The 139,684-nt window shown below is 44.8% G+C and overlaps 4 protein-coding genes across 8 annotated transcripts; 2 read left to right on the top strand and 2 right to left on the bottom strand.

Moving 5' to 3' along the window:
* Positions 1 to 3,779: 3,779 nt before the first annotated feature.
* Positions 3,780 to 68,635, bottom strand: UTP25 (UTP25 small subunit processome component). 3 transcript variants are annotated; one of them, XM_049634217.1, is made up of 12 exons: positions 68,211 to 68,635; positions 67,236 to 67,275; positions 65,760 to 66,006; positions 63,852 to 64,013; positions 61,819 to 61,907; positions 59,443 to 59,853; positions 57,442 to 57,661; positions 55,388 to 55,590; positions 53,835 to 54,017; positions 53,585 to 53,697; positions 52,564 to 52,809; positions 3,780 to 3,994 (listed from the first exon to the last, which is right to left on the bottom strand). In XM_049634217.1, the coding sequence occupies exons 1-12, from the start codon at positions 68,315 to 68,317 to the stop codon at positions 3,931 to 3,933; spliced, it is 2,085 nt and encodes a 694-aa protein (XP_049490174.1). In that variant the 5' UTR covers positions 68,318 to 68,635; the 3' UTR covers positions 3,780 to 3,930. The 3 variants fall into 3 exon arrangements, with proteins under 3 accessions (XP_049490174.1, XP_049490173.1, XP_049490175.1); XM_049634216.1 differs by lacking the exon at positions 3,780 to 3,994 and adding an exon at positions 44,804 to 45,358; XM_049634218.1 differs by lacking the exons at positions 3,780 to 3,994; positions 67,236 to 67,275 and adding an exon at positions 44,804 to 45,358 and having other exon boundaries at positions 68,211 to 68,299.
* A 21,243-nt stretch (positions 68,636 to 89,878) lies between these two features.
* IRF6 (interferon regulatory factor 6) lies at positions 89,879 to 109,507 on the top strand. The gene is made up of 9 exons (XM_049634222.1): positions 89,879 to 90,071; positions 94,135 to 94,218; positions 95,018 to 95,194; positions 99,261 to 99,465; positions 100,721 to 100,849; positions 103,135 to 103,293; positions 104,366 to 104,758; positions 105,448 to 105,566; positions 106,679 to 109,507. The coding sequence occupies exons 3-9, from the start codon at positions 95,021 to 95,023 to the stop codon at positions 106,901 to 106,903; spliced, it is 1,404 nt and encodes a 467-aa protein (XP_049490179.1). The 5' UTR covers positions 89,879 to 90,071; positions 94,135 to 94,218; positions 95,018 to 95,020; the 3' UTR covers positions 106,904 to 109,507.
* Positions 109,508 to 110,652: 1,145 nt separating this feature from the next.
* On the top strand, positions 110,653 to 113,166 carry CF1H1orf74 (chromosome F1 C1orf74 homolog). Its single transcript, XM_049634223.1, has 2 exons — positions 110,653 to 110,998; positions 111,700 to 113,166. The coding sequence occupies exon 2, from the start codon at positions 111,777 to 111,779 to the stop codon at positions 112,584 to 112,586; it is 810 nt and encodes a 269-aa protein (XP_049490180.1). The 5' UTR covers positions 110,653 to 110,998; positions 111,700 to 111,776; the 3' UTR covers positions 112,587 to 113,166.
* Positions 113,056 to 136,517, bottom strand: TRAF3IP3 (TRAF3 interacting protein 3). Of its 3 annotated transcripts, none has more exons than XM_049634219.1 (16): positions 136,276 to 136,517; positions 132,226 to 132,632; positions 130,200 to 130,344; positions 129,995 to 130,058; positions 129,718 to 129,742; positions 129,040 to 129,069; positions 128,854 to 128,949; positions 122,854 to 122,925; positions 120,295 to 120,435; positions 120,007 to 120,144; positions 118,205 to 118,340; positions 117,567 to 117,629; positions 116,066 to 116,125; positions 114,841 to 115,040; positions 113,975 to 114,088; positions 113,056 to 113,326 (listed from the first exon to the last, which is right to left on the bottom strand). In XM_049634219.1, the coding sequence occupies exons 2-16, from the start codon at positions 132,571 to 132,573 to the stop codon at positions 113,234 to 113,236; spliced, it is 1,725 nt and encodes a 574-aa protein (XP_049490176.1). In that variant the 5' UTR covers positions 132,574 to 132,632; positions 136,276 to 136,517; the 3' UTR covers positions 113,056 to 113,233. The 3 variants fall into 3 exon arrangements, with proteins under 3 accessions (XP_049490176.1, XP_049490177.1, XP_049490178.1); XM_049634220.1 differs by having other exon boundaries at positions 114,841 to 114,977; positions 136,276 to 136,516; XM_049634221.1 differs by lacking the exons at positions 113,056 to 113,326; positions 114,841 to 115,040 and having other exon boundaries at positions 113,960 to 114,088.
* Between the last annotated feature and the right edge of the window lie 3,167 nt (positions 136,518 to 139,684).

The raw sequence follows: 139,684 nt of genomic DNA on the forward strand, positions 1-139,684 counted from the left end.
ATCAGCCCAGAGCCAGACGCAGGGCTCGAACCCACGGACCGCGAGATCATGACCTGAGCTGAAGTCAGACGCCCAACCGACTGAGCCACCCAGGTGCCCCCAAAGCAGCATTTTCAACAACAGCCAAACTATGGAAAGAGCCCAAATGTCCATCAACTGATGAACAGATAAAGAAGATGTGGTATCTGTATAACAATGGAATACTACTCAGCCATCAACAAGAATGACATCTTGCCATTTGCAACGATGTGGATGGAGCTAGAGAGAATTATGCTAAGCGAAATAAGTCAGTCAGAGAAAGACAAATACCATATGATTTCACTCATATGTGGAATTTGAGAAACAAAACAAATGATCACAGGGGAACAAAAGAGAGAGGCTCTTAACAGGCTTTGTTAAGAGAGAGGCTCAAGAAACAGGCTCTTAACAATAGAGAGCAAACTGATGGTTGCTAGAGAGGAGGTGGGTGGGGGGATGGGTAAAATAGGTGATGGGAATAAAGGAGTGCCCTTGCTGCGATGAGCACTAGGTGTTGTACATAAGTGTTGAATCACTAAATTGTACACCTGATATTACTATTATGCTGTATGTTAACTAACTGCAATTTAAGTAAAAACTAAAAATACCAAAAAAAAAAAAAATGCAATGACTAGGTGTGTTGATCCCTATGGAGGATCAAAGAAAGGGAGAAATCATTAAACAGGCTCCCTATTCAAATGGAAATACCCTTGTCTCCTCATGAAACCCTGTTAGTGGCTTTGTGCCCGCCTAAGGAGATCATTCCAATCATCAAAGAAGTATGTTTTAAGTCAATATTGAGGTACTGCTTTAAATACACTTACCCATCAACTATTCACTCAATAACTTACTTTTGCTAAGTACAATTGAGGTTGTGGTCAGTGTGATGTGATATACACGCACACTGCTGGTGGCAGGGTAAACCAACATAGCCCTTTTGAAAAGCAATATGGAATAGTTATCAAAGATGGGCTCAATGCTTACTGCTTTTGACTTAATACTTGAAAGTTGAAATTCACAGGAAGAAGTTAGGAATGTACAGGATGCCCCTACCACCTTAGACAATCTTAGGGACAGTTGCTTCTAAGCCACGGACTGTCCTTTGGCAAAAAAACTGGTTTGACCCAGAGCTCTTGTTCTTACTTTTTGCCCTGAGTCCTGCCAATGAACCGGTGGGCATTTTGTTAAACGGGAGTTACACAGCTAACCTCTAACAGAAGGCACCTTTCCTCTAGCTCCTTGTCTATGTGGCTAATCAGAGCCTTATAATTTATAAATGTATTATAAATTATAAATGTATGTATAAATGTATAAATTCTCTCAGTCGAATTATGTGCTCTTCCAGAAACATCATGATGGATCTGCTATTTAAAAGCTCCCTGAATGACTCTGGCTCCAGGCCCATAACTTTCTAGTACTAGGTGTGCTCTGGGCTCTTTCCTTCGGTTTGTCCTGCCTTGTTTCCCTCCGCTTCCGCCTCACCGCTCTAGCAAAGAGGAGCGACCACCTTTCAAGACTGCCATTTTCAGCACAGCTGGAATTCAAAACTCTGATTCAAAACCCCGTCCTGATCCACTGATCCACTGCAACCACTCTTTTGGCTATGGCTTGCCAACCTCTGTTGACACTTAACGTTGAAGGAGTAAAGAGGATGCAGTGATCGTTTGTTACGACCAAAGTAATACACTTAAAAAACGTGTTCTGTCGTGAAATGTTAAGGTATTATTCAAGTTATGTCGATGAAACAGCTGAAATCTGGGAAACCTACTTCCCTGTGTAGCCTTGCCTCAAATCCATACCCTCCACGTCCTGTCACCTTCTCCATGAAGGCTTCCCTGTCCTCTTTACAGCGTGAGAGGGGTATCATCTCTATGTCCCCTCAGTGTGTGGGATATCGCTATACTGTAAGCACCTCCAGGTAGTACAGGAGAGGCAGAACGTTACCTCTGCTCTCCTACGGTCTGTGGCTGGGCCTAAGAGTTAAGTTGATATGGGGGCAGATTGACAGGAGAAAAGCATACAACTTTTACTGAATATTTTTCCATGTACATGAGAATCTTCACAGGAATCTGAAGACCCAAAAAGCACCTAGGCCTAAGTGTTTATATACTAGATTGAACAAAGAATAGTCATTATGGGAAAGGAACAAAAATATGTGGGGGGAGGCTACAGGAAGATGAAGGTTATTTTGACAAGGCCCGTTCATACAGATTTCTCTTGGCCTCAACTCCCCATCTCTGGTGATAAGACTGTTCTTTTCCTCCTGTGGTAGGGAAGGTGTCTTCCACGTAAGGGTTTGGTTTCCTGCTTTTAGAAGGAAAAAGGGAGGTCAGAGTTCTCTTCCTGTGTCTGTTGTGTTTTTTTTTTTAAGAGCCTCTAGCTCAATATAATCAATATACCAAAGTGGCACGTTCTGCTTCTCTCAGTAGCATACGTTTAGGTACTTAAGCATTTGCTGAATGTTTGTTGAATGAATTTATCCCTTTGTGCAACTGTCCCACTCAATCAGCGTCCAGGCTCGTAGAGGGGAGAGGGGGCTTTGGCTGATATAAAATAATTGACAGTTCTGAAATCCACATTCCCTGATTCGAAAGGCTTTGCACACTCAGTAATGTAGTCCCACCCCCACACTGAAACAGCTGGACTGCTAAGAAGAATTTAGAGGAAGATGTCAACAGTTTCAGACTCCCTGCAGAGTGGCTTAGCTGGTCACGGGAAACAATAAAACCGGTGTGGCGGACTTTGCTCCTCCAGAATGCCTTACACCAGACCCCCCCACCCCCACCTCCACCCCGTGGGTAAATATCTTTCTGTCAGAGCTGCAGGCTCACAGCTTCACTGTATTAAAGTGGCAGGCGATGACTTATATCCTATATGCCTTGACACCAGTGTATGCTTAAGAGGTACAAGAAATAAGATTGAAGAAGTAAACCGACTTTGCTTACCAGGAGGGCCTTGAATGCCATACTCAGGAATTTGAGTTTGAGGAGCCAGTGAAGGTGTTGGAGCAAGAAAACCACGTGAAATGTGGCTTGATGAGGATCCTTGGACAGCACTGTGAGGGTGTGGGGAGCAGGGATAGGTCACTTAGGAAGGGGTGAGGAAAACACGTGAAGGAGGAAATCTCTGAGTGGAAAGAGAACACGTTTGTTTAAGGCAGAAAGGGAAAAATGAGGAGTTGGTGCTACATGCAGTAAAAACTTCCTCAAATCGAACTGTGTAGTTGGTTAATCTTCAGAGCTTCGTAAACTTGTTCTGCAGTTTCCTGCAAATTTTTTTTTTTTTTTTTACAAACCTTCTCTGTCAACATACAGTAAATACTCTAGGCTTTGCAGGTCGTACCGTGTGTCAAAACCTCTCAGCTCTGCTCTTGGCAGTGGGAGAGCAGTTGTACTTGTAATAACGAGCATACCTAGGTTCCAATACAACTCTCTTCATAGAAAACCAAAAACCAGTTGGTGATCAAGGGCAGCAAACTGAAGCAAGGCCAGGAGAGAGTTCATTTTAGAGGGCCCACAATTTCTCAGGTAAGAGGGAGACCTGGGGAGAGGGCCGTGAGGTTTCGTCTTTGGGAGAGCAGTTGAAACCGATGCAGTGGGGAATTCGAGTGAGCTGCTGACGTCAGTGCTACGAGGGCTCTGTAGCCAGCGAGACTGTTGCCTCAGCAGGTGCAGCTGAGAAGTTGAGAGGCATCTGCTCTGGAGAGGAAGTGAGAGAAGACAAAAGGCAAGTCCCTGGGACCAGGCGTGACGGACGGCTCTAAGCATCTCCACTATACCTTGTGAATTGCCTCTTTGTTTTTCTTGATCTCTTCTGCTTTCGAGGACTCAGCAAGGACATAGCGAGTCCTGAAGTCCACGTTTATTCATCCAGTTCCTGTTTGTAGAGTACCCAGTAGGCACAATTCACTGTTCAAGGTGCCGGATATGAAGAGTGAACAAATCCCGGGAGTGATTGAATCCTGCTCTCACAGCACCTACATTCCAGTTGGGGAGACAACAACGGAGAAGCCAAAAAAGAAAAAAAATTATAATTCTGCACACTGGTATGTGCCTTGGAGAAAGTAAATCAGGGTAATAGGACAGGTCTGGAGGAGGCATTGTTTGAGCTGGTGGTCAGGGGAGGCCCCTCTGAGAAGACAACGGCTGAGCCAACATCTGAGACAAGAAGCTCCAGCCTGTGCAAACCCGAGAGAAGGCCCTTCTGGGCAGAGGGAACAGGTGCAGTGGCTCTGAGGTGGGAGTGAAGCTGGAGAGCCTGAGAGCCAGTGTGGTTGGGACGCAGCAACCAACGCGGGGACGGTCAGAGTTGGGTTTGCGGAAGTGGGAAGCAGAAAGATGCGACAGCCAGACACTGGCCAAGGCACAGGGAGACTAAATTCTCCTCCAGGCTCTGCCACTAATTTCCTGTGGGACCTAAGGACAATCAGCCTGGGTCTCAGTTTCCTTGCTGCAAGATGTGAGGCTTGGACAAGATGATATGCATTCAGGCCTGCCACAGGCACTTAATGCTGTTTGTTTAAAAGGAGGATCTTTGGGGCGCCTGGGTGGCTTAGTCAGTTCAGTATCCGACTCTTGATTGCAGCTCAGGTCATGCTTTCACAGATCATGAGATTGCGCCCTGCATGGGGCTCCCAGTACAAAGCCTGCTTGGGATTCTCTCTCTTCCTCTCTCTCTGCCCCTTCCCTGCACACACATGCTTTCTCTCAAAATAAAGAAAGAAACTTTAAAAAAATAATAATAAAAGAAGATTTTTAAAGTTCTTTCTTGCCTTTGTTCTATGCCTAGTGTTGCTCAGAGCCTACCCTGTATAACAGTATTCCCCCTACCCTTTAGGATTCTCTAGCTGGGCCGTTCTCCTCCTTGTAAACACAACATAACACTCTCTGCCCACCTCCCCAGGCCTCCTTATGTGCAACACCCTCCTTTCTGTTTTCTACCTGTTTTCATCTATTCTGAGAGCTCCAGATTAAATCCCACTTTGCTCATAAAGCCTCCTTTGACCACCCATTCTCATGAAATCCAAGGCAGTTTATTCCTCTTCATTTATGTGTGATCACCTGTTACTCATTGTTTTCCTTTGTACACATTTCAATCTTCCCAATGTTATTCTGTCCTCTTAAGGGTCATGTTATTAGTCATGGTTCTCTAGAGAAACAGAACCAGTAGGATTTGTGTGTGTAGATATAGATATAGATATAGATATAGATATAGATATAGATATAGACATATATGGAAAGAGATTTATTTTTTTAATTTTTTTCTAACGTTTATTTATTATTGAGAGACAAAGAGACACACAGCATGAGCAGGGGAGGGGTAGAGAGAGGGGGAGACACAGAATCTGAAGTAGACTCCAGGCTCTGAGCTGTCAGCACAGAGCCCTACACGGGGCTCAAACTCACAAACTGCAAGATCATGACCTGAGCCGAAGTCGGTCGCCTAACCGACTGAGCCACCCAGACACCCCAAGAAAGAGATTTATTTTAAAGAATTAGCTTGTGCAATTTGGGGGGCTGGCAAATCTAAACTCTGAGGGCAATCTGGCAGGCTGGAAACCCATAGAAGAGTTGATGCTGTGGTCTCTCTCTCTCTCTCTAGGTTGTAGGCTTGAGTCCGAAGGCAGCCTGGAAATAGAACTTTCTTTTCCTTAGGCGACTTCAGTCTGTTCTCTTAAGGCCTTCAACTGGTTAGATGAAACCCACCCACATTATAGAGAGTAATCTGCTTTTTTCAGTTTCTCCTGACTTAAATGTCAATCACATCTAAAAAATACTTTCACTTTCAGCAACATTTCAGACCAGTGCTTGACTGAACAACTAGGCACCAAAGCCTGGCTAGGCTGACACATAAAATTAATCATCACAGGAGGGGATGGAGCTTTATGAGTCTTTGTAGTCTTCACTGAGTTTAGCACAAATGTACTGTGTGCAGTAAGCATCTGATAAAGACTTAACTACAGGGCTCTGATTAGTGCTGTATATCCATTCATTTAGCAAACACTATATTTAATGAACACCTACTTTGTGCCCGATGCTGCCGTAAGGGCTGGGGAAATGGCAGTGAGCTAAACTAATAATAATGAAATCCGATTCTTTTCCATTCGTATGTTTGTACATCTTATAGACCCAGTCTGAGAGTGTTTTTGTTTGTAGTTTGTTTTGTTTTGTTTTGAATTGGCTGGTGCTGTAAAGTTATAATAAGTATAAGTCCTTGGTAGGTCTAGTCATCAAAGCTATCAGAGTAGGATTCTAAAAAACCTGAGGCCTATAGATATTAGGTAACTGCTTACTTGTGTTAGAATACGTGGCAGACAAAATTCTAAAAATGGCTCCTTAATATTCTCACCTCCTGGTTATTCACTCCAACAGTGATCTAAGTGGTGCTGACGAAGAATTTTGTAGATGTAACTAAAATCTCAAGTCAGCTGACCTTGAAATATGAAGGTTATCCAGGTGGTCTGACCCAACAGATGAACCCTTTAACCGCTGAGTTTTCTCTAATTAGCTGCAAAAGAGGAAATCAGAGATTCAAAGCTAAAGAGGACTTCTGACACATCTTTGCTGGCTTGAAGAAGGAAAGGTCCCTGTGTCAAGGATGTGGACAGCATGAAGGAACTGAGAACTTCCCCTCACCAATAGCCAGCAAGGATATTGGACCTCAGTCCTGCAACCACAAGAACCAAATTCTGCCAACAACCTGCATAAGCTTAGAAGCAGATTCTTCCCCAGTCCCCCAGACAAAAGCCAAATGGTCAACCCTTGATTTTGGCCTTACCGGGTAAAAATAACAAAACAGACAAACAGAAACAAAACGTAAAGCTCACACACACTCTGACCTACAGAAGTATGAGCTAATAATTGGATTGTTGCTTTCAGTGGTTGCTTTTGGTCATATATCATGTAGCAATGGAAGATTAATACAGAGTTTACAGCTGAATAGTGACAGGGCCCGCCTTAAGATCTTGGGTTTTTTCTTGAGTGGTTGAGAAAGCGAAACTCTTTCTCATTTCAGTAATTTTTGGCACATTTGCATAAAAGGATAATGTTTTCGTTGTTATGTGGTCAGTAGTATTTATCTGAAAATACTGCAAATCTGAGACATATCTGTTCTCTTTTGAGTGAAAAAGGTCTGTGGTAAAGTATTAAGCTATTATGCTGAAAGCAAAATAAATTAATGAGGATCCATAAGCCATATCCACTTTCATTCGTGTAAAATATTTAGTATCATCTTTATCACATGTTATGAGGATAAGTGATAATATGGTCAAACTCCTGATGTTAAACACCCCAAGGACTAACGAACTTATGAAGGAAATGAATAATTTGCTAATGCTTTGGAAATGAGGGCTTTAGGCAAGCAGAGCTGAGTTTCCTGTTCTTAATAAATGTAGATGGATGTGTTTCATGATAATTTAATATGCCTGGAATAAACTCCCACTTTGCATCTGGCAAGTTTCTCCCTTTGTATTTATTAGATTTTCCCTCTAGATTCACTCATCTCCCAAAACCTCTCAGAACCAACAACACACCCTGAAGGCAATCCAGGCCCAAATAATAACTTCTGAATATAAATAGAATTTGGGAGCAGGAAGGGTGTCAGAAATGGTCCGGATCAAAACACCCACTATTCAGATGAGGAAAGTGAGGCCCAGAAGAAGGCTTTGTCCAAGTCGCAGGACTTTGGTGATGGGAGTGGGGCTAAAACCTCATTTTTAAGATGGTTAACAGAAATATAAGCAAAGCTGACTAGGTTTCCTAGACTAACTTTTGTCAGAATTAACTTGGTTAATGTGTATGAACTATTTCTGACAAAATTAGAATAAGCAGTTTTTAGTTTTAAATTCTGGGTCCTTAAACAGAAATTACAAAAAGAGTCTCCAGCCTCCTACTCTTTGTCAACTGTAAAATGAATAGGGTTTCCAGTGACAGGCCATCTTCTGTAGATTGTTAGATAGTATTTGCATGTGTGGCTTAAAATCACTGAAGGTTAGCTGACCTGTGAAAATAAGGTTAGTTTTGATATAGAACAAAGAAGCAGAAAGCTATGCAGAAAGTCCCTGACCTAGTAATGGAGCCAGTAGTTCTGCCCCTAAAATGACCCTCTTTCTCCCTCTGGATTCTGACTGTTAGATAATACACGTAAGAACCACTAGACAAAAGGGAACAAGAATATCAGCTTTATTAGTGGCTTGGCAAGGACCCAATAATCTTCACATTACAGGGATCTATGTACAACTCAGAACAGAGAAAGCTGCTAAGAGCTGATGTCAAAGTGGGGGCCTCTCACTTCCACACTGGTGTCTGGGCTCTGGGATAGGCCCTCCCAGGGGTGAGGTGGGGGCTTGGGTATGAAGGGCGCCCACTAAGCAAACTGCCCTGAGGTTGAGCACTGTCGATCACACACATCATCATGAGAGGGTAAACCCAGTTCTCTGCGCTGCATAGACAGGGGAGGTGCAATGAGCTCTGCTCTACCCAGAAGGGAGACAGATGTGGAAGCCTATGCCAGGTGACCTGCTGGGCCTATTCCTGTTTGAAGCTTGAAGCTAATAAGGCTTCTCCCTATGAAAAGGCAGGAATTAATCATTTTTTCCTCTCCAGGGATGAACCAGTAGAGAGTAAAGACTCAGACAGTTGGTGGACGTCACCTCCTCTAGGAATAGGTGAGAACGTACAGAGAGTAATAGAATTCTCCCTCCAACAACAACAACAAAAAGGCTGTTTTCTCTTCAGATGGAATTTGAAACCAACATTGTCTCAATATTTCGGAGAACTCTGAACCCAGAAGGACCAATGATAGAACTTCTGCGGTAGGGCAGATCACCGTTCCTCACCTTGGCCTAGTACTTAGGAAACCTCACCAGCAGAACCCTGAGCAGGAAGAAAATGTGGTATTTGGAGGAGGACCCCACTATTCACAGGCTGTGCGCCCCTTGGAAGCTTCCACCCTCTTTACGTCTGTCTCTTCACTCATAAAATGCAGATCAGCCATCTTCCTTTGACAGTTGTTTCAAGAGTGATAGCAAATACTAGGCACTCGACAAATGGCATTACTAAGGGCTCTTGATTTTTCTCTAGGTATGGATATTAAGAATACTAGAATTAATATTATTATAATTTGTAAGATGGATACTAGAATAAAGGGGAAAAAACATATTCAAGCTAACTGGGGAAGAAACCATCCTGGCTAAAGAATGAAATTGTACACCCTCTGTCCAGATTTTAAAACAAAGACTCTTAGTTGGGACCTGGAGCTTTCTCTTTTTTTTTTTTTTTTTAATGTGTTTATTTATTTTTGAGACAGAGAGAGATAGAGCATGAGCAGGGGAGGGGGAGAGAGAGAGGGAGACACAGAATCTGAAGCAGGCTCCAGGCTCTGAGCTGTCAGCACAGAGCCCAACGCGGGGCTCGAACTCACGGACTGTGAGATCATGACCTGAGCTGAAGTTGGACACTTAACCGACTGACCCACCCAGGTGCCCCTGGAGCTTTCTCTATCCATATGCACACGCATGTGCAAGAATGTCGCTGCTCTAATATTCCCCTAATTGCTTTAATGCTAAATACTAAATGTATTTAGCGTGTGCCAGGCCTTCTGGTGAATATGGTATGGATATTATTTTGTTTCTACCAGGAACCTGACACATAGTGAAACTCCAGAAAATACTTGTTGATGAAATGAATAAATGTTCCACATACTAACATTAGAAAGTATGTTTTATCTCTATTTTTACAAATGAGGAAATGAAGTTAGACATGCAAAATAACTTGTCCAAGGTCACACAGCTATCAAGCATCAGAGCTAGGATTGGAAACTGGTCCTGTATGATTTCAAAACCCTACCACGCACACACACATGCCCAGGCCCACACACACGTGAGGCTGTTCATACCACAAAAACTCCTGACTTATACACGCCCCTTTTATGAATCTCTGTTGGCATAGGGACTCTCTTTCTTGCTGCCATGGTATGGTACATTTCTTTTTTTTTAACCACTGTCAAATTTAGTTTGATAAATAAATAGGGGTTCTATAAGGAATAAATAAATAGACAGTTAATATCATTTATGTGGCGTATATATACCAGGTAAATATTCATTGTAGTAGGCCCCATGGAAGGTACAAAGATAAATCAATCTGTACATATGGGGTCTTTAAGGAGCCTCCAGTTTAGTGGGGGGGGGGGGAATAAAGTAAATATATAGATATTTATGATGCAAGGTGGAAAGATATAAATGCCATACATAGATGTAAATATAGTGTTGTGGGACTTTAGAGTAGAGGGAGATTGAATACATGTTAACCAGGAAGATGAGCTTTGACTTCATGAAGGAAGTCAGATGAAATAGGTCTTGAAGGATGGGTTGAAATAAGATATGTGTGGATTTAGGAAGGGAATCCCAGGAAGGTGACTAGCAGGAGCAAAGGCCAGAGGTGGGAAAGCACAGGGTGTATATATGAAATTGCGTTTTAGTTTGATAAGGGATAAGAAGCAAAATGCAGAATGAAGATTAGGAAGATAGGCCAGGGGGCCTGATAGTGGGGAGGAGGGAGAGAGGGTGACATTTAATGGTAGGCCAAGAAGTTTAGATTCTGTGGTGGGGAACAATGAAAGATTTAAAACACAAAAGTGACTTGAGGCCTGTGTCAAGGGCTGTTTTAGGATAGGAATTCGACACTGAGCTGTTCAATGATTGGCCTAGGGAAAGCCCGGAGCCAGCAAGTTCAAAGAGGAAGCTCTCACAGCACACTAGGTGGGCAGTACTGAACGCTGGCCATGAATGGGGCAGTAGCAAGAGGGCCAGGATGGTGGGGTTGAATGGGAAAGAACACTGGGTGCAGCTGAGGGACAGGGCCAAGACCCAGGAGGCAGTGTGGTGAAGGAGGAAGAGCGCTGGGTTCCAGTCCCATAACTGAGACATGAGACAAGAGTCAGCTCTGTGCCAGCTCATAGCCCTTTAAGGCCTGTGGTATTATCCCCATTTTACAATCAAGGAAACTAGACTCAGAATAATCTGTCTAAGGTCATGCCCCTGACCTCCATGGGCTTCAGTTTCCTCATCTATGAAATCAGAGTGGTGGCTGATTCGGTTCTCACCTCGGGTGAATGAATATGTGACTCTTTGGTGAGTCACAGGGTGACTCTTTGACCCTGACAGAATCAGCAAACCTGATAACTAATTCAGTGTTGGAGAAGGGGGAGGGTTGGTAGGAGGCGTCCTTTCAAGGGGACACACATTTTATGCTGGAGTGATTGGGTGGATGGCGAGATCAGTAACAGAAAGTAGACTAGCAAAGGTCTGGAGGGAAACCTGAGTTCATATTTGAATATGTTGAGTTAGAGGGGCTGGCAGGACATGTAGGTGTAGATGCACTAGCAGGAGATCGCACAAACACACACCGGTCCAGCTATCCCCTCATTTTCTACTCTTACCCTTTCCTCTTTTCTTGTGTTCTATGTTTTCCCTTCCTTCCTTCCTTCCTTTCTTCCTTCCTTCCTTCCTTCCTTCCTTTTCTTCTCTTTTCCTTTTCTAATGTTTTCATCCTTTCTCTCTTTTGCTTTTTCACAATTGAGTTAAAAATATTTTAAACCTTTTAAACTGAAAAACGATAAAAATACAAGCAAATATTATTTATATTCTTTCCCCTCTATAACAGTGCTTCTCAAATGGGGGCATTCTTCCTCCCAGGGGATACTTGGGATGACGGAAGACATTTTTGGTTGTCAGAACTGGAAGGAGGTGATACAGGCATCTCGTGGGTAGAGGCCAGGAATGCTGCTGCCCTACAGCACACATAACAGCTCCCAGCAAACGTCAGTGGTGCCACAGTAGAGAAACTCTGCTCTGTGCTTTAGGTTTGGCAGTGGCACTGCAGCATTGCTGGGTTCTACCGGTAGCTTTAAAGTTTATCTATCTATTTATTTATTTATTTATTTAGAGAGAGAGAGAGAGAGAGAGAGAGAGAGAGAGAGCTGGGTAGGGGCAGAGAGAGAGAGGGAGAGACAGAATCCCAAGCAGGATTCATACTGTCAGCGCAGAGCCCGATGCAGGGCTCGATCTCACGAACCATGAGATCGTGACCCGAGCTGAAACCAAGAACTGGACTCTTAACCAACTGAGCCACCCAGGGGCCCCGGGCTCTACCAGCAGTTTTAGGTTAAGGCAGCGAGGACTGACTCATTCAGTCAGAAGTCAGGCCATTGTAGATGGAGACATTTAGAGATTTTTTTAGTGGATTGTTTTTCAAATGCAAAAATAATAACTAACATTTATATGCCCTTACTAGGTACTAAGCATTCTTCTAAGTGCTTTATATTTATTAGCACAGTTCTTCCTCCTAACCATCCTTTTAGCTAGAACTAATAAGTTTACACAGCATGTAGACAGCCAAGCCAGGGAACAAATGCAGACAGCCTCGCTCCTAAGCCCTCTCTTAAATACGTCACCATATTGCTCAGTATAACAAAGATGACACTCTTAAGATGTTTGGTCCATTTCTGTAACAGTTTTCCCAACAGAGGCCTAGATTATAAAACACGATACTTTCTCATTAAGGCTTGCTTTTCTTAAGCTACTCATGATTTTACCAGGACTAGATGGGCTATATACTTCTATGGTCCAAAAAGAGAGATGTTTCTGTTTGCAAAGCTAATTAATTGACTGCTAACGGATCTAATTTGGCCTCATTAGTAACATAAATGCTTTGTGCCTCAGTTTCTTTATTTGTAGAAGCAAGGCATTAACTGCATCACAGGATTTTTACGAGGGCTAAATGAGGTAATACGACTTGCCAATATATGGTCTGTGAATGGGTTGCCAGTCTGAAGATTTGTTACTGGTCCATAGGGGAGACGAGTACAGCGATTAAGAATAAGCATTTATAGCTATTTGCTGGAGTAATTTTAAATCTGTTAAATCTAATAATAAAAAACCAATCAAAACACACCTGACCTTGAATTTTGCATTTTTAAAAAAAACTTAACTTTTCTAGTAATTACTTTTTATTGAAAATTTACAAAAGCATTTGCCCATGACAGATAGGAAATTAAAAAAAACATACTGACTCATCATCACAGACACCAATACAGAAACACTGAGTTAACATGTATAAAACACTTTAAAAAGCACCTGGCACTTAGTAAACGCTTAATAAATGTTAGCTAATAGCAATAACCGCGCTGTAGTCTAACAAAATGACCTATCTGTCCCAAAGATGTATGTTCCTGAGATTTATCTTCCATGTCATTGTAAGTTCATCCTCAATTCTATTAAATTTCCTTCCTACAGTGTGAGCCATTAAGGGAAGTGCTACTATACCTCTCACTCATTCATCATATATTATCAGACGCTAAATATTTTAACAGCCAATGTCTGCCATGGGTCCCAATGGGAGTATAACCAACATAGTCCATGGCCATTCTGGTTGTCATTCTGCCACAAAAGGTGACAGTCTTACAGCGTGGCCCAGGTGCCGAGAGATCGGTGCCCCTGACTCATCATCCGGGAGGCGTCGAAAAGAACCAGAGTTAAAGTGGTCCAAACAGAGTTTACTCAGGATTGTTACGAAGAGGCAAAGGAGACCTCAGCGCAGAACCGGACTCAATTCCAAATATAGCATTGGCAAGTGGGCGTTTAGGAGCAGGGTCGGGCTGGGTGGATAGAAAGCTACACACAGAAAAACCAGGAGCTGGGGGATTCTGGCTAAACGACCTGTTAGGAAGAAACCGGTGGGTGATCAGACATCACCTGGGCAATGGTGGAGGCTGAGGATCCAGATCAGATATCAAAGGTCAGGGGTTCTTGCTAAATTGACTTAGCAGAGTTCTTGCTAAAACTGAATGTTACAAGGAAGGGTACAGATGGGCCTACGGAGAAGGCCCAGAAGCCTGACCAAGGTTCCGTCAGCAAAGAATCTTTGTGAGAGGAGGACCACCCGCTAACCCTTCCTTCACCATCCTTCTATGTGCCAGTGGCCCTTTCCTAAGGAATTACGCTATTTAATAGTCCAGGCCTCATTACATCACTCCATTTGTCCCTCGGTCTCCTTCAGGATCTGTTACACCTCTCTCAGATGCGACGGATAGCCTGTAAGTTTGCACTGAGCGGATAAATGAAAGCGGGAGGAAAAAAAGAAAATCCGCTCCATGCAAGCAGTCCAGCGCATCCAGACCACGCACTGACTTCCCAGAACTGCAATTTTTCCTCTGACCTGCTCTGTGCAGGCTCTTGTCTCTTTCCTCTCTTGAACCATCAGGCTCACACTGCCTGCTTTTCCGAAACCCCAGCTGTTTTACAAGGTCTCAACTCCAGCCGGTCCCATTGTTCCTCCAAATTAATGCTCTATTCCGTCCGGCTTAAGAATCTCTGGAGAATGTCGTGATGCCCTTTAGGATAACCAAAGGCACAATGAAGTATTGGAATCACAACACAAGGGCCTAGAACAATTTTCCTAAGGAGACTCGGTTGGCTCACCAGGCCGGGTACCAAGCTGCAACTTCCTGTGGAACAGTTTGTTGTGTGAGTCCTTTTCTCCAAGAGCTTTTCATCTTGAATGGGAGTCAGACCCCTTGGGGAGCTAGGACACAGGGCTCACACATTTCCTCTTTATTGAAGCTCGGAGGGAGGGCCCTTTGCCCGCTTAATCATTCACATCATAATAAAATCTCTTTGCCCCAGAGGAACACGACTAGATTTCTTTTGTTAAAATCTCATTAAAGACTGCCTCAGCCTACAATAATTTGTTAATAGATGGCAGTGTTATTTGGCTGCTACTGGGCTTTCATTCATGTCTTCTCAGGTCTCATAATTGTTGCCTTATCTCCCAGGCATTTGGTCGTCACTGGAGTGTAAAAGGTGCTATAGCCACCGCAGACAGCTTGGCGAGCAGCCCACATTATCCGTGAGGAAAGAGATGTCTCGTTAGTTTCCTCCCTTCCTTTTTTCACTTTTTGAGATTCTTTCTGTTCAGATGAAAAATATGGCGCTTCTTACAAAGCCAGGCCAAACTCCCAGGTATTTTCCCTGCCAGTGATTTGAGTGAAGCCTCTCTGCCCCTGGTCTCTCCCTCCAGTTGCGTTGACGCAAAATCACCAAAGCAATTATTTTCCGTTTTAAAAAGCTGCCTCGTGAGTGTCCACCCAAATGGCAGCAACTAAAGCCTTTCCAGAGGCGCGTGACAGAGTCTGTCTGTGGGTGGGGATGGGTCACTGTGAGAAGCAGGTGAGAGCACGGAGGTGGAAGCACGTGAGAAGCCGTGGCCCACAGAGATGGAAGGCACGGAGTGATTACCCCGGATTCTGACTGAGCGTGGAAGGCTCTGGAGGCGCGAGCCTAAACAGAGGCGGGAAGTACTTTTACCCAGCACCGGGTTTACCGGGCCATGAATTCCCTTTATCAAATATACAGCAGGGTGGGGTGAGAAGGAACGGGCTGTGTGTTTTCATTTACACCGTGTACCTGTCAGTTTCCGCCACCGATCGGAATGCAAACGCCACTGCTGAGTCACGCAATCTTCCCCTATGGGGGTACAGTTCTTCTGACGATTCGATAAGGAAAATGGAATTCTAGAAATATTCTTGCTACTACTACTCGTAACAACATCAACAGCTAATACTTAGCAAGCACTGACTCTCTGCCAGACACTGTTCTTAGACAGAAGATCTTTACTTGTATTGATTTCTTTCCTCTCACAACAACCTTCTGAGATAAGTATATTACTTTTCCCCTTTTAAAGATGAGGAAACTAAGGGTTAAGCGATGAGCGTTAGAACCCAAACATTCTGACTCCAGAGATTGCTTCCTTGTCTACTTCAGCCCTTTATTTTAGTTAAGTTAAAGTGAATTTCCGGGGCATCTGGGTGGCTCAGTCGGTTGAGCGTCCGACTTCGGTTCAGGTCATGATCTCGGGGTTCAGGAGTTCGAGCCCCACATCGGTCTCTGTGCTGACAGCTTGGAGCCCGGAACCTGCTTCAGATTCTGTGTCTCCTTCTCTCTCTGCCCCTCCCCAACTCACGCTCTGTCTCTGTCTCTGTCTCTCTCTTAAAAATAAACATGAAAAAAACCCTATATTTCCATTTATACTAGAAATACAGAGTCAGTCCGCCTTCATTATGTCAAGCCACCATAATGGACCTTAGATTGAGAAGATAGTTGAATTGTCCTGAGTTACTGGCCAGCTATATCACAGTTATTGTTCTACCCTAACTTCAGACCAACCAGCTAGGGAGGGAGGCCCTCTTGTAAAAAAAGGTACTCACAGCGCACCTGTGGCTTAGTTAGTTAAGCATCCGACTTCAGCTCAGGTCATGATCTCGCTGGTCAGAGTTCGAGCCCCACACCAGGCTCTGTGCTGACAGCTCAGAGCCTGGAGCCTGTTTCAGTTTGTGTCTCCCTCTCACTCTCTCTGCCCCTGCCCCACTCGTGATCACATACTCTCTCTCTCTCTCTCTCTCTCTCTCTCAAAAATAAATAAACATTAAAAAAATTTCTTTTAGAAATTTAAAAAGTGACTCAGGAACATTAGGGTCAATGAATGGCAGAGGGCACACCATGAATAAGAAATGGAAGCATAAAGAAGTGTGGTTGGCCTAGAACATGCCAAGGGGGGAAGTGGGATGAGGCAAGGAGGGGTTTTCACCAGAGATAAAGTTGGAGTGTTAAGCTGAGACACTTTGTGGGCTACCTCACAGGCTGTCCTAAGAAGCTTAGAGTGTATGACGAGGATTTTATTTCATTTTTTAAAGTTTGTTTGTGTAACTAATCTCTATACCCAATGTGGGGCTTAAATTGATGTCTAGGCTGCATGAGCTATACCTTACAAAGTACCCAGTTAAAGATGGCCAATCAAGAGCTGCACAGTCTTCTGACTGAGTTGGGCAGGTGCCCTTGTATGCTGAGGATTTTGAGCAGGAGGATAACATCATATCTGCCTCCTGGGAACCATTCTGTGGTAACACTGGGGGGAGGGAAAAAAGGACAGCTCTTACTACTGGAGCAATGCAGAGAAAGATCCTGAGGGCCTAAAGTGGGGTGGGAATGCAGAGCAATGGCAGAGAAGAAGAGGGGTCAGGAACAGAGATGGTAAGAAGGTAGAAGATTTTGCTGGTAGATAAGGGAGCATGAGGATAAGGGAGAAGAAGCTGTCTGGAAAGGTTCCAAGGTTTGGGGTGTAAGCTACTGGGTGGCTGCTGAAGCCAATACAAGACTCTGGGGCAAGTCCTAAATGGATTCTGTTTTGGACGTGTGCAGTGGGTCCTGGATGGAGAGCACCGAAGTGAGACTGTTGAGTGTGTAGTTGGATATGGAGGTTTCACCCTCAGCAAGAGCTGCTTCCAGAGATGGAGACATGGAAGGTTCCAGTTAAAGATGGCCGATGAAGTGGGATCGTGTGATGATCTAAGAAGAGAGGGCCAAGGACTGAACAGTAACAGGGAGTATAAGCTGGGGGCTGGGGTGTGGGACAGTGACCAGGAGAACTGAGTAAAATTCTGGGACCTTGGTGTTCACCCCATGTTTGTAACATCTTTGCATCCTGGCTGTTTCTTCCTGGTGACAACTGGTTAAAAAACCAAAGAAGCCTCTGGGTTTGTCTTTGAGGATGACAAAGGAGAGTGTGTCTGATGAGCTACTGACTGACTCAGAACTTAGTCTTGAGGAGAAAAGAGGTATGAGAAGTTGACAGAGGTCCCTCAGCCCTCTGAGGGACATCTGTGATGGGAAGGAGCATCTGGGAAGTGATGGAAGGCGAACCAGGGCTGAGAGAAGTGCTTGCCTGGCAGTAGACCCCCATGTTTTCTGACCTGGTGGTCTGAGCTGAAGGAGCTGCCTTATTGTCTTCTAGGGAATTTGGATAATTTCATGAGATCACACAAAACTGACTGCTACACATGCCCAGTTGCTGCCAAGGGGGGCTCCCTCCTGTGGTAGGCATGGCTTGATGGGCACGTGGAGGAACAGGGAATCTCAACATCCCTTCCTTTAGGACTGCCTCTGGACCCCCGTGTTGGGAAAGAAGAGATGGGTTTGTCTCACCTGAGAACCCTCCCTTCATTTCCCCTTTTTCTTTCCCACGCTGGAGAAAAATATACCATGAAGATACTTTGAAGCCTATCACATTGGCTTTGTGGAGACCTGATATCTAGGCTGCATGAGCTATACCTTACAAAGTATCCTAGACTTGTAAGCTCCCTAATGACAGGGATTGGGACTTCTGCTTATTAAATTTTACTTTGCAAGAGCATGAAATAGGCAAAATTTGTCTTCAAATCTACTTTTTCTTAACTTTTCTGGAACCACTAGTTATCCCCTCTCTGCCTTGCCTATAACATCTTTCCTCTCCACCATGTCCTCCCAGAGTCTTCCAGTTTTTCACCCTCCCTTCCATCAGAACTCATTCACAAGAAAGAGTTTCAGATCGTTCCTGATTCAAATCATTCCTGCAATGTTTCAAGGGCCACCATATACAATTGCGCAGGTTGGCACTGTATAATTCTGAGGCCTAATGTGTAATATTTCCTAGTGATATCTTTCACTGGGCAAAGGCAAATCTCAAGCCAAGGAATGAGCCTTGAAATGGTGGGATTTTAGTCATCAATGAAGCATATAAGAGATGCCCGAGGAGAACTAATAGAACCTTCCCCCAGTCCCTGCAATCAAGCAGGCAGCTACTTCTCCCAGTGACTTAGAAGATTATTCTTGCTCCCAGTGTAACCTTACATGCAATTAAAGTCAATCCTAAGTCGCCATTGAAAAAAAAGCCAATCAACGTTACGTTGAAAGACGGCATGTGTCAGTCATTTGCCCTGGGTTGCCCTCTCTGCAGACCTACCGCTTTTCCCCTCGACTAAGGTTAACTTGCCCGTAGAGATTTTATATAAGGCAGAGTCATTTGTGCTCATTGTGCTTGTGGGATTTTTCTACTTCTCAAGTAAATACTTTTGGTGAAATAGGTCCAGCTCTTTGGAATACAAATCCTTAGCTCGGGGTTGCTTGAGTGGAAATTTTTAACAAGCAGCTCCCTCCGCTACACAGCCATGCAAAATGTGATTTCCTTAATGCGTGTGCTCCCACAGAAGCTAATAAATGGACATTACTCTGGTATGGACACATCCTATTACTCAGCTTGATCCTAATATCACTGGCAAAAAACCCATTTGCTGCTCTAGCAAACAGCTGAATTCATTATGTCCAGCTACATGAATAATCCCCAGACAAATTCTTGTTGACACAGACAGAATGCTGGTCTCTGAGGGACGACCGAGCTGCCAAGCAGAACAGCCAGTGTTGCCATGGTCCCTCCTGCTGCTCTCAGAGTATCTCACTAATCAGAAGTCACCACTTGCTACTGATAGGGTGATGTATGGCAGACTCATGACATCTCGTTATTTCCGAGACAAAGAAAAAAAGGACACCGGGAAGGAAGGAAGGATCTCTAGGTTGAGGTGGGAGGAGGGGATGGTGACACACAGCAAGAGAGGAAGGGCTGCTGCATTAACCACACGTGCTGCCACACAGGGAGCCGAAAAATAGGTCATCATTATGCAGCCACTTGCCCTCGATAATCCTTGACTCTCAGGCTGAATGGGCTCAACTAAAGGACATTTGGTCTCCTCCCTGCCTTGGGGCTGGATCCTCCCCACCCACACCCATGACACCCTGGGCTGGGAAGACTTTTCCTGGAAGAAGAACTGCGTAGTCACCCTGTCCCTCACTCTGGGTAGGCATGACCCCATAGAACAGATTTAGGGACGGTTCCCGGATTGGAGGAACAACAACCCTTCAGAAAGACAGTACCTGTCAAATTCTGTGAGAATTCCAGTGACCAATGGAGTCCTGTGGAGCATAACCGTGACCTACCAGGCAGTGCCCCCAGCAATCCTTTCTTGGCCTGAAGCTACCTCCATTTTCCTGACAATTCCCAGACTGGTCAGAAGGTAGATAAAATCATCCTACCAACCCACACATGCACACATCTGATTGTACTTTCCATTTTATTCAAGGGAGGTTAATTGTTAAGAGTATTCATTCTTACAAAATGTTATTGTTCCAGCTGGTTATGTCCCCTGTTGGTTCTCAGCAAAGTTATTTTCCTCCCCAGTTGTCCTTGAGCTCCAGGCAAATAGTCCACTAACTCTTCATTGAAACTTCCATGAAGCTCTTTCTAAGCCAAATCTTTCAACCTAATGTAATTTTCTCCTCCTTTGTACCCCTATAGCATTTGTATCCTATTGTCACTCCACTCATTCATTCATTCCTTCCTTCATTCATTCATTCATTCATTTATTCATTCAAGTATGTACTGAGCACTTACTATATGTAGACGAGGCACCGTTTTGGGCAGTGAGGGCAGTTAGGGACAAGACAAGTAATGTCCTGATCTCATGGAGCTTACAGTCTAGCAAGAGAAGCTATCCAATAAACAAGTCCCACTAATGTTGCCGAGAGTAGGGTCAAAGATTTTTACAGCTGAAGAAATAAAAATTATAATCTCTCCAAATTATCTGATTTGGCCTTGACTATAACTATAGGTCACAAAGATACTTAACAAGACTTGGGTGAAAAGAATATCTTAATGAACAGTATCCTTATGCTGTTCAAAGTGCTTTCCTGAGGCTGCCAATCTCTAAAATTGTTTTATGATCCAAAATTCCCTACTTCTACTTTTCCAACCAGAATCTTTATTCTTATAGGACAGCTGCGCAAAAGCTGCTTAAGGTACGAGCGAGAAAGCAATTTTATACTAATGTGTGAAAGGTTAATTCACACATAATCCTCGCAGTGTTTTTGACTTTTCGTAAGAGAATCTTTACTAACCCCAAATATCTAGATTTTTCAGTCTTCAATATAAACTGGAAAAAAGAAGGCAATATGGGAAGTTTCTACTAGGTTGTGAGCTGTCCATTCCTTGAGGGCAGAGACCATCTCATTTCTGGGTCCTCAGTTACTCAGCCCAATCAAGTGGGTATCTAATCAACATGCATTTAATTGAGAAGAATTCAACTGAAAAAGGGGAATTCAACTGAGAGGGAGAGGATAGGAGGAGGGTTGACAGGAGGAGGAAGGCTAGGAGGAGGGAGGGAGAAGGTAAGAGAGCAAGGGAAGTGAAGGGAGAAAAAAGATAAGAGGGAAAGAAGGAGGAAGGGAGAAGGAGGGAAGAAGAGAGCAAGGAAATCAGAATGAGAGAGAAAGAGAACTAAATACAGCCCCAACTGTGGTATAGTTTCTGATTTCTTTTGCAGTCAAGGCCCTCAGAGAAACTGTGGCAAGAAAGAATTTATTCTAATAAAAAGGGGGGAAATGTTGCCACTTCAGAGTGCCAACAAGAGAATGGAGCCAGGAGATGCTGAGCCCTGAGGAAAGATATTGATCAAAGCCATAAATTTCTATTTTCCAGCATGACAGAAATGACTCGTGACAGATGACTAGCCTCCGTCAATTAGCCTCCCTGAGGGACCCCTGTACCCAGAGGAATGGGGCCATGATGATCTAACAATCACAGGAACTCAGGGACTAACCCTGTTAGAGTTATAAAAATTGATCTCTGTAGATTCAATGTAATTAACAAGGCTGCATTCATCCATAGAAGCCTGCAGTGGAATTTTCCACTGAAATTGAACTAAAATGGAAACTTGAGAGAAAAGTGGAGGTCAGAAGGCAGGGAGCCAGGACCACCAATTTTCTTTTGGGTCTCAGGAAATAAGAGAAGAATCTATCTAGATGCTAAAGCAGCAGAGTCTGGCTACAGAGAACCCAAGAGACCAAATGTTCCAGAATTCAAAGAGAGATGGACTCAGATACCCTGAGCAATGGGATCCTAGAGCAAGATCAGCCCAAGAACCAAAGGGAATTGGCATTATTTTTGCCAAGATATACCTTAGGGAATATAATCTATATACTCTGATTGGCCTGCTCTAGACAAGTATATCAGAAATGGTTCTGCTCAGTCCACAGCCAATAAAATTATATGCATTTAAATGCCTGTTTCCATCTGTACAAACAATGAAAGCGTGCTGTCTGGATTTAGGGTCAAACAGAGTCCTGACCTCACCACTAACTGGGGTTATGACCTTGGTCAGGCTACTTAAACTCTCTAATTCTCCATCTCCTCTTCTGCAAAGTAGAAAACTCTCTCTCTCTTTCTTTCTCTCTCTCTCTCTCTCTCTCTCTCTCCCTCTCTCTTGCTCTCGCTCCCCTGTTTCATGAGTGTTTTCTGTTGCCAGACACTACGCACTCTACACATTCGATCTTCTTTACTCTTCACCAGCACCCGAGGAGGTAGGTATTGTTATTGTCTTTTTATATTTAAATTTTTTTTAATGTTTATTCATTTTTGAGAGACAGAGAGAGACAGAATGTGAGTGAGGGAGGGGCAGAGAGAGAGGGAGACACAGAATCCAAAGCAGGCTCCAGGCTCTGAACATGGTCAGCACATAGCTGGCCATGGGGCCTGAACCCATGAGCTGTGACATCATGACCTAAGCTGAAGTCGGACGCTCAACCGACTGAGCCACCCAGGTGCCCCTTGACTTTTGACAGGTGGGAAAAATGAGACTTAGACATACTGTCCCAGCTTTTCCAAGGTCACTCAGCTGGGAAGTGGTATAGCTAGAACTGACACTTGGTCTAACTTCAGAGGCCACAGTCTCAAATTGGGTGGCATTGCCTCTCCAACTGTCCTAAAACCATGGGGCTGAATGAAGATGAAGAACTTCCATGCTTCTGTCCACATATGATGGAAGGAGCACCCTCCTTCCCCATCACAGCAAGATCTGCAAAAGGGAAGCCCTCCTCTGCTTATTTTTCAGTTAACAAAAGGCAAAGGAGCTTTTCCTGGTTTCAGTTTTGGTTTTGTCTTGGTGGCACTGAATGATCCCAAACTTACAAACTGGGAAACACAAATCTCAGTCCCCAGGTCTCCAGTGAGCAGACTTATTATAAGGAACAGCCATTTGTCGGTTTTCCTTGGTACCCTCCACAGGGCAAGGGCATTGCCAAAACATGGTCCCTGTTTCTGTGGACTGTTAGCGGCTGCAACCTTGGAATTCAACCTCTCTGGCTTATTAGAACAACAAATTACCCAACATGAGAACTGCGGAGTGCGTTCAGATGGAAAATGCTCTCTTTTTTATGAAGTGATTTAATTAGGAGCCACTTTCCCATCAGCTCAGTTATAGCAGCACGGCTGGGGCAGCCATTGAGAAGAGCATTTGGCCTCTGTCTTCCTGGCTCCCTTCTTTCTGCTGCTGCCTCTTGGAAAAGGAGGAAACTGAAACCACGCAAGTAAAGAACAGTGGAAGCGGGGAAAGGAAACAGATCAGGCCTGAGGGCCATTTTTTAAGGTCTTCTGAGATTCCACCCACCGTCTCAGGCTGTGATTCTTCAATCTGCAGCCTGAGTCCTCGGTACAAAGATTTTTAAAGGCTTTTGCTTCTTGTGCTTCTCCCTTCTGCTCCTTGCTCCTAGCCATGACCTCCTGCAGCCCCAGTAGTTGAGAAAACAAAATGAATTTCAAAGGTATCCTTGCTGGAAGCCTATAGCTCTGAAGGACATTTGCGGTGGAGAGCTAGCGGGAGGCTGAACCCAGCTGGGGCAGTGCTGTCCAGAGGCTGAAAAGTTTCTAAAATTGCACTGGAAATCTAATTATGTATATTTTTTAAAAGTCTGGGTCCCATTCTGGACCAGCTTGGTTTTGACATTTTTTTGTTGCTTTCCTATGTTTAGCACTCAGATATACAGAATTTTGATCTGTATGGATGACATATCATTCTACACCATGCATATGAGCCTCTGTCCCCACTCCTAGACTCAGGAATATGAGGGCAAAAGTCCTTCAGGCAACAACGGGAATCCCCCTCCCCCCCCCAATTTTCCTAGAAGGGAGGGGATAAGGATGAGGTTTAGGATTAGTGATGAAATATATTGCAAAAACGTGTATCCGTGTTGAGGAGATCAGAGCTCAGTAAGTTTAGACTGGAAAGAATTCATGCAGAAAGTGAGTTTTGAACATGGTTGGAAAATATCTGACAGGTTCATGACTCCCTTTATGCACATTTAAAATTTTTTTGCCCAAGAAAACCAAATAAAGAGCCACAAATTCTTTCTACTCACCTATGAAAAGTGGCACAGAAATGTAATCTTTCAAAGGGAAATGTTTGCTCACACTGTTGTAACAAAGCGTTCCTTTCCATTTGGTGTATGGTTATGACAGCATATGAGTAATACTGTCACCTAACACAGTGTTTATCAAAAACTGAGCTGAGCTGAAATCTTTTAACGGGTTGTGAAGCCAATTGAGTGGGTCATGACCAGCACTTTTTAAGAGGAAGTAATTAAACAGAAAAGAACAGAAAACACCAGCTCATAATTGTAGGTGTGCTCTTGGACACACAGTGAGTCACAATGTAAAATGCAGTCCTTACTGTGGCTCCTGTAGAGTTCTAACTTTGGCATCAGAAGACCTCAGTTCTAATTTTGGTTTTTCCCTGAACTATGTAACCTTAAGCAAGTGCCTAATGTCCCTTCTCTAATCTTTCCTTTCACAGCATCTGTAAAATGAAGGGGTCTGGTAAAATCCTAAGCTTCTGTGATTCCACAAAATATGAAAAATATAAATTTACTCTTGCAAAAATGCACTACATCCCAAAGTCAACTAGAAATGGACTGAGGGTGTTTTGAATTAACTCCATTGTAGCGCCTCCAATCCACGTAGCTATTCTAGATTTGACTAAGACAAGCTTTTTGATCTACCTAGCCACATCGGCAAAGGAACTTCAAGTTTGCCGCAGGTTGATGGAAAGGGTAGATCAAGTCACGATGACGTTTTAGAAATAAATACGTCACACACCAAAATCTGGGCACAATAACTTGCTTGTGGTCAAAGCATCTCCTCTACCAAACACCTCATCTCCCTGAGAAAAGAAACATAACAAGAAGCACAAAGCTTTGTGGACTTGAGGGCCGTGCCTTGTGAACGTGAAAACACAGCTCTTCCATGTGCTTCCCATTCCCCCGGAATGTCACATGCCACATTCCAGAACCAGAAGCTCTCTTCACAAGTTCTGCGTCACAAGCTACTCCTCGCTTCTTTGCACTGGAACAAAGGTCCGACTTGTACCACACCTGGCCACCCCTCGGTCCTCAAGTGCAATCTGTCATGGCATTGCTCCCGGACCAGTCCCAGTCTGAGTCAGAACTTGCCTGAGAGGTCACAGCCATCACTTCTCACGGGAATGCCCTGGAGATGGCTCACCCCGGTGTTCTGTGTATCCTATACGGGCTACCTTGCAATGTCCTTGAACCTGGTCCTCTCTTGCATCTCAAATCGGGATGTTATGGAACTTGATTTAAGTCTTGGTAACCAATCATGGCACCATTACGGCAGTTACTGCAATGTTTTATAACGATGTAATTGCTGCATGCCTCTTTCATTACACTGTGGATAGCTTTTGGTTTGGTCCTGTGGATTGTTAGATTCCCCGAGAGTAAGAGCACCACCTGGCACAGTCTAGGCTCTCAATAGATGCTGAAATTAAATTTATCACTGGAGAAGAGAGAAGAAAAAATGCTATCTAAAATAACAACTAAACCGTTGGTGTATTATATTTGGGATTTCATGGTTAAATGTATTGTGTATGTGCTAGCAAAGAAATTCACCTCTAGCCTAAGGGAATTATTGAGACTTTACAGGACTTTGGAGATCATCGAGACCTGGGTTTGTGGGTTGAATTCAGTCCGCCACCTGTTTTTATAAATCAAGCTTACTTGGAACACGGTGACATATTTACTGTGCTGCTTTCATGCTACAGGTGTAGAGCTGAGTAGTGACAGAGACCACATGATCTGCAGAGCCTAAAATATTTACTCTCTGGCCCTTTACCGAGGAGGATTGCTGGCCCCTGGCCTAGACAGAGCACCACTCTGATTTTATACGTAAGGAAAGTGAGACCAGAAGGAGGAAGCCACTTGCCCGGTCTCGTTATGGTGTCGGTGCTGTTGAGAGGGTGAGAGCATACTCTATCTCCATTATCCTGTTTCTCTTCTTGAATATCCCATTCTTTGTTCGCCTGAATAACAAAAGCTCTCTTTGAAGATCTGACTCGGAAGAGCCAAGAACCTCTCCCATGTGCTCCTCTGCTTTGCCATGTAAATATCCGTGAGCTTCCTGTCAGAGCTGACTGGTAACGTCCTGTTTTTCCATGCGTGTCCATTTGAAGGAGTGACAGGATCTCAGCCCGGACCTAAACTTTGCTCCCCTTCCATTCAGGCATCCTTGCGTATGTTTGGAGAATCATGGCATCGGCCTCCTAAGAGGCCTTTCCCGTGAGCCTCCAGGAAAGAGTTCATTTAAGGAACAAAAGGTAGAGCTGCACAAATCTGGGTTCACGCGAAAGGAGCAGAGAAATGCAGGGGGCTCTCCCTCCGGGCACTGAGGACGCATGCCCGAGTCCCAGAGAGGAAGGGCTGCAATAAGGAAAGAATGAAAACTACGTTGAGTTCTGGCAGGGGCATGGAGGGCATTAAGACTATACAGGGGATCTGAGGGCCTGTGCTGGTGGCTTTGGCACAATGCGTGGTGGTCCGTGATTGTTCCAGGAGGCTGCACAAGCATATGTGACCTTTATAACAGAACTCAGCCCAGCAAGCTGGGGCAGAACTGGAGAGAAATGACAGATGCTAGTGACAACCCAGACTATTCTACGTACCCACGTGCAGTGCTCCTTGGGGGAGAACCAGCAGAGAGCTCTGAGGAGGCTGGGGGCTCACAGTAGCAAATGGGGCTGAACAATAGAAATGCCGTTTTGTTTTGTTTTACCTTTGTGTCCCCGGCTGGTGCAGCAGGTAGCAGTGAATGAGCCATAGCCTCAGAGGTGGACAGTTAAGCCTCCAAAGCTCTATTGCTGAGTTTATTAACCCTGGTTCAATGGGGCAGGGATACACTCCAAGTCAGTCGACAAGCAACTCCCTCCCTGTCAGATACTGGTGGCCTATAAATACAGTCACTGTCACGGATGGCTCTGGCACCCCCAACCTAAACTTGAGTGGGGCCCAGAGAAATTGCTTTTGGTCTGTGAGGGAAAAAACAAAAAGAAAACAAGCACTTGTTTAACAACCGCGATTTGCCCTCATGCTAGGAAATACTGGCTTATAAATCTAGGGCTTTTAAAATAAGGCCGACAGAGAGAGGTGGGCCTATTCGTTCCATGCAGGTGGTTATTGCCGTGCAACTAAAGAACGCGGAGGAAGGGTTAAAAAGGGCAAAAGAGTGCGGGGAGAAAAAGTAAGCAGGGTTTTACGGTTTGGGTTAGATAACATCTTCTGGAAACCACGTGCTGGGCTTACACGTGATCATGTGTGGTGATTTATTGGCAAATGGTGTCTCACAAAGAGTGAAAACGTGTGTTAAGAGAAATCATTCCAAAAAAAGAAAAAGAAAAAGAAAAAGAAAAATCATCCAAAACTTGGAAATAATACCAAAAATATTCTGTGTGCCATCTGATGTCATGCCATCCCATTGTCTAACAAGCCCACGTAAGGGATCAGCCAGTGCTGCAGGGGAGGAACTGAGATCTGATTACTTTCCCTCTCTGTCTCTTTTTTTAAATAAATGTTTATTCATTTTTGAGAGAGAGAGAGAGAGAGAGAGAGAGAGAGGGAGCATGAATGGGGGAAGGGCAGAGAGAGAGGGGAACAGAGGACCTGAAGCGGGCTCTGTGCTGACAGCAGTGAGCTCGACACAGGGCTCGAACTCACGAGCTGTGAGATCATGACCTGACCTGAAGTCAGACGCTCAACCAACTGAGCCACCCAGGTGCCCCAAGCTTTACTAGTTACTAATGATGAGGGCCCCAGCTCTGCAAACATAGATGTTATCTTGAGAACACCTCCAAGTTGCAGATGATGTTTATTCAGTAGACGTGCAGATGAATTCCACCAGATAGCAAACTAACCCCAAAGGGGGCTGATCTTATCATTGCATAGGATGTTAACCAGTTTTATGTAACTTTGCAAACCTCCTTTCCTGTCCTTTCTTTCAGTGATCATATAAAACAGTCTCCTGTATTCTCTCTTGGTTTGGCTTTGGCATCCTACTGGTTCCCTCACTAATGAATTGAATAAATCTATGACTGTATGTCTGTGTGAGAATCATGTCTTTAACATTTTATAGAAACCCCTCTCCCAAAATTCACCGTGGGCCTCCCTGTCTGCAGTTAGCCACCTTATTTTCCATGCCTCGCAACAAATTGGACACATCTGGCTTTCCTTTCTTGGCTGGCACATTAGACAAAGTCTCAGTTTTCAAAAATGAAGGCTCCTTTCACTTCTACTTCGAAGCCAGTTCAGTTCAGCAAGTTGCTTGCTGTCCTTTGGGTCCAGCGTTGTGCTGGTTACTCCATGAATTACAGAAGAAAGTCACTGCCCCTGTCCTTACATATCTTACAGGACAACTGGGGAGATGAATCACATGCATTTTTTAATAATAGTCTTCTGTGTTGAGACATTGCCACGTATGCTTAGACCAGTTAGCTTATGTGAGTTTATCATATAGAAGAAAAGGTAGCCAGAGAGATGACTGTGGCTGTAACAAATTTCTGCCACTCTTGGCACTCGCCCAAACTAATCGGCCTGGGAGATCGATTTCCCCTCCAGCCAGCATTTCTACTCATCTTGTTCAGCATTTCTGCTCATCATGCTTCTGGCATTGCTTTCTCAGAGGACTGTCCGTCATTCCTAAACTCTTGCCGCTCCCCTTGATAAGTCAGCAGATGGATGTTGGGGATGCAGAATGGAAATTCAGAAAATATGCCTGATTTACAGACTCATTCCTTCCTTCTTACTACTTTGTTTTCTCACATCAGAGAGAATCATCAGGCAGTATGGCTGTGAACCAGGAGGAGTGTGTATATGTGGGTATGTATGTGCACATGCATGTGTGGGGAGGGGGCACCTGGAGTAAAAGGAAGAAGATTCCTGGGATGAGTTTGAGGGGAGACAGCTCCAAAACAGGCTGTCCTCTAACCTCTAAATTCTTACATGCCCATCTTTGAGAAATATTTGGGAGAATGATGCTGATTTTACAGTCTCTTCAAGGTCAGAGACAAAGGCCGGGGGATACAGAGAGAGAAGGAGGAGGGAGAGGGTTTTGGCACCCACATGTTCAATTGGGTAAGAGGTAAGGAGGAGTGGAGCAGGGAGGCGGTACAGACCAATCTGGCCACTTCTGTGAAACTACTTCACAAGTTAAACCCTGCCGGGCTCTCCCCGCTGCTGCAGATCCAGATAAGGTTCATTTGAACTATCTGGATTATTCAACAGCTAGACCCCTCTCCCAAATTTCTGTGAATTACTAGTGGGTCTGTATGATCTTGTTCAGTTCTGGTGCCAACATTCTGTCCCTGCTCAGTTCTTGTCCTCTGCCCTATCTCATGGCTGTTCCTTCATTTTCACCCTGGCTTTAAACCAAGCACGGAAGAACTTGGCCCCCATTTCACAAAATAACCATTCAGACATGGAGATAAATGAGATTTCTTTACAGTGACATAAACCATTTAAAACTGAGTGGTAGAAATGGTGCTGGGAAAACTGGGCAGCTACATGCCAAAGAATGAAACTGGACCACTATCTTATACCACACACAAAAAGAAACTCAAAATGGATTAAAGACCTAAATGTGAGACCTGAAACCATAAAACTCCTAGAGAAGAACACAGGCAGTAACTTCTTTGACCTGGGCCATAGCAACTTCTTTCTAGATATGTCTCCTGAGGCAAGAGAAACAAAAGCAAAAATAAACTATTGAAACTTCATCAAAATAAAAAGCTCCTGCACAGTGTAAAAAACAGTCAACAAAACAAAAAAACCTACAGAATGGGAGAAGATATTTTCAAATGACATGACCAATAAAGGGTTAGTATCCAAAGTATATAAAGAACTAATACAACTCAACTCCTAAAACACAAATAATCCAATTAAAAGATAGGCAGAAGACACGAACAGACATTTCTCCAAAGAAGACATATAGATGGCCAACAGACCCATGCAAAGATGTTCATCATCACTTATTGTCAGGGAAATACAAATCAAAACTACAATGAGATCACCTCACACCTGTCAGAATGGTTAAAATCAACAACACAAGAAACAACAGCTATTGATGAGGATGTGGAGAAAAAGGAACACTACTTGTGCACTGTTGGTAGGAATGCAAACTGGTGCAGCCACTGTGTAAAACAGTATGGAGTTTCCTCAAAAGGTTAAAAATAGAACTACCTATGATCCAGCAGTTGTACTATGGGGTATTTGCCCCAAGAATACAAGCACACTAATTCATACAGATACATCCACCCCGATGTTTATTGTTTATAGCAACACTCTCGACAATAGCCAAATTATGGAAAGAGCCCAAGTGTCCATCAACTGATGAATGGATAAAGAAGATGTGGTATATATATATACCACATATGTACATATATGTCTCTCTCTCTCTCTCTCTCTCTCTCTCTCTCTCTATATATATATATATATATGTATGCAATGGAATATTACTCAGCCATAAAAAAGAATGAAATCTTGCCATTTGCAATGACATGGATGGAACTAGAGAGGATTATGCTAAGTGAAATAAATCAGTCAGAGAAAGACAGATAGCATATGATATCACCCATGTGTGGAATTTAAGAAACAAGACAAACAAGCAAGGGGAGAAAAAAATGAGGGAGAGAAAGAGACAAAGCGAGAAACAGACTCTTAACTATAGAGACTAAACTAACAGTTACCAGAAAGGAGGTGGGTGGGGGGATGGGTGAAATAGGTGTGAGAATTACGGAGTACACGTGTCAGGTTGAGCACAGGGTGATGTATGGAACTGAGTTACTACACTGTACACCTGAAGCTAATACGACACTGTATGCTAACGAACTGGAATGCAAATAAAAACCTAAGATTAAAAAAAATAATAAAATAAAACTGAGTAGCAGATATTCCTTCTCTTAAAAGTCCTTTGGCCACTCTGCCTCATTGCTCTACTATCCCCCAGACCCTCATGTTGTTTTATGCACAGGCAGGTGGTATAGCACTTGGGAGGATGGATGCCAACCCTAGAGTTCATGTTCCGGCCTAATCCTCATCGGCTGTCAACCTTAGGTCAGCCCCCTCACCCCTCTGCACCTCGTTCTTCTCCTCTGCAAAATGGAGATTCATCATCCACCCACCTCACGAAGGAGTTGTAAACATAAAAGATCCACAAGCCGATAAGCACACTGCAAGATGTTTACCGCCATTAGCCATCAAGGACTTGCAAATCAAAACTGTGATGAGATACCACTGCACACCCACTAGGACGGCTAGCATAAACATTTCGGATAATAATAAGTGTTGGTGAGCTTGTAAAGAAATCAGAACCCTCTGATTGCATTGCATCAGAAATGTTAAATGGCGCAGATGTTTTGAAAAGCAGTCTGGCAGTTCCTCAAGTGGCTAAATATAGTTACCCTATGACTCAGCAATTCCATTCCAGGAGAAAGGAAAACATAAAAACTTGTCTACATAAAAACTTGTACCTGAGTATTCACAGCACCCTATTCATAACAGCCGAAAGGCAGACACAATCCAAATGGCTATCAACTGACAAAATAGAAGGCAGTATATCCATGTAATAGAATATTATTCCTCCACGAAAAGGAATCAAGTACTGAGCATTGCTATAATGTGGAAGAATTTCATAAACATTGTTACCCGAAAGAAGCCAGTCTCTTAAGACCACATGCTATATGAACTTGTCCATAGGAAATGTCCAGAATAAGGCAATCTATAGAAAGAACACTGGTGGTGGATAGGGCTGAGGGGCGGGATGAGGGTAGGGAGTTGATAGCTAAAGGAAATGGGGTTTATTTTTGAAGTCATGAAAATGTTCTAAAATTGACCGTGATGACATTTGCACATATCTGTGAATACTCTAAAAACAATTGGATTGTATACTTTAAGTGAGTGAATTGTATGATAGATAAATTATATCTTAATAAAGGTGTTTCTGAAAAAACAGAACATTTTTAACAATGTGTAAGCACATAGGAAGAAGTTCAGGGTCCTGAGATGGCACATTTAAATGAGTCATTAAGGAGAGATGAATAAAAGGTGTCTATTCCAGGGGCGCCTGGGTGGCGCAGTCGGTTAAGCGTCCGACTTCAGCCAGGTCACGATCTCGCGGTCTGTGAGTTCGAGCCCCGCGTCAGGCTCTGGGCTGATGGCTCGGAGCCTGGAGCCTGTTTCCGATTCTGTGTCTCCCTCTCTCTCTGCCCCTCCCCCGTTCATGCTCTGTCTCTCTCTGTCCCAAAAATAAATAAAAAACGTTGAAAAAAAAATTAAAAAAAAAAAAAAAAAAGTGTCTATTCCAAAGGTGCGGGCAGGGTAGGGGAAGCTAGCAGGGTGGAACAGCCCACGGGCAAGGGAAGGGGATCCAGAGAGTGGGCTGCGGAAGGACAGGGGTGCGCTAGAGAAAGCAGCCACTGACTACCTGCACAGAGCAGGGAGGACCCAGGAGAATGAGTGCCCCCTGGTGATCACTCTCCATCTACTGGGACTCCCCATCACCAGAGCCCACAGGAAACACTGAGCCGTGCACTGAGGAGCCAAAGAGGTAGTCCATACAAGTTAGCCCCCAGGGCACAGGCAATTATTCTGTGGACCAGCCTAGCCTTCCCTTTGTTTTGTTCCCTCCTAACTACCCCACCCTATGGCCAGTCTTCTAGGGCCAGCTTTTCCTACTAAATGGTCTAACCAGGTAGTTTCTTTTCTTTGTCTCTTTAAAGTTTATTTATTTATTTTAGGGAGAGAGAGAGAGAGAGAGAGAGAGAGAGAGAGATCATGAACAGGGGAGAAGCAGAGAGTGAGGGAGAGAGAGAATCCCAAATAGGCTCTGCACTGTCAGCACAGAGCTGGATGCCAGGCTCAATCCCATGAACTGTGAGTTCATGGCCTGAGTCGAAATCAAGAGTCGGGCGTTTAACCAACTCAGCCACCCAGGTGCCCCTAATGAGGTAGTTTCTTAAAGATTATTTGCTTATTAAGAGATGTGGGTATTTTTTTGTTACAAAATATTTGCAGCCTTTGGCAAAGATGCCCCATAAATGTTTCCTTAGGGTAGCTGGAGAAGGAAAACTAAAACAATAGAATGTTTCTCCCAGGCTATCCACGGAGAGGGCTGACTTATGGGACTTACGGGCACCCTTGCTTTGCAGCCCAATGTAGGAAGTAACAAAAGTGTGTGTTGAAAAGAGGCAGATTCTCAATTTCACTTTCTAGTAACCATACCTACAGCTGCCTGTATTTATTCCTCCCAGAAGTTATTTCCTCCAGGAGGTGTGGCACCCTCCTGATAAATGGGTGAATCCATATTTGAGTTAAGTTCTGAGTAGAAAGGGAGTACGGCCACCCATTATGGGGTGAATTGTGGCTCCCCACCCCTGAATCCGTATGTTGAATTCCTAACCTCTGGTACTTAGAATGTAATTAATTTGAAGATAGGGCCTCTAAAGAGTAATTAAAATGACCCACTATGATTTTTGTCTTTGTCAGAGGAAGAGATTAGGATGGAGACAGACAGAGAGGAAAGACCCCGTGAAGACACAGACAGAAGGCGGCTGCAGGCCAACGAGAGAGGCCTCAGAAGAAATCAACGCCATGGACACCTTCATCTTGGATTTTTAGTTTCTGCAATTGAAAACAAATTTCTGTTTAGGTGACCTGGTCTGTGATGCTTTATTATGGCAGCCCTAACGTGGTGGTGATGGTGGCAGTGTGAGTGGAGGGGGGGATCTTTGCAATGCCCTTCCCAGTCTGAAAGAAGTAAGCCCTCAGAATTCTTCCCCTTGAGCTGCTTCTGCCTCTTCTCCTCCAACCCTGGCCTCAACGTCCTCTACCTCCAGGACAGGCCAACAAAGTTCTCCTCCTGGAAGAAGTTACGTCACCTCTGCCCCAAAGCTCCCCAAGAAAGACCTATTAACTTCTTGGCGGGAATTTGCAATAACATTTATAGCAATAAAAACAGCATAAATTAGTGTCATCCCGCTTTGTTTTGATGGAGCCCAAGGAAACTACCACACCCCCTTCACTCACAGAGCCACATTTTTATCCTGGTACAGCTGGAATTCTGTCAAGGAAGGGGCAAGGACAGAGCTCAGCTGGCATTTCCTCCTCTAAGTTCAGATTCCTGTGGGGGACATCATTCTTTGGGTTGCTGGCGGGCATTCCTTTCCACGCCACAGAGCCTCAAGCTGGTTTTCTGACCAGGGAGCTGAGTCAGCACAACTAGATTTAGTCTTTGCCTCAGGTTTCATAACTGAGAGAAAAAAAAAAAACAAAAACAGGAAATCTCACTATCCACCCACAATGGCCAGGAAGAACTCTGACAGGTGCTCCCCATCCATCCCTCCTCCCGCCGACACCTCTTCACCCTGTGTGATTGGAGATGGGTAGGGGAAAAGGTCCAAAACTCCACTTCCAGGGTACAGAGTGGCTACTTTCTGGGAAATGATTAGGACCCCAGGGAGAAGCTGCATTCAGACTCTGAGTATCTAATGAAAAAGGGTGTTCCGTGGTGCCAGAGTAGGGGTGGGTGCAGGTGGCAGAGGAGCTCAGCAGGAGCAGTGAGAGCCAAGCAGACTCATTCAGCCACTACATGCCCTTGATGTACAAGCCTTCATTCCAGTGGCTCCTAGAAATCCAGCCTCCTGCAGGAAGCCTTCTTGGGCTTTTTAGAGAAAAAAGAACCAGTATCCCTCCTGCTGGAAAATATAGGTTTTCCCCTCCTATCAGCCTTCATTGCTACCTCTAAGATACACACACACACACACACACACACACACACACACACACACACAGTGTGATGTTTCCTTTTGTTACTTGTTTAGAAGATTGCTCATTCGGCCCCCTGTACAGGCTCCAGGATGCCTACCCCCTTTCCCCTCACTCTCTCAGTGCTCACCCTGAGGATCTGCCACGTGGGAACTGGGGTGGTGCTTGGGGTGACGGTGTTAGTTTTTTCTTTCTCTTTTATTAAAGTTTATTTATTTTGAGAGAGGCAGAGAGCGCAAGTTGGGGAGGGGCAGAAAGAGAGGGGGACAGAGGATCTGAAGCGAGCTCTGTGCTGACAGCAGACAGCCTTATGCGGGGCTCGAACTCACAAACCATGAGATCATGACCTGAGCCGAAATCAGACACTTAACCGAATGAGTCACCCAGGTGCCCCAGGATATCCAAGGGACTTTCTTGAGGATGGACAATGGTTTGGAGAATGCAGCAATGAGCAAAATAGAGCAGTAGTCCTCAGCCCCACAGAAGGATTTAGACAACCGATGGGAAGTCCAGAGGAAGGCATGATTAAGTTTGATAGTGAACTGTGATGATTTCACAAAGACGATCATTTCAAGGGGGCCTCGAAAGATGAGCAAGAGTTCAACAGGGACGGAAGTGGGGATTGGGCATTCTAGGCAAAGGAAACACGATGGTCAAAAATTGCTACCCACTGACCTTGCTTTCTTTTCTTCCAGCATTTAGCACCATCTGCAATTATATTTTTATGTAGCTAATTGTTTACTTTCTGTCTCCCGCATGAATCTAACTCTCTGAGTGCAGGAAGCATGTTTGTCCCATTTATTGCTCGTCCTAAGTGCCCAGAAGCATTCCTGGCACATCGTGGGCACACGTACATATTTGTAGAATGAATGAATCAGTGGGCGGTCCGAGTGAAAGGGAGAGAAGAGAACTTTAATAAGCTCTGCAAATACGTATGTGGTTTCGTTTCACTCTTAACAATACCACTCCCCCCAAAAGACATCATTATCTGCACTTCGCAAATAAGGAAACTGAGGTCAGACAAAGGTGAGCAAATTTCCAAAGATCCCATACCCAGGAAAAGAGACCAAAGCCTAGGCCGTCTGGTTCCAAAGTCCGGAGTATACCAGGGAGAGGCTAATAAAGGCCTGAGTGAAGTCAAAGTGTGGGAAGGGGTGTAGAGGGGAGAGCTCACGCTCAGGAGCCACTGCACCGATAGACCTGACCAGACCTGGCCGCAGACCGAAAGGGACAAATCCCCATGCAGGTTCATCTCTATCCCAGCACTGACCTCTCTCCCGCCTGGGGTCAATCACATGCGGATGACAGGAAAAACATATGGCTTTGGCCACTAACTAGCTGTTTAACTTGGGGAGAAATACCTAACTTCTCTGAGTATGTTTCCCCCACAAAATGGTAACAGGTACTAGCTTTAGGGATGTCACAAGACGGTGTGGGTAAAGCATCCAGGACAGTTCCTGGCCCGTAGTAGGTGTTCAGCCAATATAAATTCACTTAGCTTTTCCCACGGCCTCCTGATGTCGACTGGCCTGGGCAATACTGTTCCTGAGAAGACCAAAGAGGGAAGGAGTGTTAAGAGGACATCTGCCCTGGTACAGGTGCTGGAATGGGACAGCGTCAAGAAGGTAGTGAGTGACAAGCTCGGCCTGGGAGAGGTGGATGGATAAGGGGCTCAGGGAGTGTGCGGCAGAGAAAACTTCCCTCGCCGTGAGGGAAGCTTTGGTCCCTCTCGGATGATGGTTCAGACAAGTGTCCAGAATTCTAAGTCTGTGGTTCAATCTCTAAAGGTGCTGCCAGAGCGTGGTGAAGGGAGCCAGGGAGCCACGTGGCTTGGGCCTCATGTCTGCAGATTTGGTTGGAGCCCCAAAGGAAGTTATTCATAAAGTTATAATTTAGTGTTAAAAATGTTAATTTTTAAAAGTTATTTGCTGGGGCACCTGGGTGGCTCAGTCGGTTAAGTGCTTGATTTTGGCTCAGGTCGTGATCTCACAGTTCTTGGGACCAGGCTCTGTGCTGACAGTGAGGAGCCTGCTTGGGATTCTCTCTCTCTCTCTCTCTCTCTCTCTCTCTCTCTCTCTCTCTTTCTTTCTAAATAAGTAAAAACATTTAAAAAATAAAAATTAAAAAAAAATTGTTTTAAGTTCTTTGTGAGTTTAATTATGAATTGCACCTACTAGAGATTTATCATTTCTTAAAACATCATGCACACTGCTCTATAAAAATTGTTCCCTGAAAGAAACACACTATCTGGAATTGTTTTTATACCACAAGTTTTTGTAACTGTCTTTGGATTTCTACATTTCCTACGTATTGGAGAGATGGAAAGAAAAGGAAGGGAGGGAGGGAAGGAGGAAAAGAGGGAAGGAAGGAAGAAAGGAAAGAAGGAGGAAGGAAAGGAGAGAAAGAAAGGACACACAGAGACAGACAGACAGACAGACAGATGCGGGTCTCTGGGTCTCTCCAGCTCCGGAGAGAGCACAGGACAGCAGCAGCCCCGAGGCAGCCAGAGAGGTGGGGGACAGCCCACTACTGCACTTGTTTACTGCGCCCCCTGGTGTTTACAGCTCATAAAAATTTCAAGCGGCTTCATCCTTCAGAGCTGAACTTTGCTGAGCAAAATCCCCACAGCTGTCTTATGAAACATTCTCAAAATCTCTTCTTCATTTACATGAAAAGTATGAGTCTTATAAGTAAGAATATGCCTCACAGCTTTCCTTTGTTTTTGTTTAGCTTCGTGATGTGGAAGGGAAGGTCTGTATGTAATACTAGTTAAGACGGAGCACTGACTATGTGCCAGGCAGTATTCTAAGTGCCCAGCATGGTAATCCGTGTAAGTTAGTTGTAACAACTCTAGAGATAGGTATTATTATTATTATCACGCCCATTTTACAGATGTGGCAATTGAGGTACAAAGAGTTTAAAGAATTTGCCCCAAATCACACAGCTATAAAGTAGCAGAGATTCAAACCCAGGCAGGCTTGCTGAAGTGCCCATGATTTCAACTAAGATTATGCCATTTTTCCATGTTGGTATGTGTTCAAGAAAACATATGTTAATTTTTATTTGGCCTGATATTAAGAATCTAACTTCTCTGTGTAAATCTTGATGGACCAAGGATAAACAAAGCAGCAAAGAAGTGAAAAACATGCCTTCAACAATCCTCTGCTATATGATATTAAGCTTTCCAGAAGCATAGATTCTTTAGAATATCATAGAACCCGGAAGGATGACATACAAAACAACTTAATTAATGTTTGTTTATAATAATTCCAGGAAGATATTATAATCCCCTCAGCCCTTTTAAGAGTCTGACAATCTAGGAGAGCTCTTCTTTAAGAAGAGTAATAATAATTACAGCTACTATTTATTGAGTGCTTGTTTTTCATTTTAGGGAAGCAATTATCTACGGACAGTACCTGACCTATAGTGGTTTGACTTGCAATTTTTCGAATTTACCCTGGTGCAAAAGCCATATGCATTCAGTAGAGACCACGCTTCGAATTTTGAACTCTTCCTGAGCTAGGAGTGTATGGTAGGATACCCAGCCGGAATGATGGGCAGTGGTACCTGTCTGTGGCTCCCAGTCAGCCACCCAATCAGGAGGGTAATCAACCGATGCACTTACAACCATTCCGTGCCCACAACCATGCTGTTCCTCAGTACAGTATTCAATTACGTGAGACTCCTAACACTTTGTTATAACATAGGCTTTGTTTGTGTTTGAGGGCTTTGCCCGACTGTAGGCTAATGTAAGTGTTCTGAGCATGTTTAAGGTAGGCTAGGCTAAACTATATTTGGTAGGTTAGGTGTATTCAGTACATTTTCAACCAGGACATAACCCCATTCGTAAGACAAGGAAGATCTGTAGTGAAAAAGTGTTGGTTTTGGGGATCACACTACTTGGGTTCAAACCCTGACAGTGTTACTTAGGAAGTCACTTCATATCTCCAAATTCCAAATTCCTTCTCTACAGAACGGGGAAAATAATGATGCCTACACTTCAAATAGGGGTATCAGAATTAACTGATTTAATACACATAAAGAGCTTAGAAGAGTTTTTGGCACATAAGTGCTCCAAAAAGTGTCACCTTATAGTATAATGTGCCAGGCACTGTGCTAAGCAGAGTACAAAGTCACCTTTCTAAAAATTTAATTTTTATTTTAGAGAGTAAGCATGGGGGCGGGGGGTGGTGCGGAGAGAGAGAGAGAGAGAGAAAGAGAGAATCCCAAGCAGACTCATCCCTGCTCAGTGCAGAGCCAGACGTGGGGCTCGATCTCACGACCCTGGGATCATGACCTGAGCCGAATTCAAGAGCCAGACACTTAAACTACTGAGCCACCCAGGTGCCCCCAAAACCACCTTTTCATACAAGTGTCCCTCTATATAAGCTGTTAGCTACTATTATTATTATAGAAAATAATCTTTATAGAAAAGATTCTTGGTGGAAACATATCAAGATATTAATAATAGTTACCACCAAGTAGGTATAGTTTTGACTTTGTATTGTTTTTCACTGTTGTACTTCTTTTTGTGGAATGAACCAGGGTTTTTTAATAAAAAGACTAAAAGTAAAAAACTTCTCAGGAAAAAAAAATTCATTGAAGGAACCACCAAGAACGAATGCTTAGCTTGGAACTAGGAAGTCTCAAGAGGACAGGGTCGATGTCTTCAAATAGCTGAGGATTAACAAGTGGAAGAAAGGCTTGTACTGTGTAACCTGAGAAGCTGGGCTAGACTAACACATGGAAGCTTCAGAGTCTTCTGCTGTCTAATCGGGGCTGATTAGAAAAGCCACAGTGAGAAAGCATTCACGCAGAGGCCGAAGACCACCTCTCAGAGATGGTCTACGGATGACGTGTGAGCCAAGCGGCAGACTGGATCACAAGACCTCCAAGTTCCTACCGAACTGGGGATCGTAGTTCATTACCTAATTTTGCCTTGAAACACAGAACAGATAAAAGGCAGGCGGTCATCAGCTTTCAGAGAGCTGAAGTCTGTTTTCTTGCCAGTGACTTTTTGCCACTACCAGTTTCCATGAAGTCCTAGGAGGAGACACTTGTCTTCCCTCAGATTTATGGATCCGCATGGACAGGTGACGGCAGTGACAGTACAAAGTCAGAGGCACCTTAGCGCTCACTCCCCACTGTCATCAAGGGGTCAGGTATCCACCCTGAAGTACAGTCCTTATGGTGGATCCTGCAGAGAAACAGAAGAAAGAAGAGGCAAAGTCTTTGGACTTCAGGACTCTGTGATCCCATTTTTTGTCCTCGGCATCAGTTAGGAACAGCTAACAATAGAGGCCTGGCCTCAGTGGCTTAGACAAATTAGGGATTTGGGTTTTCACCTGGAGTGCCAAGGGAGAACACGCAGGACTGGTATGGGTGGCACCTTCAGAATGTGATCAGAGAACCAGGCTACTCGGTCTTTCTGCTCCGCCACCTTCTGTACAGAGCTCCCACCAAGAGCTTCAGCCGTCACTTCGGTGTTCCAGGTAGAAGGGGGGTGTTCCTCTCGGGCTTAAAGAGTGCTCCTCCAATGAGCAATGGTTACGGCTCGTTTCCCCAGCCAGACCTGTAAGGGGGGCTGGGAAATGTAGTTTTAGCTGGGCAGAACCCCAATAAAATACAGGGTCCTGTTAGTAGGAAGTGACTACAGGGCAAACAGCAGCCTCACCCACTTCCTCTCAGGTCCCGATTCTTCCCTACTTTACGAAGATGAGAACGGTGATGAAGGGAACCGTGCAGAGCCACAGCAGGTCAGTGGTGAGGTCAGTCTCAGCACCCAGCTCAGGGCCGGCTTTGAAAAATGACAGAGAATGCAAAAAGCAGGAACCCATGAAATGTCTGCAGGCAAACACCAGCTGTGGGCCCGGGACCATTTCTCTGCAGGGAGCCACACTGGCATGTGAGACAGGCTGCAGAGGACAGGGAGGACGAGGGCTGCAGGACACTGGTCTACATGTCATTCCCTGGGCTGGCAAGAGGTAGACGGCTTCGGCCCTGGCTCAGCTGGGAGAACAGATGGGCAGGAATTCAGTGCGGCTTCCAAATCAGCCAAGCGGCAGAACTGCCTTCCTTCCCCATCAGCCAGGCTCGTTCCCACCTGGTCACAGCCAGCTGCAGAGACCCAAGACTGAAGGCCAGGAGCAGCCTAGGAATGAGCCATCCCTCACCTGATGTGAGGGGCTGTCATGAGGACAAGTGAGTGCAGTGGTTTGTTTGTCCCAGCAGTGAGGGGGACAGCCGGGTGGAGCTGCCCACCAGGAGCGGGCAGACTTCTCTGTGTGGGGTGAACCAGCTCTCTGGGGAGCACAGGACCCTAACTGTTGAGACAGCCTGTTTCATTGAGGCCTGGAGCTCTGTTCTTTCTCGTGCCTTCACCTCCCACAGATATAATGGCAATGTGGCCAGAGAGGTAAGGGGAATCCGGGAATTAAGCTGAAATACACACAATGTGAGCAGAGCCGACCCCTTCCCACATCTGAACGAAGAAAGCAAAGTCCTCAGAGCAGGGCGATGGAAAGAAAGCAAACTTGACCTGAGGGGACAGAAATGCGTGTTCATTTGCAAAACAGGATAGAAAGTGCACAGAATTTTATTGCAACTCTGATGAGAGCATATGCATAGGAGGAAGGGCCACAAATTTTTAGAAAGAAACACGACTTTCCTCTGTCAGCTGAACGTGGTTGGGTTCACCAGGGAGGGAGTGGATAGGCCCAGAGGGAAGGAAAGAGCTCTCCTCTCTTTCGCCTTCCAAAGACTACATCAATTTTGGGTTATCTGTGTATCTGCTCCCAATTCACAGACTAATTAAAAGCTGACTGAAATTTGTCTAGAATTCTATTTAGCTAGGCCTCCAGAAAAGCTTTTTAAAATAGTAAGTCGGGAGTAGGAACACTGATAATAAAAATCACTACCATAAGCCCTTTAAAGACAGAGAAATTGGGGAAGAGATTGGAAGGACAGGGGGCAGAAGGAGCAGACGGACCAGCTGTGAAGGCCATGCCGCTTGGAAGATGCTCCGGGAAAGGTGAAGTTGATGCGTTTCCATTACATTCCTCTTCGGCAAGCTGCAGGCACCTCACAGCCACCTGCTGGTTGCACAATGAGACTCTTCAGATGATTATAAAGAACTTCCAACTCCTGTTCCCTCACCCCAGGCTTTCTGTCATCTTGAGGCCCTCGACTCATCAAATCTAAACTCTGCAGCCTGAAGATCTGTTCATGTGGCCTTGGGAAGGCTGGGCAGAAGGCGGCCAGCAGGCTCCCACACCACCTGCCTTCCCCCTCCTTCCTCAGCAGCCTGGCTCCTCACTCCCACGAGGGCATGATCAGGGCCAAGAGCCTTCATGAGCCCCCCATCCCCACCCCTCCTGGCCCTCTGGGGTGCAAGGAGTCAGCAGGGATATGCTCCCCATCCCGCCGGGGCCATCTGCACCAATTATAAGCCCTTTGGAAGCCAGCAGAGGGCTGTTTAGCTGCTGGTTCTCTATGATTAGCTAGTTCTTGTTTTTTGAATATTGCACATGGTGCAGCCAGCTGTACGAAGCATTCATGATTCAAAGCTTTTCTCCCCTCAAAAAGAAAAGTGCTAAGCTAGTTGTTACTACTATGGGGAAGGAAAAAAAAATAAGAAATAGCAAGATAGTATGTAATTCCAGCTCAGGCATTATTATCCATAGTCCAATAAATTCTCTTCTCTCCCTGATTTGGCATATGTGAGAGACCTGATGTTAAGGCATCCTTTTAATGGAACCATTCCAGAGAATCAACTTTTTGCAATCAACTCAGGAGCCAGGGCCAGCTGCTGAGGCTTACCTTCTTTCCCAGGTACCGAGCCAAGAACAAAAGAAGTACTTTGTTCACACTTGAAATCCTCCGTGTTCTCACAGGTGAGAAGCAGTTGGCTGCCTATAAGCCAGCACTAAAACCACTAGGGATGCTTAATCAAACGCAGATTCCTGGGGCTATCTCATGGACTTAAAATCCAGGTTCACATGTGCGTAGAGATCCAGAGAAGCCGCAGCTCTGGGAGTCTTGTAAACAGTGGTAATGAGAGCCATGAGATCAGCTACAGTGCAGCATAATGAACACAGAAATAGAAGAGGGGGGGCAACCAGAGCCCCTTTTTCCTCCTATCTCTGAACCAGGCAAGGGAACCCATTTCTTTTCTCATAATATACATGCTCCATGTATACATGGTAAACAGCAGCACAGATAGGCCAATAGCACACAGGACACTCTGGGGATATAAAACGGTCTTTGTAGCATGGGTTTGGGCAGCTTATGACTGTCACCTCAATTTTCAGAACTTTAGGAACCCATCTGTATATGGAATGAATAGTTCTACCTTCCCTGTTGAGGGAAGAGAGAAATAAAAATGCCTATTTAAATACTTAGCAGGAAGACTACCCCAAAAGTGATTTTACTTGTTTTTGCTAAGCAATTTTAAGTGTGTCCAAGTAAAAGAAAATCTGTACCAATTACGGGTTGTTCCATTGAGGATAATGGGAGCCACATATCTCACTGTCTGAGAAGGGAGTTACAACTACAGACAGGGAGAACACCGGAAGGCGTCCGTGGTGTCAAAGTGTGGTGTGAATTCATGGTTTTCAGTACATGGATGTAGAAATAATTTCAGATGCTGTGTGTGTATACACGTCCACAATGATAGTAATGGATTATAACCCATTGAATAGAAGATGAAACTACAAGCCCATACTGACGGACATAAATTAACAAATAACAGGAAAAGAGTAACTCCATACTGGAAAACCCTGGCAAACAGTGCCTTAAACAAGTGGTCAGTTAGCGGGGCACATGGCTGGCTCACTCAGTAGAGCATGTGCCTCTTGATCTCAGGGTTGCAGGTTCGAGCCCTACAATGGATGTAGACATTACTTAAAAATAAAATTTTTAAAAGACAATTTTAAAAAGACAAAAGAAAAACAAGTGGTCAGTTAGCATCATCACTGACGGGGCACATGGACACTGTATGCCACCTGATGAGACGGGGTGAGGACACAGCAGTGCTTCAGTGTTCCTGCTAGTGGTGCATCAACTAAACCTAATCAAAGGGAAACATTATCCAAAATAATAACCAGTCTGTAATCTTCAAAAATGTCAAAGTCAAGAAAGCCAGCAAAAAGCTGGGGTAGTCTTCCAGAATAAAGGACACTACAGAGGTATGACAATGAAAGGCAACATGTAATTCTGAACTATCTCCTTTTGCTATTAAGGACATGACTGGGCCACTGGGCAAAACCTGAATGGTGGCCAAGGATTAGACGGCAATAAGTATTAACGGCAGTTTCCTGATTTGATATTTGTTTCCTGGTTACATGGAAAAATGTCCTTGTTTACAGGAAATACACACTAAATCCAGGGGTAATTTTTACGAATGATAGGCCCATCAAGTCAGCAACTTATTCTCAAGTGGTTTAGGTTCAGGACTTACAATTTTTCTGGGAATATTTCCAAATAAAAATGTCTTTAGAAGTGTGATTTTCATTTTTATCTGTATAGGACTTAAAAAAGGGCCACCGTAATAATGAAGACAGTGACATGAAGACAGATGTCATGACACCAAAAGTCTCACAAAATTATTTCTTGAAACAGAGTAAAGATTAATGTTATTTCAAATAACACGATTTTAAGTGTATATTTTAAAACATTTACTATTGTGAGTTAAAAAAAATCAGTGAATGTATTCTTCTAGGCTGAATTAAAATAGAATATTTAAGATTTTAAAAAGTTTGGCTGGGGAAAAATAATAGTTTTGCAAAACACGTGTGATCCACAATTAAGATGATATTCAGCAGCAAGAAGTCTCCCAATATTCTCACAACCAATTCTCACAAGCAATGACATGTATGCCTTACTTTAAGGAAGCATCAGACAGAAATAGGCGAATCTGAAAGAATTTACCAAGTGTAATAAGTTAGAGAATAAAATAACACCAGAAGAATTTATGGCTTACAAAAAGTTTCACAAGTAGAACTTTTTCCTTCTGCCAACCTCTCAGAGTTCTATTAGCTCCCTCCTGATCTCTGAAAGATGTGCCCAGAATCTGGTTTACATTTAACTTTTCAGGGACGCATGACCTAAAGAGAAAGACGAATCCACTCCGCTGCTGCCCGGTGCTCCTTCCTGGAGCAGTCCTTGCGTAAGTGATCAGAATTGGGTCCAAGTGGCACAGAACCAAGCATCAGGTATCCCACCAATACCATTTCCTGTCCAACAAGTTCTCATCTTTCTCCGGTAATGAAGAGGTGGACGTTCTTGTGGGACTGCAGCATCTGCGCAGCCCGCTCCACGCCAACCACAGCAGCCAACCTCTGGGCGTCGTACTTGGAGTAGAGGACAGTGCAAGTCCAGGTGGCTTCCTCTCCTCTGCTGGTGGCTCTCAGCATGTTACAGACTTCACTGTAGAAGTGGGGATATGTTGGCAGTTCATAGAAAATCAGGTTCCTGATCCCTTTTATGGTATACCTATTAGGAGGGGAAAGAGAGGCTATATCTCCTTGAGAACATTTACGGAGAAGCTACCTAAGAGTTCGACAGGGGCGTAGCTCCCTCTTGCTGCCCCATGCTCAAGGAGGAAGATAATGGCTCACCATCCGACAGACCACAGGTTATTTTGAGTTGGAAGGGCTTATTTTGTGACAGCGTATTTGAATTCCTAATGTTTGGCTTGGATAGTGATAAAACAAATTTGCATTTCTTGAGCCTACCCTGGGTAGACCAAGGTAGGATGGGGAAGAACAGTAGACTAGGATTAAAGATCTGTCACAGAAAATTTAAAAAGTAAACACAACTTAACGTTACCCTTATTATGATGAGGCAAAACAGAATGTCCTGTAATGGCAATGAGGTCAGACCCAGGACGTAAAATGAACTGCATAAACTGTAAAGGAGTTCCCATCAGTCTTCTCTTGTCACTCTGCAGACATGCTAACTCCATGGCAGATGTTCCACGTTCACCCATTTACAAAATCCTGACTGAGGACCCATCAGGCGTTAGTTTCACCAGTTCGTGCACTTCTCTCCCTGCTACAGCGCTGTATGCAGTGGTGGGGGGGAGGGGAGGGGGGGCGAGGTGCAGACCTCAGGGACTCACTGTATGGTTCGGGTCCGGGTCAATTATTTCCTCTGGGGCCCCATAACAAAAGATTTTATAGTTGACAAGGTTCTGATTTTTCCTGTTAAAGCCCTCTCATACGCTGCTGATGTAAGACTCACTTGGGAATTCTATTTTATTCACAGAGGATCCGCTTTCCTTGTCTTCGTATCCCACAGATCATCCTGATCTCTCTGGAGACCCTCATCTTCCAAACTGTAACTGCAACCCACTACTTGGTTCACTTTTCAACATTACCATAAGGAAGGAATTCCAATGGCTAATGAACTTGAGTACACTGTTCTACCTCACTAGTTATCGAAACAAACAAAAGCAAACACCGAGTTCCACTTGTGCTTTGTACGTAGAAAACTCAAGAGAGCACTGCTTCCACACTAACCAGAAAAAGCCACATAACCTATGTTGCTTTTCCTGAGCCTAGACAGCACATGTCACAAGGCAGCCAAGTGAACTGATTCAATGGCATGCTGGTGTATGTTTAAGAACTGGTTCTCAGTGGGGAAGAGAGGGTGCGGATTTGAAGCAATTGCCAAATTCTGTGGTGTAAATACTCCCACCGTGGCCAATTTCAAGCTACCAACGTTATGTTGCTAAACTTGGGAGTCGGGAAGAGATGGGCAAGCAGATCTCACGAGCCAGCCCACCACTGACTGAATTCCAGAGTGACAAACCTCTCTGAAGAGAGGGTTTCTGGCAGAGCACAGGAGGAAGAGGGCAGCTGCCAAGAAAATGGGTAGCAAGAAAAGAGCTGTACAAATTCTTAAAGGGCAAGTGTAGGCCTGTGCGACAGTTCAGAACCCCTGAGATTGGTGGACACTCCTTTAACTCGCGTTCACTCATGAGCTCTCTTCTACAGGCCTCCGATGGGGGTCCTGGAGAAAGGTGGGAGGCGAGGCAGGAGACCTGAGAGAGACTCCTCGGTGCAGACATGAAACCTCACTCACTTCCCAGACCCACATGTATATGAAGTAAAATCTGAAACTGCTGAGAGAGGGGCAAAGGTCAAGAGCTGGGGCTGGGGCCTTAAAGGCCCACCCATGCTTCCTCACCACAAGACTTACACCCAGTAAAAAGCAGCAGCAGACTGTCCCTGGGGAAAGAACACAAAATCCATTCAGCCCAAGATCCTACACTGACATAAGCACAGGTCGGCCACCACCGTGGGAGAAGCAGGAAGTTCTTTCCTACCAAGATCCCTCACAGATTCAAGGTAGGGTTTGGCTGCCACGGAGCGGGCTGCAGGAATGCTGACCGGGCCCCAGCTCCGCAGCCTAGGACGAACAGGCCCGCCTCAAACCAAGCCACACGGAGAGAACCCCAATCCCACCTCAAGCCTCGCAGGGAGTAACAAGCAAGAGCAGCCTGCTGCTGCAAAAGGGGCTCGAGTGGGGAGAGACCCCTCCTCTGTCACGGGGGCACAGGGCTTGGTGGAAGCCGAGAGAAGATGGACACTGAGAAAAGACCTGCCGGTACCCCAGGCCCTACACTAAGCACTGACTGCTAGAGGAATTTGAAGTCTGTGGTGCATGGAAGGTTAGCTACAGTAATAACCAAATCCTGACTCGATTCACAGCTCCCACACGAGTGGCCTGAAGAGTAAGAGGTATGCCTGATTGTAAGTACTACCCATCTCAGCCCCTACATTCAATTGACAATTACAAACACACACACACACACATACACACACACGCACGCAAGACTCTTTAAAAGACATTAAAACACTGAGGTATCACTCTGGCTATCAAGTCACTGGCAACAAGTAGGGTTTTGCAGAAATAGGCTAATGGAGTATAAATTATTGTGTGTGTATTTTGGGGAGGGAGAGAAGATATGGGGAAAACAGAGGGAGCGAGGAAGGGGCAATGCATAATAAATTTTTCATTGTATACAGTTTTTGAGCTAACAAGTTTTCCTGTCTAAATTTATTCTAATAAAATAACTAGACAACTATGCCATCAATTATGCACATAGATGTTCTTGGCATTGTTGTATATAATAGAACAATTTTTTTTAGAATCTATATACCCATGAAAAGGAAACTGAGCTACTTATATATCCATACAACATACTATATACCATTTAAAAGGATGCAATACACACCTCATAGATTACTTATAAATAGAAAAGGTACTTTTACAATGAAGAGATCTAGCAGATACACTTTGACCAAGTGATTACATTCAACATCACCAAAAATGATATAAACCGACATTATGTGCCTCTTGACAAGACAGAGCGGAAAGTATACAATATCCTCTATGTGGAGTTCTCACCAAAAGATGTTTATTCTAGTCAGTGATTCTGAACTTCACTGCACTATGAATCACCTGTCTGGTTGTGTGCTTGAAATATCTGTGCTTCGTTCCCGTCCCCAGACACAGGGATTTAATTGGCACTGGGGTGTATGCCTTGGGTATTTGGATCTTTAAAAGCTCCCCAAGGGGATTTTAATGTACAGCAAAATCTGGGAACCAGTGATCTGAATAATAAAACAAAACAATCTGAATAATAAAACAAAACAATTACACAATCTAGGCTTTGGGACATTCTGTAGGAAACTGGATTGGCTCTTCAAGAAATGTCAAGGGGAAAAAAGCAACAGAATTATTTTAGATCAAGGTTTCTTAACCTCCACACTACTGACCTATTGAGCCAGATAATTCTTTGTTGTGGGGCTATCCTCTGTACTCTAGGGCATCCAGAAACATCCTGGCCGCAATCCACTAGAAGCACTAGACCACTAGAATAACCCTCCAGTTTTGACCACCAAAAATGTCTTCTGGAACAAAACTGCCCCCAGCTGAGAACTACTAAGACAGACTAAAAAAACATTAACCAAATGTAATGTATGATCCTTAACCGAATCCTGGATTATGGGGTGTAACAGCTACAATGGTCATCAGGACAACAAGGAAAATTTGAATACAGACTATGTATCAGATGATATTACCATAATAATATCAAGTGGTTTGATAGTGGGATTACCATTAGATAAAATAACATGCTGAAAGATTTAGGGGTTCAATGTCATGAAGCCCCTGAACTTGTTTACAAATGGTTCAGAAAGAAAAATTAAGATGTGAATGGACAGAGAGAAGGAAAGACAGAGAACAGGGGTGCATACAAATGTGGCAAAATGCTAACAGCTGGTGAAATCCCAGCAAAAGGAGCTATCAACGTTCACTATTATAGTCTTACAATTTCCTGTGAAATGAAATCTTGCCAAATAAAAAGCTGGGGGAAGGGAGGACATGATACAGCTATGTATGTCAACTTAAAAATGCACCCATGATACACAAATACATATGCCAAAATGTTAACATACTAAAATTCTTTTTCAATGAACACATAAAATGCATAAAAGAAAAAAATCCCAACGAGTACAATGTAATCCCAATTTAGTTAAAAAAAAAAAAATGTGTGTGGGGGGGTACACACGTTTGTACATGTGCACGTATTTTTCACATTAAAAAAACACACTAAAATGGGTATTAATATCAGGGCAGTGAGATTCCATTTTCTTTTTTTTAACGTACATTTTCCAAGTTCTCTACAACAATTGTCCAACACTCTTAGAATCAGCGTACTTATAAAACAAAACAACAAAACAAATTCTAGTAAGTGCTGTATTTAAAAACCAAGAAAATTTTTCTCAGTTTCAATCTCCCACAACAGACTAGGTATCTCCTGGAAACAGTGAACGTGGTGGAAACAGTCTTCCTCCCCTGGTACAGGTTTTGGGTCTTCAGTGACCCCTAGAAATAGGACTCAATGGCTGGATGGGAACTTAAACTAAGGACAAAGGACATTCAGATGTCGACCTCACCTACCAAATGTGAAAGATAAACGAGGCACTCACAGCTGATTTGAAAGGCTGGCTTCTCCACATTGTCTATAAAGCTAGTCTGCTATTTCCAGAACTGGGGATTCTCACGTAGGGGCTGGGAGTAGTCAGAAATATCCCAGTATGCCTGGGTGACTCAGTCGGTTAAGCATCTGACTTCGGCTCAGGTCATGGCCTCATGGTTTGTGAGTCTGACCCTGTATCAGGCTCTGTGCTGACAGCTTGGAGCCTGAAGCCTGCTTTGGATTCTGTGTCTGTCTGTCTGTCTGTCTGTCTCTCTCTCTGCCCCTCCCCTCCCTCTCTGCCTCTCTCCTGCTGGCGCTCTCTTTCTCTCTCGAAAATAAACATTAAGAAAAAAAAAAGAAGATAAAAGAAATACCCCAGCAGCCTTTCCCAACCCCATAAATCCCACCTCCAGAGTTTCTGACTTGTGCCCTGGTTAAGAATTCTCCCTGCTGTAGCAACCCAGTGATAAAGCTCACAGAAAGGACTGTGAAGCATCCCATCCTTCGGTAGCCATCATGACCAAAGGCCTGTCCAATCCTAAAATTCAACTCGTTTCATCCCCCAATCCCACAAAAAAATGAATCATCTTCTGGATGAAAATGTTTTGCTAGCTCACAAAAAAGCAGTGGTATTTCTAACATGCCTACTTCTAGAGAGAATATAAATACAGAATTTCAGAGCTGGATATTAAAGTTTAACATATGTTTCCCAAGGTCAAATCGAATCACAAAGGCATTGCAGATAAAAGCACCTATCATCACTTTGATGACCTTTCAAGCAAAAAAATCTAGAGCTGGAAACTTTGAGATAATTAGCAGTCGCAGAACACTGAAGCACATTGTTTCTATTCATCTTCAATCCAGGACAGGATATACTCACGAACCTGGTCCAGGGTATAAGGCAAGTGGTACATGCTTGATTTGTCTTTATAATGATTTGGGGGCTAAATAGTTTGGTAAATACAGTGGTGTAAGCCAGTGGATTGTGCTGCCTACTTAAGACATCGTGCCCTCTCCTTGAAAAGCTGCTATATGAGAACACTCTTTTCCTCCCGGCTTAATTCATACTTGCTATAGACCATCACGCTGGGAAATTTTCCAATCCATACACTTCACTTAAAAGGCTTGCTTTCATGTGTCAAGCTGACAGAGAACTAAGGGCTCTTAAGACCTGCCGAATGCAAACTCCCCCAAAATATCACTTTCCAACATGAATGAAAACAACAACTCACCAGAACAAAGCAAATAACGATGCCAAAATTCATCAGCACTCTTTGGCCAAACAGCCCTGTGTAGGTGGCCCAGAATGGAGCCCAGAGAACACAAATGTAGCCGTTTCTCCTCTCTCCACTCACAGATCACCTAGTCAGCAGAATAGCCAAAGAGGTCATGTCATGTCAGCTCAGCCCTGGAGGGATGCTAGATTCCTCCCTCCCCATCTTAGTAACAAGAACATGTCTGGGGAGCACATCCTAACATGAGGATAAACTAAAAGGCAAAGCAATGCCAATGTGCATCATCAAATATGCTCCAAAGCCTAGAAGATTCCTGGCTTACGTATTTGGAGTTCTCTGAGAAAAAGTGCCCCTCAGTAGTACATGTGACTGAGAATTAATAAAACGGTAAAGGCAAAATGTAAATTCACTGAACATTATTGTGAATCAGGAAAGAAGGGATAATAGGATGCAATTTTCCATCTCTCTGTAGATAAGGGTTTAAAAAGGGCTTTTCACTTGGCAGCAGAGACAGACTTGGCAAAACAATAAAACACCTGACTTCTCAGGACACGAAAGGTTGCAAACAGTAACAGAAAGCCCAATATTACTAACACTCTAATAAGAATTTTTTAAAAAAGGCCAATCCAGGGGCGCCTGGGTGGCTCAGTCAGTTAAGCGTCCAACTTTGGCTCAGGTCATGATCTCATGGTTCGTGAGTTCGAGCCCCACATCAGGCTCTGTGCTGACAGCTCAGAGCTTGGAGCCTGCTTCGGATTCTGTGTCCCCCTCTCTCTGCCCCTCGCCCCCCACCTCTCAAAAGTAAATAAACATTTAAAAAAAAAATTTTTTTTTAAAGGCCAGTCCAACTTGTTTTGTCAAAATCACATAGTGGGGAAGCAAAGCAAATTCTGAAATCATTAAATATTCAGTTGTAAGCCCCTCATCTTTTGCCTCCTACAAACAAGGGGCCCCTCAATCCTGGTCTCCTTGGTCAGGAAGTGTGTGTGCACCTCTTCAAGACACACTGGAACTTTCTGAACACTGACTTTGTGCTCAGCCTCCACCTCCACCTCCACAGACCACACAGTCCCTGGTATTTTGGCTTTGCTTCCATGACAGGGCCTTCTCCTTCCTATAGTCACTTCAGTTGTGCTATCTAGAGTTGTTCAACTCAGTCATGTCTTTCTTGAGGTGTACAATCACAGCTACAGGAAGCATCCCCAAGTGTGGACCCGCTCCAGACCCACACAGATTATACTGTAGTCACTCATTTGTCTCTACATTCTCCAACAATGCCCATTTGGGGAGGAAGCCAACCAACCAACCAAGAAGAGCCTGTCCAGTTCCAAAACTCTCTGGCTCCTCTACAAAAGGTAGACACAAGAGGACCTCACAACACTGCAAAGCTTACCATGCACTCAGAAGTAGGCCATGATCCGCACTGCATTTTCCCCTCCCGAGAGGACACTCAAAACCTGGCACTACTTTACCTTTTGTAGAAATGGAAGCGTTCTGTGAGGAGCAGAAACTGCTTCTCTCCTTGAAGGAAGAAGTGTCTGGCCCTGGAGACACCAGACTTCGGGGTGTACTCGCAGATGTGGGTGAAGTTCAGTTCTTCCTTCTTGAAGTAATTTCGGAGGCGCACAAAGTCAAAGTAGGAGGGGACATAGATGAGCGTGTGAGACATGACTGCATCACGATACTGAGGCAAAATCTTGTTCACCAAAAAGTTAAACCTGATTTGGAAAAGCAAAGGGCAAAGTCAATGACCTAGAGATTAGCCCTCAGTGTCCTCACTAACTGGGTTACCCTGAGCAAGTCACAATCTCCTTCTACCTCCCCCAAAAGGCCAGTATGGCCTACCTCATCACAAAGAGATTATATAAGGATAAAAAAATAAGTGCTAACGCTATTCATTGTAACAAATAGATGCGATGCCAGTATATCTCAGAGAATTATTCTGGAAGTACATACACAAACCATTCACTCACGCATTCATTCATTCTGTTGTCAATCAACAAATCATCACTGAACAACTCCCATGGTCCCCTCCCTGACCAACACCATGAGGAGACAGGAAAAATGCAGAGAGAATTAAAAACACTGGAACCTTGATGTCTGCAGGAAGCAAAAGGTGAAGGGCTTAGAGTTGAATATTTCAAGGTTTCAAAAATAAAAAAATAAAAAAGTAAAGGTTTCAGTGTTCACTTCTGGGCATTAATTCTTGCTCTGAAGGGCTTAAAATTAAGTTGTTGACATAGAACACTCTGCAGCATTAACCAGTGTAATGTAATTAAGAAATGCCCCAATCTTGTGGAAAGGCCCCCGATCTGCAGTACTAATGCTATCACTAACCAGCTGGGGAACTAGGACAAGGCACCATTCCTCTCTGGGCTTCAGTCTCCTCCTCTGTCAATGATGATCAGGTTCAATTATCTCATCTCATAGGCCAAAGTCAAATCCCTCTCTCTGACCCCCAAGTGTCCAATGGGACCAGGAAGGGATAGGTACCTGTCATCAATCACTGAAGCTAGGTTTTCAGCTTCCATCCTCTGGAAGACATGTGGAAGCTGCACCAGGACATGGCTGATGGAGCCTGTCATTGGGACGTTCCTCACAGCCACCTGTCAGGAGTCAATTAAGAGTGTCAGGAGGCCAGCCATCCCCACTGCTGACCAAATGCCATCTTCTCCTTATGCCTCATGACCCAAACGGTACACAGTGCTTCATGAAGACCCAGAGAAACAAGGAGAGAGCCCACCTGGCCTTGCAGATTGACACAGTACTTGTTGAACACGGAGTTGATCTGGGCATCCTGCAGGGCCCCGAAAAGCAGTGTCTGGCGATAATACTTGGACCAATTATTGAGGCTCCACATCCTCACTCGAGAGAAGTCCACCCCATGTGAATCCAATGGCAGTAGGTTCATGTGGTTCATCAAATGCTTTGAACAAAAATAACTACCATTAATTTTTATTCTGGATGTACCTGTTGGGCACTGCTAAGCATTTTATAAATCTATCATCTTATTAACCCCATGGGCTATGTACAATCAACCTCCAAATCACACCAGAAAATCGAGGCCCAGATGGGTGTGAATTGCCCAGTTAGGTGAACACTGCCAAAACGAAGGTAAGCTAAAACTGGCCATCTCTTGGATCTTTCAGAAAGGATCAAAATGGTACTTGCGGGAATATTCCTTTAAAAGGAACTTCAGAAATGTTGCCTGGTCACTCTACGGGTTCTTCAGTCCCAGACTTGGATAAGAAGAGAAATGACATGGAAAACAGAGCCGTTGTCCTTCAGTGACTTAGTTCTCAAACATTAGGAGATCTCCAGAGACACAACACCTGCCTTTCCCTCAAATTAAGAAATAAGACTCAGCTATCAACATGCCTTTTCTATCTTCATTATATTTTCACCTGGAAATCTGTATTAACAGATAACAAGTACTATAAATGTATTCCCTCCTTTATGACTAAATGCTCCCCTTTATCTGCCCCAACCTTCCTGCAAGCCCTGGGACTACAGAAGCAAGTTCTCATGTGCCTGTAAAAACCAAACCTATGGCTCTGTGATAAGGATTATTCCAAAGCAAAAATGGTCAACACTGCAGAGTATGTGGGGAAGGAGGAAAAATTACAGCATGTTACAGTAGGAAGATAAAGACCTCCTGCATTTCTCTGTAAAACAAGATCACACATTAAGAAATCCTGAGCTACATTTCCCATTTCCTCTGAAGGCCAAACAAGAGAGAATGAGCATAAGTGGTAGGAAGAATTAGTCAGGTAAAGACCTTCCAGGTTAAAAGGAACCAACCTACCAACCAGCCACTCAAGTAGTCTATTCACAGAAGTGACCTTTGAAGGGAAGAAATCTTTGCTGGAGATATGACAATACTGACAAGAATTTTTATTTCTCTGCATGATTATTGACCAATCTGTGGGTAGAAAACGGGACAAAAGGCTTTTTCAAACTGGAAAATGTGAAACACTTCCATTTCCAAACTGAGTTCTCACCTGGACTTAAATAGCCCTTTAAGAGTTAAACCACTGGTGCGCCTGGGTGGGTCAGTGGATCGAGTGTCTGACCTCAGCTCAGGTCATGATCTCATGGTGCACGGGCTTGAGCCCCATGTTGAGCTTTGCGCTGACAGCACAGAGCCTGTTTCACATTCTTTGTCTCCCTCTCCCTCCCCCACTCACGCACATGCTCTCTCTCAAAAATAAGTATTAAAAAAGAAAAAAAAAAAGGCTTAAACCACTCTCCCTAAATGTGAACTTTGTCACTCTAAATGTAAATGACCACCATTACCAGGACATGCTCCCAGTTCTGCATCAGGTAAATGTCAGCTTGATCAATGATGAGAAGCTCAATAGAAGACAAAAAGTCAAAATCTCTCTTCTTCTCTCCTTCTCCACCAATGATGGTCCTCAAGCCCAGCGGGGAGGCAATGAGGATGTCGGAGGAGTAAAAGGGGGCATACAGTCGGATGCTCCTCTGAAGGATTGCCACTCCTACAGGAAACGGCCAAGTGCACATTAGTTCATTAGTTCCCACCAAGCCATTGGCTTTCACCCTCTGATGTATGTTGTACCTTCACATCTTTCCCTTAGCACATAACCATGTTCAAGTTGTTTCACTTACTAAAATAATAATAATCTTCCCTCTCTTGAGTCTATGGTTCCATCTAGCTCCCCTTCTCTTCTTTTCCTTTAGGGCCAACTTCCCCAGAGGATGGTCTCCACTTAGAAACCTCCCACTCATTCCTCAATGCATCACAATCTGGCTCAATTCTCAGCACTCCACTGAAATGACTCTTGCTAAGGTCACCAATTCAATGACACTTTAGTGTTTCTTATCACAAATGCATAAAGCAGCATATTGAACCAATCTTCCTTGAAATGTTCTTTTCGTACTTTAATACTTCCATTTCTATACCTGACCTGGCCCATATCAATCTTTCCAGATCCAAACAGCTCTTCCACAAATCCCTGATTTGGCTGTAAGTTCTACTTTCACTCTACCTAAGTTTATGGGTAATAAATGGGTATTCACCATTTACCAATAAATTGGTATTCACCAACCACGACTGTAACATCACCTCTACAATGATCTGTATTTCCAGCCCGCATCTCTTTCCTGAGCTCAAAACTGACATCATCAGCAGCTTGCAGGACACTTGCACATGTTTAAAACTAAACATCAACTCTTGGGGTGCCTGGGTGGCTCAGCTGGTTGGGTGGCCAACTTTGGCTCAGGTCATGATCTCATGGTTTGTGGGTTTGAGCCCTGCATCAGGCTCTGGGCCGACAGCTCAGAGCCTCAACCCTTCTTTGGATTCTGTGTCTCCCTCTCTCTCTGTCCCTCCCCTGCTCATGCTGTCTCTCAAAAACAAACATTAAAAAAAATGTAAAACTACACATCAACTCTTGTCCCGTTTCACCTGACACTCCAGTCCTGCTAAAGCCTATATAAATCTTAGGTCATGCCTGGCTTATTCACCCTGATGCCTCTGCACATGCAGTTTCCTGTCTGAAATCTTTTCCTGCATGCTGACCATCCCTCTTTGTAACTTTCTATAAATGGCACCTCCACCAGGAGGCCTTCCCTATCTTGTCCTCGTTTGGAGTACAGAAATTGCTTTAAACACTCCCAGAACATCCACTGCATCCTCTGATCAGTATTTATCATGATCATTCTGTATTGTTTTCCCACGAGGCTGGATTTCCTTAGCAACAGGAACCATAACTTTTATTTCTGTATCTCTAGCTTCCTAACAGTACCCGGCACCCAATAGATGCTTTATAAATGTCTGTTGAATGAGATTATGTGACTAATGAACATTTTCCCAAGAACATTACTCTATCAATACACAACCAACCAAGCATATGGGAGTTGAATGAGACAAGCAAACATGAAACAAGTTGGGTGGCAGTTGGTAAGTCCTGAGTGGAGACAATTCAGGGGTAAGCACTCTACATGGCCAGTAGGAGGAAAGTCCACCATTATGCGTAGACACTCAGTTTATTTAGCCTCCCCCGAGGGACCCACTCAGCCTGTGTCACTTCCAACTCCCCTGTAGCATCAACTACTAGCTATGGGTGTGCTGAGACATTTGTCATAAATGTGCACGTGTCTTTATATAAGAGCTTCAGAGATGCTCCACCCTTAGCCCAGCATCCACCCCATTAGCCAAGCAAAACTCTCTCCTCTGGCAGACAAGATGTTTCAAATGCACCCCAGCCCTGTTAGGAGGACATCTCAACCCCCTGAGAGAATGCCTAATTCCAGGCTTCTAGTCTTCGGCCATGAGAACCTCACACTGTAGGTCCCTTGGGGTCTGAGTTCTGACAAGGAGGAATTACCGATCCGAAAGTGGTCATCGATGTTGCCGACAAACACAGCTTCATAATCCTCAGGCCTCTTCAGGTTGGGTGGTCTCTCCTCAGGATCTGAGCCATACTCTCCCTTAAACCTCTTTTTATTGCTCACAATTATTTTCTTCTTGCTGTCGCCCTCGAGGAGGCTGATGAAGAGCTGGACCACCCGCAGAGCAGCTTCCCGGAAGGGCACCACTATCAGCACCTGTGGAGGAAGCCGCAGCAGCCTTGGTGGGACCAGGGGAAGGATGGGCAGCTGCAAGTCAGCCTGCTGAGGACATGGAGCTCAAGAACCCTCCGCAGAGCGGCAGCCCCTGGAAGGGCTCATATCTAGATCACCCCTTTTGCACAGGACCTGGCTCAGTACTAGAAGCTGAGCACCTCTCATATCCATAGTACTGTGTCCTGTGGACTTTAAGCTCATGGCCCCACAGGAGGCAATTCTCAACCAGAATGTCGAAATACCTTTCAGGATTAAGTCAATGCCTTTAACAGCTGCCCACTAGCAAAAACCCAATAGAAACATACAAGTGGCAAGGAATGGTACTCATTTCTGTCTCCCACAGAACTTAGTATTGGTATTTTTGTCCATAAGCCTCAAAGGGTAAATATATAATGAATAAATAAATGAATTAGCTGTAATAAGTAGAGAACAAATAAAGCTGGTAAGGAAAAGGATTAATGAATCACTACTTTTCTAGAATGTTCTTTAGTACATTTTTCAGAAATGATAAAGCATTTCTGAAATAAGATCACATCTCAATGGAAAATTAAGTTTTCTAAACATTTCCAAAAATGCTTAAGGTTACAACTGTTGAGAATGAAAACAGAATATGCTTGATAAATAAATTTCTAACTAGCCTTCTGTAAATATTAACAATGTAAACAGCCCATCAGATCACACAATCCATCATATTCTAAATGTGCTTCACGGTTAATCTGCTTCATTTTTCTCTACAACCCTAAATGGAAACAGATAAATCTATAATCCTTATGTCCAAGACTCAGATAGTTTCCCAGAAAGGGAACCAGCACAGCTGGAGAGGTGTCATGATTCAGCCTGGTACAGTGCAGCAGTGAGGGCCCAAGATTGAAGAGGGCCAAGTTAACTGGCCTAGTACCCACGCTATGTAAGCGTCCAGGCTTCAATTTCCCCAGCTTTCAAGTAAGGGGTTGGACCAAGAAATGTCTAAGATCCGCATCAGTATTAAACCCTAGAATCCTACGAAATTCAGTAAAACAATCTAAAAAATCTTTTTAGATTCTTCAATATGGAGGGATATAGGCTAAGGGGGTATAGGAAATGGATGACACAAGATGTAGCCACTTAACATGAATAACATGAGCACAACTCAAACACATTTCTTACCAAAGCCCCCAAATCAACTGGAACTTACGCTTATGAACCCACATAAATGTAATAGTTTTAGGCAGTAATAACTATATAATGGAAAAATAGGAATTTGTTTTCCAAGGTTTACATATGTATGTGGCTCAGTGAAGAGAATCCTTGGTTCTAATCCCATCTCTGCTACTTTAGCATCCCTGGTTCTCTTTAGCAAGGTCCTCTATGAATCTGGGTCTCTGTTCATAGCTTTAACATCCAGGGATTGGATAAAAGGCTTACTAAGGTTCCATCCAGCTCTGACAATCACCAAGAGGAGATTTACAATGAAGTGCCATTTACACATGTTCAGGGTTACCTTTAAGGGAAACTATCACGGAAGTACTTGTGACTTACAAGTTTCCAGTTAAATCCACAAATATGCAGCTAGACACAGTCCACTGAGCTGTCTACTGTACTGCTCTGACACTACCTGGCCCAACTAACATGCTCACTCTTGGACTCATTCATTATTCCAGAATTCATATCATTAAAATAGTCAAGTACCTGCTAAGTGCGAGGCAGTGCGCATATGGCAGTGCCTATATGGCAGTGCCTTGCAGCCTCCTTCTTGAGGACAAAGTCCTCCTGCTGTCACTCACCTTGGGCCTTGTTAGCCCTTGGTCTCTGAAGTCATCATCGTCACCCACCCCAAGTTTCTGGCTGCGGCGTCTGCTATTGTTACCAAGCACCTGGGCGTTGGCTTTGAGGACATGATTTATTACATGCAAGCAGTACACATGGCGGATCTCCTCCCCATTCTTCAGGGCGGTCCTTTCTGGGTAGAAAAGGTCCCGGTAAGAATTCATAATTAGGAAGAGCTCTTTCTGGAGGGGTGTGAAGGGGCTACTTGATTTAGGGGAACCAGAGAGGAACTGGCTGTTGGTCTTGGTCCAGGTGGATTCCAGAGGCTTCTGGAGATGAAGTGACTTTAAGTCAATGTCCTTTGATGGTTTAAATGTTTCCAACTTCTGAAACTTCGATGAAAAGACAAGCTGGCCCAATATGGGCCACTAGGAAAGAGACAGATCAAGAGCTAAGTTAGAAATGTAAAAAATAAAAAATAAAGTTAAATCAAAAAAAAAAAAAAAAAAAGAAATGCATTATACTATGTTACATTCACACAATTCCTAATCTACCAAGATCTCTCTGATTTACAAGATCATTTTGTTTAATCCCAACCAACAACCCTGCAAGGTTGATGCTATAATGCTCTTCTTACAGTTTAGGAAAGCTGAGGTTCAGAGAGGTTATATGATTCAGACAAACTTCCCCGGAGAGAACAGAGCTAAGAGCCAGAGCCCAAGGTTTCTGACTTCCAACCTGACCTCTTCACTGTGTCAGTGTGTCCCAAACTATTCCGTGGAATATGTTATAGGAAATCAAAATTCACTGCAGAAGAGAAAGGGCTCCAAGGTCAAATAACTTTGGTAAACATCACAAAAGCTAATCCTCCTCTGGGAGAGTCACAATGTATATTAAATACAAAAGGTTCTGGTGAGTCCTGTGACAAGAACTCTGTTCTATTTTATTTAACCTAAAGTTCTCCAAATTTACTTGGACATGGAATAATTTTTTTTTTTGGGGGGGGGGGATACAGCTATTAAAATCCTAAAGTATATTTTTGTGAGACACCAGTTTGGAAATTTTTGCACTGTAACAAAACTGATGACCTGGGGTGGGGGGACAAAAAGAATGATCTCAGCAATAAAAAGAATCATTAATATGCACCAACGATTGGGATGAATCTCAAGGGAATTATGCAAAGTAAAAAAAGCCAATCTGTAGGATTCTTTTTTTTTTAATGTTCATTTATTTTAGGGGAGAGAGAGAGCGCGCGTGCAATCTACTTCTCTACTTCTCTTGCGTGCATGCAAGGGAGGGGCAGAGAGAGAAGAGAGAGAATACCAAGCAGATTCCATGCTGCCAGCACAGAGCCCCACACAGGGTTCGATCTCACAAACCATGAGATCCTGACCTAAGCTGAAATCAAGAGTCAGACGCTTAACTGACTGAGCCACCCAGGCATCCCAGGGTTCTTTTACATAACACTTTTGAAATGACAAAACTGTAAAATGGAGAACAGATAGTGATTACCAAGGATTAGGAATCAGAGGCAGGGAGGGAGGTGTGGTTTTAAAAGGGCAAGTGGGAACAAGAGAGATCTTTAAAGTGCTGGAAATGTTCTGCATCTTGACTTTGGTGGTGGACAGAGGACACTTAACACAGTGCAGAACTTAACACACACACAAAAGAGTAGGAGAAAACCGGGGAAAGTTGAATAAGACAGAAGAGCATGTCAATGTCAATTTCCTGGCCCTGATACTATACCACAGTTTTGCAAGATGTTACCAATGGGGGAAAGTGGGCAAAGGGCATAAGGGGTATCTTTATTTCTTACAATTGAATCTATAATTATTATCTCAGTAAAAATTTCAATTAAACAAGGATGACTAATTCTTATAAACAGCATGAGCTGGTGAAAAACAAAAAACACAAAAGTAAAAAATTGCTCCACATTTGCATTACTTAGTTGTGAAGCTATCTCAGATTATTTCAAACAAACAGCAGCAGTAGCTACTGTTTTACTCAACACTTTCTATGTATCAGTCAGTAAACTAAATTTCTTCATTTTGAGATAAGCACTGTTGCCCCCCTCTAACAGATGAGAAGAGTGGAGATCAAAAAGGTAGATTAACTTGCCTTACGTCATGCAACAACGCCTCTCAGATGCTGATCTAAACCCTGGTGTACCTGTCTCGAAAGCCACTCTTCTCTGGCTCCCACACTCCAGCTTCCCCAGGCCTTTCTAGCTACACCTGTGCTCCCCTAGGCTCTTCCAGCCTTCCTAGGTTATGCTCCCCTGTCCCATCTACCACCAGCATGTATCATATGTTCGAGGAGACCGCCAAAACCCAAGACCATTGCTTTACTTGGAGCTTTACTTCGTTTGTGACCACTAACCAAGCAACACTTACTTTCAGCTGGTGAGTAGTTTTGGAATTTGTGGCAACAGCTTGAATTTCTTTTTCTTTCAGTTCTTTGTTCACATGCTGTAGAAATGGATCTAATTCAGAAATCCAGAATGTCAGAACACTTGGAGAAAACAGGTGTTTTCTTGGTCTTCCCTCTAAACAACACACTTCTTTCCATGGTGTTAACTCATCCTTTCTCCCATCTGATCTCCCCACCCTCTCTCCCAGCTCAAAAGTTTCCAATGGGTTCCTTTTCCTAACACACTTCCCTAATCACTTTACTTCCCAGCTCAAAACCCTTGAAGAAGCTTCTCAGTCTGAAACCTGGGGCGCTGCAGGATGTACAACTCCAATCTACTTCTCCAATACAATCTTTGAATTACATGGCCCTCAAACTCTTCTGCCACTGTGGGATTCCTTCCTTCGATGAAAAATTCTATTCTGTCCTTCACCTCATTTTTGTATGTCCAAATATTATCAGTTTAATGTTATCTCCTGACTCACAATAAATATTTCCCTGGAGCCTACTGTGCCAGGCACAGTGCTGGTTCCACTAACAGACCATCCTCAGTGCCCTACAGACAGTACCCCCACCCCGTCCCTACCCACCCACTGCAACACATATATGTGCAGACTTGTCTCATACACTAGACTGTAAGATCCCTGACAGCAGTTCCATGTCTGACTTATCTTACATTGCAGGACATGCAGAAATGCTCAATACTCAACTGAGTACTGAGTATCATTGAACAAATGATCCAAATGGTAGCATCTGTACTCGGAGTTATCTCCAGTCCTCTGAGCTGCCCACCCAACCTTGTCTTCCAGTCCCACTCATTAAGCAGAGAAAAGTTGGGGTGCCTAGGTGGCTCAGTCAGTTGTGTCTGACTTGATTTCGGCTCAGGTCATGATCTCAGTTTGTGAGATCTAGTGCAGGGCCTGCTAGGGATTCTTCCCTCCCCCACTATCACGCACACATGTGCTCTCTCCCAAAATAAATAAATAAACTTCAAAAAAAATTTTTTTTAAAGAAGCAGAGAAAAGGTAAATGACCTATGCAAGGATCCAAACGGTAAAACTTCAAATGCAATGCACTTTCTACTAAACACCTAAGACAGAACAATAGGACATAAGAATTCTAGGTGCTTATATACCTGTATAGGCAAAACAACCAGAGAAATTTTAGGATAATCAAGCTTCCTAATGTCACCTCCAATGTTTTTAAAGTGTTGATGGTTCAGAATGGGGTTTGTGCCCAAATTCTACCTGCTAACTTCTCTTTCTCCAGCACAACACCCAACGGAACCAAATAAACCAAATATGGATCAAAATTTCAGCTTTAGTAATTGTAGAGCTAGGTTGAAGAAAGGCAACGGGGCCAAAAAGGCCATCAGAGCAAAGAACAAGACCAACCTGACTTGCCTGCCAGGCACAGGCTGAGAAAGTGGAGCTGAGAGAGAGAGCAGAGACCGACCTACCCCCACCATAGCCAGGCCTTGTCCAAGTCACTGCCACTGGAACAGAGGAATGACCAAGAGGCTGAGAGAGACTGGAGAGACAGGATGGAGCTTTCTGGCCTCTAAGGGGCTCCCTGGTAATGAGGACCAATCAGATTAGCCAGTCCTGAGTCTATAAATCTGGAAAACTCCTGCTCCAGTAACAAAGAGCAAGTGAAGGGCAGAGAGAAAAGTGCAAAATACTTTTCTCCTTTTTCTTCCTTCCCTGCTTGGGGAGAAAATCAGAGGTCTTCCCCTGACTCCCAACTGTGGAGATCTGGGATCCGGGGAACCGGCCTTCCCTACTATCACTCTTAGGCGGTCTGTCCTACTAAATCGCCTCCTGATTCCCAACACTGCCTAACCACTGAAAACCACAAAATACCTTTGGGAAATATTTCTTTCCAGCTCTAGATGGAGCTGCTAACCCGTTTTTATTGCTGCTCATGCCAGTAACCAGAGATTTAACAGGGTGTATTAGCCCACAAGCCTCCATGCTAAGCACCTGGTGAAACTGAACATCACACACTGTGCTCTGACCTTGTGATGCATTCAGAGAACACGTGCCTCCACTCTCCTCTTCAAGAAAATTGGTTTCCAGGCTGAAGAGTGACTCGTGTTTTGCATCTGTAAACTCCTCGGAGGATTCTTGTGATGTGCCAAGTGGCCCATCCCCACCTTTTCCCTGAGGGTCAGGAGGACCTGTCATTTTGAGAAACATTTTATAAAATTATTTATGCATAAATATAATTATACTTTTGTGGACCAGTAAAACTTAATTCTTTAGCCTAAATCAACACTGATGTTCATTACTATTATTTATTTTTAAGCAAATTCAGGTGGAAGACTTAGGTTTCAAAATTAAGCCTGACTGTTGACCCTGTTCCAGTTAGGAATTTATTGTAAGATGATAACTGGACAAAGTACACTAAGATGGACATGCAAGGATGTTTAATGCAGCACTGATTATAACCAGAAATAACTGGAAAAATTGATTTCATCCTTTTCTATCGATGGAGTAATAATTAAGTTACCACATAGCATTTACAACGAAATCCTGTGTAATTAAGAAGCTAATATGAATCCACAATTACTCACAGAGAAAAGGACTGTGGTATACTATTGAAGGAAAAAAGTAAATTACAGAAGTGTATGAGACCATTACACACACACACACACACACACATACTTCTACTCACACTTGTATCCATAAAAAAGTAATCTGGAGGGTTACATAAAATGCTAAAGGTGTTTATCCCAAGGTAGTAGATATACAGGTTAACTATACTACCCTCTTAAGTTTTTACAGTAAGTATATATTACTTTTATAATTAAAAAAAACAACCTCACAAACTTTTCATTTTCAAAAATCCAAAACAGGAAATAAAAAAACAAAACAAAAAGCCCCTAAGTCTGAGGCAATAAACTTTCATCCCAGTGAAACTGAATTAAAATACTAAGGATGACGAATGACATCTTACAGAGAAAAATACAGCTGTAAGGAAAATAGGCCTTCAGATAGTGAGGTATAAAAAGTTACTCAGATACACTGACAATGGGATATTACTCCAGCAATACAAAGTCATGAATTGCTAACACATAAATGACATGGATGAACCACAAAAACATGAGGAGCCAAAGCAGCCAGACACAGGAAGGTATACACTGTATGCTTCCACTTATATGAACTTCTAGAACAGGCAAAACTAATCTGTAGGGAAAGAATGCGGGTCGGTGGTTGCCTGATGCCAGCAGGGGGAAATGGACTCTAAAGAGACAAGACACCTTTTGGAAGTGTTGGAAATGTTCTGAATCTTGATTTTGGCGATAATAGCATGGATGTACACGCTTGTCAAACGCCTCAAGTTGTATACTTAGAACGGGTACGCTTTATTGTACGTAAATCACAGCTCCATAAAGTTGGTTTCAAAGTTAGAGGAAAAAAGTCACCTGGAAGTCGGAGTGAGAGAATTCCTTTAAACTTCCAATCTCAGCTCTTCTCTGCAGCCTGCCCCCATTTACTCCAGCATGCAACCACTTGACATTTCTCCCACGCCTTACAGCTAGTTGTCACATACAAATCTGCTGCTTCAAAATGTTTGTATTTTCACGTCTGTCTTCCATTAAATTTGGTTTCTCTAAGGGACAATGATCTCTTTAACTGAAACTGTCACAAAAACAGAATTATGTCCCCTTTCCTCTGAATCAAGAAAACTTTAACTAGGATTGATGAAGACCTGGAAATTATAAGAAAAATATTGCTTCTGCATTTTTCTGGCCAGAGGGTCCTGTGTTTTCATCAGACTCTCAAAGATATCACTGAACCAACCAAGATTAAGAGTCTCTGCTTTGGATCCACGTGCTTTCCCCCAACTCACTCAGTACAGGGAGGGCACTGTGCTCAGGGGGCAATCTGTCCCGACACAGAGGATGTCTGAAGACACTTACTCTCCTGCACTTCGGCAGACTCGGGCGCTGTCTCTTCCTCCACGGTGACATCACTTTCACCATCATCATCGTCCATTTCTGCCTCATCTACAGCACTGTCTTCTTCCACTTCTTCCTCCTCCTCCTCTTCCTCTTCCTCTTCCTCTGAAACATTCTTTAATGTGGCGAGTAGTCTGTGGTACCCAGAAACTTGCTCTGGTTCGCTCTCCGCTTCACTTTCAGAACCTGAAGTATCTGAACTCTCTGACTAAAAGGAAAATGGGAATTTTTGAAACAGAAACAAACCATTTGTTTCTACCCTATGATTATTACCATCAGACCAAAAGTATAACAGGTTCAGACTTTCATAAATAAAAATTAGTTTTTCTGTAAATATGCAATCCTATCTATTCAACCATGCCCAGCAACAAAGTTATTTTATTTTTTTTTAGAAAAAATTTTTTTTACATTCATTTATTTTCGAGAGACAGAATGAGACAAAGTGAGAGTAGGGGAGAGGCAGAGAGAAAGGGAGACACAGGATCGGAAGCAGGCTCCAGGCTCGGAGCTGTCAGCACAGAGCCCGACGCGGGCCTTGAACCCCTGAGCCGTGAGGTCATGACCTTAGCCAAAGTCAGATGCTCAACCAGTTGAGCCACCCAGTGGCCCCAACAAAGTTATTTTAAAAAGGTAGTCTGGCTATAATTCTAGGTACTTTCACCTTCTTTGAAATGATAATGTTCCACATGGGAAGAAAGCTGACTAAAAACAGAGCTTTGGGTTATGAGAACTAATTTTTTTATAATTATTTTTAATGTTTATTTATTTTTGAGAGAGAGAGCGAGAGCGAGAGAGAGAGAGAGAGAGAGAGAGTATGTGAGCACGGAAGGAGCAGAGAGAGAGAGGGAAACACAGAATCCAAGGCAGGCTCCAGGCTCTGGGCACAGTACAGAGCCCGACGCAGAACTCGAACTCATGAACTGCAAGATCATGACCTAAGCCGAAGTCAGATACTTAAATGACGGAGCTGCCCACAGGTCCCAGAAGTTAAACTAATCTATGTGTTAGATATTTGGCACCTTGAAAGAAACAACAAGAAAATTACAATACAACAAAAGAATTTAGTGGGGTTTTGTTTTTTGTTTTTTTAGTTTGTTGTAATGAGTTAGGACCCCTGTTCAGTTTGCATTGTTTGTGGCTCCTTTTATGTTAAGTAAACAAGATACTCCTTAGGATTCACCAAGAGAGCCCTCTAATAAGCCTCCTTACCAGGTTCGAACAGGCTAATCTCTCAGGAGAGTTTCAAACTCTGGTTACTGTATTAGTTGTCACAATGACATTTTAACAGACATCTGCATTCAAAAGTACACATTACTAAAATAATAGCTTACGTCTAAAATCGAAAGGAGTGGAAGTGTAGCCAGACTTCATCGTTATTATATACAATCTTAAAACAACCCAGAACCAACTAGTGTAAAAAAAAGTATAAAGCATTACCGGTTGATAAATCTGTGGTTTTGCTTCCTTTCCTGAAACCCTGAGAAGAAACAAGTTATGTTAAACTCTACTAGCATGTAGCAACTAGTAAAAAGTCTAATGATACAACTTTATTTTTTATTTGAGAGAGACAGAGCGAACGCATGCACAAGCTCCAGCAGAGGAGAGGGGCAGAGAGAGGGAGTGTTAAGCAGGCCCCATGCTCAGCATACAGCCCGGTGCCAGGCTCAATCCCACGACCTGAACGGAAATCAAGAGTTGAACACTCAACGAACAGGCGCCCATAATGACACAACTTTAAGTGAAAAAAGCAGAATATACCATTATAAATACATAACTATAGTCACGTAAAAAATATGTATGTTCTTGGACAGGGATTGTAAGAATACAGCAAACTGATAATTGACAAAAGGTTAACAACGTCACAATGACAAACACAGTACCTGGCTCTCATCGGAAAGAAGTATCAATTTAGCAAATAAAATACCTTTTCTAGCACATTGCTTCATTACAATGTCCTCAACTGCTGATGAAGCAGCCCTAAGTGGAGTGGCGGGTGAGGACTAAGATTATAACTTAGAGTCCGGACACTCAAAGGAAACCACAACTACCGATACACTGGTTTCCTCATTGTAAGTGGATAAATCAGTAATATCGAAAGGCCCAGACAATTCTTTGAAACCACAAAACACCAAAATCAATGTTAGAAAACCTCTGACAGTACGAAAAGCAGCCCCCCACCCCATAGGGGGCGTGCGGTCTAGCATAAAGCTAAGGGCTCAACAAAAGGCAGGAAGACCCACGAAGAACCCCATCCCAGGCGGGATGCCGCCGAAATCCTCCCAGGCCGTGGGGGAAGCGCGGGTAGGGGTGGGGAGCGGGGGGCGCCGCTCTGTCCCGATCCCCAGGGAGACCAGCGGACCCAACCCGGGAAAAGCCACGGACACGGCTGGCCCCGGCAGTGCCCCTCCATACCTGTCATAGAAGGGATGCTCCTCGCCGAAATCCCGCAGATGCTTCTTCTGCTTTTTAGTCAGGGTGTTGAGCAGCTGGCTCTGGTTCCGGCTCCCGCGTTTGCCCATAGCAAAAACGTCAAGGTCGCCCACCTTCAAGAGCCGCGTTTCCCACCTGTTAGCTGTCTCAAGTCACTCACGCGAGGTCGCCCACGGCGCTTTACGGCGGAACCAGGTTGCCATAAAGCAGAGCCATTTTACGTCGCCTTGTACGACAGGCGTTAGAACTTCCTGGTCTCGATTCCGCCCTCTAGCGAGACCCTTTGGAAGCACATGCCCGCGTGTCTATTTGTTGGTCTGAGTTCTAGAACGTTGGCCGGCCAGCTTGGGACCGCGGGGGGTGAGTAGACGGGTGGGCGTGCTTCGTGCTTCCGTTTTGGTTGTGGGAATCCTCCCGCGTAAACGTACAGGAGCGGAGGTGGTCGAATGCCCTGACTTTATGTTATGCTATAATAAAAAGACCAACCAATATTTAATAAGGGTGCCGGCACATCTCACTTCATTGTCACAGCAGTACACACACAAAGGGGTCCTGTTAATAAGCCCGATATTGTAGATGAGGAAATGGATGCTTAGTAAACGTTGCACACTAAAAAAACAGCAATAATCGTAATAAAGAAAACGTTACACACTGGCAAAAGAGGATGGGGAACTAACTTTGACGCCACCACAGGCGTTTACCCACTAGGATCGGCCACCTGCGTATGCTGTATCAAGAATGGGGACCTAAGGCTGGGATACCAGCGCCCACTCGACTCCCTTGTTTTCTGAAAGTACTGGAAGAGTCCCTAGAAATAAATGTATTCCTTCATTTATCATGTTACAAGAGCAGAAACATATCAGGGGAAGTAAAGTGACTTTCCTAAAATCACCCAGAGTCCATGTTGGAGAATGCCATAAAACTGGAGCGTCTCAAAACTGAACTTGGACAAAGGGGATGGAAAAACTTTTTTAAGGTGGTGTGAACATTCTATATCTTGATGGGGGCAGTCGTTACGTCTTGTATACAATTACAAAAATTGTCCAGTTAAAATTGGTGAGGTTTTTTTAAATGTTTATTTATTTTTGACAGAGAGACAGAGCATGAGTCGGGGAGGGGCAGAGAGCGAGGGAGACACAGAATCTGAAGCCGGCTCCAGGATCCCAGCTGTCCGCACAGAGCCCCACACAGCGCTCGAACTCACAGACCGTGAGATCATGACCTGAGCGGAACTGGGACACTCAGCCGACTGAGCCACCCAGGCGCCTCTGGTGAGTTTTAATGTATGTAAATAATAACCTCAATAAATAAGCAGAAGGGGGGCGCCTGGGTGGCGCAGTCGGTTAAGCGTCCGACTTCAGCCAGGTCACGATCTCGCGGTCCTTGAGTTCGAGCCCCGCATCGGGCTCTGGGCTGATGGCTTGGAGCCTGGAGCCTGTTTCAGATTCTGTGTCTCCCTCTCTCTCTGCCCCTCCCCCGTTCATGCTCTGTCTCTCTCTGTCCCAAAAATAAATAAAAAACGTTGAAAAAAAAATTAAAAAATAAAATAAAATAAATAAATAAGCAGAAGGAAGCACAAAACAAAACCAGACTCTGTACTTCAGCAACAGGCACAGGTGTGCGGGGCTTCTGGAATTCACGGGATAAATATAGCAACTCTTTTTCCCCTAATAATAATATAATATCATGTTCTAGAAGAACAAAGTGATTAATCAGAGATTGCAGAATTCATCTGAATATTTAAGGTAAAATGGGAGCCATCAAAGAGAGTGTTCCCTTGGCTCTACTATTAGGGGTGCTTCTGTGGGAACATTTGAGCTTTCACTGATATCATGTCTCCCATGGGGAAATTGTACTAGAACTACTAGAATCCTATTCTTGGTTCTAGTGACCATCTACTGCTCCCAGTTAGATTCTGGGAGGTTGGCATTGGGTAGGGAGGGCAGGGGAAGGCCTATCAAGAAAATGTGCAAACAGCCAGTGGTGGCCCAGCAGCTGGCCCAGCCAAGGAAACCATAAACAAACACATCTGTCTTCTGTCTAATTTGAAGATAAAAAGGTATACTTATGTCAACAAAAGGCTGCTTGCAAAATGTCATCATATATTTTAAGGCACTAACCACAGTATAATCTGACTGTAACAATAAAGTCATACTTTATTTTCCCTCCCACCCTGTCCGGAGTGCTCCAGCTTCTCTCCCCAGCGGCAACCAGTTCCTTGGTGTTCTTCCAGAGATCTTCTATAAAAAGCTATACTCTTGAGCACTTGAGATGACTCCTTACTGTCTCCTGGTTTCCACGTCCTTGTGGTCTTGTGGACAGGTCTAGACTGTTCTCAGGTTCAGGCAAAACTGTGCCTCGCCCCACCCAAACAGTCTCACCGCTGGCTCACTAGACAAGGAAAAAAGACTCCTTCTTCTCCTATAAGTATTTATACTAGCCTTTAACAACATAAAAAGGGACCCTGAGAATCCAAAATTTAAACATTTTTTTCATGCCTTCAGTGAAAGTTCTCCTAGTAAAAACCCACACAAAGAAGATGCATGAGCCAAATAGTGAAGGATGTGGAAAAATCCTAATGAAGCCCAAATTTGTTCTCCTTTCTTCTTCCCATACTCAGCCCTTACTTTTCCCTCCTCCAAGGTTTTCTTTAATGTTTATCTGCAGGCATTCAGTATTTTCAGAGGTAAAGACAGCCCAGGAAATAATCTTTTAACTAGTGTGCAGAGATATTAATGGATTAATGTAACTGTTCCCAGGATATTTGCAATTCCCCAGACTCCCTAGGAGAATGATCTCAAAAGGTGGGAGAGAAGTGGCTGTTCCTTAGGACAAGAATATCAGAATATTCAGGAAGGTTAACACCTTTAGAAGAAAAAAACTTATTCTTTGGAAAATTTCAAATATATACAAAAGCAGACAAAATGGTATAATGCACTCACACGTACCCCATAACTCAGCTTCCACAATCGCCAACACAAGGCCATCTTATTTCATACATGCACCCAACCATTGTCCCTGACCTCCCTCACCCCCCCATGATTTTTGAAACAAATCCCAGACATCATATTATTTCATCTGTAAATATTGCCGTATGCATTTTGACAAGGTAAGGATTCTTTTCTTTAAAAATAGCCATAATAGAGGCGCCTGGGTGGCTCAGTCAGTTGAGCGTCCGACTTCGGCTCAGGTCATGATCTCATGGTCCGTGAGTTTGAGCCCCGCATCAGGCTCTGTGCTGACAGCTCAGAGCCTGGAACCTGCTTCAGTTTCTGTGTCTCCCTCTCTCTCTACCCCTCCCCTGCTCACACTCTGTCTCTCTTTGTCTCTCAATAATAAATAAAGGTTAAAAAAATTTTTTTAATAAAATATTAAAATAGCCATAATGGCATTTCACCTAAAAATGACAACAATTATTTAATAACATCGTGTATCTAGTTGGTGTTCAAATTTTTCATTGTTTCATAAATGTCATCCTGTTTTTCTTTACACTTTCTTGGTTTAAGGTCTTCTGCTGTTCTCTATATTTCTTGCAGATAGGTTGCTGGATTTAGAACTTTGATCAGACTTCATTATAGTTAGTGTTTTATGCTTCCTACAGGAGGCATATAATGTGATTTTCTGTTATTTGTGATGCTACCAGCCATTGGTGCTTAATGTCTCAATTCATTAATTCATTAGAGGTTGCATTCCAGTTCTATCACAGGGGTGATATCCTAGTTCTGTTATTTCTTCCTCACTCCCTTGCTGAACTATCTCTATGAAGACGGACTTCTCCCTTATCGAAACTTTGGTGACCCAGTGGTACAGTTTCTATAGGAAAGGCAGAATAAATGGTTGATTCCCTCCCTTCATTTACAAATTTTCAACACAAGGAGTCAATTCTCTGTTTTCCAATGGTGATTAGTCAAGTTTTTGTTTTATTTTTAGTACCATTATGAACTCATGGAATTATACAAATTGATGTGTTTTAATCGCTTGTGTATATTATGGTGTATATTGTTTGAAAGAGATTATTTGATATATAACTATATATTTTAAGAGACGAATAAACAAACCACTTTCTAATGCAAACTACAAAAAGTTAGCAGAGGTCTATCTCAGATTCTCAGTGGGGTGGGTGTGGAAATTAGGGATGTACGATTTGAAGCTATAGATCAGATACTGAAGATATTTGAATGCTGCAACTAATGTGATAACTTATGTAATAGCAAGGACACATGGATTCAAGATACATTGATAGGGAGCCATATGTAATGCAAAGGTATGCCTTTCTAATGATGGAAGTTCAGACATCTCAACTACTTATTTGGGAGGGCTCTGGGGAAAGTTCTTATGCACACCCACACATTTATCTCCTCTCCTCTAGAGGGCTTAAATCAGATAGTTTCCTACACACAAGACCAGCTTCTCCACCACATGTATACACATGCATCTATATACACCCCAAAGCATTCCAGCCTCTCCCTGAGAATGCTGGTAGAAATTAGTATCTCACTACCCTTATAATAAAATGAGTTTATTCATTAAAAAATACATAGACTAGACACCACATGCCAGGTCTATGCTAGCAGCTGAGGCTAGGAGAAAGAATACGGTCCATGCTGGTCTCTTAAAGGAGTTTGCAGTCTGGTTTAGGTATGGATAAGTATGCAGATTATGATTGCAATACTCTGTGATAAATGCTGAACCAAGAAATGCTGATGCCCAGGAAGCAGCCAGGATGTTGTTTTAGGACCAGGGTGGGGTTTGGGGCCGGGGTGGGTCTGCTACCATTGAGCATTTGTCCGTCAGTCACATTCATTGACCATTAGGATTGAATTCCAAATTGATCTAGATTCTAGATCTTAGGCTGTATGAGTTGTTTCGGCCAACTTCATGGACAGCGTGTGTGTTTAAGACAGGATATGAAGGATATAGGACAACAGGAAATTAGAAACCTGTGTAGTCATTGGATTCCACAGCATTTATTGTGTATGGAGCAATACATTTTCAAGGTGGAGCACATTTTAGAAAATGCGATTATGTGTGAGAAAAGAAAAGCTTTGTAATGCACTTAAGTGTACGTAGAAATATAAAATATTGATATATATAGTTCCTACCCTTTCTGTTCATCTGTACCCATAACAAGTTCCCATTGTCAAACCCAGAGCCTGGAAGATAGTGACTTTTAATAAATATGTTTCCTCAGGTTTGTTAGAGATTCATTTATATTAGGTCAAGCCTAAAAATGAAATACTTTATCAGATTATATTAATCTGATTGAGATGGAGCCTAAAATGCTATGCTAGAGGGGAGAAAGCTTTACATATCCTCTTCTAGTGGAATATTGGTACAACTATACTCTATTTTTCATATTTTGGGGCAGGGCTCTGCATGCACACATTCACTCATTTAGCAAACATTTACTAAACAGTTGCTGTATTCCAGGCATGATGCTGGGCATCAAGGATTTTATTTTATTTTATTTTATTTTATTTTATTTTATTTTATTTTATTTTTAATATAGTTTATTGTCAAGTTGACTGACATACTGTGTATACAGTGTGCTCTTGGTTTTGGGGGTAGATTCCTGTGATTCACCGCTTACATACAACACCCAGTGCTCATCCCAACAAGTGCCTTCCTCAATGCCCATCACCCATTTTCCCCTCCTCCCTGCCCCCCCATCAACCCTCAGTTTGTTCTCTGTATTTAAGAGTCTCTTATAGTTTGCCTCCCTCCCTCTCTGTTTGTAACTATTTTCCCCCTCTCCTTCCCCCATAGTCTTCTGTTAAGTTTCTCAAGTTCCACATATGAGTGAAAACATATGGTATCTGTCTTTCTCTGACTGACTTATTTCATTTAGCATAATACACTCCAGTTAGATATCAAGGATTTTAAAAGCTCCAACCTCAGACTTTTCCCTTGAAGATCTCATAGTCTAACTAGAGAGACAAAGCAATTAAGTAATTGCATCATCATGGACTAAAATCTATATTAGGAAGTACCTGGCTGGCTCAGTTGGAAAAGAGTGTGACTCTTGATCTTGGGATCATGAGTTTGAGCCCTATGTTGGGTGTGGAGACTACTTAAATAAATAAAGCTTTAAAAAAAATAAAATAAAATCTGTATTAGAAGGATGTAGAAGGTTCTAGGAACCCAGAGGATAAAGAAACTCATTCTTCTGTGGAGGGAAGGGAGAGGGTCATGGGGAGCTGCACAGAGGCTATGTTGAGTCAGGGTTTCCCAGGTGAACAGTAGGGAAAGAATATTCCATGGAGACGGAATAACACGAGTAAAGGTGTAAAGATGTGTTTGGAAAACTGCAAGCCCATGTTGCTGGGGTGCATCGTTGAGAGAGGAGTAGTTGGTGAGGCCAACAGGGAAGGTGGCAGTCCATTAAAGGCCTTGCACATCTTGCTGGGGGGTTTAGGCCCAACCCCACATAAGCTGAGAAGCCATTAAAGCATTTCAGGCAAGGGGATTATGTGATCAGATTGGGACTTCAGAGAAATCATAATGTTTGGTGTAGGGGACAAGGGTATTAAATCTTCCTTTTTGATGCCTCCCCTAAGCAGTTATTTTGCTATCCATGCTGCCCACTAAGACTTTGGAGACTTTTTCATATTTTTACCAAATACTTCCTTACACTTCTCAACATTTTTGAAACTAGCATCTCAAATGTCCCCGATAGAAGCATCCTAAGTAGAGACTATCGTGAAGTAGGTTTATGAAATCCACACCCACCCCTGCTGGTCCCTGTGCAGGGCCTTGTTACAACACAAGGGCATCCACTGGGCCAACCTAAGGGTGTTGCTCCCCACAGCTGTTAACTTCTTCTGTTCTGCCTTTTTGGCCTCAGAGATCCTGCACCCATGTATCTAACAAAAAAAGGTCATTTGATTCACATGTGCTTGAGAATTTTATTAGACATCCAAGTAGAGAGATCCAAGAGGTAGTCAGAGATGTGTGCATATCTGTGCTTCCGGGGAGAGATCCAAGATGCCAGGAGGCCCAAGCACATCTGTGAGTGGTCAGCATATGAATAAGACAGAATTACATCACCTAGTGTAAATACAGAGAATGGGTCTGAGAACTGAGCCCTCAGGCCCTGCAAATTTAAGAGGCTAGGGGTGGGGGTCGCTGTTGAGGAGGAACAAGCAAGGTGACTGAGAAGGAGCAGCCACTGGAGAAGGAGGAAAGCTGATACTTTCTTCCATTTACTTACTGACTGATCCTTCTCAGGAAAGGTAGGTTTACAAAGAGGATTAAAAAAAAAAAAAAAAAGAGGCTAAGACTGTGGATACTGGATTTAGATGGACTGGATTCAAATCTCAGTCATATATTAAGTACTAAATGAGTTTACACTTTATATGTGTCACTGGGTCCAGTATATCACCAGGAGGGTATCTGCTTGTTGAGTAATCATTGTGACCACTGCACTCTGGGGATATACTGAGTGCCAAGGCAATTCATGTGAAAGAATCAAACAAAAGCCCTAGCTTCAGGGAGCTCACAGTCCAGAGGGAAGGGGCAGCCCTCAAAGTCATTCTCCATGACATCACAACATGATCAATTCTTTAATGAAACTATGAGCCATGCACTGGGAGAGCAGAAAAGGGGAATGATTAATCCAGCCTGTGATAGCCTGACTTAAAGGTGATGCATTTTTTTATCATTTGTCTTTTACATGTCAAGTTGCCCGAGAAAATCTTGACTCTTCTACCGCCAGTCCATCTATGTGACAATTTATGAGAATTTTTTTTTTTCTTTTGGAAAGAAGAAGCATAGATTGTGGGCACAGATTGTGGTCCTACTTTTTGACAAATGAAGAATTACCATCTTGAATGAAATTGAATCCATAATTGCCTATTAGTCCAAATCAACAGCAGCTGCTCTTATGTTTTCCCACATTTGACTGTTACCCCAGTGTAGCACTCACATCACAGGCTAAACTGGGGAGCTGTCACATCTGGTGTGGTAGGCTTCAGTGATCTCAATCTTTTTCCTTGGCTGATGATTTACCTTCCATTTGGGGGGGGGGGGCAGATGGTTTCTTCAAATAGGGAAGCCCCAATAAACATTGGCCTTTCTCAGATTTAACAGCCATACATTTCTCATGAACAAGATTTCTAGCATCTTTGTGTGCTTTTTATTACTCTTTGCTTTCTTCTCTATGCATTCATTCTGGTTAAAACTGAAAGCTTTAGACCTAAAATTTGTAACTGAAGATGTCCTTCCATGGATTTATTGTAAAGTCTTGCAGTGAAAAGTCCACCAGGGCAGATTGCAGAGCTGTTTGCAGCTCAGTGTTGAGCACAGTGGACTCTTCTACCCTTCTTCTGCAAACTTGTAGGTCCTCCAGTTCTGCCTGAAGACAGGGCTGGAGTTTGAGAGCCAGATGAATGTTTGGATCACTGCATCCTCCAATCCTAACATAACTGTAACAGCAATCCTTCTGGAGGTAGCGTGGATGATGGTGAATGTATTTGGGATAAGACAGATTCCATTGGAAAGGGAAAGGAAGGTAGCATGGGTAAGGGTTGAGCATTGGTAGCTGAGATCCAAGGAGGAATTTTTTTCAACCGCCCAGGAATATACCCTGAAATCACTCTTTGCTCTTCAGAAAACAAAAAGACCTTGAAAATCATTAAAAGAAAAGAAAGAGAACTGTATTCTTGATTTTAAAATGAAGGATACTCTACCCTTTTCTTTTAGGAAAGATAGATTTGTTTCTTAAGTATATTACTTGAAGAGCAATCATTTTTCAAAGTTGTTCCTGTGCTTCAGCCTTTACCTAAAAGAAGGAATTTCTTTTAATATAGGAATCCCAGTGATGCTGAGGACAACGGACTGAATGTTTGTATCCCCCCAAAATTCATATGTTGAAATCCTAACCCCCAAGGTAATAGTATTTGGAGGTAGGGCCTCTGGGAAATGATTAGTTCATAAAGGTGGAGCTCTCATGATGGAATTTGTGCCCTTATAAAAGGGACTCCACAGAGCTCCCTCATCCTTTCCACCATGTAAGGACAAAGCAAAAAGATGGCCAAGAAGAACCAGGAAGCCGGCTGTCATCAAACTCCGTATCTGCCAGTGCCATGATCTTGGACATCCCAGTCTCAGAACTGTGAGAAAAAGATTTCTGTTTATGGTATTCTGTTATAACAGCTCAAACAGACTAAGACATCAAGCTTCTACACACGTACATTAGCGGGAAGTGCAGTCTTCCCCCTGATTTGGCCAAATCTCTCAACAGTGCAAACACAGCCCAAAGGGTCAGTCCTGGTTACACTGATGTTAAGCGGTCACTGCTGAGGCCTAGCTGTGTTCCAGGGGGCAAGAGCAGACATTCTTCTCTGCCTTCCCCTTCCCTGACCTTGGCTGCCCCAATTTGTTACAGTCAGCCTTAGGCATGCCATGCCAGAGTTAGCTAGCTCCCAATGGTGTAGCCCTTCAGCAGATAGCCACTTCCCCAGGGACTCCCGCAGTGTCAAGCTGGATGGGTTGGAAGGAGGCTCCAGCATCAGCCTCATGTTGTTCTCAGAGTCAGATCTCCCCTCTGATGGGCTCTAGGCCCTTGGACACCAGTCCTGATTCTCCCCTGTCATGGTGAACACCATTTCAGCAGCCTAATCGCAACTGTCTGTCATTGAGCCCCTGTCAAGATACCCTAAGTTCATCTGACATGTTCTGCTGACTCTGAATCTCAAAGAGACTAGATCAATAATGATGAGCTGTTATTGTTGTTGAGCATTATTTACTCTCTAAGTGCAAGTTCCTATTAAATGGAATGAAACAGGAAGGGTGAGGAGGAGTTGGCTCTGCCGTCCCAGATGAGTATATGCGTGTGTGTGTGTGTGTGCGTGTGCATATGTGTGTGTGTGCATGCGTGTGTACACGTGTACTGTGGGGAAAGGAGCTGGTTATAATGACCAGGCCCTGAGGGCATATTCTTCTGGAGTCCAGGATTCTTCTTTGTTCTGATTTCCTAACGAGCCTAGGGTAAGGCCGATACAAAGGTATTGAAGACAGATTTTGGGTGATGGGGAAATTTTATAACATCTCACTAATTTGCCATCATCAGTCTACAGTCTAAAATTCTTGAACTTACAGACAGTTTGGGCAGTTGGGCAGTTTGCACTGCCAACAGTAACCATATCGAACGTTTCTGTAAGTTTTGACACTCACATTAACAGGTCAGAGACGAGTCATACGTTGGTATGCCAGGAAACCCAAAAGCTGTTTAGAGCCCTGGGAATCCAGAGACAGACAGAGATGTTTCTTTGGCCTAGCACAGACAGATTCATTTGGCACAATTAGTAATGCTGAGCACCTCCTCTATGCTAAACCTTTAGAGAAGGAAATGCTGTGGCTCCTTCTGTGGAAGAGATGATCGCCTCCCTGGGGACAGCAGGAGGATGCAATCCTAGAAACAGTTAAGACCACAGACTCTGTTCAGGGCCTCTGGGCCTGGCCTTTAGCTGCCCTGGCTATCATTGTGTGACTAGCTACCTCTGCAAGGAAATGCTTACGTGTCCTCCCATATAGTCACCCTGCACAGTGGCAACTGATTCTTTGAATCAGGGAAGAGTTTGCTCCCAGTCGTCAGGGCATTTGGGTTGAAAGAGGCAGCTGGCATCCCTTCTGTCTGGTCCAGGACTCGGGTAGAAATAGTAGCTTTCAGCTTTATCATCCACCGAGTGTTTTCAACCCAGGAAGGTAGGCACAGACGTGTCCCAGGAGAGGGTGGCTACTGTGCCCAGAAAGGTGGATCCCTTGTCGTGGTGATGAATCATCTGAAAAGGTAAAAGCAAAACAAAACCAGAAACAAAAACCAAGTCTAAGTCAAGGTGGGTGGTACTGGGGACCGGGGCTGGCAGGGACATCTACCCTAGTGCTGGATTAGAAGAGGTTGGCCTTCTCCTGGGAGAGCGAGGTAGGTATTTCTTACAAGAAGTGAGGTCCCCCAGTTTTCCACAGGGCTGTGGGAAAAATTGCTTGTAATTATGTTAATTACAACAACAGAGCCCTTCACTTCTCAGGAGGGCTTTTCATCTTCAAAGGGGCTCCAGGATGGAGCATTAATACTTGACATGAAAGTCTTTGGAGTTTCAGAACTGAAGGCAGAGGGGCCCTAGCTATGTGGGGGCTGGGGCATGGGCGCTGTCTTGGAATGCCAATGCCCAAGGAATTCTCTTGCTGTAAGGTGGGGATCAGGTTAAAGCAGGGATACATGCCAGAAACTGGCCCTCATCTCACTGAAATTGGAGGGGCAGAGGGACTGAAGTGTCACCTCACTCCCCTATACTGGGACTCCCCGTTAAATTTGAATTTCAGATAAACACTAAATGCACAAATGCACTACACAATTTGCTTATACACGCCCACACACAGCAAGTGTCATCAGAGGCTGGGCTTCCTACCTGATAGACTCCTACCAGAGAGGTCAGCAAATCCGGGCGTGTTCCCCCCAGGGCCATAGGGAACAAGGGCTCCTCAGACCTGCCCAGACCCAGCCTCTTTCCCACCCCCGTGTGGGAATGCCAGAAAGTCCTCCTTTCAGCTCTGTCAGGGCTAGAACTCAGGGCTGGGCTGCTGGGTCCAGTCCAGCCTCCCCAACTCCTTTATTTACCTTGGATTTGGGATGAAACAGCCTCAGGAGTGGAATGTCTAAAGCGTCCCCTCCCCGCTTCTCTCCCGTCTTTCCTTCTCTGCACCCTGACTTCCACCCCACCACTCTGTAGTTTGAGCGAGACATCTGTGGCCGCCCACCCCCAACTTCCAAAACCGCTGGAATCACAATTCTCCTGTGACAAAAACCAGAGCAAGATGGTCACTGGGCTGAGATGAGCTTCCAGCCTCGGCAGTGGAATCCAGGCTGCCAGGACGGGTCTGGGCCTGAACTAGAAATGCCGGAGGGTTCCTGGGCTGGGCGGGAAGGGGAGACAAGCTGGCACTTGCCACAGCACAGAATAGTAACTGGGAGGTGGCAGTGCCTGCTCTGAAACAGAGCGAAACTCTCAGGGCCTCCAGACACAGGCACACTGGTTCCCAGGCCCCTAAAGCTCCAGAGCTGGCCCCCGGGCTCAGTCAGTTAGGGTCAAGGGCAGAGCATGTTGCCTTCTTCACGCCCCCAGGACAGACAGATGGTCACACACATTTACATCCTGGGATATTACTTCGGCCTGTGGGCACGATTAACATTCCAAAGCTTCGGTTCCCCCTCATGACCTAATGGAAAGGGCACGAAGTCAGTCAGATAGGGCGGGTCAGCTTCCCACTCACCGTTTACCAGCTGAGTGACCTCGGGTAAGACTCTCTTAACAAATTTTTAAAAATGCCCCCGATGTACTTGAAACTAAAGCCATTTAAGGAAAATGGTGGTGGGCAAGATGAACCTGGCCGATTGGCTGGCAGTGCTGTATAGAAGGCAGGGCACTGAGCTGCAGCTGTTCCTTCAAAGTACAAGATGCTGGGAAGATTCCAGAAAAACTAATATTGGTAAATCACTCTTAGAATCGTATTGGGGAAGAACAACTTTCCCCTCTGGATTAAACATTTACCCCTCTGGGTAAAACATGCTAGTGTTTCTTTCCCTCCTCATCCTTTCTTAATGAATTAAAAGTACATGAATATATGAACAGAGTATGACACACTCAGTTCATGGGCATCATTCAAATCATGACCTGCACTTCCAGAAGTATGTTGAGCCCTGCACAATAAATGTTTGTTGATTGACTAACTAACCTGTCTGATTAGATGAAAGGGCAGAAGCAAGGATTGATTTCATGTCAACTGAGTAGATCTTCTTAGAAATCCTGCCTCTTATTTTAGAAGCTTCAAAGATTAGTGTTTTATTTCCCCAAATCCGCACTCACTGGCTCTCCTATTTTGTTACCTCCTTCCATTTCTATTTATGCAGCAGCAATGCCCGGCTCTGCAGATAATGTTTTGTAACTAGTGAACTAGAACAGCAAGAGCGTTGAAGCTACTTGGCTATGCTAAGGGATTTGTCAGCCAGGCACCTGGCCAGGGAAGGCCTGGTGGGTCCTTCCTTGGATTTGAAAGGCCAAGGAGAGAAGCTGCTACTGTTAGCAGCCCAACGTTATGCAGATGTCACTGTGCTGGGGAGGGACAGGTGGTGTGTGGGCTGCCTCGTCTCTAATTCCTAGGTCTGAACAAAATAAGGGAAAAAACAGTCCCAACAGAGTGGGATCGGAAGTATCCCAGGGGAGTTAAAACCAGGTAGCGCCATACATGAGACTTTGGTAACAAGTGGGAACAGCCCTGGGATAGGGGGTGGTGTAAGGGACAGATGAAGAACTGTTTCTACTCTTAATTGATCTCTCCTATGAGTCATTTTATCTCATTTGAAGTTCAGAGATTTGCTCCTGAGCCAGAGTATGGCCACTTCCCGTGTGATCTATTATCCTCGATGAGCCTCAGTTTCCTAAAGTGTAAGGGGGAATACTAATACCTAACCCCTACGTATGCACGGAATAAATATGTATTGAACACTTGCTGTGTGCCAGGCCCTGTGCCAAGTTCTCCGCTGAGAACACGGTGGAAACAAGACAAAGTCCCTATCTTCCTGGAACTCATTTATACTCCAGGGCAGAACCCCCCCAAATAGCAGCTCCCATGGAGTGTTTTATATGGCTCATGTAATTAAATTTGTTTCTTTAAATGTGTTGCAAACGTATACAAAGTTTTACATAAAGTCTAGATTTCCCAGTGGCAAGGCTGGGCCTGTCTTTCTGCATGACAACTATCAGCCAGAGCTTAGTGTCTGCTTCCCTTAAAAGGAAAGCATTTTCTCCAGGTAGCCACAGTCTGCACATTACCAGGCACTCTTGTCTTGCTCAAACTTAAAGAATATTTTTATTTGTTTGTTTAGTTAAAACCTTTCCATCCTCCCTGACTATAAAGAGGTGAAAGCCCGGCTCTTTGATATGGCATTCAAGGCCTTTTAGGTCTGTTTCCTGCCTAATTCGTCCCTACAAATACTAAAGCTCCGGCAAATTGAAACCTCCTGACCTTCCCACATGTTACTTCTGACCATTTGCAATGTTATTTTCTCTGCCCAAATGTTTTTTGCTTCTATTTTTCAATCCAGAAAATTGATATTGACCTGTCAGGGTCATTTTAAACATAACTCTCCCCATTTGTTCAGACTTTCTGTGAGGAAGTACCCAGAGAGTCACATGGCGTGGAGACCCTCAAAGATAGAAATGGTCCATTTGAGACCTAAGGGACAGCACTTGTTTTTTTACATCTTACAGTTGGGCCCAGGGACCTTCCCAGTTGGTGACAAGTTGTAAAAAGCCTCAGCTTTCCCAATAAATAGGAACAAAATATAAACATGAAATGAAATAATGTCTGTGAGTGACATCTGATAATATTTCAAAAACCACATTTGACTGGAGTTATTGATGCTTAGTAAGTAACAGCTATTGTTCCTGTTGTCGTAGTATTGATATTCCAAGTGGTGGTAATGTCATCGAGGATGGTAGGCCAGCAGCTGTCATGTGTGCTCTGGGAAGAGTCTATGAGGGCTGTAGAGTTGTGAAATGGTTAAGAGATGTGGTTGGAAAAGCAGGCTAGGGTGAGAGAGGGGCCTTCCAATTAGACTCCCTGCTTGGCCTTTCTCTCCATTCTTCCTATCTTAAACACAGCAGCCAGAGCGAAGCTGCAAAACAAGTCACACCTTCTTGCGCTTACTCTAAAGCCCCTAGTGGCTCCCTATCTGCCTTAGAGTCAAAACTAAAGTCATTACCTCTCACACCTTGTATCCCAACACTTTCCCCTCCCTCCTTGCTCTGTTCCAGCCACTGAACCTCATTCTGACCTCCCTGACCCTCCTTTAATGAGCAAGTACGTGCTTACCTCAGGATCTTTTCATTTGATCGCCCCTCTTTCAGGAACCATCTTCCCTCTGCTATCTACACGGCTCCATCCAACACTTTCTTAGATCTCTACTCAAATGTCATCTTCTCCCTAGTTAGTCTATCTAAAATTTTACTTCTTCCCTGCCCCCTCCCCTCCCTAACCTCGGTTGCCTTATTGTTCTCCTTGGAACTTATTACCAACCAATGTGCTTTACTTGCTTCACTTATTTATCTTGGTTATTTTCTGTCTCTCCCCACTAGAATCTAGTGTCCTGCTCACTGCTGTATTCCCCAGAACCTAGAACAGAGCCCGGCACATAGTAGATACACAATAAACATGTGTTGGATGAGTGAATAGTGCTTTGATTCAATAAACCTTGGGAAGTCACAGAATGTTTTTGAGCAGGAAAGTGAATGGGGTCAGAGCTCACAAAGGGCTGCAGGATAGATTAGAATGGGGCTGGAAGCTGGCGGATAGGAGGTAGTTACAATAGCAGAAGGACTCATAAGTGAAAGTTTAAACAGAGGGCTTCAGTACCAATAGAAGATGACAATAGGAGGTGGTAAGTTTCATGAGGGCAGGGAATTTGTCTGGCATATAGTAGGTGTTCAGTAAATATTTACTGAATGATGAATGAGGGAATGATGCTTGTGTTTTTCATGTGGGATGGCCTCAGGCCTCTGGTCTGGGTCTGTGTGAGGAAAGACCTGAACCTTCTTTGCTCTTGACTCTGGGGTTCTCCTGGCCAGGAGTTACGTGAGATCAACACTTAACTCTTACATCGGTATGTACATCTTCCCTTCCTCCCTTCCTGCTAACCCCCCATGGCATGCAGTCACCTTTTAGGCCTCAGCTTAACTCAGACAAATTGGGGTTCAGGCTGTGGGAATTGAGGTGGGGTTCAGGCGGCAGGTTTCTACAGGCAGTGACCAGGTCGAATGGGCTTTTTGAATGCTATACAACTAAAGCCTTAGGTGACGTGGATAAATTAGTGTGGAAATTAGTGTGCCAGTCCAGAGCCCTTCAAGAACATGGAAATCCCTGTGGACATCATCCATACCTTTTCTGCAAAACCACAAGTTATTGGATAGGAGGCTGATCTAGGTTGAGGCTGGGTATGTGGACTGTGTTAAGAGAAAGTTCCCACACTGGACGGGGGTGGGGGGGGGGTTGGAGAGGGTGGAGGGGTGTGAGGTGAGGCTGTTGCTTGGTTAAAGAACCTCTCATTTATACCCTCCCTGGTCTGCCCTTCTCCTCAAAGGAATTATTCACTAGGCTCTGAGATCCACACTTGGACCTTGCCCCTAATCCAATCAACAGAAATGAAGGGCTTCATATCCTCCCTGCCCCAAGAATAAACATATAGTAACTCGCTTCTGAATTTTCCAGGTTTCTATGAAGTGAATGCCTGGTGCCCAGAACCGCACCAGATCCTCGCCTAAAGATGGTGGAGAAAAATAACATTTGCATAGACTTATTCTTATTTTATTTATTTAATTTGATCTTCTCGTCAATCCTGTGAAGTAGTATCCTCATGTAAGAGATGAGTAAACTGAGGTTCAGCTCGTTCATACAACTAGAAGTTGAGAGAAGGGAAATTTGAGACAAGTTTTGATTCATCCCAAACATAGGTTGTTTTTCTGAGGACATCAGCGCTGTCTCTAGAATTTGACCACAGAACTAGGAATTGTTTGGACGAGAAGGTGCTTGTGGAATTTGCTCAGGTCCTTCCCACAAAGGGGTTCAGGCTCAGACAGCAACAGCCACAAGCCAAAAGAATGGCCTGAATGCCAAAGAAAGGTCTGATAGTCAGGTCCCCTGACTCCCACGTGCTTTTTCTTTTGTCTTTAAAAATATGTGATGATAATATCATTCTTAAATATTATGTTTATCTGCCTTAAAAATCAAATAGTACTGAAAGCTTTATAACCAAAACATTGGCCCTCCCCACTCCTTATTTTTGTTGAGAGAATATTTCATCTCCTAATATTTTTGTTGAAATCTCTCATACCTTCTTATCCTACCCCTCCCCAATGCTTTTTGTCCTCTTCTTAACCTTGTGGTTGTACCAGAATGGTGGGGGGTGGGGTGGGGAGGGAAAACAGGTAAAACACATTTGGTCAATCAGTCTTGTTGAACAGAAGTCCAATTTCTTACCACATGCCCCCCCCCCCCCCCATAGGATTCTGTATCCCCAGATAACTCATTTTGCTGAAGTCAACACATGTCCAGTGCTCAGGTAGCTTAGCCTTGAGCCTGACACTGGTAGGAACTCCTGGCTGACGAGAACTCCTGTCTGGTCTGTGCCTTGCTGCCCTCAAGTCCCCTTGCTGCCCTCTGTCCCCTTGCTGCTGAGGCCAGAGATTGATTTACATGAGAAAACAGAGTAGATAACCACAGTGATGATACCTCCCATCCACACTTGACCAAGTTCAGAAAGCTTTCATGCCCACAGTCTCATTTTACAACAGCATAACACCATGGAATATGTTGTTCAGTACTGCCCATGAAGTCAAAATTGGGACACTGCTCTGTCCTGACAGGGCAGCGTATTTAAAATCAGGACTGATGGGGCACCTGGGTGGTTCAGTCTGTTAAGCATCCAACTTCAGCTTAGGTCATGATCTCCCAGTTTGTAGGTTTGTGAATTTGAGCCCCCTGTGGGTCTCTGCTCTGACAGCTCAGAGCCTGGAGCCTGCTTCAGATTCTATGTCTCCCTCTCTCTCTCTGCCCCTTGCCTGCTCATATGTGTTCTCTGTCTCTGTCTCTGTCTCTCTCTCTCTCTCAAAAATAAATAAATAAGCTTAAAATAAAATAAAATAAGATCGGGACTGTGAATCTTCACATTCATGGCTGTTTCTTATTTGGCTCTTATGTCTGCAGGGCCAGTGGAACCTTCTTTTGCCTGGGGGGGTGGGTAGGGGGGGGCCTGGGGAGGGGTGGAAGTGGAGTCTCTGACTGACACTGGAGGGGAGGAAGAGTGATGGGAGGACCTCAGGGAGAGAGCTTACTTCCGAGTGATTTACTGGACCTTGTTTTTCCTCCTCTTCCCACATAGATCCAAATTTGGAATAAAGAAAACTATTCCTTTGAGGACACTTACCAGCACTTGGCTTAGTTCAAGGATAAAAAGAGAGTCAGAAACTAATAATTCTGAACACTTTAGTGGGGAATTCACCTAAAATCTCAAACTGAAATCTGTTTGATTGCCTGGGCTAGAAAGTGAGACTCATTTATAAATTATTTTTGCTGCAGCTTCCACTACAGAAATCTCAATAAGCCTCGAATTTGGATCACATTCTGGGACCCTCTATACAGGGTAAGGAGACAGAGGAAGGGGCAACAATTCAGGCTACAGTTTAGGCAATGTGTTAGGTTCATGTGTAGCCCCAGTACCTTGAAACACTTGGATGAAAAAAAAAAAAAGAAAAAAAAAAGAAACACTTGGATGGAGCCAGAGATAAATCAGGGTAGGACTTGGGCTACAAAATGCCTTCCAGAAGGCTGGATGGGGTCTGAATTCCCCCAAATGCCAATTGATGGGCTCCAAAATGCCTTCCAGAAGGCTGGATGGGGTCTGAATTCCTCTGAGAGAGACCAGAATTGTATTGTTCAGTTTGATGTCCTCACCCCCTCTTCAACAGACCCGCTGACAAGTAACCCAGCCTATTGCTGTTACTGACTCCAGGGACACTAAATTCTCCACTGTCCTGAACCACTGGGAGCAGTCCCAGTTGCTACGCACCCTGCTCAGCGGAGAAGAGTGGGATTTGGGTCACATGGCTTTATTGTCATATGTTTGGTATTGTTGAGGTTAAAGCCTCTGGGTGGTGAAAGAGTCCTCACCAAGTAAGAGCTGCCTGGGAGCAGGAGAGAGGAATTCCCAGATTCCCTATAGCTATAAATCAATGCCTCTGTGTTGAAACATACATCTCACAGCCTGAAACTCAGACTCACAAATGAGTCAGCAATGCCTTACTTGAGCAGGGATGGAGGGCAAAGCAATGGAAACATCACAGGCCCAAACAACATTGGGGATGTCTGAATCTTAGGAGTGCTCTTTTGAGAACATAGAACTGATTCCTCCAGAGCCTTTGGGTTTTCTTATTCCCCAGACCAAGCAAGTGAGGTGTATCTCAAGCAAAGAAGACTTCAGGGTGGCCTATTGCCAGGTCTCATCATTCAAAGGACCCAGAAGTTCCTCTTGATCTCTACCTTAATTCCTCCTGCTTTATCCCCTTTCATTGATTCCTCAGTAGAGGGACACGAGAGTTGGGACTTTGTTTTGCCATAGTATCAACAGTGCGTAGATACATGCATAATTAAAAAATAATAAATTAACAACCAGTGCAGCATCAGTCAGTATAGATTCTGGTTGGGATGCTGAGCAGGGTCCAAGTGGAAGGGACCCTGGGCTTGGGTTCTAGTCTTGACTTTGTGTGTAATTTGCTACATGATCTAGAGCAAATCACTTGACCTCCTTGGACCTCAGTTTTCTCATCTATAAAAAGGCGGAATTTGGACTAGAAGTTGTAAACTCGTATGCCTACAGGGTCAGACAATTAAAGTAAATGAGTGAATCCGGTAGGGTGGGGTTGTCCTGATTTTAACATGTGGATTCCATCTAAATGAGCAGCTGTTGTCGGATGGAACTGCTGAGCCAGGCTGTCTAGAGCCTGTCTTCAAGAGATGCTGAAAACCTAGATGTTTATGTGAAATCTCCTGGTGTTTAAGATACCGTGTGGGTCAAACAAACAAACATCTCTAAGCCAGTAATAGCCCTAGACCAGAGGATTAGAAGGTCCCTCCCAGCTTGAATTTTCTGATTCTAAAGTATGTGTCTTCTAAAGAAAATCTTTAAGAAATCACTTTAGTTATAGGGATTTCTGCTAGTGCGTAAGTGAATGCCTGTGTGTGGGCTCATACTTGTATGGTGTTGGGCTTTTGGCTCCCCTCAAATGATGCTCTCCTGGTGGTATTTCCCCTCATCCCTCACACACACCTGCAGTGGACTGTTTGCTTGGTCTCAAGAGCCAAGCCCTGGGCCACATGGGAGATGCTGCTTGTCCAGTGAGCTCATCAGCAGTAAAGAGCAGGCTGTACTGATGAGATAGTCCTTCCCCTCATGAAGGGAAGAGTGGCCACCAGCAGCGGCTGAGCCAGAGGCTGGCTGAGTCAGGCTTGGGGACTTGCTACCCTCCCAGCCTTTGCTGGATATGTCCCCAAGCATCGGGAATCAAGTTCCCATGATTACCAATCCGGAGCTCTCCAACACACCGGTATTAGTCTGCTAGGGCCACTGGAACTAAGTACCACAGACTGGGTAGCTTAATTAACAGAAATGTCTTGTCTCACAGTTCTGAAGGCTGGAAGCCCAAAATCAAGGCATCCATAAGGTTGGATGCTTCCCAGGGCTCTGAGGGAAGGGTCTGTTCCAGGCCTTTCTCCTTGGCTTGGATATGGCTGTCTTCTCCCTGTGTCTCTTCACATCATTTTCTCCCTCTGTGTCCAAATTTCCCTTTTCTATAAGGACACGGGTCAAATATGATTAAAGCCCACCCTAATGACCTCATTTTAACTTGATCACCTCTGTAAAGACTCTATGTCCGAGTAAGGTCCCATTCTGAGGTACTGGAGGCTGTAGGACTTCAGCATCCGAATTTAGGGGGTGAGGGGACATAATTCAACCATAATATCACTCCTTTATGGTCTCTCTCTCATTGCTTTAAACTTCAAAACCTAAGTACCCATAAGCATGTCCCTTCTTACCTGTGACAGCTCCGTGCTTCAGGGTCTCATGTACTGGTACACAGCTCACTGTAAGCATGTACTCTGTAAGGACTGGGGTTCATTGTAGTGGGACAGGAGAGTGAACTCTCATCAAACATCTGATAGGGGACATACAGGCCTTGAGTTCAAGTAATAACGGAAGGTGTCACCTTATTCTGTGAGGCACTGTCTATATGCTTTTTACCTTTATACCAAAATTTCAAGTATTTATACATCACTCAATAAGTACCAAAATACTGTTCCAAATACTTTATATGAAGCAATTTATTGAACCCCCACAGCACTCATTTGAGGTGGGTACTCTTGTTTACTGCATTGTACTGATAAGAAACTGAGGCTCAGAAATCTTAAGAAACTTTGTCAAGTCTGTAGTAACTGATGAAGTTGGAGTTTGAATCCTAAAAGTTAGCTCCTGAGGCCACGCTTTTAATCATTACCAGATAGTGACTGGAAAAGGCAGTCTCTCACATATTATTCTCACTGAAAAGACAAGAAAAGTAACTTACCCTGAGTCACTCGGGTAAGAGGCAGAATAAAGGCAGAATCCCTGCCCTGAAAGCCACCGAGCTTCTCCTCCATGGGATCAAGTGTCCTGAGTCCCTTCCCCTTATCCCACTCACTTACACAGGCCCACGGGTAGAAGGGCCTGCCCAGAATCTCTAAACCCTTGTTTGTGGTTAACTATCTCCAAAACCGAAGGGGAACCATGGGGTACGAGGAAAGGAGGGGGGGAGCCTCTCGACTCAGATCTGACCTCCCAGGCGCTCCCAGTTCCCAAGACCACCAGCCCCGAGGCGTAAGGTCCAGCCTCGAGTCTGGGAATTTTCTCAGCCAGAGTTAGAAGCCAGAGAGCGAGGTGGGGAAGGGGCTGGGCGGCGCGGGGCCGCCCAGGAACACAGAGTATCAGATTTCCCGTAAACCGCCAATCCTGAACGCGAGGGGGCGTGGCCACACCTGGGAGGCGTGGCCGGACTTCGGAGGGGGGTTGCGGCGTCCTAGGGCGAGGCGGTGACGTGAGCTCCGCGCACCTGGGCCCGGCAGGTAAGGGCCGGTGCGGGACGGAGAGCGGAGCTCGAAGAGTCTACCTGCGCAAACCCAGGTATTGCTTGCTGACCGGTCAAGGAGTGCTGGGGACTTAGTTCGGGGGACGACCGCTTCTTGTAGCAGGATTGAGAAAAGGTGAGGACGCTAACTTCTGAACACTAGTTTTGGGGGTAGGGGGCTGGGGACACACCCGCCCCAGAATTTGTGGGGTTAGGAACCTTGCTTGAAGACATCTGTTTGTTTGGGGGGCGGACTCTCAGGGGCCGGATGCTTGTCGCCCTGCTTTAGGTAGATTTTGGGCGGTCCTAACCCTGGAGTACGGGGCCCCTCCCGACCCCACACTTCTCTCTACTCCCTTTCCCTCCCTGCCCTACTGGAGCGTGCCGCTCTCGGCCCTTATCCACCCACCAGAGGATAGAGCTACGTCGCCTCCACCCCTCCGGTGGAGGCCCAGCTCGCTGGGCCGCCGGCCCCAGTGTCCCAAAGGGGATTTCCGAGGCCTGCGGGCCCTTGGTCCTGGTGGGTGTTTGGGGAAATGGAGATGGGGGCGGCCAGGCGTTTTAGCCAGTTTGTTTTTTCTCTTTGAATTTGTTTAGTGCAGCCAGGCCCCTCGCCTTGGGCCTGGGAGACACCACTGGCTTTCCAAGTAGCCAAGCTTGGTGTTGGGGAGGGTGGTGCAGGGCGTGGTTGCTCTGGGGGTGAGGCCCTCTTTGCCCAAGGGGATGGAGGGTGGGTGTGGAAAACTGGGGAAAGTCTCCCAGGCCCAACTGGAAAGGAGGCCCCGGGTGCCACTCTTTCCGGGGAGCCTGCTTTGTAATGAAGGGGTCACCTCTGTCCCGACCCTGCTCTCCTGGTGGATGTCAAAAGTGGAAGCCAGGGAAGGGAGAGGGAGAAGGCGCTTGAGTAGGAGTTGGTGCTGACCCAGGAGAGTAGTTTAGGGTTAGATGTGTGCATAACACATAACAGCAGCACCATCTCACCAGCCCCCAACTTCAATCCAGCAGGGAGGAAGGGCATGGGAATTATGGCACAGAATTTACCCCTAAGCAGGGCTAAACTAAAGGGAAGAAAGGCTGGGGAACTGGGAAGATGGCATTCGGTTCCCTGCAGGGGAAGGAAAAAAAGCAGGACTCCCTGGCAAATGGTTTTCACTCTGAGCCAAACCATCGACAGCCCAATCTCGAATCTATACTTTGAGGTAGTGCTGCCCTTGGAAACTCGTCTGGGGAAGGGCTGCAGAGGTGGCAGTGGGGGTGTTTATAGAGGGCCTGCTCCCTGGAATGGGGGTGTGAGAGAGGAGAATTAGTGCCTGAGGGAGGTTGAAAGTATCCCAGCTGGATGCCCAGCGTGAGGGGAGTGGATGGGTTAGCATCTTTGTTCTTTGGCTGGTCAAATACCTATTGGAGACACAGGCCTTGAATTTCACTGTGATGGCAGCTGGAGATACTAGGGCTGACTTCAGCTAGGCTAAGTTTCTGTGGGCATTGAGATTTGGGCGCTGAGAATGTTTTGGAAGAGAACTCTGATTTAGGTGTGTTTGGTGGCGGGTGTCATGCAGTCTTCTCCCTAACCACTTCCTTGGCCCTTCGTGCTGCTGGGATCTTGTTAATGTTTTTGGTTTACTCTCTTAGTGTGTAGAAGAAGGGAGGGACTTGGAAGGCAGGGTTAGTGGCAAGATTCAGTACAGCACACTCTGATCAGGAGTGGTGGGTCCAGGCCCCAGATAAAGCACTTTTCTGGGTCTCAGTTAACCCAGCTATAAAATGGGGATGAGGGGCGCCTGGGTGGCTCAGTCGGTTAAGCCTCCGACTTCGGCTCAGGTCATGATCTCGCGGTCCGTGGGTTCGAGCCCCGCATCGGGCTCTGTGCTGACAGCTCAGAGCCTGGAGCCTGTTTCGGATTCTGTGTCTCCCTCTTTCTCTGACCCTCCCCTGTTCATGCTCTCTCTCTCTCTCTCTCTCTCTGTCTCAAAAATAAATAAATGTTAAAAAAAATTTTTTTTAATGGGGATGATAATACATGCCACTTCCTGATCATGAGGATGAAATCAAACACGGTAAATAAAAGTGTATGTAAACTTTGTAAAGTCAGTGTAGATATGAAGGATTGTTGGTACCGTGCTCTCATTAGCTGAAGAACATCATCTTTTATACCTTCCAGGGGCCAAGAAATGTCTTAGCTTCCTAAGCTAATATTTTTTTTTTTGGTTGAAAAGATATTACTTGTAGCTTTTTTATTATTGTTATCACAAATTGAAACATGTCATTGTAGGAAAATGTGAATCATATACACAAGTATATGAGCAAGTATAAAATTCACTCATAATCCCATCACCAGGTAACCATTGTGAATATCTTGTTACATTGATGTATTATCTTTTCCTTTTTTAAATTATGTGTGTATGTGCCTAAGTACCCAAGTGCATGTTATGTTACAAGGTGAAGATACTAGTCTACAGTCAATATTGTATGCTGTATTTTCTCCCTTAACTTCATGTTGTAAACATTTCCCCAGATCCAATAAAAATTCTTCAGACGTCCCGTTGTTAATGACTGCTTAATATTGCAGCCTGTGAATTAGCCATTTTCCTCTGTTATTTTGGTTGCTTCCAGCTTTTCCTTCTCTGCCAGTGTTTAGAGTCTTAGTTACTGGGTGGCAGGTAAGGGAGATCTTGGCTGACTTCCAGAAGGTGGAGAGGGTTAGCAGTGAGGGAGGTGGGGCACGGAGGAAGGCAGGCTGGGGCGGGGTTGCTCATGTGTGGTGCCATCTTGAGAGAATGTTGAGAACCCAGGACTCTAGATCTTAACAATCCATCTCTATGGGTGGCTGCTTCTCCTTCCCTATCACTATGTGCAGTTCCCCATGTTGGCTCCGTTGCTTTAATTTTTTCTTGATGAGCTGTCAATCAGCTAGGATAAGCCCTTTTCTTCAAAGTCCATCCAGAAGGAGATTTCACATGTCTGACAAACATAGACCCAGCATTTACTGGTACTGCAAAAGTTCCTTGCAGGGTTGACCAACGTGTCGCCCATGTCCCTATTCGTCCTTTCCTTGCCCCATCCCCTTTCCAGTAGCCTGGGACTGTGGAGGAGAAGGTAGAACTTGCCCTTAGGAGAATATGCATTCTCTACTCCTTATAAGGTAAATGTTCTCCCCGGTTTGGTGGCTTGACTTGCTGCCCTTCCAAAACCATGGCCAACAACATGGGGATGGGGCGGGGGACAGTTGAATACTGCATGCCAACCTTGCCTGCCCACTGTGAGCTGTGCTCCCAGGGGGAAGGTTTCAGTTGCAGGACTTGTTAATTGGGTCAGAAGGCTCAGGTGAGAGCAGGTCCTGCCTTGCTCTTAAAGTGCCAGAAGCTGAGTTGGTTTGGGTTTTCCCTGTTTGTTGGGTGTCTGGCTGGGGAAGGAAGTGGTGGCTGAGGCCACCCCCTCAGCTAAGCTCCTCTGAGTGGGAGCCTTCAGCTGACTCAACTGGTTTGGTTTCTGAACTGTGATCCAGGTGGGGATCTTCCTGGGTGTGAAGGTGACTTATTTATCTTCGTTTCCTCAGGCCACTGTGGGGCTTGAGCACTTCCAATGTGGGTTTCTTCAGGGAGTCTGAGGAAAACTATGTGCTTTTTAACAGACATAGTGCTGGACACACAGTAGCTGATGAACACATATTTGTTGAGTGAACGCTATTTTGCAGGCCTCCCTTTTTCACCTGAAGTAAAAACAAAGTAAGATGAGAACACCCAAAAAGTCTAAACACAACATCCCAAGCAAACAAGTCTCTAGTGACTGACTAGTCTTTCCTAAAGACACCCAATCTGGGCAGGCCTTTGTTTCCTGCTGTGAGTGCTGGCTGCTGCCGAATGTTATCTGCTGTGCCCGTGTATTTTTATGAGAATCAATCGCAGACTTTACCCAGGCCAGCTCCTGCAACCAAAGAGGTCACTCTAGCCTTCGTGTGGAGACAAACAGACCCAGGTGGAGGAGGCTGCCTGAGCAGAACAGAGCCTGTCTTATGATTGTGGTTAGCAGCCTAAGTTTAGGAACTGTAGCATTTGATTATTCTAGGGCTCCTGGACTTTTCTGGACTCAGGTGCAAGAAAGGGTCCTCAGAGCCTTTGTCTCCCATGTTCCCTAGTATTCTCCCAGCCACTGGATTGTCCTGTTGATAACCAACTCAGACCCCTTTTTTCTTGCTCCAGAGTCTTTGGGTGGTCCAGAGAAAAGGAAGCTGACCTGAGGTCCAGCTCTTCAGAACCCCGTGGAGACACTGCCTGCTCATCTCTGTAAGTGAGGATGTTGGAACCAGGACCTGCCCCTTGTCTACTTCTCTCTCACCATAATGGGGTCATTTCTTCCTAATATATTCCCCACTCGCCTTTAGTTCTCTTGTTGAAAAAGAGAGTGTGGGGGCGCCTGGGTGGCTCAGTCGGTTGAGCGGCCGACTTCGGCTCAGGTCACGATCTCGCGGTCCGTGAGTTCGAGCCCCACATCGGGCTCTGGGCTGATGGCTCGGAGCCTGGAGCCTGCTTCCGATTCTGTGTCTCCCTCTCTCTCTGCCCCTCCCCCTCCCCCGTTCATGCTCTGTCTCTGTCTCAAAAATAAATAAAACGTTAAAAAAAAATTAAAAAAAAAAAAAAAAAAGAAAAAGAGAGTGTGCTTCAAATTCTTGCCCTGTATCTTTGCTGTTTCCATACCTTTTTTTCTTCCTTTTCCTGAGATGAGATTGAAAAGAGCAATTCCAAGAGCCCTTGGTTCTTCAGGAAGGACTGTGTTCCAGCAGGGGTGACATCATCTTTTTTCTTTTTCTGCTTCAGGATTTAAATAGAAGAAATGTGATCCACTTACATGATAAGTCTGATTTGGCTAGAACATGAAGCATAAATGGCTTTGGAATAAGAATCAAAAGGACCTTTTAACCTCTTTTCTTTTCTTCCTTACCTGGCACAGTGCATTCCCATATTTAGTTTCTTTGCTGTAATCTAATGAAACTGTAGCTCTATCATACGGGAACAGTGGCTGGGAAAAGTTCCCAGAGGCTGGCCTAATTCCCCTGCGCTCTCTACTCTTTACCCCTCCACCCAGATCATGGCCCTCCACCCCCGCAGAGTTCGGCTGAAGCCCTGGCTGGTGGCCCAGGTGGATAGTGGCCTGTACCCCGGGCTCATCTGGCTACACAGGGACTCCAAGCGCTTCCAGATTCCCTGGAAACATGCCACCCGGCATAGCCCCCAACAAGAGGAGGAAAATACCATTTTCAAGGTAAAGGACTTCTTCTACCATCGGACCGGTTCTGTCAGACCTATGTGGATGTTTTTGGTTGTTCTGTTTTCTATTTTGGCATGGGGATACACTAGATCCAGATGCTCCTGCATCAGAGAGAATGTTTATGAAGGGGGTGCCCAAACTTAGGCGTAGTAATTTCTCCTGCTGGGGCATGTCCATAATGTTTGAGGCCGTTTATTCTTTCCCATTGGTCGAAGGAGCTCGACTCACATCCCAAAAGATCCCAGGTGCAGTTGGCTAAACTACAAATGATTGGACTGATGGGGTTGTTCCAAAAGCTCCCAGGGTCAGCAAATAACTATTGTTCTTCATTCACTCAGGGTTCTTGCTATGGAGAGAGGTGCTTGGGCCAGGGACGGCTCTCCAACCCAGGACAGAACTACTGAGTGTTAGCAGGCTCCTAACATAGACCGTAGGATGGGTGTAGAGGGTTCTTTGCAAGTTTTTCTTTTGGTATTAAAATCCCTTACCCCACCCATCACCTCTGCTTAAAAAAATGAGAGATGATATAGTGCAAGCTTTTATTCTACAAATATGTTTTCTTAAATAAAAAATACCTGATATGAGAATTGTTTTACTTAAAACCAGATTTAATCACTGGCATTTTACAAAATCTCATGAAGCCAAAGCTTGACTTAAGACAGACGTAGGTGGGAAGCTGGGTGTGGGAAGGAGTGTTATGTTGTTTGTAACTCTGGAGCCTGTGCCTCTGCTCCAGACCAACTGCTCTGTGCTGGCCAGTCTTCCGTGTCAGCTGCTGGCTTAAGTTCCCGCCTCTCCAAGTCACAGAGAAGTGAGTTTAGCCTCTTCTTCCCTCTCTAAGCTGGAAGTCAGAAGGAAATCCGGTCCTTACGCTGGGCCTCCTCAAGAGTGACACCCCAAGTTCTTGCTGAGATTGGATCAGAAAAGGTGGGCTCGCCCCTCAAAGGAGAGCCATCTGAGAGATGTTTCCCAACTCAGTTATATCAGGTATAGACCCAAGTAGTGGAGAGAAAATTGGTCTGAGAGCGCTTAGAAAGAAAGTAAAGGAGCACTTTTAATTTACCAATTAAATAACGGTATGAAAATGGTAGGGAAGACATCTTGAAACCAGTACCAATTGCTGGAGTCGGCATTGAGGGGGGAATTGACCTGCCCTGGCCCAGCTGACTTGTGGTTGTGGCCTTGGTCTGAAACTGGATTTGCTGTTGGTGGCTGGGGGTGGCTGGCCATGGGGGAAGAGGCTGGTTCCTGAAAGCCCTATTCACGAGAGCAATCTGTGTGCTTCGGGCTTGAGAAAAAAGTGGCTGCAGGAAGCTTGTCTTATTTATATCTGTATCTCTGCTTGTGGAATAGTCAGGGAGGGCCTTTAAGTCAGGAGAAGAGTGAGGCTGCTTTCACCCATCCCAAGCTCTGACAGGCCTTGGGCAGGTTGTGTGGGGGGAGGGGGAAGCAGCGGGGTGCTAGCATTAAATGGGTGCCCATTATCTCATTTAATTCTCAGGAACTCTGTAAGGGGGGGTATTCCTCTTATGTTGTAGATGCAGAGGCTGAGTCTCAGGGGGGACTAATAATTTGCCAGAATCACACATCCAATAATGGGTGTGGCCTGGATTTGAACTCAAGCCTATCTGCTCCCCCATTACCATACTACCTCATTCTGGCCAGGAATTGGAAGATCTGATTTCAAATCCTACTACTATCAATTGCACATATGGTCTTGAACAAGTCACATAGTCTCTTTGGGTTTTAGCTTCCCCTTTGGTAAAATGGAGACGAAACCACTCTTGCCTGCCTCAGAGGATTGTCATGAGAATTGAGTGAAATAATGTATGGGGAGAAATAGTGAATTACCATCAAAATACAGAGGTTACTTCCATTTCTGGAAGGGGAATAGGGACCTCCACCGTGACCCGAGTGTCAGAAGCAAGACTCAGAATGGGTTTGAGTAAGTCATGTTTATAAATCCCAGTGAATGCCACGTGTCTGGTACTGTGTTCTGCTGCATCAGCCCTGGCCCTCTGAACCTTCTGAGTGGGTCCTGAGGAAGAATGTCTGTGTTGTGAGCAGTAAGGCTGGGGCAGCGCTTCTGGGTTAGTCTGGCTGCTCTCCATGGAGGGGCAGGGATTTAGGGAGCCACAGAAACTTGAAGACCCATGCCAAAGTCAGCACAGTCCACGCCAGCTGGGTGGGGCCAGAGTGGGAGAATGCACAGGGGATCAAATAAACGGAAAGGTAAATGTGGCAAGGCAGCAGTCAGGCACAACTGGAGATGTGCTTCCCAGACCCTAGGGATGGATGAAGTCGAAATCCCCTGTGGGGAGCTGTATGGAATGGTGCCAGTGCAGCCACCTAGGGCAGACCTCTTCATCCTATAGTGCGAAACAAATGCAGGTGCCCCCAAGCCTGAGGAAATGGTAAGAAGTGAGCCGGAATTAGAAGAGAAGGATTTAAATTAGTTTTGGAAGAAACTTCCTCATGATGGTCAGGTTCTGCAGGGAGGGACTGAGGGAGATCAGAGATCTCAAAGGATGGGGCAGGACGTTTCCATTTCAGCTTGAGGTCAGAAGCAGAGGCAGAGAGTTGGGACTGGACGTGTGCCCTGTCCACTTGAACAAGTTGGTGTGTGCTTCCTGATCTTGACTACTCTGCTAATGACATCCCCCTTCTCTGCATCAGAACGTGATGTCCTGAAGAAAGCATAGAGATCTGAGACTGTATTAGCAGCCGGGGAGAGTGGATATCCCGTGAGTGGAAACAGACATGCCATTGGACCTGGAAACTGAAAACCAGAGAGGAGGAGCCAAAGTGGTTTTAGCTCATGCCACCAGCCCCTGGTGTTTGCAGCAAAGTATTTCCAGTGAAGTGGGACTTTGAGGAACTAGGGAAGGGCAGGGGGTGGGGGTTTACTAGGACATGGGGTCAGCTGAATGAGGCCCTCAATGTTCAGCTGAACTCCCAGAGTGTGCTTCCTGTCCTCCTACAGGCTCTTATTCCTAAAGGTACTTGTTTTCCACAATTATTTAAGCATCAGATTGAAGGATGTAGGGGGGAGGGAACAGCAAGGCCAAACTCTTCATATCACATGCCATCTCCTTTTGTCTTGTGAGTAATTAATGTCAAAACAAATAAGCCAAAAAATTTTACCTGAAGTCCTGCTAGCCAAAGTTACCACTAGCATTTTGGTGTATACAGTTGACGTTTGAACAATATGGGTTTGAACTGTGCAGGTCCGCTTATATGCGCATTTTTTTTTTTGACAAATACAGTACTGTGTACTTTTCTTATGATTTTCTTACTAGCATGTCTTTTCTCTAGCTTATTTCATTGTAATACAGCATATGATATACAAAATATGTGTTAATCGACTGTTACCAGTAAGGCTTCTGGTCAACAGGAGGCTAGTAGTAGTTAAGTTTTGGGGAGTCAAAAATTATATGTGTGGATTTTTGGAGCACCTGGGTGGCTGAGTCGGTTAAGTGTCTGACTTGATTTCGGCTCAGATCATGGTCTCATGGTTCATGAGTTTGAGCCCTTCACTGGGCTCTGCATTGACAGTGCAGAGCCTGCTTGGGATTCTGTCTGTCTGTGTGTCTGTCTGTCTGTCTGTCTGTCTCTCTCTCTCTGCCCCCTTCCCCACTCGCTCTCTATCTCTTTCTCAAAATAAATTAAAAAAAATTAAAAATGTATGTGGAGTTTTGACTGTGCAAGGAGTCAGTATTCCTGACCCCTATAGTGTTCAAGAGTGAATTGTATTTTTTTCCAGACTTTTCTTTATGTTCAACCCTTGTTACAGCCACTATTGACAGGTGGTGCTGGCATCAACACTTGAGATGAGGCTCCTCCTTTCAAAAGATTGTGTTTACTTATGGCTTAATTTCCCTCAGGCCCTGCTTTGCCTGGTCCTGAGGATGGTGTTTCCTGCTGCAGGCTCTCTAAATTGGGATTGGGATGGTGGGGCAGCAAGGCAGGGGCGTGTGTGCGCGTGTGTCTGTATGGGAGAGGGTGAGTACACTTTGTATTGGGCAACAGCAGGCATTCACTACAGTTTCCTATTCTTCAGGCCTGGGCTGTGGAGACTGGGAAGTACCAGGAAGGAGTGGATGACCCTGACCCGGCTAAATGGAAGGCCCAGCTCCGCTGTGCTCTCAACAAGAGCAGGGAATTCAACCTGATGTATGATGGCACCAAGGAGGTGCCCATGAACCCAGTGAAGATATATCAAGTGTGTGACATCCCCCAGCCTCAGGGGTCAATCATTAACCCAGGTGAGGCCCCAGCTGCTGGGGAGACGGGGGGATAGTGAACCAGGTTCTGGGCTAGGCTCTTAAGGAGATAGTTGGGGGCGCCTGGGTGGCTCAGTCAGATTAAGTGTTGGACTTCAGCTCGGGTCACGATCTCATGGCTCATGAGTTCAAGCCCTGTGTCGGGCTCTGTGCTGACAGCTCAGAGCCTGGAGCCCACTTCTGATTCTGTGTCTTCCTCTCTCTCTGCCCCTCTCCTGCTTGTGCTCTGTCTCTCTCAAAAATAAACAAACATTTAAAAAACTTAAATAAAAAAGAGATAGTTGACTTGCAAATCTCTTACAAAGTTTAAGATTGGAAAAGCAAGAAGGCCTTTCCCTAGGAAGGACCCAGAGAACAAAAGATGTAAAGACAACAAAATCTTCTTGTTCACTTAGGGGAATAGTCACTAGCCTGACTGCTTAAAGCATTAGAATATAGAGGCTATGTAGATTCCTACTGTAGGAAGAGCTTCCTTTGGGACTCAACACTGAGAGGAGAGGTCAAGTAGTTTTGAAGATAGAGGAATTAAACCTTAGGAGGTTTGAATTCTGAACCTGGCTCTTATCACTTTGCTCCTTGTGAAACATCGAATCAAGTCATATGAACTTTGAGCCTCAGTTTCTTCAATGGTAAAATCTGGGTTCTCATCTTTCCTGCCTACTTCAAAGACTATTGTTAAGACTCAACTGACATGACATTTAAAAGCTATTAAGTTCTCTGTAAATGTTGGATGAGTGATTATTTAATTTGTAGGATACTTTTTCTAAGCGAATATCACCTGATCCTCCTGTTTACCCAATGCCTGGCAAGCACCAACTAAAGGCCAGACAATTTAGACTTGTCCTCCAATGAATCTAGTGAGCCCCTGCCAAGAGGGAAGCATCTGTCCTCGCTTTAAGCTTAAAGGAGAGAAGTTAGTGTTCTTGAGTCCTTAAAAGCGATGTTAATGTGTAGCAAAAGTAGGAATTAAGAGATTTCTAGGAAAGGGGAGTAGGGCATGCAGGTCCTAAAAGTAGGGGAGGGGAAGAGAGCTCATGTTAGGGCTCAATAGGAGTTGGAGCCAGAGGTTAATACAGCTTTGGTTCCCATTCTTTTTGGCTAGGATGTGGAGGGAGCACACTGAACCCGGGGAACCTCTGTACTAACAGTACCTAATATGGACAGTGGATCAGCAGCAAGGATGGTAGTGCAACCTGAGTGGCTCACTTGGTGGCTTGTGTGTCTGTTTCTCGGGTAGGATCCACTGGATCTGCTCCTTGGGATGAGAAGGATAATGATGTAGATGAAGAAGATGAGGAAGATGAGCTTGACCAGTCACAGCACCATGTTCCCATCCAGGACACCTTCCCCTTCCTGAACATCAATGGTGAGTGGGTGTGATAGGTGGTACAGAAGAGTGAGGAGGATGGAAGAGGCTTTGCCTTTGCAACTGCTGACCCCTCGGCCCCCACGGCACCGGGAGCAGTGACCAGGTCCTGTGGCCAAGCTGCTGGTCCATTAGCAAGTAGGGGTCATAGACAAAGGAACTCTGCTGGCCCAGTTATCCCAGAGGGTGGCTTCCAGGCCTAGAGAACATCTGAATCTTACACATAATTCAGAGAAATTAAAAATTCAAATCCGTTCTCAATCCCATATACAAATACATCAGTTATAAATTTCACTAATTTTTCTTAAGCCCAAGTGCAGCAGATACCATTTTTATGAATTGTAGGCAAACTCTTTCACTATTTCTCTTGGTATGAATTTTGTGTCACTTTCTTAACAGGGTCTACTTTGCTAGGGCTATATCATGAGAATCTTGTGATTTCTACATCTCTTAATACTAGGGTTTGCTAGAATTTATCTGCAGGAGATTTTTTGCTTCCTTTATGGACTTTTTGAATTCAGCTTCCCAGGAAAAATGAGAGATTGGAAGGTCACTGTGACAAGGTAGGTCGTGACTCTGCCACTGCACATTCTGAAGAAGCTCAAACATGAGGTGAATTGCTTTTCAGCATCTTCACTTGGCCTGTCCATTTGACTAGGAGCAAATGCTATGCATTTAGTTCAGAAGCTTGTCACTGCCTTTCTAATTCCATCTGGCTGCTATAGATCAAATGAGATACTTGTGCCATTTAGAGAATTTAATATATCGAGATGGTTCCTTTGCTCTTTTGGAGTACCCTACTCTAGGTGATTCCCTTACCTTTGAGAATCAAGAAACAACCCTTATTGTCTGTTCACTTGCCCTCCTTCACTTAACCTGCCATTTATATCTTTACAACCAAGTGATGAGTAAAGAAAAATATCATTGAGCTTTTTCATGGTCCGTTTTGCCACGTGCTACATTCCCACTTAGTGATTTGAGTTGGATACCTGGAGATGTGAGATCCTTTCCCAAATCCTTGACTGACTTATTCTATTATTCTTACCCCTGAAAAGGATGCAACCTATTTCCAGGATCTTCATTTCCTATTTCTGTTCATATTTTACTAAACTAAAGTTGTGTGGCCTTATGTAACGGGCTGCCTTGGATCCTTTTTGGGAAGATGTGGGACGTCTGTTAAAAACAAAAAAGTAAAATGGGTACATAGATTTAACCAGGCTTGTGCACAAAGGGTCAAAGAAACATTAACTTCTATGATTTCAGAGCTGTTGGGGCAGAGGAAGAATTGTTGAAGGATAGATGCCTAAGAGGTGAGGCTAGGAGGAGAAATCTGTAGACTTTGGAGTGAGTCAACTCTGCCAAGAGCAGGAAAATAGGATGGGTGTTTCACTATCTTTCTTAAAAAGCTTTGACTAGAGGGGCGCCTGGGTGGCGCAGTCGGTTGGGCGTCCGACTTCAGCCAGGTCACGATCTCGCGGTCCGTGAGTTCGAGCCCCGCGTCAGGCTCTGGGCTGATGGCTCAGAGCCTGGAGCCTGTTTCCGATTCTGTGTCTCCCTCTCTCTCTGCCCCTCCCCCGTTCATGCTCTGTCTCTCTCTGTCCCAAAAATAAATAAACGTTGAAAAAAAATTAAAAAAAAAAAAAGCTTTGACTAGATGCTTTTGAATAAATAGTGGTCTTACGTGGTTTAAAATTCATGATGGTACAAATGAATCAATTTATTGATTATTACAAAGGTAATCAGTTAAAAGGTTTTCCCTCCTTTCTGTCTCTGAACCTCCTGCTCAGCTTCCCTGGAGGAAAGAGATCCTTTCAGGTTTTGGGGTATCCTTTCAGATGTTTTGTGTATCTAAAAGTATTTGTTTGTTTTTAATGGAATTTCTATACACTGAAAACTAATCAATTAATTCAGTTGAGTTCATTGTATTGAAGACAGCCAACTCCTACTTAATTGCTGGGGTCGAAATCTGCAACAGGGAGCCTCTCATTCATGCCCATTCTAATTTAACCCCAGAGAAGACTCACATGTCTGTTAATCATGAACAAATGCAGGTTTTCTGAACGATGAGTTTATGGGAGAACTAATACGATTAGGAAGCAGAAGAAGGAGGGGAACCTTATTATCATGTTAGTTGTGCGAATCATTCATTGATGGGTTGCTGCCACGCCAAGTTATAGTCCAGTGTTTGACTCTTGTCTGTTGACCTTGTTAGGTTTTAGAGCCTCAGACCAGGTGATGTACGTATGTGGTACCCCTGCCTGCTCACCCGCATCCTTCTGTTCTAGGTTCTCCCATGGCACCAGCCAGTGTGGGCAACTGCAGTGTGGGTAACTGCAGCCCTGAAGCAGTGTGGCCTAAAACTGAACCTCTGGAAATGGAAGTACCCCAGGCACCCATACAGCCTTTCTATAGCTCTCCAGAGCTGTGGATCAGCTCTCTCCCCAGTAAGTGAGCCTTGATCTTTCTAGTTGGGTCTTTAGCTCCTGTTATAGTCCCTTCCCTGCCCCACCTTCTGCTTCCATTTATTTGCCATGTATAGAGTAGCTACCTATCCTCCAGGCAGCCTCTGTCTGGTTCCTGGCTGGCTGATGAGTCACCAGGGAAGAAGTAAAGAAACATCAGTTCATATCTACTTGCCCATGGGAGTGCTCTGATTCATTGCAGCTCTAGGCTATTCACCTCTTAGGTGGGTAGAAAGCCTAGGTTAATCAGTTTGGCTAGGAGATCTGGGGACAAGGCCAGTTGTGGAATAAGAAGATGAATTAACATGGATTCAATAAAGAAGGCTCTTAGAATTTGAGGGGCTGCTGAGTGGGAGAAAATGTTTCTGAATTGAACACAAATTGATCTCAATGAAGAATCAATGTCATTGTCCCATCTCCCTTTCACAGTGTACATGGTGGTAGTGGGGATGGGGTGGGGGGTGGGGATGCAGGTGCTAGCATTTTGTCCAAGAGGCTAATAGCTTTGATGAGATCTATAAGGTTCAATGGAGGTTTGATGAGTGAAAATTTACTTTGCTGTGAACTGTGTCCTTTAATGATAAATTGTTAGAACAGATCCACAGAGTGTGCTCATATGTTTTCAGAAGATGGATTGGTATTTTTTATTATTCCTCTGGGATAATTTCTTTAAAAATGAGCCAAAAATGTGGCACAAACCAGATACTTTGGTTTTTAGCTCTTTCCAATGCTTCCTGATGTGAAGACTTAAGTCAGTATAAGTGAGGAGACTGGCCCCAGAAGTCTGCCTGGAGAAATTCTAGCCCTTAGGGTGTGATGATTAAACAGAGATAGTATACATGGACCTTGAACTGTCTGCTTTAAGGCAGCCTTTTGACTGAATATTCCAGGAATAGGTTGATGTCTCCCTTTATTACAGGAAGGATAACTATGGCAGTGACCTTCCTGAATGCTGGTTGAAAACTGGCCTGATCTTGATGGACTTGCATGAGTCTCAAGGATAGACAGGCCGAGCAGCAGAGCAGGACTCTCACTGTCCTCTCTCACCTTGCAGTGACTGACCTGGACATCAAGTTTCAGTACCGTGGGAAGGAATATGGGCAGACCATGACGGTGAGCAACCCCCAGGGCTGCCGGCTCTTCTATGGGGACCTGGGTCCCATGCCTGACCAAGAGGAGCTCTTCGGTCCTGTCAGCCTGGAGCAGGTCAAGTTCCCAGGTCCAGAGCACATCACCAATGAGAAGCAGAAGCTGTTCACCAGTAAACTGCTAGATGTCATGGACAGAGGACTGATCCTAGAGGTCAGCGGTCATGCCATTTATGCCATCAGGCTGTGCCAGTGCAAGGTGTACTGGTCTGGGCCATGTGCCCCATCACCTGTTGCCCCCAACCTGATTGAGAGACAAAAGAAGGTCAAACTATTCTGTCTGGAAACATTCCTTAGTGGTAAGTCGTTTTTCAGAAGGTTGATGGTTGGGCACTGCTCCCTGGAAGGTTTTCCTCCTTCCCTTCCCCACCCCCTTCTTGGATCTGCAAAGATCTTAATAAAAAACTACTTCTGGAGGAAGTCAAGGTAGAAGGGAACTTTAGTGCTGAAAACTGAAAGTGACCTGGGCAACAAAGAAGGGCATTCCACTTCAAAGCTATGTACTTGGAAGCTATTTTTAGGTTGGTTGTGGCTGTTTTAATAGCAGAAGAGGGAGACAGCCTTGTCATTACCACCAAATGCCACCAGCTTATCCTTAACTTTGGAAGGTGACATCATCATAATCAGCAAAAGATATACTCTTCTCATTTGGGAAATATCTGAGTGGCAAATTCAAGCAGACAAATTTAGGGAGAATACTGAAATGTGGATTTTACAATATAATTTGAACCTCAGGTCTAGTTCAGTGACGTCCAACAGAACCCTCTGAAATGATAATGTTGTATATTTGTCTTGTCCACTATAGCCCACATGGGGCCGTTGAGCATATGTGACTCATATGACTAAAGAACTATTTGATTTTAATTAATTTAAATGTAATAGCCACATGTGGCTAGTGGTCACCATATTGGACAGCATAAAATATGGTATTAACTGAGTGGATATGGAAGGACCCAGTACACCAAACTTGCTCTTCCACCTTCTACAGATCTCATTGCCCACCAGAAAGGACAGATAGAGAAGCAGCCGCCATTTGAGATCTATTTATGCTTTGGGGAAGAATGGCCAGATGGGAAGCCCCTGGAAAGGAAACTCATCTTGGTTCAGGTGAGGAGATAAGGATGTGTCAACAACTCTTTGCCTTTTTACCAGTGCTTTAGCCCCTAAGACTAGGGTTGTGCTGAGCAAAGATCCATCAGCTTATGTGGGTTTTAATCCCATCAGATAGAGTAGCCGACTCAAGCTTTGTTTTTTGCAAGAACCAAGTAGGTCCTATTAAAGCAGGGCCAAGCTGGAGAATACAAGGTCCTCAAAGTGGGTGACTGATTTAGTGAAGATCTTCTCTTTCATTCCCTCACTGACATCAGAATCTTGCTGGGAAGGATATAATCCTTTCCATCTCTTTTAGAAAAACCTTTTTTAAAAAAAATTTTTTAATGTTTATTTATTTTTGAGAGAGAAAGAGAGAAGAGGGGAGGGACAGAGATAGAGGGAGACACAGAATCTGAAGCAGGCTCCAGGCTCTGAGCTGTAGGCATAGAGCCTGACGTGGGGCTTGGACTCATGAACCATGAGATCATGACCTAAGTCAAAGTCAGAGGCTCAACTGACTGAGCCACCCAGGTGCCCCTTAGAAAAACCTTCTGAGTTCCTTTTAAGAACGTAACTTTATTCTAATAAGTGGCAGCAAGACCACTTGGGTTTGGTCCCTGGATTTGTACAAAAAGGCGACAGAGGAAATGTGGGTAAAAGTCTTGCTAAATAAGCAGCTGTTTGCTTAGGCATGTGGTGTGATGATACATACAGGTTTGTTTGTTTTTTTTTTTTCTTCTAGAGTGAATTTTGGCAGGATGGTTCAGAGGTGTACCCTTATCTAGACATTAGAGTTGGGACTTCTCCAGGGCCTCACTGGTCCTTCCTTCGATCTTGAGTCCCTCCTGCCATTTATCTATTTATTTAATTTTATTTATTTATTTTTGACAAGGGGGAGGGTGGGAGGGAGGGGCAGAGAGAGAGGAGGAGAGAGAGAATCCCAAGCAGGATTTGCACCGTCAGTACAGAGCCCGATGTGGGGCTTGAACTCACAAACTGCAAGATCATAACCTGAGCCAAAATCAAGAGTTGGACGCTTAATTGATTGAGCCACCCAGGCGCCCCCTCCTGCTATTTAAAAATTCCTTTTCTTCACCAGATAATTGTGTGCTCTGTGTCCTGAACAGGTCATTCCGGTGGTAGCTCGGATGATCTACGAGATGTTTTCTGGTGATTTTACACGGTCCTTTGACAGTGGCAGTGTCCGCCTGCAGATCTCAACTCCGGACATCAAAGATAACATCGTTGCTCAGCTGAAACAGCTGTACCGCATCCTCCAAACCCAGGAAAGCTGGCAGCCCATGCAGCCTACCCCCAGCATGCAACTACCCACTGCCCTGCCAGCCCAGTAATCATGAACGACATCTTTTTTTTTTTTTTACAGTATTGTACATATGGATATTTTTTATTCAGATTTAACCAGCTCTTAAACCTCTCCTTTCTTACGATCTTACAATGGTCTCCAACTCTCCACATACGCTTGACTTTTAAAGTTGATTTAATTTATGGAAAAATCACCCTTCATATCCCCCCTTTCTTTTTTAAACCTCCCCATGTTAGTGTAATGTAGTAGGAGATTTGACCTGGGAGTTTGGACACCAGCCTTCTAGCTGCACCTCTCCTTCAGTGGTATGACCTTGAACTACCAAGTTATTTAACCTCTAGGCTTCAGATTCATTACTGTAAAGTGAAGGGGCGGAACAATGCCTGAAACAATGCCAGCTTTAAAACTCTGGCCTGATAACTTCATTCTACTTGTACAAGGCAAAAAAACTGCCTGGAACAGAACCCTTCTGCATTGTTCTAGCACTATTTTTTTTCCTTTTATTAAAGTTCCCTCAAGCACTGATTTGTCCAAGATTGATCACCGTTTGACCTGTTCTGCTAGTATAGTAAGCTTGGCTCCCTGACGGGGTAAGAGAGAGGGAGGGGAACTGGCTAGTTGCTTAGGAACCAAGCTTGATATCTAAATAGAAATATGTGCCAAAGTCTGAAAGTCACCTGGTCTGTGGAGTAAAGCCTCATAAACTGAGCTTCTAAAGGGAATCTGTCAACAGAAGGCCTAGGGATTGTGCAGAATTGGTTGTCCGGTATCTACCTTGCCACCACTCAAATAACACTGTGGTGAGGGGGGGGGGTGCGGGGGCGGGTGTAGATAAGAGTATATGACTCAGTGGTACTCTTCAGAAAAGATAGAGCTCTTTTTCCTTTTTTTCTTTGAGGAAGACCTGGGAGTGCGCTGGGCCATGTAGGACAAACTCGTGACTACAACAGGGACACTTTGTTCTTGTTTGGAAACTTTTACAATTTTACTACCCTTTGGATTTTTTGCTGTTGGAAAAATGGGGTATTCAGTTTTAAGGCCAAAGTGAAGGAGGACTAGGCTGTGCTCTTCTGCAAAAGGCTCACCTGGCCCAAACCTGCTTGTCTCCCTTCTTGTGGAGGTGGCTGGGCGTGAAGGACTCAGGTGAAGAATGGTGTAGAACACTGCAACTATGGCTGCCACAGACTGGTCTTATCTGTTAACTTTTGCTCCATCCCTGACCTCTCTGTCCTACCCCCCAACCTTTTTTTTTTTTTTTTTTTTTAAAGACAAGCATAATTGAAACTCTAAAACCTAAATGGAGAACATGATGTTAATCTCTGGTTGCAGGCCCCTAATCCTCTTGAATACTGATGCCTATCTATGCCAGGCCATAATAAGAAAACCCCTGTCTAGTGTGCTGCACTTAAACCAGGCCATCCCCCATTTGCTACTGAAGTTGAGCTAGCTGAAAAGTCAGGCAGCTTCAAAAGCCTTAGGCTCAATTCAGTCACAGGTGGCAGTGGGACTTATTTAGAATGCTAAAGCTGTGGTTTTAGGGTCTCTAAGGGACCTAGTAGGATCTGCTGTTACTAAAGTATGACCAAGAGAAATCTGGGTAAATGTCAGGTGCTGATCTGTGAGCAGAAGTTGGGCTTCTAGAAACTAGAAAACATGCAAGGTATAGAACCTTTATATTTTTTGATCATTTTGTTGAGTGGGTGATGTGAAGGATTTGGTCTTTGTGTCTGGCTGCCTCTGTCTATACCTGCCCAGCTCAAAGTTAAAAAGAACCCACTGTAGGTAAACTGGGAGGGCAACTGCTAGATCTGGGTAGTGCTTTTCCCTTATTCTTGGAGAGGCTAATAGCCAATCTGTCCATCTGGCTGGGGGTCCAGATAATATGAGCTGGCAAAGGTGTTGAAAATTGTGTTTTGAAGGGCCAAGAAGGATCAAACTTCCAGTATGTGACTGTAATAAAAAATTCACAAACATGTCAGAGGAATGGATGAGTGGTTCTATGTGGTCTTCATGAGACAGCCTGGTTTCTTCCATGTTTTCTATTGTTTTTACAATGCTGGGAGAGTGCAGTACTGTCCACTGATCTCCCTCAGTTCTCCTTCTCTGGTCCCGATGGATTGATAGATACGAGGTGTATCTTTCTTGGGAGAGTGTTTATCTCCTTTAGTGGCGACACACTCTTGATGTGTTCTACTTCCTTGTGTCCACGTTGCTCAAGAGTGGAAAGGGAATTAGATGGTGTCACCAGCTCTTCTTTTTGTTCACTGTCCACCCCACCAAACCAGGTTAGCTCAAAGTTCAAAACCAAACAAAACACAACACTATAGGTAAATTGGGGGAGCAAGTGTTGGATCTGGGCTGTTCCTTCCCTATATAATTAGGTATCTGGTTTTATGTTCCCAAAGCATCCTATACTTCCTTTTGTAGAATAATCTGTTCCCTGGTAATTGCTCAGCATTTGTGTCCTGCTCGATTACAAAATTGCTGAAAGTAGGGACTGTTTGTTTTGGACTTTGTTGCCAGTGCCTGGTACATAGTACGTTCTCAAATATAACATCCTTGAACAACACAAGTTTGAACTGCATAGGCCCATTTATACTCAGATTGTTTTTTGATATAGTAGAGTACTATAAACGTATTTTCTCATATATTTTTTTAGCATTTTTTCCTCTAGCTTTATTGTAAGAATACAGTATATAATACATGTTGCTATAATAAAAATATGTGCTAATTGCTTATATTATCAGAAAGCCTTCTGGTCAATAGTAGGCTATTCGTAAAGTTTTGGGAGAGTCAAAAGTTATACACAGAGTATCTCCTGTGTACACCCCCTAAAACCTGGGTTGTTCAAGGGTCAACTGTATTTGTTGTTAGAATAAATGAATGAACTAAGGAAGCCTTTCATCTTACAGATTTATTGCTAAACCACCATGGAAAATAAAATAAATATGGCGAAGGAAAAATCCTCAAATTAGTTCCTAGTCTCTGTTTCTGACTCCTTCTGAGCTAAGGACCAGTGTTAGCCTGGGGGTTCCTACATGCTGGCAGGCCTCATCCTTACTCCATAGTTGCCTCTCTTCACCGGCTGAAGACGCCGCCACGGTAGAGCCAGGAGTGCCAACGTCCAGTGTAGGAGCCCGCAGTTCCCTCTGCATCTGTCCCGCCCATGGAGCATGGAGTCTGGGCCATTTCCTCAGATGAGCTTTCTCAAGAAATTCTTAGCTGGCAGTTAGGAGCGTTAAACCTTCAGCGAAATCACACTTTCTTCTTGTTGAGCAGATTGAAAAGCCTCTGCATCTCTGCTCTTATGTGAAGTCAGGAAATTGAATTCCTCTAACTTGAGCTCCGGGAAGGTGGGGTTTTTGTCTATTTTGTACGTTGTAATAGCGCCAGCGCCTAGAATCGTGCCTGGCACACCTTTGTTCAGAGTGAATAATGCTCATGCCCTTCACACCCTGCTTAGAGATGACAAATCTTGGGCAGGACAGCACTTGCGCAGCCACTTCTAGGAATTCAGCGTCTCAAATTTAGCATTTAGGGAGGTCAAAGTAAACCAACTTTGCAGCGCCACTCACAGGTGAGGTGTAAAACATGTCGCTTGCCACGGGATAGGCATCGTTTGGAGGGGGGGAAGCGCATTTCTCCAGACACAAATCAAAGGATGTTTTTGCGTTGCGGGGCCTCCTAAGGCTTCTCAGCCTGAAGAACACACAGGCTGGACACGACGCGAAGCCACGTGAGGGCAACGACAGGCTGCTAGTTTCACCAGGTCCCGCCTTCCTTTGTGCACTTCCGCCCCTCCCCGTTCCTACTCAGAGGGGCGGGCCGGCTTCTGTCTGGCCGGAAAGGGCCTGGCCTCAGGAGCCCACACTTCCGGCACAGACTTGCCAGAGGTTCTAACGCGAGGCGCGCGAGGAGAATGGATGACGTCGCGGAAAGCGGTGGGAGGGCTTGTGTTGGGCAAGCGCGGTAGGCCCGTTTCGCCGACTCGGAACCCAGAGCGTTGAAGGGGTTTTCCAGTATTGCGGCGGAGCCCGCGGTCCTCGCCGTGTCCTCGGCAGCCCGCACGAAACCGGAAGGCATTTCTGAGCCTGCGAACCTGCAGCGGAAGTGGAAGCAGAACGTACGTGTGTGAAAGAGACCTGCCTCATTTAACAAATCACTGTAGTGTGCTCAGGACAGGGTGGGGGGATTGGAGTTAGCCCATCTTCCGAGGGTCCGTCGACATCGGCCAGAAGGGAAAGGCGGGGACCACAAAAGTAAAACACAGCCCTCCTGCAGTTCTAACAGGTTTTATTTATTTACTTTTACGTCTCAGGGTGCAGTGGTTGTAAGTCCACATTCTTGTGTGTATTTAATCAGACCGCTGTTCCTAGTTATTGGCGGGAAGATAAGAGGAAGCTGGCAATGGAAACCTAGAATTTTGGAACGGAGAATTTTACCTCAGAAGGGCAATTTTAGATGAAATGCCCGGAATTTTGCCAAAGACAGCCCTGCCACTTCTCTGCCCCAAACTCCTTAAGGGTTGAATCCAAGAAAGTAGTTTACAACAGGTAAAATTTAGAAGAAATCAGAGAGAATATAAATCTAGCCATGAGGCCTGAAAGACACACGAAATTTGGGACTAAGGGAGACTAAGGCAGCCTTAGAAATGAGTTACGATTGATGATCTCATCTTGTCTGGTCTGTATTAGCATTTCAAAGCAGAGGGAGGGACAAAAAGATCTTTGGAAGGTGCTGTAAAGTTTAGGGGAAGGCTGTTGGCAGGTTTCCTGATGTGTCACTGGCTGGTGTTAACAGTCCCTGCTACTGCTTTGTTTTTAGGCCCTTCCTCAAGTGACTGGAGCTTACAGATGCGGTCCAGGGCAGGGAACTGTGGCTAGGTAAGGAGGCCATGCTTGATGTTGCTTCCAGATCCCATGTCAACACCAAGTCCTCAGATGCTGGTGGCAGCTGCTCAGCAGACCCTGGGCATGGGAAAGAGACGGGGCCCACCCCGAGCCGTCTGCCTTCACCTAGCTGGAGAGGTGCTGGCTGTGGCCCGGGGACTGAAGCCAGCCCTGCTCTATGATTGCAGTTGTGCAGGGACATCAGAGCTCCAGAGCTATCTGGAGGAGTTGCAGGGCTTGGGCTTCCTGACCCAGGGACTTCACATCCTTGAGATTGGAGAAAACAGCCTGATTGTCAGTCCTGAGCATGTATGTCAGCGCTTGGAGCAGGTACTGCTTGGTACCATAGCCTTTGTGGATGTTTCCAGCTCCCAACCTCACCCTTCTATTTGCTCCCTGGACCAACTTCAGGATTTGAAGGCCATAATCGTTGAGATCATCACACATTTGCAAGGGCTGCAGAGGGACTTACCCCTGGAAGTCTCCTGCAGCAGACTTCGTTCTTCAGACTGGAATCTCTGTACTGTGTTTGGGATCCTCCTGGGCTATCCTGTTCCATATACCTTTCATCTGAACCAGGGAGATGACAACTGCTTAGCCCTGACCCCACTACGGGTTTTCACTGCCCGGATCTCATGGCTGCTTGGTCAGTCCCCAGTCTTGCTCTATTCCTTTAGTGTCCCAGAGAGCTTGTTCCCAGCCCTGAGGGAGATTATAAACACTTGGGAGAAGGACCTTAGAACTCGATGTAGGAGGCAGAATGACTTTGCTGACTTGAGCATCTCCTCCGAGATAGTCACGTTGCCAGCTGTGGCTCTCTGACTTCAGCTCTTCTCTCATGTAGAAGATGCTCAGTAGATGATCAGCTCCGGGTTAGGGATGGCATCTCAATGACCAATTCTGAGCATCTTGAGAAAATTAGGGAAAAATTCTGCGAACAGTTGTCCTCATCTCAGTGGGCATGGGAACAGGTGATAGTGGTGTTGGTTGTACATAGTTGCCATTTCTATAGTAGGGAGTCCTCGTGACTTAACTGAGATGTCTGTTCATTTTTCACTGGATAGGGGATAGAAGAAAGATTGTGGAGACAGGCGGTGGAAGTCAAGTAGTCTGTTCTTGTGTGGTGGTTGTAAATATACCTGCCCCGGTGGGCAGTGTCTGCCAGAAAGTAGAGGACTAGGTAAGTTTTACTGCATGTTTATATACCACCAACTGAATCGGACTAGGGAGAGTAGACCAGGATTCTCTAATGTCTTATGATTGTGTTGTGATATGTCTGTCATTCAGGGGTAAACTAAGAGTTCAGAGGAACAGAGACTTGTTAGGTGAAGTTTATTTTACAGTAGGTTAAAAAAAATAATAAAGTCAGAAATCTCTGTGGGAAAACCCACACTCTAAAGTATGTAAACATTCTGAGTTTTTTGAGTTTCTTGCTTCAGATTTTCACCCAGGCAGCTGTCCGAAGTGATTCAGATCATCAGGCTGTCCTTGTTGGCCAGGAACACTGCCAGTGCTATAGCAATCATTACCATCAGCATCGAGAGCCATTGGCCACATTGCCTCTGTGAGGAGGGAAGGGGAGAAAGAGAAAGAGGCCATGGGTTGTTTGGAGAAGATACAGACAAAAATAATCTTCCTTCTTCCCATTCCAGCCCCGTGGAAAACCTTGGGTCAGTAGAGGAGAAAAAGCTTTTTATATCATTATTTCTCTCACTTGCTCACTTCTTTGGGATAAGACCACTTTACTGCTGGTTACTGGTCCCTAAGCCCAGGATCACTGGCCTAGGGAACCATACCCAGCAAGGGCCAGATACTTAAATACTGGTTAGAGTAATCAAGGATGGAAAATAACTTAGCAACACTATATTATTCTCTATTCATATTCTGTAGTACTTTTGCTCTCCTTACTCTTTTTTTTTTTCTTCTCTCCTTACTCTTGCCACTAGCTCATAATAGGCTAAAAGAACACCATTTCATACTTTAGCTAATAGTAGGCCTCTTCCTTTAGGCTCAAGAGTTCCATGAAAATTAGGCTTGGTTGCATGAGCAAGTGTTTCCCGAGAGTTGTTATACTCAAGTATATAAACCAAGCTGAATGGAATGGGCTGGCCCAACGTTGGCACGGGTTGATGAATGATCTGCAAGATTTGACTAAAGGAGGACCTGTCCCACCATCATCCAGGGCGATATGGGAGGATAGACCCTCTTACTCTGGGAAGCGGCCGTGGGCTCTGGTTCAGCTCTTCTCGACAGTGCTGCAGCTTACGCAGGCAGGAGAGATACTCGTCACTGAGGTTGTCTAACTCCAAATGCAGTTCTCTGCACTGGGGGGAGAATACCACCAACATCATCACTACCAGTTCCTTCTGGGATAGAGCGCAGGTCGGGGAGAAGGCCCTATGTGAGTTACCCCTTCATTCATTTGGAATTTTTACCACCATCCTCCCTTCCCAGCCTTTGCTCAGAGATTTCAGTTTATCTTCTGGCTGCCTTACTTAGTTTGCCTGGAACGTGTTCATTTAAATGATTGATTATAATGCATATGATAATACTATCTATTATACATGTTAGTGCTTTCATGTGATTGTGTGTGTGCAAGTGCTTTGTAAATGCGGACACCAAAAAATGAAGTTCTTATAGCACAAAAGACCTGGGAATGATCTTAGTACTGGTGAAGAAGCATCTTCAACAGGACCTAGTTGAGTTGCATGTGAATACTCTGGGAATATGTAGGTTTCTAAGTATGTAGATGGGAAGAGTTTGTTACTTAAAGGACACTATATAAAGTTTTAAGATAACTGTATGTAGGACAAAGTTTGAGGAGTTAATATGTTTATTAAGTGTGTTTTAGTTTAGGCTGACTTTATAAAAGGTAACTATTTAATAAAACCTTGCATAATGGTTGGTATAAATGAAGAAGGAAAAAGATGGACAAGTTAGCCTAAAAGCAAAGTGAATACCTGCTGGCATCCAATCACAATTTAAACTTTGAAATCTCTGCTCCCTGGCTGCCTCCCAGCAGTTTTCCCTACCATTGTGGTATGAGCCCCTCACTACCTTGAGGTCACGTTCTCACCTCCTTTTCCTTGGCCTGGAGCTGCAAAGTCTTCTTTTGCAGCTGGTCTCTGAAATCCCGTTCTTTCTCCTTCCCTGTACCCTCAGGTTCCACTTCCTTATGGGAGGGCTTTGGACTCCACACAGGCAAAGCCTGATCTAAAAAAGCAGCCAGATTCTCAGTGATAGTGCGGTCCACGCCTCTGAGGAAGGGCCCTATCACTGAGAGAAGTCTGGAGTGAGGGGAAGGGAGGGGAGAGAACAAGAGAGGTCCTGTCCCTGACTAGACTGCATGGAGTAGAATTTTCTGACTTTCTCCCATTGGGACCCTGCTCAGCCTTGACACAGCTGGAATTTGAGCCGCATGAGGGCAAGGTTGGCCTCTTACTTTTCTTTGTATCCCCAGTCCCGTTTAATGGCAGATATTTCTAGAGAATACTTACTAGTCCAATTTCTTTTGTTGTACTTCTGGTAGGTTTGCTGGATACTTCCAATAGAACTAACCCCTTTCCCCTTCTGTCCTTATTTCAAAGTCAATGAGAATGGCTCTCATATCATAGAATTCACCTTCATGTGGTTAAAAGTGGTTTCTGAGCCACGCAGAAGTCTTAGTGTTGGTGAAGAGGGCACTGAACTAGGAGTCAGAAATTCTGGATTGTTGTCTTAGCTGCGTCCTTAATTTTGATGACCATAGATTTTCATTTTCTTGCTTGTGCTATGTGGGTATAATACTTTCTGCCTTATATTTTACGTGGTGATTGTGATGAGAAAACAAAAGACCACTTGGAGTGCATACATGAGGAACTTTTGCCCCCCACCCTCAGATACATGATGCATTCTTCTCAGGGAGTTAAGGCAGCAGACTCTTGAGGGCTAAGAGTGAGGTGACTATTGCATGCAGCATGGTGTGGAGGTGTGGACTTGGGATGTGATTTGGAAAGTCAAATGTAAAAATTGACATTAAATCCTGAGTTCAAAATCAGTTTATTGAAATGTTCAACACAGACATGTTTTCAGAGAGAGTAGAAATTCTTTTCACAGTTTATGTACCTCTCAGGATAGGAGGCTAACTAGTTAAAGTGTTCTCAAAGCCAATGATCAGTCCTTAAAAAGCTCGGCTAGATCCCTGACCTCACAGACTCCTAGAACTGCATGGGACTCCAAGAGGTCATGTAGTCCATTCCTCTGCCTCTAGGCAGGCAAGGAAAGACCAGTATCTTAGAATTTGTGGAAGTAAATTTGCTGACCTTTCTTTGTTAAGAGTTTCTCCTGTTCTTGAAGCTGTAAGGATTGATTCTGAAGCAGACCTGTGGGAAGACACAAGGAACTTGTCTGTATATTGACTGTAAACAATGTTTTCAGAACTTTGCTACAAACCTTAATTATTCAAGATGTTCCTATCTGTTATTGGCTGAATTGTGCTCCCCCAAATTCATAGGGGGAGAGTCCTAACTCCTAGTACCTCAGAATGTGACCTTATTTGGAGACAGGTTCTTTACAGAGATAATCAAGAATTTTAGGACATCAGAGTGGGCCCTAATCTCTTATGACTGGTGTCCTTGTAAGAAGGGGACATTTCAAAGACATGCATAGATAGAAGACATATGAAGAAACATAGGGCGAAGAAGGCCATCTACAAGCCAGGGAGAGTGGCCTGGAACAGATCTATCCTCAAAGCCCTCAGAAGGAACCAGCCCTGGCAACACCTTGACCTTGGACCTCTAGCCTCCAGAACAAAATAAATTTCTGTTTTTTAAGTCACACAGTGTATGGTATTTTGTTGTGAATACACTGTCCTTATGTCTCTTCCTTCAATGTCTTTACCTTTAAGTCTCTGCTTAAATGTTACCTTAGAAGACTTTCCCAGATGACCCTGTATGAAATAGCAACTGTTTTCCCTTTAAGCTGCTTTATTTTTCTCCCTAGCAGTTATTACTGCCTGACACATACTTACTTGTTGGTAGAAGCTCCATACTTTATTATAGAGCTTAGAGTGTAAGCTTCATTAGGGAAGGAGCTGTGTCAGTTCTCTTCAGCACTGTGTCCTCAGTGTGTATGTCTAAAGTGCCTGGTGCTTAGTAGGGACTCAGTAGATATGTACTGAATAAATAAAAGCATGGTGTTGAAGTGATTCCTGGTCCATTCAGCTCCTGCCCTGTAGACATTCAGCATCTACTGCTGGTTGCCTTTCTCTGTTAATACTAATTACACAAAACATCTCTGTTGGGGTAGCAGAGGTTAAGGCGGTGGGCAGCCAGCAGAGCTATTAACTGAATCAGGTTCTCTAGCTTTTCAGCAATGGCCTACTTTTCTTCTGAAAACTCCTTTTTCCTCTTTGGCCCCAACAGGTAGTTTTGAAGTGGACTGAGGCATATGTAGTGTGAGCTGATTTTCTGAACCATTCCTAGTGACAGAAGTCTATATGACATACTCACGTACATAATAAGTTACAATATATCAAATAACTGGCTTAGAAAACCCATTTTTTAACATCAAAATTGAGGGAAATGGCAATTCTGGGGGAAATTCAGGTGGTTGTCATTGGCATGGAAGGAGAAAAGTAGAGAAGAAAAGACCAGGCTAATACTAACTTGCAAAGAGCTATGTAAATGACCTCTCACTTCCCAAGAAGGTCTGAAAATGCACAAAGGTAAAGGACATGTCCAAGACCGGGCCCCAAAGCCCTTTGTGCGGCAGGAGCACCAAAGAGCCAGCTGTGCTGCTTGAGGATCTGGAAAGGGAACTTACTCTGCAGCTGCTGTACTTTGGCCGCCAGGGCGAGTTTCTCCTCCTCTGACCTCTTCAGTTGATCTGGAAATGAAATAATGCAAACCGAAATAGACAAAACTAAGACTTCATGAACCTGACACCCGAGAATGGGACCTAGTAGTAGGCCTCTGATGTGTGTCAAGTGGAAATTGCTCTTTCTTCTACTTGTCCTAGTTCTGAGACGGGTAAACCAGATCCCAAGTGCCTTGGACTTCATCAGCATCGACAACGTCAGGTTGAATTAAGAGTTGTATTTGCACACGATTTGGTCCTCTCAGCTGACACAGAGGCTGTGATGGGAAACCTTCACGGCGCCTTGTGTTTCAACTGACCTTTCCCTTTTGAATTAGAAATGCAGCCTTGGCACGTGTGACTGAAGTAGGAGTGCTGCAACGTGGCTCAGGGGATGGGCCGGAAAAGCAGGCTGATAACTACAAGATCCGCTAGTGCAGTGCGATTCATTTTCAGTCTTGGATGATTAAAACAGCCTTGCCTGTCCCTCCGGGTCAAATGAAATCACAAAGCCAACCAAAGACTGAAGCCGCCTTCTCTACCCAGCTTCCTTTCTTGGGCTCACTTGGGCTCACTGAGCCAGAGGCCTCTGGGGAGAAGGGTACCTTGTAGGTGCTGCGTATCCGAGCTGTACAGGTCTCTGTCCCCCTGCAGGTGTTCAATCTTGGCCTGCAGTTCCTGGTGCTCATTCTCCAGAAGTCTCAGAGCCTGGTTCATCTGTAAGTCTCTACTGTCTGCTCCCTGTAAGGAGGAGGAGGGGCCGACACAGAAGCCGGTCAGTGCTGGGGTGGAGGATGGGAACAGATTCCATGGAAGAGGAAAACTAGAATTTTAGAGATAGGAGTATTAGGAAAATGGGAAAATTGGGATTTTTAGTGCTTCCTTTGCTATGTTCCTCACATTTAAACGATGCATTAGACTTTACTATTCAAAGGGACTCATTTGAGTACCCAAATTGAAGAACACCCATCACTTTTCTAGGTGTCTTCACATTGTCTTTACTTCTCATTCTAACACTGTCAACTTTTTTTTCTGTGGTAGGGTCATTTTTCTCGAAGAATTAAGGTTAAAAAGAAAAAGACCTTCATGCGGAGCCTGGGTGGCTCAGTTGGTTAAGAGTCCAACTTTGGCTCTGGTCATGATCTCACGGTTCACGAGTTTGAGCCCTGTGTCAGACTCTGCTGACAGTGCGGAGCCTGGAGCCTGCTTCAGACTCTAGATCTCCCTCTCTCTCTGCCCCTTCCCTGCTCGTGCTCTCTCTCTCTCTCTCAAAAATAAGTAAACATTAAAAAAAAAAAAAAAAAACTTTAAAAAAGAAAAAGACCTTCATCAGAGTTGCCTTGTAGGTGACAGGAGGAAGAAACCACAAATGTGGAGATGTGGCTGTAGTGCACTGACCAGCTGGGTTCACACCTTCAGTAAGAGTAACGTGACCTGTCTTATTAGTTTGGCTGCTCAGGTTTCTGCTTCAGTAAAATTATAAAGGTAAATTATAAAAAAATTATTTTAAGTTTATTTATTTTGAGAGAGAGCACAAGCAGGGGAGGGGCAGAGAGAGGGAGAGACAGAATCCCAAGCAGGCTCTGCATCATCAGTGCAGAGCCTGATGCAGGGCTCGAACTCACCAACTGTGAGATCATGACCTGGGCAGAGATCAAGAGTCGGCTTAACCGACTGCACCACCCAGGTACCCCTATAAAGGTAAATTTTTGATGTGGGTCTTCAAAATTTCAAACCAAGTAAGTAAAATCTAAAAAAAAAACAAAAACAAAAAAACGCTAATATTTACGGAGGCTGGTATATGCCAGGCATGGCACTAAGTGCTTTGTATGGATTACCTGACTTGATCCTCCCAAAATCCCAACAAGCAATGGAGGTACTATTATTAGCCTCCTTTTGGAGGTGAGGAAACTGAGGCTCAGGAGATTAGTTAAAAGTTTACAAGGTAACACAGGCTGGAAATGATGGAACCCTTGAGAATGCCAAGGGTCTCCTGTAATTGCTTAAAAATTACATTGGCGGGATGTTAGTTAATACTCAACCTGTAAGTAAGTTAGTGACCTTTGTTCCGAACTGGATGCTGTGCTGGGATGGGGTGCAGAGAGTGGGCTGACAGTAGGCTGATGAATATTCCAGTCCAGCCCTTTGCATTTGGTTGGTGTCATTCAGTGAACACTTGGTTCATTTGCATCAGCAGTGCAGACATCCTTGCTGAGCTCAGAGTTAGATTTCAGGGCCCCAGCAGTGAGTCAGGTCCAAAGTGGCCACTGAGTGAGGAACTGAAAGCCAGATGCTCTCAGCTGCCTTTGGAACCCCCTGTCTCACTAGCAGCTTCTCTCCTCACTGCTGTCACTGCCCCCATAAACCCTGCCTCTTCTCCCCACGTCCCAACCCCAGGGCCTGCTACCTGCAGTTTGGACTGAAGCACATGGAGTTGGCTCTCCAGCTCTCTGTGCTGGGTCCCCAGGCTCTTCCAGTCTTCCTTCAGAGCTTCGTACTGGCTCCTCCACTCTTCACACTTCTGCTCAGCCAGAGCCAGGGACCGCTGGCGGGTGGGGGGTCAGACAAGAGGAACAAGGGGAGGGTGCCTTGGGGGTTCCAGGGAGTTCTGCAGGTGTCTCCCATGCTGCCCAGAGGCTCCCCCTTCCCCCCCACCCCGGGGTCCCAGCCTCAAGATTACACAGCATGCCCACACCTGCGCGCTCTGCAGTTGCTGCTCTGCGCTCATTTTCTCCTCCAGCACTTTCTGCAGCGACTCCTTGGCTTTCTGCTCGTAGCTGTTTTTCTGGTCTTCCATCTCCAGTAACACCTTTTTCATTCCCCAAGGGGAGTATTTCTGTAAATTTGATGCAATTCAACAAAACATATTGAGCTGTGTGCTGAACCCTGAGATGGGATAGAGAAATGAAAAGAATTGGGTCCTTGCCCCCCAGAGCAGAGATACCAGTAATCTGATGGACCTTCTTCCAGGCTGGAGGGGAGCAGGGAGAGGGTCCCAGGTGATGAGGGAGGTAAGCAGGGGTAACAGTGTCCTGGCATGGTGAGCATCCCCTCGGCCTTCCAGGGGTGTTTCAAATTCAACATTTCCAAAGCAAAATCATCTTTCTCAGCCTCCTTTCTCCTGGGTTTCTTATCTCAGTGACCAACATCATCACCTGCTCAGTCTCCCAGGACTGAGACCTGGGAGTCATCCTTGATTTCTCTCTTTCTCCCAGTAATCAGTTGTTCCTTGAGCTTTGTCAAATCAAACTCTTTAACAGCTCATATCTGTCTCTGTCTCTTCTCTGTACTTCCTGTCACCTCCTTAGTTGCGACTCTATGGGTCAATGCAATATTTTCTCCATCTTCAACCTTGTAGCTGATCGTGTCACTCCCTGTTTAAATCTCTCAGTGACTAAGGATCAGGTCCAAATTCCTTGGCATGGCTCCCACATGTAGCTCAGACTTTGATTCTATGCTGCTTCTACCCAAGCTGAATTGCTTGCAGATCCCCTAACCACTGTGCTTTTGGGCCTCTGCCTTTGTCCATATAGTTTATGCCTAGAGGTCCTTACCTACCCTTTTCACCTGGTTAACCTCTACTCATGCTCAAGGTTCAGTTCAAGAATCATGTAAGGTCTGATAAATCTTGACCAATCACCCCTATCCCCCAACTCATTATGAGTTAGGTAGCTTTTCTTTGGGTTCATGTAGTATCCCTTGTATGTCTCTATCTTCCCACACTATTGATTCATTTTTCTCCCTCATGGGATTGTAAATACCTTCAGGTTAGAGAGCAAGCTTTTTTTTTTTTTTAATGCTTCTTTATTATTATAATTTTAAGTGTTTAAATGTTTATTTTTGAGAGAAAGAGAGAGAGAGAGAGAGCAAGCAAGAGCACAAGTGGGGGTGGGGCAGAGAGAGAAGGAGACTCAGAATTTGAAGTAGGCTCCAGACTCTGAGCTGTTAGCACAGAGCTCAACATGGGGCTCAAGCCCATGAAACACGAGATCATGACCTGAGCTGAAGTGGGATGCTTAACCTACTGAGCCACCCAGGCGCCCCACCCCCCCTTTTCAAATGTCTGTAGTTTCAGAGATCTGAACAATCCCCAACACTCTCAATGTTTTTAAATTAATACATTTTCATTAAAAAAAAAAAAATTGGCTTCAGGATTTAAGAAAAGAGCAACTTTACAAATTCACTTAGGGTCTTGCCCTCCCCATCCCTTTCATCTTTTTGCCCTGTGATTCTGGGGAAGGCAGGAAGCTTTTACTGTCAATTCTGGGTTACCCCACTGTGTAAACAGCAGTCCAGATCATGCAAATTTAGGGATCCATACGAAGTCATTTCCATTTAGTTTTGGGACCATCTGAAAATTTGATTTAAATGTGAGTGGGTCTTATGTTCTTGGAATTTCCATTAGAAGCCAGATCCAGGAGCCACTGGCTGAAGTCATACATGGGTATGTCCCAGTTAGTGGACTTAACCATGCTGGCCAGCTTTACCCGCTCCCCCACCCCTCACCCCTGCTGAAAATCAAGAGACTGGCATTCTGGATTATATGTTGGTATTTTATGAGCTGGGTTGACATTATTTAGTTCATAAGAGTCTGACAAAACAGGCCATACTGAAAAAATAAAAGTTGTGGGTCAGCAAACCTGGTTATAAACTCTGTTCCCCCACAAGACCCCAACCATCCATCGTATCTCCCCAACTCCACATGCTTCACCTCATTCTCTTATCTGACCCCTCACCACTTGTCATTTCTATCTCTTGTAATCCCAGATCAGGTCAATGCAGAGTTTAGTGAAGATGGGTAACAATGCCATAGAAAAGCCAAGAGTCATAGCCTTTTACTTCCTCCCAGGGATTGCTACTAGACAAAAGTTGCCCGTGGAATGGAAACCATTTTGTAAGGCTTTATTATAATATCCAACACTTCTGTTCAAAGATTGGGACCTGTGAAGGTCTATCTGGGTGGTGTGAATCTTTACCTCTCCTTACAGTTCCAGGTATTCCTAAGGTTTCCCTGGAGCTGGCAAAGTACTTGATTTGGGGGTTCCTTCTCAGGGTACAAAGGGAAGGACACTAGGAAAAAGGGAGTAGAGGGTGGATTGGGGACCAAAATGAAAATGGCAAAGCCATAACTGGGTGAGTAGGAATGGGTACATTCATCTTTGTTGGGTGTCCTTTCTAGAGCATAGGATTGAGGTTCAAGTATTCTCCTTTAATTCTAGATTCCTGGGCTGGAAGTGTCCTCCAGAATGCTTACCTGGGTACAGGTGTACAGCTGGTTTTCTAAAGATCTCAGTTTGCACTTCAATTTGTCTTCATTAAGCTGGCCCTGGAGCAAATGGGATGACTTAATTAGTCTGGGCCAAAATATAGCATGCAAAGAGTTTTCTTCTGTTTTCCCAGCTTACTGCCTAGAACATGGTCTGTGCTCAAGCAATGTTTGTGGAACTGAACTCTTTCAGGAGGTAGGGAAGAGGAAGGATGTCAAAGGATGTTTAGGTAGAAGATCTTTTCTTCTGTCTCTGGAATAGGAGAAGGAGGAATCGGACTGGCCCCAAGTCTTCTCTGTATCTTGAGGTCCTCTATCCAATGGCTCAAGGTATGATAATAGTCCACTTGAAGGAAATCTTCTAAGCTCTTCTTTTCTTTCCTCATTACCTCTCTCTCCTGTCTAGGCACTTCTGTATTCCTCACTCCCTCAGTTGTGTACAGGATCTTTACTTCTAAAGTATAGGCCAGTAAGACCAAAAGGGTCTTACCTTACCTCCATCATGGGCTGAATTGTGTCCCCCTTTGCTCTCCCCACCCCCAGATTTATACATTAACATCCTAACTCCCAGCGCCTCAGAATGTGACTGTATTTGGAGATAGGATCTTTAAAGAGATAATGAATTTAAAATGAGGTTGTTAGGGTGGGCCCTAATCCACTATGACTGGTATCCTCATAAGAAGAGAACAGAGCACTATGTGAAGAAGACACAGGAGAAGACCGTCATCTCAAGCCAAGGAGAGAGGCCTCAGGAGAAACCAACCCTGTCAATACCTTGATTTTAGACTTCTAGCTTCCAGAATTGTGAGAAAATAAATTTCTTTTGGTTAAGCCATGCAGACTGTGGTATTTTGTTATAGCAGCCCTAACAAACTAATGCCTCCCCTCCTTGCCTCCTTCCTTCCCCTAACACACACACACACACACACACACACACACACACACACACACTGGACTCAAGATGAGAAATTCTTTAAGAAAGCAGGACATGGAGGAGAGAGATCAAGTGAGGCAGGGTATGTGTATGTGGGGGGTGGTGGTGGTGATTAAAGGGCTTCCCAGAAAGTCACACGTAAGTAGGGTCAGTTGCATGACATTTTGGACATTCCAAGAGGGATGCTAATCTCAAGGATGGGAGTGGGGAAAGGCAGGCAGGAAGAGCCTTATCTGTTTCTCAATTTTTCAGTATTTTAGCTGAGTAGCTAACAACCTCCTTGCTGCTTTGTTCTTTCCCCCACCTGTAGTTGTCTCTTTTTACCACCGCGGGGTTTTGTTCTTCCAGGCCTGAGTCTGACCTAAGTTTGTGAGAGGATCGGGAGAGAGGAGGGTGTGGGTCTCTAGCAATAACCAGTTTTCATATCCTTTTTCTGGCTTTTTTTCCCAGTAGGCTTTGCTGGACACTTGGGAGGTCTAGAAATTACATTTCTCTTCTGGCCTGAGATGCCATGGCACTTCTCAGGTGGCTTGGGTGTTTGGAACCCTCATAACATTTCCCGTCTGTAATGGCCTGGGTGCAGAGGAGGGGACTCTGTTTTGAGGTCTGTCCCCTTCTGAGTTTCAGGGCACCTGGGGAGGGCGCAGGAAGTGGTATCTCACAGCTCCTGTTTTGATCTTGTTTGGCTGATTCTTCTAACCCTGGGAGCCAGGGGGCGCCCCCACCCTTTCTGCTTCCTGTATTACTCAGCTGGGCCTTGCAAAAGCAAAAGGCTTTGCCAAAAATAATTTTTCAAAGTGTCTCCTGCTATTAATGTTTTTCATAATGTCTCGTGTGAGAGCTGAGAGTCTAGGATTTGGCATCTACAGTAACCACAGGGCTTTGGGACAGATAAAAGAGATGGACAAAGACTTCCATTGTTCTGGGCTTTGGAGTAACTGGTAAAAGGGCTGCATTCCCCTGAGTGTCCTGTTCATTGTCAGTCCACAGGTCCTGAAATCAACTCCTTCTGCACCCCCATTTCCTGGTTCAGATCTCTGCATTTTCCTGTGCCTAAACTCTTGCCACGGCAGAATGTAATCAAGCCCACCGAGTTTAAGGTTTATCTTGCTGTAGTTTGGGAAGAAAACGAACAAGCCCAAAACATTACATCCTTACATTTCCCCCCATATACTCCCATCTTTGGGTAGCTCCTCTCTCCTTCCTTACTGTGGTTTTAATTCAATGTTTTGCCTCTTCCAACTGTTTTTGTATTTTAGCCGTACCCCAGATTACTTTTCCATTCACAATGCAATAAAAGACAATTCAGGATAGCCCCTTCAGTGGGGATGAAGGGCCACCCAAGTCTGGGGATTGAAAAAAATCTCTTGTCCACAGCTCCACCTTCCCAGACTCCCTGAGGCAGGGAAGAAAGTTGTAGCCAAGTTGTTGCAAATGGGGCATGTAGTTTCCTGGTCTGAGCCCCAGCTACCCCAACTGAAACCCAGTGGTACAGTATGTGGGAAGAAGCACCCTTTACAGGCCTACTGTGGACCTTTTTTTGGCAGTCGCCCCCCCTGCCAGGAGCCCAGGGCTCAGAGAGCACGGGACCCCCAATTGGAAAAGGGAGCAAGGTGGAGGCCGTACACACCTGGTGCTGGTCCGAGGGCTTCAGCTCCTGCTTCTGCTTGGCTTTCCCCGGCCTCTGATCTGTTCTCCAGAAACACTACCGCCACACCGCAGAAGCGCCAACCCACAGCTCATCTGTGCTCTAGCAGAGGTTGCTTAGGGCTTGCAGCCAATCCCCCGCTGTGCTGTCATCTCAAGATCTCGTTTCCACTTTGCAGAACTTAGAACCCAACTGTGCCCCACTCTTGTTTTCGTATTGCCCAATACTGAGAGCCTGCTTTCTCGACCGCCCGAACCATCTCCCCTCTGAAGGTTGGACCTAGCTTGGGAGTATCAGCAGTGCCCCAGGCCCCACCACATCCAGTAGGCCCAGACTTAGCTTGGAGGTAGAAACAATGGAGGGAGCTCCTTCTTGGGGTTCTCGCAGGGTTTGCCGTGGGCTGCCCTGCATGTGAAACTGGGAGATTCAAATCATGGAGGCCAAATGGAAAAAATAAAAGGTCTGAACTGGGTTGAATGTCAAAGTCCCCGTTTGGGTCACATTCTTCCAGTTGGTTTTCCCAAATACCACAGTCTGGAGCTGTTCTTTCATCCAGGCTGAGGTCTCCATGGCAGGGGTAGAGGGCTGGATGATTTTGTTTTGAGGGAAGCAAGAGCCCTTAACTGACAAATCTGACTATTTTTGTTAAAAACAGGAAGCTGGGGTGCCAGTGGGGGGGAGGGAGAAAAGAAGCGTGGGTATGCAGAGGGGTGGGAAGAAGGGAGGGAGAAAACCACAACCAAAGGAGCTTCTGCTCGCCTGCCCTGCCCAGCGTGGAGTGAAACTGCCCGCAGAGGTGCCCTGAGAAGTGTGTCCCGTCCTCACTGAGCTCCAATGACTCAGGCTCTGATTGCACCTCAGGGCCTAGGATGTCACCAGAGATTTCGCTGCTTCCACACCCACCTGGAGCCCAGGTCCTCACTATTATCAGAGACCATTTCAAAGCACAGATCGGATCATTCATTCTCAGCTCAGTTCCGCAACTATTTCAGCCTGTGTGCTGCCGAAGAGAGCACAACTCCACGGCCCCTGACTGAGCTGCTTGTGAAGATGGGCGGAATCTTGCTAAGTGCAGGACTTTCAACCCAGATGCAGCGCCCTCCCAGTGCTACCTGCTGACCGCCTGGAGCAGCGTTTCTCACATGGGTAGCATGTGTTCTCACGGATCTGTGACACATATGCTTTTCCTTTAGGAAGGAGTCTCTGTGTTATTTACGTTTGACATACCCCATCAGTGGAAAAAGTTTAAGCTTCATAATTCCAGAGTCTTCGGAACTCCTCTGACATGATCTCTTCATTTCAGCCAAACTCAGCTGCACCCAATTGCTTGTTACACAGAGGCCTTATAATCATTCCGATTGCTTTGCCTTAAATCCCCTTTCCTTTCTGCTTTTTCTTCCCCATCATCATTCCTACGTCTGCAACTGGTAGACTATGCATCCTTCCAGGCTCAGCTAAAATGGTCCCTTTCCTTTGGATCCTACCCTGTTCCACCTCAGGCAGAAAAATTGTCTCCTTCTCCTTCCTCTGTGTCACTTTGTAGAAACCCCTGTTATGGCTTTTCCACACTGTATTCGTGTTGTTTACTACGCATCTCTCTCTTCCTGGCTGATACGTGAGCTCCTCAAGAGCAAGAACCCTACTTTTTGTCCCTGGAGCACAGGGCTCAGCACATAGTTGAAACTTAATCAAATGTCTGTTGAATAAATGAGATGATCTCAAATTAGTTCAGCACCGGAAACCACCTGGCATGCACAGCTGTCTGTCTCAGGCTTCTGCTCTGCTGATGCAAACGACCTTCCTTAACCACCAGGAGCCCCAAAACACAGACACTTAAATCCTGGTACAATGATATATAAGGAAGGAGGACCGAGCTTAGGAAGCTTCTTTTACATCACTGTAAACTTCTCAGTTTTGTTGTACACTGTCCCATCCCATCTTTCTGTCTAAATAACAAACCATCTATGCTGTAGGGTTAGATGTCCACGGAGGCTTGTGAGTGTGTACATTCTCTTTGTACTTGGTGCCTTATGCCCCAGTGGCATAGCTCCCTGAACATAATATAGTCTAGGGGGTTTCCATGTGGTGTCTGAGGACCCCTGGGAATCCCTAAGACCTTTTCACTGGTTCTACAAGGGCTTCCCTTTTCCAGCTACATATCTGTGTGAGGCTGGATTTTCCTTTTCTACGCCTCAATGAAAACAATGTATTGCAACAGACGGAATGCAGAAGAAAATATGTGAATCTAGCTGTCTTCTGTTCAGACTCTAAAAAGATTTGCAAAAGTATAAAACAATGCTATTTCTCTTACTATTTTTTCAAAAAATGTACTTATCTTTCATAAAAATATGTAATTTAGATTCACACGCAATGGGTTTACTATTTTTATTTTAAAATTTATACATATTTTGAGATTCCTATTTTTATTTCTAATATAGTAAATCTCAATATGCTAAATAGAAACAGTTCTTTGGGGTTTTCAATAAACTTTTTAAAGAGTATAAAGCAATCTTGAGATTGAGACCCATATCGTGCCTCTGGGTCTTTCCTATGCTGTATTTCCATCCCAGAATATAGTTCCCACTTCCACATTTGTCTGGAAAATACTTATGTAACTATAAATATTCCCTGGTTCTCCTATTCTCTGGATTCATTCCTTCCTTCTTGTGTGCTATTCTATCCTGAAAAACGTTTATTTCTGATATCTCTGCATTGTTTAGGCATCTGTCTCCCTGACAAAACCACAAGCTCTCTAAAAGCAGGAACCCTGACTAATTAATCTTTTATTTCCAGTGCTCAGTACAGAAAACACGGTCTATGAATATTTGTTGAACAAATGGACTAAAATAAGGAGGTCTGAATTTTAGTTTCAGTTCTGCCTATAACTAGCGATGTGACTTTGGGCAAGTCACTTGACCTCTCTGACACTCAGTTTCCTCATTGGTAAAATGAGAAAACTTAGACTATGTGATATCTAAGGTCCTATCTCACTTTGACATTGATGTCTAAGCTGAATCGTGGGTGCATGATGGCTTGGCATTAATATTGGTGTGAATCCCATATAAAAATAGTTGACATTTACCACAGTTAGTAATAGCAACTGTATTGGGATCTTCCTCCTTTTCTTCCAACATATTAAAAAATGGGAATTCTTTCCAATTTTGGTTCTGGGTCTTCCCTGGGTATGGAGCAGCATCACCCCAGCTAATGACCGTGGATTTAGCTGAGCTCTCCCATGTATGTAATATCTTTGCCCTTTAGACCTCAGCACCCCCCAACCCCCCCACCTTGCCTCTTCAGTAGTGAGAAAACCCCTTATCTTGCTGGGGTGATGTGGAAAGAAGAATGAGATGGGCACCCATAGAAGCCCATGAGCTTTGTTCAAACAAAGATTTCATTCCCTTACCTTCCAAGAGCTGTCAGAGGCCCTTATCAGGGTGGACAGTAGGTCTTGGAGAATCACCATTTTCTGTTTTAGAACCAGTTCCCTTTGGAGGGCCTCCTGGGGGGGAAAATGCAAGAAGGTAAGATTAACCTGGAGGAAGGAGTAGATGGGTGGAGGAACTGAAGAGAGAGTCCACATGTTACTTACTTTGAGGTACTCAGAAAGCTGGATGATTTCCTAGAGAGAAAGAAAAAGGGTATTCAAGAAGACTCTAGGGGTGCCTGAGCCCCACCTCAGACTCTACATTGACAGTGTGGCGCCTGCATGGGGTTCTCTCTCTCTCCCTCTCTCTCTGCCCCTCCCCCACTCATGCTTTCTCTCTCTCTCTCTCTCTCTCTCTCAAAATAAATAAACTTAAAAAAAAAAGAGGGGTGTCTGGGTGGCTCAGTCAGTTAAGTGTCCAACTCTTGATCTTGGCTCAGGTCATGATCTCTCGGTTCATGGGATTGTGCTCTCATTGAGCTCTGTCCTGATAGCATGGAGCCTGCTTGGGATTCTCTTTCTCTGACCCTTTCCTGATTGTGCTCTCCCTCTCTCTCAAAATAAACAAATAAGCTTTAAAAAAAAATAAAAAAAAAAAAAAAAAAGAAGGAAGACTCTAGGTTCCCTGAAATCCTGGAACATGGAACCAGAGCCAGGACTGGTTCGTGTCAAGTAAATTTCTTCCTTGGCTCAGAGTCCCTCCAGGCCCCTGTCCCTTTGCTTATCCAGGAAGAAGGTGTCCCTCCATCCCAGCTGTATTTACCATAGAATTCCAGAATGTCAGAACTTGGAAGAGCTGAGATATCATCTGAGTCAACCCCTTCAAAGTGAGGATTTTCTTACCTTATCTAGAACTGCAACTCCATAACTGGGAAGAGAAGAAATAGAATAAAATGACAATGGATCAAAGAAAAAAAAGCACATCAGGAGGCAGTGGGTCGATTCCTTCTCTGATCTCTTCTGAAGAGCCAGTAGGGTAGGGAAGGTCTTTCTCTCAGTTAAGGTGGGCATGGAAGTTCATCATGCTCCTTCTCCACACACTGGGTGAGGGTTTAAGCAGAGCTTATCAGAGTGGAATGGATGGGATGTAAGGAAGCTGGGGTCACATGGAAGTACTCACTTGGTTTGCTGACTGGCATCATTCTTAATTGTTGGCTGGGCTTCTTCTGCCTTTGTCTGAGTGCCTGAGCAATGGAGGATAAGGTGATTCAGAACCCATGGAGGAGCAAGTGGGAAGGGAGAGGCCTCTCCACTGCCAGCAAGCTGAGCCTGCTGTGGCAAGGTTTTATGCAGGCTCCAGTGAGGGAGGGAGGCTCAGCTCTTACCACGGTGGTGTGTGGGTGGCTTCTTGATGGGAGAGTCCTGTGGTGAAAGGCCCCCAGCCTGGGAGGAGAGGTGAGCCAGATCCCTCTGGGTGCTTGAGGAAGGGTGACGCTGGGTTGGAAAGGCCTCAGAGCTGGTTCCTGACACCTGGAAAGCAAGTAGGGGATGCTGAAAGCCTAGAGCTTCTTACAGCGTGATTCTCCAGCAGATTGCAGAAAGATGAACCAGTGATCAAGTTTCAGATCCAGAAAGCCAAAGTAGCCCATTCCAACCTTCAAAACTACAAAATTGTCCCTGCTCCTGCCCTCTCTTGTCCTGGTTGGTGGGTATGGTTCTCCACAGACCAGGTAAATGGGGAGCTGGGCTTGTCTCTACTTACTTTCTCTAGAATCCCTGATCTACCTTGTTTGGTTTTAGCCATTTACACTGCCAGTATGGTGATGTGGAAAGAGGACTGGTCTTAGAGTGAGGGGGTCTGGGTTAGATCCTGCCTTTTCTACTAGGTCTTGGTCTCCTGTTTGTGTATGAGTGTGTGTAATGTGGATGATCTCCCAGGCCATTTCCATATTGGAGAGGTGGCTTCCTTCCTCTCAGTAGTAGCCGGAATACCACTGAGGTTTTGTGTGAAGAGACGTTAGAGCAGGGAGGTATGGGGAAGAGTGTGGTAGTAGCCATCACAATCTAGTCTGCTCTTTTTTTTCTTTTTAAGTATATTTATTTATTTTTGAGAGAGAGAGAAAGCATGAGCGGGGGAGGGGCAGAGAGAGAGGGAGAGAGAGAGAATCCCAAGCAGGCTCTGCACCGTCAGTGTGGAGCCTGATGCGGGGCTTGATCTCATGAACCATGAGACCATGACCTGAGCTGAAGTCGGACACAACTGACTAAGCTACCCAGATGCCCCTCTAGTCTGCTCTTTTTGTATTTTCTTTATGCAAACTCAAAAATTCTAGGATTGTAACAGAACACTAAAAGGCTAAGAAATGCCTATAGTATCCAACCATGCAGACTGACTCAATCTCAGTAAAACCTTAAATAACCGTTAGGCATAGGTAAAGTTTTTTAGTTAAATGTGTTTTCGTTCTTTTTCTCCTTAAAAAAAATTTTTTTTAAACAAAAAGCTTTCAGAAACCTCTTGCCTTAGAAAGTACACAGTTGGTTTTATTTTACAATTGGGCTCAAGGATCATTTTTGTGAACAGCACCTTCTATTGTGGCTAACAGATCCACTGGTTAAGAAACCCTGAATGAACTTCTACTCGGTACGGAACCAGGCCAGGCACTTCCAGGGAATACGATGGACCCATCCCTGCTGTCAACATGCTCAGAACATGGATAGGAAGACACAGATGGTTTGCTGGCTGAGATCATCTCGGCACACCCTGATTTTTGCCAGCACTGCTCCTTCCCAGGCCAGAATGATGGGTGCTCTAAGTATTATTACACAATCTTAGAGGATTTATAACCTCATAAGGACCACAGAGAGCAGAGGTGGCCTGGAGAAGCCAGAGAAAGCTTACTGGACCACACAAGACCTTTACTGAGTGAATTTAGTACAAATGGAATGGTCCAAGTGAAAGAGAAAATGTAGGTGGGTGCAACAGGAGGTGTGTGTGTGTGTGTGTGTGTGTGTGTGTGTGTGTGTGTGTGTTTCTGAGAGGGGGCATCAAGAAGATGGGTCTGTGTCCCTGGCATACAGTAAGCATATACAGTAAATATTTGTGGAATGCTGGATGAATGAATGCTGTAAAAGATAGGTATAGATTGCCTAAATTTGAACTGATAACTAGGAATTAGCAATGGACTTACTTTCTAAATTATTTTTTCTTCCCTAAAAGGCAAATGCAAAACAAAAAAATAGCTAAGCAAACAAAGACCCAAACAATAAAAGTTTCTGAATGAGTAAGTGGCTAAGGGGGACTGCTATATGACTAGGGAAGAAGGAACTTAATTTCAATCGCTTTTTAGTGACCTTGAGCCCACCCACGTGCCTGCCACCCTCCAGAGCAGTGTGTCCCTTGACATGACCCACCTGCTTCTGGGGGGAGGAGGAGATCCTGCTGGCCCAAGACAAGGGCTCCTTGAGGTCAGTTGGCTGGCCTGGCCTCCTCGAGGGACCGTGCTCCTTGGCCCTGGGGCTCTGTGTCTTGCCTTTCTCCTCCACCTGCAGGTTCCTCCTCCTGAAGAACTCCTGTTGTCGTGCTCTCTGGAGCTGCTCTCTCTGCTGGGTCCTCAGCGCCTTCCCCACCTGGCGGCAAGTGGTCACATTGGGGCGGCAACGGCGGCTTTCACGGGTCTCTTGCCGGCGCTCACACTTGGCCTCATAGCTCTCGGCCCACCGGGCCAAGCCAGGGGAAGGCCTGGGGTCCAGGCTGATCATGATGACCTCCTGAGCACCTGTTGTGCTTGGCTTCCAGTTCCTGGAATAGCTGCCTGGGTCTGCCAAATGCCAAAAGGGAGGAGAAGGGGAGGGGTCAGGAGATGGGCAGAAAAAATGACTATCTCCCAGGACCAGGGGGTAGAAATAGCACAGCATCCCATGCATGTAGGTTGAAAACTGAGGAGGTGATGGTGTCGAACTGGGAATCAGGACTCCCGGGTTCAGGCTCCATACTAATTATGGAGCTTTCCATACTGCTTCCCTCTGGCCTATGTTTCTCCCTCTGCAAAGTGGAAAGATCTCTCTGGCTGCCACTTCTTCCTTGACCTTCCTTGATCTCACCCTGCCTCTAAGTCAGGAATAATTGATAAAATTGTCATGTGTGTATAGCCTTTTGGATAGCAGCTAGGGATGTGTTCATTTTCCAGAGACTTCTAGAGAACCAGGTAAATTGGCTCCTTGTTCTTCAATCTAAAAGAAAAGCATCTTTACTGTTCTCTTGGCCCAAGTTGTTGCTAAATAGGTGAGTGACTCTTGTCAAGGCCTGGAGGGATAACCAGACCCCCCCCCCCGCCAAGGTGTGGCCAGTCCTGTGACCAGCACCCACTGCTATCTTTTTGGCCCTTAATGACTGGCTTCTGAGCCTGGTCCTGGGCATGGTTTAGGAGGGAAAGCTCACCCTAATTTCTCCAGTCATGAAGTACTGACATTGGTCCACTGACATCCACTTCCGGCCCAGGACTGGGCTCTGACCCTCAGGAGCAGATCAACTCAAACCAGTATCAGCTGAGTACCTGCCATCTGTCCAGTGTTGACTGAAACCCATTTCAGAGCTTCCAGCTCAATAGCCCTCCAAGCTGAAGGTTCCATGTTTTAGAATCTCCTCTCTGTTAGGGCTAAGTATGCCGCCAGGTCAGCTCTCCTTGGCCCAAACAGAGATTGTGCCATCAAAACTAGCAACTACACGAATTACACCTCAATGAGGCTATTACAAACAAAAATGAAACAAAGGCAAACAGTGTCAACAAGTCCACAGGGAACCAGGCTTGGTGAAGAAGCCACACTTGTTGCCCCTTTACATGGTCCTACCTGCTATTCACAGAACCCCCAACTCTAACTCCTTCTTCCTTCTCTGTGCCCTTTTCTCTCTTTCCTACCCTCCCTCACCTACCTTCTGCAAATTAGTTTATTTTCCTAGAACCCTCTCTGGTAACTTGGCTGAGTTGGGGCCGGACTTGGCTGAGCTGGTCCTGAGAGCTGGAAATTCTGCGCCCTGCCTCCACTGATTGCTGGAGCCAGCCCAGTGGTTGATGAAGGAAGAGGGACTCCTTCTGCAGCTTCTCCTCTGTGTCCTGCAACTTCACTACCCACAACCCGAGAACCCAGTTCCTGGAGAGGTCAGAGAGGACATCTCAGCTTCATCGACCAGCAGGCAGTTACCAGCTCTGGCCCCTTGATTTTATTTATAGGCCAAACAGACTCAACAGGTTGCAGACTCTCTGTCCTTTTATTGGAACTTTCCTGCCCATCTGGCTCAGTCCAGAATTCTCTGCAGGATCCTTGCTCTCTCTCGGATCATACCACTTGTTCCCTGGGGTCATTCATGGGTGGGGCGGTCTCACTCCAGGAGAGTGGTCTTACAAGGTCAAACCTGGCATGCTGTCAAATGCCTGCCTCTCCAGGCTTGGAGGGGCATCCTCCGGCTGTGGGCAGTTGCAGACCCTAGGCAGGACTGTGAGGCTGTCAGTGCTTGTTCTCTCGTCCCACCCCTGGGTGGCTTTTCTCTTTAGGCTTTTCTTCTCGTTCCTACTCTGTAGGTGTTCCCTGACTTCCCACCTGCTTCCTCTGTTATCTAAAACCTTAGAACAGTATCCAAAAGGCTCACTCATTTTAAGTTATACATGACTGAATGGATAATGTACAGGTGAACTCCATGTCCAGAATCTATGCCTGTGGTATAGGAAGGTATTCTGCCTTTGATGGGGGAGGCAGAGAACCCTGGCTCTGGACTCAGGCCGTGTGGATTCATATCCTGGCTCTGCCACCCACTACCCCTGTGCTTTTGGACAAACTATTACACATCTCTAAGTCTTAGTCTTTTCATTTATAAAACGGGGCCACAGCCTCCCTTGTAAGGTGATAAGAATTAAAGAGAAAATGCACATCAACATCTGGCACATAACGCACAATAAATGTTAGCTTTTTACAATACTAAAGTGGGATGATTATTACCCCTTTCTTGCTGATCTTAGCTATTAAAGACTCACTCAGTGCTGTAAGACCAACGCCTCCGGCTAGACTAGCACTGCAGACCAAGAGAATGCCTCATCCTTCCGTCTCCCACCCTCTTCTCTTTGAAGGAGTGCTGTTTACCACATGGAGGGGATGCTGGCCTCGGGTTGAAATCATATTTACTGCTCTGGTTCCTCTGACCTCTGCGTGTGGGCTACAAGGCAAAAGGGCTTCTCTGTGGTCTGGACACAAGTGCCATCGCAATTAGGCCCAGCAGAAAGGCAAAGAAGAGGCGGGGTAAAGAATTGGTGTCCAGCGTGCCTGCATCCCGCCATTAAAACGTGGGCCGCTAGGTCCCCTCCCTGTAATCCACAGGCTTTGTAGAGGAGGCAAAGCCTGTGATTATGGAGAATCCTCCCACCTTCCTGCCATGAGGAGGAAAGGGCTTCGGGGGAGGAGACGGAGCCTGAGGTAAGGTCTTCCCCCGGACTCTGCCAGGCTGTCCACACCAGTGGGCCACTTCGCTTAAAAATACGGCTGCCTCACTCTGCTTCCTGAGGGGCAGACGCTGGGATCCGTTACTCCAGCAGGGAGTTGCAGTAGAAATGGCTCCTTAGAGAAGGGAGTATTCCCAGACCCCCAGGCCCATACACCCGGGAGGATTAGGTGCGCACAGCTGAATGGAATCATATCCAGCTTTCTGGGATGTTTTGACTATTCTGATTTGCTTAAACACAAGAAGCCATGTGGGACGGCTGACTGACAGGGATAGGCTGTAGAAAAAAAGGGAACTGGTCCCTGTGTGGTTCAAAGAAAGGTCACTGGGCCACTGCCCAGGGTTTCTGGCATCTGTGGGGTGTCCCTTGGCAGTATGACAAGTCCCACTGGAGCTTGGGGAGGAGGTGGTATGGCTGAGGGCATCCTGCCTCAGGGAGAGGTCAGGGTGGTGCCCTCACCTGACAGGGGTTTGTTGCTGCCTTTCCAAGTCTCTGCTCCTACTTCCTGCTTGTGTGTGCAATGAATGGCTTCCTGCCCGGGTCTGACCGCCCTAGTGCAGAGATCCTAATGCGAGGTGAAAAGGCAAGGGCCTGCACCTACGTGCTCTAGTGGCAGCTTGTTGTCTGGGGGGGACTCCTGCTTTGAAGGGAACTGTAAAAGTTCATTTAATTCATGCCCATCACTGGGCAGCCGGGACCCTAAGTCATTTGACTCACTCCTAATCTAATCTAATGGATGGAGCAGAGGAGCAACAAAAGCCGTACCCTTGTGGTGTGGTTTGTGCCCTCAGGAGCCAGTGCAGGATGCTTTCTTGCTTACCCAACCCCCCCCCCCAACACTCTTCAACTAATCCATCTGCTTCTGCGTCTCCCCCTTCAGCCGAGGGAAGCTTCAATGACAGATCACCTTCTTCCCCACCCCAGAGTTGGAGGTCCCCAACCTAGACACAAAAGCATCCTCCTTCTCAGTTACCTTGGGTCCCAGGCTCCAAACCAAGCAGCTCAGGAAAGCATTCCAGCTGCTGGGCAGATCTTGGCTGTGGTCTCAGATGGGGCAAGGCAGCAGCTGGGTCAAGTGCAAGCTGTCAGTCCATGGCCCTGGGCCCCCTTAGCATTTTCCTTCTTCGTACTGTCTTTCTTTCTGCACAGCAGCCTTGCTGAAACAGGAAACAGACAAAGCCACAACGCTTGCTCACCCCAGTTCCTCTCTCTTGCTCTCTGGCACAATCTGAGTGGGCCCCTGAGCCCTTGAGGCCTATGGGGCTGAGCACAGGAGCTCCTCCCATCTTTGGGCACCCCTGCCACCCTTTTTCTTGCTAGTGGGTCAGTGTGAGCTCTCAGTTGGTTTCAAATCAAGATCCCTTTCTAGAAGTAGACAAGGATGGGACTCTGGGTCACGTGCAAACCTTGCAGTTTCGATGAGGGGGAAGATGCCTTTTTGGCCTAGATGTTCCCAGGATAGGTTTGCATGTGTATCAGGTAGCTCTCCGTGTAAGGATTTTCTCTTTCCTCTGGTTACCTCTTCCCAATCCTAGAGAGTTGTAAAGAGTTTCTGCTTTTCTGGGGGCACCTGGGTGGCTCAGTTGGTTAAGCATCTGACTCTTGGTTTCGACTCAGGTCATGATCTCACAGGTCATGGGTTCGAGCCCTGTGTCGGGCTCTGTGTTGACAGCGTGGAGACTGCTTGGATTCTCTGTCTCCCTCTCTCTCTCTCTGCCCCTCCCCTGCTTATGCTCTCTCTTTCAAAATAAATAAATAAAAAACTTAAAAAAAAAAAGTTTCTGCTCTTCTGAAGTACTTGGCGTCTTTTTCAGAATTCAGGAATGAAGCCAGCTCTGAATCTGCTCCTTTCTGAAGCAATGAGGATGTAAAAAGGTGAGGGATGTGTGGGCTGGGGAACGGCAGGACAAATAGCAGACAGAATCTCATAAAAAGTTCCAACCAGGGGTGCCTGGGTGGCTCAGTCGGTTGAGCATCCGACTTCGGCTCAGGTCATGATCTCACAGTTCGTGGGTTCGACCGGCATCGGGCTCTGTGCTGACCGCTTGCTCAGAGCCTGGAGCCTGCTTCGGATTCTGTGTCTCCTTCTCTCTCTGCCCCTCCTCCGCTTATGCTTTGTCTCACTCTGTTTCTCAAAAATAAATAAATAAAAAATAAAAGTTTCCAATCAACTAGGAAATTTGGGCAAAAACTAAAAAGAACTGATCTGTGTGCATTAAAAAGAACTATTACAGGGGTGCCTGGTGGCTTGGTTGGTGAAGTGTCTGACTCTTGATTTCATCTCAGGTCACGATCTCATGGTTGAGAGATTGAGCCCTGTGTGTGGCTCTGTGCTGACAGCAGGGAGCCTGCTTGGGATTCTCTCTCTCCCTCTCTCTGCCCCTCCCCCGCTTCTCTCTCTCTCTCTCTCTCTCTCTCTCTCTCAAAATAGACACTTAAAAAGAAAAGAAACTATTACAAATGATACTGTCAGGAAATTCACAAGAAGTTCAGGATAAGAAGGTGGTGAGGAAATTGGATCAGGACAAATTAACTAAGTAGATTTATAACTATGCGCAATAAGCCTTGAACGAATGGTCCACTCGGTACAGTGGTTGGATGATTTATATGGCTCCTATGAATTCTAGTCTTGACACATGTGAAGTATGTAAGGAGACTTTTAAATTAAATAGCTGTGATAAGATAATAGTAACATGTAGGGAGTATGTCACAGTCTTCTCCGCTGCCTACTACTCACCCCATTCTCTGAGGAGGAAATGGACAAGAAGAAGGCAGGGGAAAGGACAGAGGATGGATTCTCCAGCACTGGAACTGAAGGCAAACAACATTCCCTCAGGATAAGAGACAAGAGCTCAAGGTCCTGGAGCCTGACATAATAGAGATGAGAATGAGCAGAGACAGAGAAGTTGGGGAATCCAAGATGAAGGAATAAGACATTTTTATTGGCATAGCTGACAAAGAGGGTTCTGGTGGTTCAGGGCCCTAGGGAATACAGGTCAAAACAGAAGTTCCTATGGATCAACTATTTGGACTCTATTAAAAACCAAAAAGAAATGTGTATGAAGATCAAAATCCCTTTTAGGCCTATGCACTCAATGAGATACCACACCCATCATCACGAAAGAGGTAAGGCCATTACCTTTGTTTTCAGCCAAGAATTCTGAGAGCCTAAACAATTGTGACTGTACTCACTAACACGCTAATTCTGGAGATATTTGCTGTTTGGTAAAATTAGTAGTAGTGTTATCTTCTTGCTGAAACTGGCAGTTTTCTTTCCTGGTTTAAACGGTCATTTCTTGCCACAGTCTTGATTAAGTTATTCCCATTATGTCACAGATGGCCTCACATTTCAAACTTAAATATCCTCTCGAGCCTTTTCTATACATTTTGCACATTTTTATACTTACTCTTCTGATCTATTTTTAAATTTTTTTTTTATTTTTTAAGTAACCTCTACTCCTAACATGGGGCTCAAACTCACGACCCTGAGATCAAGGGTCTCATACTCTACTGACTGAGCCAGCATTTCTGATCTATTTTATACTCAGAACAATCTATTGTTCATAACAGAGAATATTTAAATTGATGCAGTAAGATTGAACAAAAACTGATCTCACCAAAGTTCTGACAGATTGCTGTCAGCCTGCTCTGCAGAGAGCATTTTAGGAGCACTCTTTGAAGACTAATAAGGCAGATTGATGGAGAAATGGGTCAGAAAGCATTCTGATTTCCTTTTTTCAGCTTTATGAAAACCATTAAAGTAACTTTTAAAGTAGAAAAATAAACATCTTAATCCTACTCCCCAAACACAAGTTCCATATTTTTCACATTGCCTTCTAGTTTTTCTTTCCTTCCTTCTTTCTTTCTTTTCTTTCCTTTCTTTCTTTCTTTCTCCTTCCTTCTTTATTCTTTCTTTCTTTTACATATTTTAAGCGTAATGAACCTACAATTATATGTTTGTTTTCCCACTTGATACTATAGTATAATTTTTTCAGATTTTTACTTTCTTTTTTTATTATTTCCTTATTAATTTCTATTATTTAAAAATAATTTTATAATTATTATTTTTATAATTTTTATATTTTATATATTTTATATATTTTACATTTTATAATTTTATAATTATTTTAATTTAATAATTATTATTTATGATTTTTTAAATTATTTCCTTAATAATTTCCTTATTATTGAACAGTAGCCATGTCTACCTAATGTTGCTCAAGATAATTATTAACCCCTGGTAAATACAATTTAATAGCCATAAGAAAAATGAATGAGTTATAATAATTTTCTGTAATCGCAATAATTGATTCAAAGCCGTGGTAACTTTCAACTTTATAACAGGATTACTTTGTATATCACATCTGTCACCCGCTTTTCAG

Source organism: Panthera uncia, chromosome F1 (assembly GCF_023721935.1).
Source record: "Panthera uncia isolate 11264 chromosome F1, Puncia_PCG_1.0, whole genome shotgun sequence".
Taxonomy (NCBI): Eukaryota; Metazoa; Chordata; class Mammalia; order Carnivora; family Felidae; genus Panthera; species Panthera uncia.

What these genes read in the sequence shown, in the direction of transcription:
- UTP25 (XM_049634216.1), bottom strand. Translation starts at nt 68,317, where the DNA reads ATGGGCAAACGCGGGAGCCGGAACCAGAGCCAGCTGCTCAACACCCTG. An exon ending in TTCTCTGAATGCATCACAAG is followed by an intron (nt 61,908 to 63,851) that starts GTCAGAGCACAG and finishes TTTCTGAATTAG; the next exon opens with ATCCATTTCTACAGCATGTG. An exon ending in GCTTCAGTGATTGATGACAG is followed by an intron (nt 52,810 to 53,584) that starts GTACCTATCCCT and finishes TTTCCAAATCAG; the next exon opens with GTTTAACTTTTTGGTGAACA.
- IRF6 (XM_049634222.1), top strand. Translation starts at nt 95,021, where the DNA reads ATGGCCCTCCACCCCCGCAGAGTTCGGCTGAAGCCCTGGCTGGTGGCC. An exon ending in CCCCTTCCTGAACATCAATG is followed by an intron (nt 100,850 to 103,134) that starts GTGAGTGGGTGT and finishes CTTCTGTTCTAG; the next exon opens with GTTCTCCCATGGCACCAGCC. An exon ending in GGAAACTCATCTTGGTTCAG is followed by an intron (nt 105,567 to 106,678) that starts GTGAGGAGATAA and finishes TGTCCTGAACAG; the next exon opens with GTCATTCCGGTGGTAGCTCG.
- CF1H1orf74 (XM_049634223.1), top strand. Translation starts at nt 111,777, where the DNA reads ATGTTGCTTCCAGATCCCATGTCAACACCAAGTCCTCAGATGCTGGTG.
- TRAF3IP3 (XM_049634219.1), bottom strand. Translation starts at nt 132,573, where the DNA reads ATGATCAGCCTGGACCCCAGGCCTTCCCCTGGCTTGGCCCGGTGGGCC. An exon ending in GATGCCAGTCAGCAAACCAA is followed by an intron (nt 129,743 to 129,994) that starts GTGAGTACTTCC and finishes TTCTCTTCCCAG; the next exon opens with TTATGGAGTTGCAGTTCTAG. An exon ending in GCCCACGGCCGCTTCCCAGA is followed by an intron (nt 113,327 to 113,974) that starts GTAAGAGGGTCT and finishes CCCTCCTCACAG; the next exon opens with AGGCAATGTGGCCAATGGCT.